Below are 144,179 nucleotides of genomic sequence, written 5' to 3' on the forward strand. Positions count from 1 at the left end.
AGAAAAGTAAGCTCTTACTCTTATTTTTGCTTAAACTATTTGAATAGATGTGTAATCTCTGAAATCTTACTGTAGAAATACTATTGAAAGATAGGTTGGGAATGTTTTGCAGTGTTTAGGGTAAAATTTGGCCATTTCTAAAACAAGTTCTAATACCCAATGCCATTAAATGTCAGGAAACCTAAAGTAGCTTATTTGTGCTATATTTTCCTTTTTTAAATATAATGACTTTTGCCCTTTATGTTTCTTTTTTTAATAGCTTCATTGAGATATAATTGACATACAGTAAACCAAACACATTTAAGTGTATCATTTGAGAAGCTTTGACCTATGTATATAAATATGAAATCATCACCACAATCAAGAAGATGAATATCTGGTACCCTCCCCAAATTTCTTTACTCCCCTTTATAAACCCTTCCCTTTCCATCATCTCCTTACCCCAAACCACAGCTTTGCTTTCTGTCTAGGAGGCGTTTGGCCTGGCTAGTGTGGCTAGGTTGGTTGAGCATCGTCCCATGCACCAAAAGGTTACTGGTTCGATTCCCGGTCAGGGCACATCTCCAGTTTGTGAGCTTGATACCTAGTAGGGGGCGAGCAGGAGGCAGCCAATCAGTGTTTCTCTCTCACACCAGTATTTCTCTCTCTCTCTCTCTCTCTCTCCCTCTCCCTCCCTCTCCCAAATCAATAAAAATAATAGCATATTTTTTAAAAAAGAATAGTTTGCATTTTTTAGAATTTTAAATTAATGGAATCATGTGTATTATGTGCTCTTTTATAGTCTGGCTTCATTCACTCAGAATAATTATTTGGAGATTCATTCAATATCGATGTATGTAGCAGTAGTTAATTTCTTCTCCTCAAATAGTAGTCTGTCGTATGGATATGTGTACAATTTATCTATGTACCCATTAATGGACATTTTGATTGTCTCTAATTTTTTCTCTTTCAAGTAAAGTTATTATATTTGCATACAATCTTTGTATGGACATATACTTTCATTTATGTTGGCTACTTATCTAGGGGTGAAATGGCTAGATCATGGTAGCTGTATATTTAGCTTTCTCAGAAACTGCCAAACTTGTTCCAAAGTGATTATATTATTTTACTTTCCTACCAGCAGTGTATAAGCATACTAGTTTCTTCACATCCTTGCCAGCACTTAGTATGATCAGTCTTTCTCATTTTAGTCATTAGTGATATTTTTTGGTGATTTTATTTTATTTATTTATTTATTTATGTTTTAATCCTTACCCGAGGACACTTTTGCATTTATCTTCAGATAGAGTGGGAAGGAGAGAAGGAGGAACAGAGAGAGAGAAACATCAATGTGAGAGAGACACATTGAATGGCTGCCACCCATACGACTCCAACCAGGGCCAGGGACAAACTGCAACCAAGGTACATGCCCTTAGGGAGAACTGAACCCTGGACTCTGGTCTGCGGGCTCTAACTACTGAGCAAAACCAGCCAGGGCTTTCTTTGTGATTTTAATTTGCATTTCCCTAGTGACCAATGAAGTTAAACATCTTTTTATGTAGTTTTTGCTATCCTTCTATCTTTGGTGAAGCGTCTAGAATGGAACTGACAACCTCTTGGTGTACGGGTTGATGCTCAACCACTGAGCAATACCATCCGGGCCAGACTTCCAGTTTGTTTTGTTTTTTTTTATCCTCACCCGAGGATATTTTTCCATTTTTTTGTACAGATAGAGTGGGAGGGAGAGAGAGGAAGGGAGAGAGAGAGAGAAACATCGACATGAAGGGACACACCGAGTGGCTGCCACCCGCACGACCAACCAGGGCCAGGGACAAACTGCAACCGAAGTACGTGCCCTTAGCGGGAACCGAACCCGGGTCTCTCCGGACCGCAGGCCGACGCTCTAACCGCTGAGCCAAACTGGCCAGGGCCAGACTTCCAGTTTTAAGTTCAGTAAATCCCGGGATACAATGTACTTCACGGTGACTTCTAAAAAAAGTCTAGAAGCAGGAAGACCAGTTAGATGATTGTGGTAATTTACACAAGGGAGGGCTTAGATGAGGTGCTGGTGCTAGAGGTGGGGAGAGAAGGGTCACATGTGGATGTATGTTGGAAATGGGGATGGCCTATTGACTGGAGGATTAGATCTGCTCTTCCTCCCATCTCTGATCTTTCTCACTAAGACTTCTTTGTGCCTCCTTATCTCCTGTTTGACCAGGGTTTCTCAAACATGTGGTACTGTTTAGATATATGTGGGGGCATTTTTTAGTCTTGGTTGTGGATATTTCCAGCATTTAGTGGGCAGGGGCTGGGCCAGGGGTGCCCAGCATCCTGTGTGGTGAAGGCTTGTCCCTTGCAATTTGCCAGTTTGAGAAACGCTGCTTTAGACCTTCTTCCCACGCCCCCTCCCTGCCTCCAGGCCCAGGGTGTCTTAACCTACGGTCCTGTGTGGGCCGCAGGAGTCGTATAAGCTGCCTGGTATTTTCCCCCAGATGTTGTTTGTTAAAGTACATTTTGGAGCATTTTCATCAAGTTCTCAAAAGTGTTCATATCCTGAAAATGTACAAATTCCTGTTACAAGTGGCCTTACCCACTGTCATTGTTTTTACTCCAGCCTGTGTGGTGATGGACTTCCAGATCTGTTCCTGCAGAGCTCTGTGCCCTGACATCTGGGCCCTCTCTACCGAACCGTGCAGCGGTTCCTCAGGACCAACCCGTCTCCTAACTTCTTCCTGTATTTCCTGCCTGGGTTGGTGGCATCATCGTCCACCTTGCTCCCAGGCTGGCCTCACTGTGCCACCTCACATGGTGTGCCAATTCATCCGTTCCTGAGGAAATCGTTTCCATTTCCCCTCATTCACTGCTGTAATTTAGCATCTCCTTTATCACTGCCACTTCACCGGCCTCCCACCTGAGACACATCTGTCACCAGATGAGCTCTTGGATACACAAATTTCACTGTCACTGACTTGCTAAAAACTCAACTCTATCACTGCCTGCAGGGCTGAGTCCAGACTCTCTCAGCACACAGAACTTCCAAAATATGGTGCTGGTCCCCCGCCCTGGGCTGGCTAGGTCTCTGTCCTACCTCCCTGCTTGGCTGCCCTCCAGCTCTCCCCCCTTGTTTGTCCTCCTGTGCCAGCCTCTAGCAAGACTAAATAAGCTGTTTCATGCATCAATGCTGAAACATCTAAACAAGCTGTTGGTCACCCAGAAAAATATGGTTCATCCTCTCCCTTACCTACCAAACTACTCTGTAGCTCTGAAACCCAGCCTGGCCTCCTCTCTTCCTGGAGGAGGGGCTCACTCCCTTCGGAGTCCACCTTGCCTTCCTCCTATACCGTGGGCATAGTTCCCTTCTCCCTTTTCATTTTAATTTCAGAAGCTTTCTACTTCAAACAGAGGAGATTCTGAGATGCTCTTCTTAAGCTCATCTGCTCACCAGTTGAAAGTGACTAAGAGGACTTTAAGCTTGCAGTCCCCCGTTGCAGTTCAAGGAGTGTAAGCGGGTTCTTTGACGCTTTATAACCAGTTGTGACCTGGCTGCTTGATGTTCTGTAGGGCATCTTTTTTTAAAGTGGAGCAGCTGTGTTACATTAAAAATCTCCTGAGTCAAGTGGCTCCTTCATGGTCTCTGTGGAGCCCTGGGGAGCCCCTTAGTAGCCCTTGGTGTCCAAGTTCACGCCTCGCCTTGAATTGTAGCAGCCTCAGTGGGCTCCGCGCTGGCTGTGCTGGGCCTTTCTGTTCAAGAACAATTCCTGGCCTGAACTAACATTCGGCCAACTTTCCACCTTTGGTCCTGATCATATATTCAGAATGGGAAAAACGTGTGAAGATCTCTCTTCTCTGTTCTGGTGGATTATCACTGCCAGGTTTTCATAGGTATAGGTCAGTCCTTTTCACCCGCAGCCCCATTCATCCTTTGCCCTTCGGGGCTTTTCCCAATCTTCACTCCACATTCCAAAGGAAACAAAGAAAAAGAAAAGTATTTTTTTCACCACTTTCAACTATTTGTATAAGCTCTCCTTTTGCTTCTGTCATAATTGTGTCTTTTATAGGTACTTTAAACATCTACCACACTTTTGCATTATCAGATTTGATGGGGATAATAATGTTTGTAAAATGGCTTTAAAACATATTTTAAATACAGCAAACACATTCATCCACAGACTAAGGAACGCGAAGGCCCCCACCAGGCAGTTTCCAGAGTGCAGCTCTTGGGGGGGTGGGGAGGGTATTTGTTCCCATGTGAACAGTTGTGATTTGAAAGCTCAGGAGTGGAGGAGTCAGGATGTGTTTCGTGTTGCCTTTCCTGCTAGACTGGGAGGCAGGATTCATATTTAATTGTCCACCAACTTTTAGCTCTTTGATGGCAGGAACTTGTCAAATTCTCATTGGATCCTTGGGGTGTGGCGCTGGTTGCTGTGGCATGAATTCCTGTGCTGGCTCATATGTATACCCTCAAGGGGAGCCCTGCTTAACTGCCTCTGAGCACTTAGCTAAGCAGAGAACCACAAGTGTAGAATACAGCTGACTGAACATTCACATAACATGGGCGGCTGAGGTGCTGCTGAGCTCTAGGTGGTTAGGAATGGAGGTTTACTTGGCTTCTGAAAACATTTTAACAAATAGCAAGTACCTACCGTGTTCAGGAGCAGGTTCTGTGGAGACTACAAGGAAGGGTGACATGGTCTGTGGTTTTGGAAAGCTATTGAGCAATGAGGATGTGATAAGCATACAAATAATTGCATATGGCAGAGTATGCTATAATATATAATTTTATAAATATGTAAAGCAGGTATGAGGGGAGAGTGGCTAAGTGGCTTAAAGGGTAAAGTATTCACTACAGCAGTATTTATGATATGATCGACCTTGAAACATGTAAATGGTTGATAGCAGGGCATTGGTTAAATACATTGTGGTGTAGGCACCAGATAGACTGCTATACAGCCATTAAAAGTATTAATAAAGAATTTATAGCCCGGCTGGTGTGGCTCAGTGGATTGAGCATCAGTCCCATGGACTGAGAGGTCGCCGATTCAATTCCTGGTCAGGGCACATGCCTGGGTTGTGGGCTCCATCCCCAGTAGGAGGCGTGTAGGAGGCAGCCCATCAATGTTTCTATCTCTTCCTTTCTCTCTAAAAAAACAAATCAAAAACATAGTTAAAAAGAATTTATAGTAATTTGGGTATAAATGCATATGTTTTTATGTTAGGTGAAGTATCAGAATATAAACTTACATATACAGGGTGATCACAGTTATTTTTGTTTTTAAAAACAGGCATAGCACAAGGGAAAAAAGTACCAGGAAGAAAACACACCGAAATGTAAATATTGTATCTGACTTCAAGTATATTATATTATATATCTGCATATGTATATATCTATGTGTATGTGTATATAGGATGGGGGCAAAAGTAGATGTACAGTTTTTCATATGAAAAATAATACAATAATTGATAAATAATAACACAAAAATAAACTTTCACATATTCACAACTGTAAACCTACTTTTGCCCCACCCTGTATGTTCATATATGTGTGTACATATAATTATACACTTCATTGAATTTCACACACTGAACATACTTATGCAAAAGTGCCTAGGTTAAGAAATACAATATTATCCTCATTCCCACAGGCCCCCTCAGGCCAACTTCCAATGGCATTCCATCGTTTCGGAATCATGGAAATGGACTTATACAGCATATACTCTTTTGTGTCTGATTTTTCACACCATTGTCTGATTCATCCATATTGTTTATAGTTGTAGATTGTTCCTTCTTCTTATAATGGATGCTTAATCTTATGCTTTTATCTTTTTAATGTTTTCAGAATTCTCTATATTGAGCATGTATTTTATAATCAGAAAAGTATTGTTTTTCTGAAGAGGCAAAGGCAAGATTGTTTGTAAAGTGCTTGAGTACATTCAGTTGGCTGATTCAGCTAGACCATGGGATGCGTGAAGGAGAGTGAGTTGGGGCTGTGCTGAAACAGACACAGCGCAGTGCAGTGAACTCGGCACCCAGAGAGCAAGATTCTGTCTGTTCTGTCATTGGGTAGTCATGGGACTGTGGACACATCCTTTAATCCCTTCGATCCTCAGTCTGCTCATCCATTCATCAACTGGGTGTGCTGATACTGCTCATGAGGATTACCTTGAGATAATGAGTCTGTGAGGTCTGCCTGATGGTGAGACCCTTTATTTAAAAATCAGTTAGAGGGAATGGATGCTCGGGGAGGGAAGTTATGTCCAGTTGCCATTCATTTTCTCTGTCACGTGAGGGGTGATGCTATTTGTAAATGAAAGCACGTGGCTTTGAGGTGGGGATTTGAGCAAAGCAAAGGAGCTCTGGGGCAGGCAGCCCCTCAGTGCGCAGTGAGCAGGGGCCCGGGGGAGCTCAGAAGTTCTCAGGGCCGTCGGAGGTTGGAGCATAGATAATCAATGTAGTGTGTTGGTTTTCCCCCCAGAATATTTGTTATTATGTTTTACTTGGATTAATATTAAACTAATTTTTCCTGATCATACCAATGGAAGAGGTAGAGACTGAAAGAAAAGCGAAAGAGGAGGAAGGCCCAGTTGACGCATGAGAAATGCCTAATCTACAAAGACAACACTATTCAAAGGAAGCCTCTGGTCTAAAATGTGAATGTGAGTGTTGCGGGAGTCCATAGTGGTCTGGAACCTCAGGTATCTTATTTCCAAAGATACAGTAAAAGGGGGTGCTAAGATTTTAGTCTAGACCACAAAAGTCTACGAAACATGCAGGAAACTTTTACTAATATTGTCTGGCTCTGAGAATCCTAAAATCACTAGCAGTTTTAACTACTTTAGATCCTTTAAGTAGTATAGGGCTTGCAGGGCCAACCGATAACCCCATTCATTGCTGGTATTGTTTCTGTGGGAACAATACTCAGGTGCGGTGACAAGTGCTAGGGCTGCACTCCGGGCTTGTCTGGCTCTTCCAAATATAGTGATGGGTAAGCACTTCGTCTGGAACCCAATATGGAGAGCTTAGCTATTTGTAGATAAGTGATGGTGGTAGATTGGGTGGCGCCTTTACTCATCATTGTTCCATTCAGATGGTATCTGTTGAATGCCTGTGGGCTGGATATTGGGGAGAGGGGGGACTTTTTTACAAGTCTTATCTCCCAGATACTTTTTATCTGGGCCATGCATTTAAAGAAATAATTTTTGGAATGTGGCAATGGAGAAAATGTAGATGTGGGTTCCTGGGGTGGGTTTGGAAGTGAGTGCTTCTGGGGACAGACATGTTCTTGTCTGCTAGAGGAAATCGGAGAGTTAAGAGGGAAATTCACTCTTGAACTAAGACTTGAGAATGAAAAGGCATTTTCTGGGAGGGTACTCTGTACAGATAAAACAGTAGGCACAAGCCACAGTATGTAGGAGAACATGGTCTGTTGGAGACCACAGTAGAAGTTGGGTAAGGTGTGGAATAATTCCTCCCCCGATCCACGGGGAAAGATATCACATTGTCCTCAAGTTTGCTTAGCTTTTGCTGATTGAGTATGAGAAACACAGTTTCTCTGTCTCTGTCCTAAATCAAGATTTCTACTTATTCAGATTTTATATTAGGAAATGTTGAGATTGCTTTATAATTAAGTAGGGCTTGGAGTACTGCTCAGTGTCTTTCTTTCAGTACAGTGTATTAAGATCACCTTGTTTATATTCAGTCCACAGACATTTATAAAGCACATGTTATGTCAAAGGAATTATACTTGCTGTGGATGGTGTTACCAAGACGGGAATTGGCCTCTGCCTTTTGAGAAGCTTACAATCTAGTCAGCAAACAAAATTTGAACTTTCAGAAGCCCTATTATGGAAATAAAGATAACAGGATGGACTTGTCACAACTCTGAGTAGAGAAATTTATTTAGAAGATAGGGCACCCTGATCAAGGACAAAAGGACCAAAACAATATGACTGATAGTGGTATAAAGGTGGGGCCAAGTGACTGAAACTGGGAAGAAGTCGCCACACCTGGAGCACCATGGTGGAGGCTGGTCCAGGAGCATGGATGTGCAGAGAACCTTTGGAAGGTAGTATGGTGTCTACAGTCTCTTGGTGTGGGGTGCATTGCTGGGAGTAGAGAGAAATGGAACCGAAAATGTGGCTGGGGCCAGGTGGCAACGATCTTAAATGCTGCACTGAGGAATTTGAACTTTATTCCAAGGCAATAAGTTCTTTTTTGTTTTTGTTGTTGTTTTTCAAATTATAAGAAAAAGTTTATTTCGAAAGTTAGAGGTAGTAGGAGTGAGCCAGTTGGGCTGCAAAGCCTGAGGAAACAAGCTACGGAAGCAAAGAGGAGCCCTTGGAGTTTAGGAGAACGGTAAAAGTAACACGCCTGGGGGGAGCAGACAGGGAAGGGAAAGGCTCAAGGATGCTCCTGAGAGGTTCTTCTCTTGAGGGTTTTAAAGGCTGGGAGTTTAGGGGAGGTCTTAGGGGAGGATGTCAACAGAATATTCATCAGCTTTATGCTGATGAGCCAAAATGAGATTTATTCCGGACTTCAGCTATCCTTGGGTGTGGCTGGCACAAATGGGACTAATTGGATTTCTGTTTTTTATCTCCCCGAGTATGGTGATTTAAGTTATCACACCCTCTAGGAGGAGAAGTGTAAACCATTTACCAACATGTCCTTGGTTAGGGAAGATAGGATTTTGTGATTTATTAGATGGCTGTAAACTTCTTGGCCACTTAACTATGTCTCAATTTTCCCTATTCCACTTGTGCTGGCTTACTAGCCTGACTCATTCCCATGTTAGAGATTTCCATCCTGAAATCTTAGGGGTGATGAGACAGGACGTCAGTCTTCAGCAACTGCTTCCTGCTGACCAGGGCCATGGTCGCTCCAAGGCAGTGAGCTTTTATGAACAGATCTGCTTGTCTTCCTCTCCCGCCCGAGCCACTGCTGCCTCGAGTCTCCCTGCCACCTGCCGTGTTCAGAACAAGCCCAGTGAAGTGGACCTTACCCTGACATCGTGTGACAGGGACTCTCCTGGTTCAGAACAGATTACCAACAAAGTTGTAATTTTGGCCCAGAATCTTAGGAAGTCACCAGTTTAATCCCTCAGTGTTTCTCCTCCCTAGATTTTTGCAGCACACTATTCAGTTTTTCAACCACTTTTGTATCACTGTATAATTTGATTCTTAACAGTTATTGGAAATGATCAGATCAGACAGTTTATAGTTAGGGAAATCAGCTCAGAAAGCCTAAAATGAATAGTTGAAGATCATTCAGCAGTGCATGTTCAAGGTGAGATTAGAAACAGCCACTTCATGACCTGTTTGGTCCAGGTGCCATGGCCTTGTACACCTGAGTGGTTCCGACTGTCGATGGCAGCTATGTTGTTATGGTGTCAGTGAGATGTTTGCACGGGTTCATCCAGTTGGGTATGACGTAAGTCTTTTGAAATGGCTGAGATTGTGGGTTACCTCTGATCGTAGAGGAACTAACTGGCCTTAATGGGAGTTTGCCCATAATCATCTTGTTATTTATTTATTTTCTCCATTTAAGGAACAGCCTAACTTCTTATAAGACTCTTATTCAACTGATTATTTTGATTTTTTTTTTCTGGAAATAATCTACTCAAATCACTGGAAATTTTATTCTTGACTTCATATATTTATTGTTTTGCATCTTTCAGATATTCAGCAAGTTAATAAATTAGTTAGGTTAATAATTTTGTGAATCATTTTTAAGCACTATGACTTACCAAATTAAGTGCATATCTTAAAATATTTGTTTTAAGAAATTACAAATCTTGCTTTACAAATATAGATGACTCTTGAACAGTGTGGGCTTGAACTGTGTGGGTGGATTGAAAAATCTGTGTATAAGTGGCCCCCGTGCACTTCAAATCCACATTTGAAGTGGATTCCAAGTGTCAAGGGTCAACTGTATACTCTTTAATTTTGCCAAGAGCAACAGTCGACCTTTCAAAAGTCATGATTAATAACAGCGAGGTTGTGAGGAAGCTATAGGATGGGCAAAAATACTAGTTTTTATAAGTAAGAGCCACTGGTGTCAAATTTTAACCTATAGAATTCCTCTAGAGATATGATTGTGTTGACCCTGGGAGAGTCTTGAGGTGGTTGTACCGTATTTTCTTTCAGGACAGCAGTCTCTGAAGACTAGAAGGGGAAGTTCACATAGTTGGTGGTAGGTTGTGGGACTAGTACCTGTGACACTCCTTGGTTTAAAATTGTCAGTGGCTCCCTGTTGACTGTGGGATCAGGCTGAACTCCTGGGGCCTTTCTGTCTCTGAGGGAGTGTAGAGATGGAGGCAGTTCCCAAGTTTGATAGACAAAGGCAAAGAAGGGAAAATAGACAAAAGTAAGTATTTGTGTATCAGCACTGAGCAAATGCAGTTTAATGATATTATATTGATGATGGTACATTTCAGATCTGTCATGAAAATGAATATGGAACTCTTCTAACATTCTATTAAAAACACAACATACAGTAGACCTTAGTTGAATATGCAGAGGCTTCTGATAGAGAGAGCCAATCTGGAACACTTTGTTCAATTCTAGGTTTTAAAATTTTTTATTTATTGATTTGAGAGAGAGAGAGAGAAATGTCAAGTTGTTGTTCTACCTAGTTGTGTGTTCATTGGTTGCCTCTTGTATGTGCCCTGACAGGAGTTTGAACCTATAACTTGGGTGTATTGGGACAGCACTCTAACTAACTGAGCTACCCCACCAGAACCTAAATATAATACCCGTATATATCTTGAAGTCAGACTGGCCAACCTCAGCTGTCTAATAAGAGTACCTGTAGTGATGGTCACAAAATCTCCATGCTTCCTCATTCCTATCTTTATTAATTCTTATTTAATATTATAATAATTATATAAATTTTGTTAATAAGTAATAAGCACAAAACCTGTGTGTGTGTATTTGGTGGGGAAGAGGTTAAAAAGCAGCAGAACGAGGGCCTTAGAAAACAGGCACACCGTTCAAACCGACATCCGGGAAAGAGGGGGGACATGAAAGCCAGCATTCTTCTATTTCAGAGTGCAGTCAGAAGATTGTAATAATGCTGCACATGATTATGGTTCCTTATAGCTTTCAGATCATTTTTGCATCTTTTAAGTAATTTGGTTTTCATAGCGAACCTGTGAGAATGGTAGACTAAATGTTATTCATATTCTCCATGCAAAGTTAAGTCATAGAAAGACTGTGCACTGTCTATTATAACAGGTATCCAGGCCATTCTTCCACAGTCGATTTGGTCTTGCCCAACTCCTAGGTACCTTTTTGGAGAGCAGGCAGATAATGATACCTACCAAAGAAGCTTGAAGTGGGTGGTGGTTACCTGCTGTCCTACAACCTCACTAATAGTTGATAATGAAAGCAAGTTCCCACTAAATTAGTCTGCACAGAGAGATCATTTGTAGATGAACATTCCCTAGCCAGTAGCCCACAAGGGTTGATACAGCCTGGTTTATAAGCTTAATGAGAGCACTGATCTTTGTGTTTCAGGTATTCTGATACACATTTTAAGGGACATTTACTTGAAGCAGACAACAGGAGGGCAGAGGAAAGACTTGGTTTTTTAGTTGCTATCAGGGATTCAGGCTTCACCAGATGCTTATACTCTGTTCATTCGAGGGTGGAAGTGTCTCTCAAACATTTTAGCATGCCCACATACTTGAATCCTTTAATTTCACCAGTGTGATCCTATATCTAACATTCATAATGCTCATTTGCAAGCTGCTGATTGCACCAAAGAGCGTCCATCCAGTAGGTAATGAACAGTTTCCCCAAAGCATTTGTCCATTGAAACCACTTCTGAGGTATGGGCTTCCTGATTTGAGCCCTCTGGCTCCACCCTGGGCAGTGCACTCCTTCTCCCATCAGACTTGTTGCCTAACCTAACAGTGTCACGGAATATCACAGGATGTTTATGTCAAAATGACTCAAAAATAAATTACCAATATTGAAACACATCTAGGCCATTGAGATATCTACAGGGGTTACGTTGCTCTTTGTGTATTTTGATTAATAAAATAGAGACATGTACTTGTTAGCAGGCACAATAATTTGAGTATAGAATAGTCTTTTAACAAAATGTAGAAAGTGAGTTTATGGTGATGTTATTTTGCCCGTTTAATGCAGCATGCATAAAGCATGTGTGTATTGTATCTGCTTACTGCCTGTTTGCATATTTATCAACTTCATACAGCTCCAACACTGAGTGAATCTCAAGTGTAGTTTTCTAAGAGGAAATGAGGGCTAAAGATTTAAAGATTTTCTATGGCTGTGGTAAGGCTAAAGTTTTGACACCCACCCACACATGCATACATGCATGTGTGAATGTTATGTGCAAATATTTACATATTCAAGCATGTAACAGATGCAGTTTGGTAGTTAAACTTAATATAGATGGGTTGGGTTTTTTTTTTTTATAGATTGGAATATATTACCTATGGAGTAAATGTGAGAGAGTAAATGTGAGGCCGTGGCATACCTATATATTCTTTTCCTTATAATTTTTAACTTAAATTTAACCTATGTGTAGATAATCATCTCTAGCTATCCCTAAAGATAAAATACGTTGAATTTTCCACCCTGCTTTCCTACATGTAGTGGTAGTTGACACGTGTGGTGGGAGCTTGTCCTGGAAGCAGGCAGAGTTAAGCAGGGGTTAGCCATCGGAAGCTCTGACAGCTGGCCCAGGCTGAACGAGAGGCCGGAGAGGAAACCAGAGCAGTGCTCTCTCTGAAAGCAAGGGGGGCCTCGAGAACAGAGGTGGTGGACAGCAGTGGTGAAGCTGACGATGCAAATCAAGGGTTTGATGTCTGGCAGTGGGGAGATCATTGATGGTCTTCTCAAGGAGAGTGAGGTAAGGAAGTGTGAGGAAATATAGGCTGATTTTTAAACAATACTGGTTATTTATAGTAATATCTGAATGTAATGTTCCAAGTCCTAAGCACTTTACATGTATTAACTCATTTAAATCTCTCAACAACCTTGTAGAGTCTATACTTTTTTTTTAAATCCTCACCCAAGGATACTTTTTTTCTCATTTATCTTTAGATAGAGTGGGGTAGGGGGAGAGAGACACTAATTGGTCACCTCCAATTAGGACCAGACCGCATCCAGGTACGTGCCCTTGACTGGAATCAAACCCGAGACTCTTGGGTCCGAGGGCCTACGCTCTAATCACTGAGCCAAATTGGCCAGGGTGAGTCTATACTTATTTTTATCCTCCATTTAACCTGTGCAAAAACAGAGTCACGGAATAATTTGTCCAAACTCACATGTGTAGGAAGAGAGGGGCAGAGCCAGGATTCTAGCCCAGGGATGGCTCCCCACTGTTGATTTTAACTACCATTCCAGGCTAAAGCTTCACTCTAGAGGAGAGAGTGCTGTTGTGTTCTCTGTACTGTGTTGGGTGATGGGGACAAGGGTAGCCATGCCCCCTGAGGAATTTTTACAAGGCCAGTAGGGGACATGAATCTCAACACATGCAGTTTTCGGTGCTGTGGTGGAATGTACAGTCAGGACATCGAAGGCACTGGCCGTTTTTAGTTTTTGGAGGTGGGAAGGAGGAATCAGGAAAGGTTTCCAGAAGAAGGTGACCCCTTAAACTGAGATGCTGAGTGGTGGTTTTAAAATTTTAGGTATGAGAAGCTGGATTTCATCAAGTCTACTTCTGTTTTCATCAAATTTTCTAAATACTTTTCCCCATGGTTAAAAACTGATTTAAGCAAATATACTGGGTCTTTAAAAGTCTCCATTGGATTTGTCCTATTTAACCCAACAACGTGAACATGTTATTGTTGTTGCTATTTGTTTTGGCTAGGTGGGACATTATGCTGTAATACTAGGAAGGTAATTGCATGCAGCATTCTATTTAGAGAAGGGAAACCAAAGACTTTCCTCACATATTCTATTTTAAGAAAAAGCACACACATAAATACAACAAAATGGGCAGTAATTTGGTCTTTAAAAAAAGTAATTAAAAAAATAAATGCTGTAACTTGTGGATGAAAAGGGGTGCTGTAATAAATCATAAATTCCTAACTGCCCAGTCATGGTGGGTAGTCACTCCCAAGGCCTGGAACTTGTTTAGTGAAAGGTTTTTAAGCAAGCCCTGTCTATTGTCTTGTGCATCCAGGGTAACTCACCTTTGTCATACCCGAAGTAATACACCTTGAAGGCATAACCACCCTCTTGAGAGCACATAATCTTAACTATCCTGTAATCCAACCTATGTGTAATCTTCCTTCAATTCCCTCCTTAATTCCAGATGCATAAAAGAAGTTCTGCCTTTCTGTGGAGCATTTAAGATCCTCCTTTCCAGCATTTTCCAGTTTGGGTTCTAATAAACTCATAAAAATTATCTACAAGTTTGGACGTTTGACACTATTATGCTTCCTGTAAAGGGGGAGGGGGAGGGAAAGTCCCTTCCTCCATAATGATTTCTGTGCCTTTCATTGAAAGCACCTAATAAGAAATGAAATTGTTGCCTAAATGAGAACAGGGAAATCAGCAAGGGAGTCCTGGAAATCTTGCAGCCCCCTCAGTGAGCGCCTGCCCGCCTGCTCCAGACGCCCTCTCTCCAGTGCTGTGTGAGGGTGCTGAATTTATTTTCTTGTGTATGCAATAGTTTTGTTACCTATTCTTTAAAAGCAAGAAAAGTACAACCTTTTAAAACTCAAAATAAAATTTCATAATTAAAGTTATTATATTATTATTATGACTATTACTATTATTTTTGCACTGTGTCACTACTGGTTTCATTTGGGGGTTTGTCGACTTTAACTAAGTGGATATCATATATGCAGGGCTGCACTAGGTCCTTTACCCACATTTTCATTTAATATTTAAGGTAAGAAAAACTCTGCAAGGTAAACTTACTCATTTATGAATGAGAAAATCGGTTTGGAGAGAGACTGTTTAAACTACAGAAAGTTAACCAGGCCCCGTGGACAAGCTGGTCTGAGTACAAGGCCAGCATGGGGAGGGAAGCCGAGAGAGGGAGTGCAAGTGAGCAGAAGGAGAATCAGCCCGTCGGCCACAACCCCAGGCCCTGGGTATGCAGTGCCCTTGTCCTGGCTGTGTCTAGCCTTCTCTGTGTATGGAGTGTGTGTGTTTATTTACAAATGCTTTATGATAGTGTTTGCAAACTCATTAAAGCAGTAATGCAGATGGCATTAAGGGGTGAAGTGGGTTGGGTATATAGGATGAGTGGTTATGACCCAGGCAAATTAGAGAGTACTTGAATTACCTAAAGGAAGCCATCCCCACCCCACTCCAGCTGATTACTGCCCCTAGGAAATGGGGATGGACCAGCTTTTGGCAAATCTTCAGGGTTTTTTGTGTTTTTTTTTTTCAGAGAAGCCATATATCTGGATTTTTGGGGTGATTTCCATCCATTTAAAAACATCAAAAACATTGTGTTGGCCAAGCAAAACACTTAATCGTAGGTGGATGTGTGCTTTGAATTGTATCAGTATCTTCCTGTTAGCTGGTGGGAGTGGGTGGGGATAGTATTAAGTTCTTAAGCTTGTGAGAGGATTTCTTGGTTACCTAGTAGCCTCAGCCAGCAATTACTGAGCAGGCAAGGGCGGTAGTTATAAATGCCCTACTTTTAATTTTTGCCTAGAAGGAGATGTAGATGTCAGACTGTTTTGATAGTCTCATCGCAAGAATAATTTAAATTTAAGCTAATTTTTAAAAATCTATGAAATGAGCTATTTTAATTCAGTGAATTTTTATATAATTTAAAATCCATTAAAACTTTCATTTTAAGAATGAAGGATATTGAACTACCTGCTTTAACAGACTCCTTAAACATAACATTTAAGGGGGAGTGTTGAAGGATAGTATTAGCATATTATCCTATAAATTTAGATTTTGTCCAGTAGAAAATAGGCAATGGATAGGCACTTTTTATGGACAGTATAAGGAAATACTGAGGCAGTTGCTCTATTAAAAGAAAAAAGAGGTGTATTATAAGGGTGACACCTGTCCTGGTTCCTTGGTCAGTCCTGGTTCACGTCTGTTGTTCTGGCGTAATAATGGGACCCTTCCTCCTAGATGGTAAAGTATATGGTCACCCTATATAATGTTAATGTTCTTTAGTTGCTGGTTCCTTTCTCATGGGTGGAGTCAGGCAGCAAAGCTGCAGGACTGCTGCTGCTTGTAAATTAACCGCTGAAGCAAACAAAGGCCAAACCAGTCTTCACCCTGGAGTGACTCTCAGCTTTTCCTAAAGGATCTTTGCTGTTGCAGTCAGGGTTTTACTTGTCAGCACCATAAAAAGCATGATCGATTATTTCTGTATCATAATTTTCCAAGCCGCTTTCCTTGTTAACTTGAGCCTACTCTTCTGTCTGTATCAGGTTTAATTTGTGGTATGTAAGGGAGGCAGAGTAATTCCAACTTCAGGAATCTGTACTATATTTTGGGTAAATATTAAGGAGTGCAGTTGCTGGAAAGAGTATATTTAGTTTGTAAGAAACTGGCAAACTGTCTTTTATTTTGCATTCCTGCCAACGGTGAATGAGATTTCTTGTTGGTCCACAGTCTTACCCACATTTGGTGGTGTCAGTGTTTTGGATTTTGGCGTTCTCATAGGTGTGTAGTGGTATCTCATTGTTTTAATTTGCATTTCCTTGATGATATATGATATAGAGCATCTTTTCATATTTTTGTTAGGTATTTTTACATAAAAATACTCTTTTTCATTGAGAAGGAAATGGTGTTATCCCCACCTTACAGATGTGGAATTTAGGGAGGGGTGGCTAAAAATTAAATTTCTTTTTTTTTTTTTTTTATTTTTTTATTTATTTTTTTATCCTCACCTGAGGACATTTTTTGTTCAGATAGAGTAGGAGGGAGAGAGAGAGAGAGAAACATCGATGTGAAAGGGACACATCGAGTGGCTGCCACCCACACGACCAACCAGGGCCGGGGACAAACTGCAACCAAGGTACGTGCCCTTAGCGGGAACCGAACCCGGGTCTCTCGGGACCGCAGGCTGATGCTCTAACCACTGAGCCAAACCGGCCAGGGCTAAAAATTAAATTTCAAGGAGAAAAGATCCTCCTGCCACAAGGGCAAGCTGTGAGCCCTGGGTAGAGGCAGTGTGCAGGTGGTTAGGAGCACAGATTGCAGTAGACAGAGCTGAGCTCATATACAGACTTTGCCATTTACTAGCTGGGTGATCTGGGTCATAGATTATTTAATCACCCTGTGCCTGTTGCCTTATTAGAAATGAGACATGAATTAATATGCATGAAAGACATAGTGGCTTGGCACATAGAACATGTTATTATATGAAGTATTTAGACACATGTTTTTTTCTAACTCTGGCTTGTTGCAAGTGATTCTTCTGGTCTCTGTGCCCCTGTAGCAGAGCCTGCCCTCAGTCTTAAAGGGTGAGATAGTTATATCCAGTCTGGTTGCCTCAGCATCCCAAGGTGGGAGTGCCCTTGATGGCTTTTGTTTATGAAGTCATCTTCCGAGTCCAAGATCCTGCATCTCCCAGGGCCATAGAGATGTTGCCAATGTCAGTTATTAAAAAGACATGCCAGGTGCACTTATTCCCAAGAGCTCTGCAGATGAGAAACTGAGGCTCAAGGAGGTTATGACTGTCCCAAATTCACTTCCCAGCAGAGCTGGTATGAGGGTGTTTGCTGTTGTCTGTGCCACCTCCAAAACATATAAAGGACAAGGCCAGTTTTCTTTTTGTAGCCTTGATTTCATGCAGTGTGAATGAACTCACATTTCTCGTGTCAACTGATGGTCATTGGCACAATTCAGCACCAAGAGGAATCCCCAATTTGGGGTACAGTGGAAAAGGAAACTTGATTCAGTGCAAACAGTATGGCTGTGGGACAGCTCAGTAGTGTTACAGCTCAATTATGAAGCAGCAGGGCTGCGAACAGTGCTGCTGTGAGGCGGACCTGCTCTGCCCCACCTGCTCCTGTGTGCTCCTCTCTGCCTTGCTCTGCACCTGTTTGCCCCACTCCACCTGCTCTGCTTTGGCGAGACTTCTTTCCTGTGGGAAATGTAGTCTTCTGTTTTCAGTGGAAAGGGAAAAATGTACTCCCTGAGCCTGAGGGGAGTTGACTAATAGAGAGAGAAGTTCCACCCCCATTGGTCTGTCCTCATGCAAATGAGGACTCCAGATCCTCACAATTTGATTGGTCCTTACTGTCCTGATCGATTGTAATGGAGCCGCTCTGACTGATCAGTGAAGATGCTGATGGGGCTATAGCTGCACAGCTCCCATTGGACAGGGAATGCCTCAGTCCTTTTGGTTGAAATGCAATTTCTGGAACTCCTTCATAAGGGCTGGCTCAGATGACAGGAACACAGTGAGAGCAGGCAGTTCAGGCTTCTCCCTGAAGTGCAGCTTGCATGAGAGGCCCCTATTTAGAAATGGCTGCTGGACTCTGTTTTTGTTGTTGTTGTATTTTTTTAATTTGAGCTCGGTTAACCACCACGAGCCCTCTGTAGATACCTTCTTTCTCAGGGTTCACACTTATTTAGGCTGGACCATTGAGGCTCATGGGTTGGTTCCATGTGCCCTTTGGGGCCTGTGATATGCAGGCTGCTGCCTGTTTCCACATCATGACAAGACAGCTTGCCTCTTCTGTGAGCATCTCTGCTGGGCACTCCTCTTAACACAGTTTCTCTCTAAATTGTGCTGGGATTGTATGTCCATTGGCTTCTTCTGTGTGTTTCCCACACTTCTGACTTATTTCCCTTCTGTTTGCTTTAATAATTTCCCTTCTTTATCTCTGACCCCTTATTTATTCTTACACGCTGGTCCTTACGTGTTTATGCCATTTTTTTCTGTACCGGGGGGTCAGGAGTAGACTCTTGACTTTTAGAGCCATTGCTAGGCAGTGAGCTGGTATGAACTGACCAAAATCCACGATACATCATGTGAACTATTCAGTCTTGCCTCTCAGCTCTGTTTTGCTTAGCCAAATTGAACATTATTAAGTAAGCATTGCAGTCAATATCATATGCCCTCAGCAAGGGGAAAGAGAACACCAAACTAAACCAAAAACTGTGGGAGACTATCTATAATGCCAGAAAGGATCTAAGGAGTTTCCTTCCGTAAGGCACTAAGACAGGAAATGATAAGGTTTCAAAAACAGGTAAAGTATAATCTGCATGAGTACCTGGCGTAAATAGTGTTTAAACATAAGGATACTGCCTTCTTCACCTTAAGGTAGCTTTATTGCTTATGCTTTTCTTTGAACTGAAATGAGGACATTTATTCAAGATTAACAAACGTTGTGAAACAGCTCAATTTAGGAAATTAGATGATTGTTTAAAGCATACTTGAATGCACCAACATACTGTAGTAATTTTCAATTTCAGTAGATTCTTTGCTCTCTCTATTTTTTGCTTTTTTTATGCATGCTGCAATTTTTCTCTCAACTCATGTTTTAAACAGAGAATGAAAATCATTGTCATTTGAAACTAATTAGTGTTATTTAAAAAATGAATCCCTTCCCCGCATTTGAATTTATTCTTCTTTATGGTGGGATTTTTTTTTTTTTTTTTTTTTTGAGAACGAGTATTGTTATTTGTATGGAATTACATCCCTGGGTTTCCAAAGTCCCACCTCCCTTAGTCCACTTATAGAAGTGCATCTGGGGAGTCAGTAGAACTAAAAGCAAAGCCAGTGTCCAGAGCTTCCATTCCATGTTGCAGCTGGGTCCAGTTCAGCATGGGGGCCCAAGGGAGCGTGACCCCTGGCTGGTGTGGTTCAGTGGACTGAGGGTCGTCCCATGGACTAAGGGGTCTCGGTCAGGGCACATGCCTGGGTTTCAGGCTAGATCCCCAGTAGGGGGCATGCAGGAGGCAGCTAATTGATGTTTCTCTCTCACATAGATGTTTCTCTCTCTCTCTCTCTCTCTCTCTCTCTCAGTTTCGATGTGGCTTCTTTAATTTTGTAGTTGTAGGACTTCCATTCAGCTCAATTTCAGGCAGTTCTGAATGATGGTTGTGTTGTAGTTTAGTTGAAATTTTGATGTGGTTATGGGAGGAGGCAATACCGTGTTTACCTGCGCCGCCATCTTGACCGGAAGTCCCTGGTGGGATCTTTTTAACATTAGTTCTCTGAGACTATTATGAAAAAGTGGGGGAAATTTTATTTATTTATTTTTATTTATTTATTTTTTTGTGGTGCGTGCCCCTAGCGGGAACCGAACCTGGGACTCTCTGGTCCGCAGGCCGATGCTCAACCGCTGAGCCAAACTGGCCAGGGCAGTGGGGGCAATTTTAAAACATCTGTGCAGACAGCCTTCCAGTCAGAACTGTCAGGTCTTTAACTGCAGTGTTAGGAGTTTTTCTTACTTGATGGTTGCATGATGGTTAATTGACAGCAATAAAGCAGGATAATCAAATCTGATAAGCTGAGAAGAGGTTAACTGCAGCAGCGTTTAGTATTTAGAAAAATTTCTAGGGTGAGTGGTGGCCAAAATCAATATTTATAATTTTATTTGTGTTACTACAAAAATACAACTTAAAGCCACAAGTTTGTGGTTTTAATTAAATTTTTTCTTTCATTAAAAAAAAATCATCCTCCTAGCCACCAATGAATTCTTCCTTGTGTGGGGAGGAGGAAAGGAGAAATTTGTATTAGCTAGCTACCTGCATTGCCACCTCGGGAAATAGCATGTCAAAATCCTGCTTTGTCTAGATCCTCTCCTGGCCTTCCCTTCATCCTCATTTATTAAATGTGCCAAATTTGGTGCTAGGTGCTGGGAATGTAAAGAAATGAGACAGGAGTCATTGGTAAAGTAGGAGAATGGTTCTAACATACAACACAAAACAGTGGGTACCTCCAAAGAATCCTTTTAATATGTTAGAGAAACTATCTGTTGAAGGACTATGTACAACTTCATCAGATTTATTACCTTTGTAGTTTACTTCATTTAAATTAAAAACTGGTTAACTTTTTAAATTTTTCCTGGTCTTAGAAAGCAACTCTTTGAGGGGTATACCTACCCTACCAAAATTCTTCTCCAACAGAGCCTGTACTTTCTGAGCCACAGTGAAGACAGCTTTATAATATCTCCTTTGCAGAAGGAACCGCCTTCCCTTTCTGTTCTTCGGGTCTTTTTTTCTCCCACCATTACCATTGATTTGATATATTCTCTTAAAACTTTGGCCCAGCCATGTATTCTTTCTTAATTATTGGACCACACCAAAAACCATACTATTCCTTTCTCAGTGCCTGATGTCCCAGTGTTGCATTTGTCTGATGTGTGCTCTGTAGGGAAATACAGATTCTATTAATATGGTGGTTTGTTCTCTAATCTATATGCATTTAACAGTGGCTCTTTTGGCTGACTCAAAAGACATCTAGGTAATTTGATATTTATCAAACCTCTGAAAACAGCTCTCTGGCATATGGGATATTAAAGTGTTAGCCAGGGGAAGGAGCTCCTATCCAAGTAATCAATGGATAGCTTGTCTAGTAAAGTGTATGATGTGTATTTTTCAAACTGGTCTAAACAAAAATGATTGCTTGGCTATTTAAAAACAATTGATCATATCATTTGCTTGTCTTATCTTTCTCTTTTGCTCTTCTGATTTTCTGCATGCCATTTAATTACAAATCATAAGACGAACAATGCATTCCAGTTCCTGTGGCTCATGGATCAGATTATTAGCCCAAAAGGGAAAGGTGCAGCAAGAGTGTGAACACTTATCAGAAGCAGTGTGGCTGTGTGAACTAACCAAGGATGGGAGTCTAGTAGGAAGAAAGCAAACACTTGCGTGCAAATCAGGGCTCTACCATTTGCCAGCCCTGTGACCCTAGAAAAGTACCAAATCTTTCTGAAATCTTAGTTTCCTCATCTGCAAAATGGGTATTATAGGATTTACCTTCACATGGTTGTGTAGTGTCTGAGTTGTGCAGTGTTGCCTGGTGCTTATTTACTGAGTGCCTACTGTTAACTTTTTCAAAGGCAGGAACTGGGTACAGATCAAGTCACCTAATCTTTCTGAACTTTAGTTTTGTCATCTGTATACTAGGACTTTTAACATTCACATAAAAAAAGCACAAAATTTTAACAGCCACATACAAATCTAATGAGTTATTTCACGAAGGATATGAACTCTTACTGTAATTTTTTTTCCAAGTCTCTTTCATGCTTCCAAACATTGACTTGGTATCGTTATTGCCAGATATTAGCTGTGTTTCACAAATATTGTGTGGTTAGTAGAAAGAAGCCCATATTTTTCCACCTTTGTAATTACTACTATATTTTAAATATAGTAAGGCCTTGGTAAATGTTTATTATATGAATAATTATTATTATTATTTTTTTTTTTTATCCTCACCTGAGGACATTTTTCTATTTTTTGTTCAGGTAGAGTGGGAGGGGGAGAGAGGAAGAGAGAGAGAAACATCGATGTGAAAGGGACACATCGAGTGGCTGCCACCCGCACGACCAACCAGGGCCGGGGACAAACTGCAACGGAGGTACATGCCCTTAGCGGGAACCGAACCCGGGTCTCTCGGGACCGCAGGCCGACGCTCTAACCGCTGAGCCAAACCGGCCAGGGCTATGAATAATTATTTTTTATTACCATTGCCCTCCGCTTTGCAAACTAATATAGCTGAACATCATAATGCATTTCTTGCCACAGAAATTTTTTTGTTTTAACATTTCATATGCAATATGTAAAATCTATGATATTTTTCTTACTAACAATGCATATTGCGTTCAGAAAAACTGAATTATATTCAGAGATGGGGGATGTCTGAGTTTTGGTGTTGAAGAAGGAAAAAAAAACCTTGTTCCTGCTCTTTATTAGAAAAACTAAAATTTAGGAAAATTTCAAATTGGCATAATATTCATAATTTTAATTTATTTTTATGGGTACAAAGAGATATCATTTATGAAAATGTACTATAACATTTTATTTACAGTTGAATATTTGTTTATAATTCAATATTTATATAGATTTTATTTTTTATTTTTTATTTTTTTTTATTTTTATTTTTTTATCCTCACCCGAGGACATTTTTCGATATTTTGTTCAGATAGAGGGAGAGGGAGAGAGAGAGAGAGAAACATCGACGTGAAAGCGACACATCGAGTGTTTGCCACCCACACGACCCAACCAGGGCTGGGGACAAACTGCAACCAAGGTACGTGCCCTTAGCGGGAACTGAACCCTGGTCTCTCCGGACCGCAGGCCGACGCTCTAACCGCTGAGCCAAACTGGCCAGGGCAAGATTTTTATTTTTTCAATAAAAAAAGAACATGAACATCTCGGGGTCACAGAATAGCTGGCTTCCTCCAAAACTGTTAGACTTTTTCTTATATGACCTAGACGACTTGACCAACCAGAGCAGTAAGCTCTTCCCTGATTTCCGCAGTAATTAAAATGCCACTGTTGTCCATTGATTACCTGTCCTGGTGGGCCTAATTTGGAAGAAAGGAATATACCGAATCAGCAGTCATTAACAGATGTCCACAAGCAAATGAAAGGTCTTTATTCTTTACTTTGTTCATGAAAAAAAGGGCAGGGGGGAAGACAACACCTCTTGGAAACTGGAATTTATTTTGCTCTTGAGTTCTTAATCATTCTGTTTTGCTTGTGTTCAGTGTACTAAAAGGGCAATAACCTGTTATTGTGTTCATTTACGTCAATAACTTCTATTTGCATTCTTTAAATAAATTTAAGCAAAGGCTGTGCGGGTGATATTAGTCATCTGTTGCTGCATAATAAGTTGCTTGGAACCTAGGAACTTGAAATAACAAACATTTTTTTTTAATCACATCTAGTTTCTTTGGATCAGGAATCGTAGGTGGGTGGCTGTGGCTCAGGGTCTTTCATAAGGTTACAGTCCAGATATCATTCCAAGTCGTAAGTAGTCTATGTGAAGACTTGACTGGGGCTGGAAGATCTACTTCCAGGGTGGTTCGCTCACATGCCTGGCAGATTGGAACTGGTTGTTGGCAGGCGGCCTCCATTCCTTACCACGTGGACCTTTCATGGGGCTATTTGAACAGTTCATATAACATGAGCAATTGATCAAGGGAGCAAGATGGAAGCTGCAGTGTCTTTGATGACCTAGCCTGGAAGTCATATGTTATTTCCGTGATATCCTACTGGCTATGCAAGTTAATCCCACTCATTGTGGGAAGAGAATACACAGTGGTATGAAGACCAGGAGACAAGGGGCTATGTTGCAGGCTGGCTACCAAAATAGGAGAATGCTTTATCTTTAGCACGTATTTTGAAATGTCCAGTGAATAATCTTACTTTTAATTTTATCAAAAATAATATGATTATTAGAGTGTAGAGGTTTCCAATTTTTATCCCTTCTGTTTACCCCCAATTGTACATGTTGGTATATGCTGATTATTGGTCCATTTCAATTACTTATGTAATAAATATCTCTTTTTCAGACATGTGGTCATTTAGGAGAATTATATCTAGATAAAATAAATCATTTATCTAAACAAGGTTTTCACTGATGATAAGCTTATCATCACTGAGCAACCCACTGCCATTCTGTAAACCCTCTCAATTCATCAAACCTCAGTGGACATTTATCAAGCACCTTTTATGTGCTGGGCAGTGTGAATGCAGATATCAGTGCAAAGTGTCTCTGCTCTCAAGCAAAGGCAAACATGACAATACAGGTACATATTGGAAATGATGAGGTCCGTGTTTAAGATCATGGGCTCTGAAGTCCATTTGCCTGAGTTCAGTTCCTGGTTCTCCTATTTCATAGCTATACGACTTTGGACCAATTATTTGACCTTTCTGTTCTTTAGTTTTCTGATTATTCTCGTATTACAGCTTACCTACCTCCTAGGGTTGTAAGGATTTGGGGAACAGTGCCAGTGAGTGCTGTTAGCCAGCCGCATGGGAATACCTGGAATAATCAGTCTGGACGAGGGAAGGTTTGCAGAGGATGTGAGGCATTTGAGTCATCTCTTGAAGGATGACTTGGAGTTTGGTCAACACAAAAAGTTGGAGAGACCAGGCACGGGAGACCATTGAGGCCTCACAGGAACTAGAGAGGTGAGGACACGTGTACAAGAGCCTGAGCCCCTCAGTTCCTGTCAGGGCGGCACTTCGCACAGGCATCCCAAGTACATTCCCAGGGCACCGGCACGACTGGGACACTACACTCCAGCCCAAAGAGCCCCGACTCATCCAGAATTTCACAGTTACAAAATCTAAAAAGGAGAGGTTTTAATGTCAACATATATGTAATTTAGTAGCATTTTGAATTATATTTGAGGGAATCAGCATCATATTCTCCTTGGCCTTTAAGGGTCTGGCTCTGGTAGTAATAACTTTATTTTATGGACAAAAGATAATGATTATGTCAATTTTAGAAACTCCTTCTCAACTTCTCACTTCCAAAAGATTTCCTTGAAAACAAAACTCGAAAGAGAGATGAGGCTTTAAAGAAAAAAAGATGGGTCAGAAAGAGATTTTGATTTAAATAAGAATCCCTTTGCCAGCTAGGCTGGATTCCAGATAGCTTCTAGGCACAAGGGTGGGAATTAGGATGGTTAGTCTATTTAGCCTCCTCTTACATGGTTATGAACTCACCTCCCAGTCCTCTCCTCCAGCAGGTTGCCCCCTGGTTGCGTTTTCAGTGACACCGTGCTCCATGGACAGGCCCTTTTACCTCAAATGTGTGTCGCTCTAGCTGCTTCAGAAGAGGAGTAGATCAGTTGAAACCAGAAGGCTCTATCCCATCTGATATGAGCATGAAACAGGAATTCTGTCATACTAGTTGGCTTAAAGCCTGTTCATTTTCATTAGAAAAAATAATTTAATGTGACTGCTAGTCTCCTTCTCTTATACAACTTGGAAAACCTTTGCACTGCAGCTATAGCACTATGTAAAAAATAATCCGGAAATGAATGGCATTTTTATAAAAACTATAAAGTTATATGAAGTGTTAGTCCAGTAACCAGATTTGGAGACAATGTCTCCATTCAGGTTTATGGCCACTGAGCAGGGAGAACCCAAGAATATGGAGGGGACACTTTGGGCTAACTTCTCCCTTCCTCAGTTGTGTTTAAAATTTACGTATTTTCAGATAGCTTGCATCAGATTCGAGGTCCTCTAGTTCTTTCTCCTTACACTATTTCTAATGTGATATTTCATATTTCATAACTAAGAAGTTTTAACTTTTTCAGTGGCATTTTCCCTTCATAATGAAAGTAGTCCATTTTCTTGATATATTTTAAAAAATGATTGTCAGAAGATAGTCTTGTTACTAAAGTAAACCTTTCTATAAATAAATGTAGAAACATCTGTTAAGGGTATAGTCTGAATGTAGCAGACATAAGAATTGCGTCAATTCTCGCCTTGTAGCCAAGATTTCTCTCTTAGGCTTTCTTATAACTCACGTTAGGCAGAGTTTCACATTCTCCCTGCATTAGGCGATAGATAGAGTGGTTGAAGAACGGGGCCAAGTTACCCGCTTTCTTAGTTAACCAGTGGTTGTAATTTGTACTCACCAAGGAAAAGTGCGGCATGCTTTTGTTTTTATCATTTAGAACCGAAAGCCTGTGTGCTCTCTCCTTCAGCTTCATTCTTAGGCCCTGACCTTAGGCAATTTTCCAAGTGTCTAACAGTTAAACTGCTTTCAAGAAATGATTGTGGTATTGCAAGGAACTGTGGTCAGGAGAGAGAAGGCACCAAATCTTTCTCAGAACACCAGGGGCCCATCAAATGACCTTTTTAAGCAACAACTGAAATTCCTTTTTCAAAGGCACAAAAATACTAATTGAAACCAAACCAAACAAACCCACCCCACAAGTACTATAATTCAAATGACTAAGAGGAGGGTCAGAAAGGGGAGGAAAATTCTTGGGAAAACTATTTGAGGCTGAAAGCTTGTGTATTTTTGCTCTTTAATGATTATAAGTTACAACGGGGTGATTTAGCACTTTACAGATAAAACTTAGCCAGGCCTGTAAGAACACTGTGTACCTTTTTAGGTGTCTGTGCCTGGTGCTCGACCCTTCCTCCAGACTACCTCACACGCTTCCCGCTTGAGGACAGTCTCCAGCGCAACAAGGTGAGTCTGTAAATTTGTACTTCTTAGTATGTCCTAGAAGAGTGTCACTTACAGGGACTTAATTTTTTTTTTTTTCAAAGTTTGGGAGACTTTTAGAGATTGTGTTCACTGGTGAACTCTTAAGAATCACCATTTGTAAGCCCTTTATCTAGGTAAGTGTCAGTGTGCTATCTTTTGCCACTGTAATGTAAATCGTAGGTTTAACTTTGGATTGACACTACTAGCAGCATGAAAAATGCTTTGGGTTACAAATTTGGAGTCTGAGGCAAAATTTTGCAAATTGTATTACCCCTTTTGGGTTTTCTGAACATTATTCTACCAATGCTTTACTTATTTAATTTTTAAAATATTTTTATTGAGTTTTAGAGAGACAGGAAGGGAGAGAGGAGGAGGGGGAGAGAGAGAGAGAGAGAGAAACATCGATGGGAGGCAGAAACATCATTCAGTTGCCTCCCGCATACATCTCAACTGGGATTGAACCCCAAATCCGGGCAGGTGTCCTGACCCGGAATTGAACCATGACCCTTTGGTTCATGGGATGATGCTCAACCAACTGAGCCTCACTGGCCAGGGCTCTACTAATGCTTTACATGGACAGACAGCCTGTTTAAAAGCAGAGACCTGTGTCTTTCTAACAGTGAAAGGCTAGCAGGCTTTGATAAGTCTGCAACATCAAATGGTGTGAGCCCCCATCTCCTTAGCAGTGTCACATTCCCTGAGAGGGCACACAATGCCTTGAGGTGAGAGTGTGCAACTGCATTGTTTTCCTCTTGCTTTTTGTTTGTTTGTGTGTCGTCTCTTACCTTTTGAACATTAAAGTGACTTATTGGTCCCAGGAAGGAAAATAATTTGACCTTGTTTTTAGTAAGTGAATTACTTATGAATAAACTGTTCACACTTTACAGGTGAATAAATTGTGTAAGGGCACCCACCAGCATGCTAGCTCATAAATTCCTTGGCCCCTCCTTTGCAAAATTATGTGCTTGCATTTTTGCCTAGATGATGAATTTCGAAAGCCTCACATACATTAATTTCCCCCTGGAATAAAAAAGGGTAACCTCAGAGCCTTCTGTAATTACTGGACTGTGGATTCCTGAAAGCACTAGTCCTTATCCTCACTGCTTCACTTGTTCTGTGGACTCGGCTACGTTGCTTGAGGATTAGGAGAAATCATGCCTAGAAGGCCCCAAGTGTTGAGAGTAAATGTTAGTTTGATTATAATAAGGCAATTTTGTTATGTCCATGTGAGACCTGAAAAATCCTAGTTCAGTCTGGCTGGTTGTAATGCCTTACTATTTGTAACATGGTCTAAAGAAGAAAGGCACAAGGGAAAAAATGCATTATGTAGCCAAACTGACTAAAGTTCTCTCCATGATTGGATACACACTTAAATTTTAGTTTTAGCTTCCATTGCTGATAAAGCTGTTCTTTAGTCTGTTTTATTTATACATGAATTATTTCTGCTTAGGAGGATTTATGTATGAAGTTATACCATGAAGGAAACGTAGTTCAAGTTTAATGTTGAAGGATTGTGTACATTTGAGTTTGAACAATTTAATTATTTTGCTTTTTTTGGAAAACTAGTAGTTATCCCCTAATACAGGTAGGAGATGTATGAGTTGCTTGGTTCATGCTGCTGAAGAGTTTTCTGTCATTTTTTTTTGCATGACTAATCTTGAAGTTAAGTGCAAAGAGGCTCCTTTAACACACTGCTTTGTTTTCCTTTTTAAATTAAGTTTTGTTTGTTTTACATAAATGAAGGGCTCCTGGGCTAGGGTATAGCTATGCATGAAACGTATACATACAACTGTTTTGCCTGTGCTGGTTACTGGAGTAACCCAGATTACTCACAGAAGGGGAGGGTATGTGAGATGCCCAAGTCTTTCTGAATGAGACATCTAATTTTAGTCATGCTAACTTTGATGAGCAACAAAGCCAGCTCTTAATTCTCAGCGTTGCTATACTGTAAAAGACCTTAAGTTTTTTCTTTTATTTTCATGGAGCTACTCTACTTTAAATTTGTAATGTCTTGCAATCAGATTATCTCTACTAAATCACATTTTCTCCATAATGATTCAATTTTCCCTGAGCCATTATTCTTTTAAAGCATGACGATAGAGAATAATTCACAGTTTATCACAAGGCATCTGTTAGGTTTATACATTTGAAACTGTGAGAGCAAACTTCAAAGCCCATATTTTCTGTACAAAAAGAAAAGACGGATTGGGTAAAATAAGACTCTACAGATTGTTTATTTGCTTCTCTCTCTGTTTGAAATAGGGCTTTCCCCACCCCCCTTTTTTCTGGTACCTTTCTGTAAAATCATTAGTGAGGGGGAAAATAACGATAAACAGGATTTAGCTGTATACTCTTCTTTCAAAACGGCCTTGCAAGTAATTTCCCATAGTTTCTGGGGTGAAGCATATGGTAGTAATATACTGTGCCTCTGGTGATGAGGAGTAGTTTCAAAATACTCTCAACATTTGATATTTTAAGCTGTGTATGTGTGTATTTTCACATTAGGTTTTCTGACCCATGTAGAGTTAGTGGAATTTTTTTTTTAAGTGCTTATAGCACTTGGTCTTCATGGTTTAGATTGAGACATTTCTGAGTTAAACTGGTAAAGTGATGTTTATTGTTACAGGTAATTCATGCACACAGATTTTAGGAGACTTGAAATCATCTTGGGAGAAAAACAACTTTGTAGAAGGGGGGCATTTTCTGTAATTTAAGTTGTCATAGTAACCTGCATCTAGACACGTACTTGGAATCCAGGCCTGAAGAATTTCAGTGACAATAAACATTCCAATCGCATTCATCATCTTTTTTTTTTCTCTCTCAAGAAAGGAGCCATCTATTGTGACCTAATTATTTCCTTTCTGTTTTTAGAACATGGGTAGCAGTTTGCATTTTTTAGCATTTTGAAACTTCCCTGGTAGACTAAAAAGAAAAGTTTAGCTGTTATATTTGAGGTTGACATTTTTTGATGATGTATTTCAAATTCATTTCAAGATAGGTTCAATATACTGATTATTTAATGAAGGAAGAAACAGGATTTGAAGAAATTGCCATATACATTTGTTAAATGCATGTCTTATATTAACAGTATTGGAGTCTGGTTTTCATGAACACTGATCTGGGAATGTTTTGACTTTCCTAATATCAAATTGTTAATATTTTTATTTTATGGAATCTTGTACTGTTGTCTTAAGCACACGTGTATTTTGATTAAAAAAAAAAAAAGATGAGATATTCGTATTAGAATAAGTTTACTTTGAGACATTAGTTTTAGATATGCTGTCTTTCACAAAAGACAGTAAAATGTTTTTTTAAAGAAAAAGCTTTTAATGTTTTGCCTCTTTCTTGCCTTTTGAAAAATGCTGTTTCCTAATCGAGATGAAAATGGTCTCCATAAATAAGGAATATTAAGAGAAATAGGAAGTGTAAGGGTATGTGTGCCCATTAATTTTAGGAAATTTACAAAATAAATTGGAAGAGTTTGTGGCTTATCTAATAAAATATATACAAAATTATAAGTTATGGGACATAGTTGTAGTTATCTGGAGATAAAAAGTGATAATACTTTTGTAGGTACTTTTCTACATTTGTATGAGAATCTTAATCAAATGATTCTTTTAGAAACATAAATCAACAAAATTTAAATTTTAAAAAGTATCAAGGTAGATTTAGAAAACCCAAACAATTCATTTACTGGCAAATGTGAAGGAAAATAAAATCTCCCATTATCTCACTGTTTAGCTAATTATACAGTTAATATTTTATGAGAAGTATCTGTGATTTTTAAAACAAAATTGGAATCAATCTGTCAATAGTGAAAATACTAATAATGCTAAAACACTAGAATTTTATCTTCTATTAGAATTAACAGCATAACCAGCTATCATCACTACTATCTAAAATAGCTCTGAAATATCAAGGTAATGTATTAAGAAAAGAAAAAGAACTAAAAGAGAGAAGTAGTAGGATAAAATTATTTATAGATAATAAAATATCTCCAAGACAATCAACTGAAACTAATAGAGTGTAGTAAGGTTCCATTTAAATAATGCAATATGACCTATATAGTAATAATAACTAGTTCAAAAGTACCAGAAAAAAGGAGCCTATTCACAGTAGCAACAAAAGTATGCCGAGGATTAAACTTTGTAAGAAATGTGAATGATTGTGAGGGTGTGAACACTCAGTGTTTCTAGATACAAAGACAATTCATTATTTTCATTCACTTTATTTGTAAATGTAATATAATTTAATAAAAAACTGAGCAATAATTTTTTACAGGTCAGTGATTCTGAATTTCATTTTTATAGGAAAAATAAGAGCTGCAAAATGCTCACGTAAAGAGGAAAAGTAAAGGAGAACTTGTAGTGCTAGAGATTAAATAGTATGATGTTCCAAAAACAGCCACGTATTTAGAAGAGACTAGAAAGCTCAAAAGAGTATTGTATTGATAAAATGCCATTATAAATAATGACTATAAAAGTACAGGAATAAATATACTGGAAGAGAATGTCCTTGAATATCTACTGGATTTGGGGAAAGATAAACTAAAATACAGTGGCAAAGGTTAAAAAACAATGATTCATATATAATTACATTAAAAATAAAACAAATTTAATATGTCAAATTACTAAAAGTATTCTCTATATATTATGTAATACATAAAAAATAGAGTAAATACCCATATATAAATAATTACTTCAAATTAGTAAGAAAATATTCAATGCCCAGTTATAAATTAATTTGTAGTTTTTAATAGACAGTTTAAAAAATAATGTAAACAGATGTAGACCTAAAGATTTTTTTAATCTTTTTTGTTCTTTAATGATTTTTAGAGAGAGAGGAAGGGAGAGGGAGAGAGCTAGTAACATCGATGAGAGAGAACATTAACTGGCCGCCTCCTGCATGCCCCCGACCGAAAATTTGGCCCACAACCTGGGCATGTGCCCTGACGGGGGATTGAACCAGCGACCTCTTGGTGCATGGGTCGACACTCAACCACTTAGTCATACTGGCCGGGCAAGATTTCTTTAATTTTAACACTTAACAAGGAAATATTATATCATTAAAGATTCTAATCACGTACATAACACATATATATTTGACCTATACATAAAATGTAACATAAGCAGACTTACGTAATTCCCAATATTAACAGTGAGAGAGGTATAATGCAAGTGGAAGGTAGACTGTTCTGCAGCCAGTAAGAGAATCGGTCTGTGTGTCTACTTAACTATTTAATGAAATGGAAAAATGATAGTAACTTAAAAAGTAGCAATATAAGGACATAATGTAAACTATAATGTCCTTATATTTTCACATATTTTTAAAGTATATTTACATAGACAATAAATGATGATGATTATTTCCAGCAACTATAGGAAAATAATTTTTGTTAACTTTAAATTAGTATTACAGATTTTCTAAAACAAACCTATCACGTTTATATTCAGGAAGTTAAAATGGATTCAGTTTCTTTTTAAAAAACAAATATCTAAGATTTCATTATATGCCTTCTTGAAAAAAAAAAACTATACTTACTATAAAGATATATTTATTGAGAATGACTATATACAGAAATGAGTAACAAGGGGATCATCAGAGTCACTGGGCAGTGCTGAACAGACTGCATTCCTGGCTGCCATTCATGTTAGACCGTAGTGTGTACCTGTGCATCTGGTATCGTGCTTCCTGGAAGAGGGGGCCCAGCATCCCTGGGAATGATAAAGAGCAATGTGTCCCTACGTTTAATATATCTGTAAACTGCACACCTGTTAATTCTCCTGTCTGTCTCTGTAAATGACTTCAGCTGTGCTATTGGATAAGTTTTATGTATAGATGTTTCTGCTGTGCTATGTATTTACTTCTCACACTTTCTTACTGTTATCGTTATAGTTCATTGACTAGACATTGTAGGAGGTAATCACAACTAACTGCATATGTGGTTCCTCAGTTTACAGTGGAGGGTTGATCTGCATTGTTTGAATTAAGCACTTTTTGACATTGAAAGGCATGAATTGTACTGTTGAACTACACTCACTTTTTCCTGTAAACTCTCCTGTGGTATGCGTTTTTTTCTTTTGTGCTTTCCTGTTTTTTTTTTTTTTGGATGAATCATAGTTAAATAGAAGAACACTTTTTTTGTAAACATCTCAAGTATGAATTTGTATATGCATATAATAGAGAGACTGTGTGAATCAAGGGCATTTGTTTTGTGTGTCAGCTGCAGAGCTGTTTCACTTCTTTGGGGAAAAAAATGTAGCTGAACTTTGAAAATTGATAGAATAATTGATAGTATACATACCAAATGTATTTTTCTTATAATCTATAAATAACTTCTAATGCTACAAAACTGGAGGAAGTAATACACCTCAAGGTTTGGATCATTTGCAAAAGGATCAAAGCCTTTTCACCGTTACCTTCCACAGTTCTCATTAGCAAATTTGTATTCACACCTGGTGTTGTCCAGTCTTTAGGCTTACAGAGCATCTACTGGGAGTTAGACAGGTAGTAAATAATTATAGTCATGTCATAAAATATGCAATAGTGGAATGAAGAATGTGCTATGGGAGCATATGGGGAGGTGCTTTAACTGAGTACATGACACATATATGTGAGGTTGAGGAGCTTGGTTATGAATATCACGTGGGCCAAGTATTTAAAGGTGAGTAGGTTTTAAGGAGTGGGGAGAAGGCTGTCTAGAACAGCCTGGCAAACAGTATATGCAAAACCTAGAAAGGCGCATAGGAGTATGATGTGCTTGGGGATAAACAAGTGCAGCTGGGTGTAAATATGAGCATGGATGGGAAGGAGATAACTAACTTAAAAGACAGGGCTCTTACTCTAGTTTAATAGAAAAAAAACATTTTCTTTTAGGGGCTTTGAGATTTATGCTAATTAATTGAAAGGATCAAAATGAGTTAGAAGTAGACAAAGTTCTAGTTGGAGGATAAGTAGACGTATTAATGATTCGGAGCAACCTAAACTTCAGATATCTCTGTAAACAGAAAAATGACTCATGCTTTTTATTCATGATAATTTGTGTAAAATCTCAAGAAATTAAATATGTAACAAATTCTCAAAAATGATTGCTACTTTAAAAATTAGACATAAATAGGTAACATTAAAAGCTATACTGTTTTCAGCCAGTTGATTCAATGTTCCACTCAGTTTGTTAATATTTTCTCCTGTGAGCTGCTCCAGCCACTAGATAATTTTACTGTGCAAATTCCTTGCAGATTTTGCCTTGTCAAAATGTAATTGTGTGAAGGGTGAAATAATTAAAGTTTGCTTTATTTATTTATTTATTTTTGTACAGCAAATGATGCTTGTAGAAAAACAGGCTGATGATAACTGCCATTTTTTAATAACATTTGCTCCCAAAGATCATTTGAATTGTATACTCTCGATCTTTCAATTATATTGAGAGGTAGAAATGTAAATTGTGATTTTTTTTTTACTGTTAACAAAATAGTAATTTCATATAGTAATATTTATATTCTAATGTGAAAAGTAAAATAATGCCGTCTGGGTGACCTAGTATTATCTTGCCTACTTTGTTTTGTATTTTCCTGGGGCTACCCCACAGCATATGCATAAAATCTTATTTTTACCTTTCACTTGGAAAGAACTCTGGAGATTCAGATTTGATGTTAAAGAATCCAAGACTGAGTTGGAGACTGATTGGCTTCCTCTAGACTATTCTCTGGGCAAAAACCCTTCTACTCGTCTTTGTGGTCCCAGTACCTAGCCAAGTGGATACAGACCTGTCACGTAGGTGAATATATCTCTATTCTCAGAGCCTGAATTATAACCCATATTATCTGATTTCCAGTCAGTCTAGTGTTCTTTCCTATCCACTGGTACTTTCTCATCTGATTTTCTACTTCAAAATGAATGTTCATAGCGGCAGCAGTCCCGAGGTTTCAAGTCATGTGTATTGCGTAGCCGCCAGCTGTCATAAGCCCACCCCATCTCACAAGAACGCCAAACTCATCAACATGTTAGGACAAGGGGACTGCCTGGGCTGAGCACCAGAGGATATGCTGGGATGTTCCTGAATGAATTGGAATTCCACACTCAACATGGATGGCAGTTTGTGCTTTTCAGTATATTGCTCACACTTCTTTGGATAAAACCACAGAGTCGAGACTTGCTGTAGGATTGCAGACATTATTTCTAGAATAGTGTTTCTAAGCAGGAATGGTTCCACCATCAGGGTGTCTGGGAAGTTGGTGAGGGCACTTTCGGTTGTCACAGTGATTAAAGGGATGCTCCTGGTACTCAGTGAGTGGGTGTCAGGTGCCAGGCACCCTGCTGTGCACAGGAGAGTCCTGCCCGGTGGAGTTAAAATGGTCCACTCTCCTTTCCTAATGAAAAACCACAGCTGAACATAACTTTTTACTGAGATGCAAGAGATTTGGGTCATGAGATCAAGAGTTCCTTTTAAGACATGTCGAGTTTGAGATGTCTACTGACATCAAAGTGCGAGGTTGAATATGGGCATCTGAATGTGAGGCTGGAGTAAGAGAGGTCTGAGCTAGAAATATAAATATGGGAATTGTCCAGTATTATTTCAAATTATGATCAGGTTGAATGATCATAAGGGAGTGAGTATAAATGGAAAATAGTAGAGGACCAGTGACTGAGATTTGGGATACTCAGACGTTAATAAAGCAGCAGGAATCAGAGATTGAGAAGGAACACCAGTGAGGCTGGAGGAAGGCCAAGAGAATGCGGTCCCGGAAGCCAGAGGAAGAAGGCGCAGCGGGAGCAGGGAGGGATGTATGTTGACTCTTAGATTAGCCGCTGAAGGTGATCGGTGGCCCTGGTCAAAGCGGTTTTAGTGGAGTGATGGAGGTCAGAGCCTGGCAGGGATGAGCTCAGTAGAGGTGGGAGGTGAGAAAATGAAAAAAACACAAGAGATGGAAGATAGCTGATAGAGGAAGTAAAGTAAAAAGAAAGCTATTTTGGCCCTGGCCAGTTTGGCTCAGCGGTTAGAGCGTCGGCCTGCGGTCCACAGAGACCCGGGTTCGGTTCCCGCTAAGGGCATGTACCTCGGTTGCAGTTTGTCCCCGGCCCTGGTTGGGGTTGTGCGGGTGGCAGCCACTCGATGTGTTCCTTTCACATTGATGTTTCTCTCTCTCTCTTTGTTCCTCTCTCTCCCTCCCCCTCTACCTGAACAAAAATGGAAAAATGTCCTCGGGTGAGGATAAAAAAATTTTTTAAAAAAGAAAGCTATTTTGTTTTTTGGTTTTGTCTCAAGATGGGTAATAAAGCTATTTATTCATTCTCTGATCCAGTAGAAAGATCAGTGGGAAGAATGATGATGCTGGAGTTGATCGAGGGGGCTCCCGTGACCGCACCACCAGCTTTCCAGGCATCTGGCCTGCCGTAGCCCGGAGACAGAAGACTTTCTCACTCTCCAGTGTTTGTTTCTTTTTGTTTAGGAAAGTTGGTCAGGCACTAGCCAAGGGCTTAGATTTAGCCAGAAACTAAATTAGAAATTAGTGGGAAATTAGAAGGTAAGGTAGAACCAATTGCTGTCCCTAGGCAACGACTTGAAAGCAGCCCAAGTTTTTTCTTCTTGTTCACTGGGGCCATCTTAACCATTTGAAGCTAGGCAGAATGGTGCAGGGCTTTCAGAATAAGGGGAGTGAGACACCTGCAGGGCACAGAATGTGTGGGTACTCCCTGACAGTCACAGGGGTGCAGAGTTGGCACTGGAGCGGGATGCCTCCTTACACTTACATCCTGGGTGCCCCTGCTGGCCACCCCCACATTGCCCTGGCCCTGAGAATGGCTACTGTAGTTTTTTTGTTTGTTTGTTTTTGTTTTTAAGGAACAGTAGGCAAGCTCTCTTGCCCTAATTATCTCTTTTTATATTACCAATTGGAAATTAATTTAATGTACTTTATTTAGTTAGCATGATATTCCCCTCTGTCCTTAGTGCCTGGTCAACTTTACCAGCTCTAACAAGCATGAGGAAGACTTGGTGAAGAAGAAGAAAAAATGTTCTGGGCTGCAAAATTCCATGGTTAGTGATGGGACAGAACAGGGAATGATGAGTTGGAGCCTTTGGATGACCAGTCAAAGGGTAATGATGAGGGACTTTTGGATACCTAAGAAGCAAGAGAGAGGGAACTGGGGGTAAAAAGGAGACTGGTTAGGATTAGTCCTATTTATGAAGGCTAGACTAGAAATTGTCCCTCTCCACATTAGTACTTTTGTCATTTTAAGTGTTTTAAGGACCCTAGTACCACCATGTCTTTCCATCTTGGAAATCCAAAGGAGTTATCATTTGTTGTGTTAGTCCCAAGAATAGAATTTCTTGTTCTGCCCAAGATCTCCTAAGGTCATCTGAGGACTTAACCATCTTTGTACCTCAGAAACCAAAAGCCCCTACACAGCAGCATCCACAGAACCCAGAGAATTCTCAGGGCTTTGTGTCCAGGGTAATATTGTTACATGGTCCAGTGATTGTCCCTCAGAGGGAGCTGTTGTACAAAAGGTATAACAGAACAGTGGGCTATTTGAGTTGTCACATTCTCGTAGGAAGAACATTTAACACCAAATGTGTAGAGATGTGCAGATGCGATTGTGTACAAGATGAGTAGTCGTCTGCAGGAGCAGTGGGGAAGGATGTACAAAGGTGGCTCTGAGGAACTTCTATCAGGAGGTGTCCAGAGGGGCAGGCAGCAGACACACTTAGAACAGGTGGAGGTGAGAGGTGTGGTCAGTGATTCTCCTGCAGTTAGGAAGCTGATGATTATGAGACAAAGAGCCTCTTGAACTTAAAAGTGGGGAAGTTTTCTTTATTTTGAAGTGGTTCACAGTGAAAATTGGAATGGCAAGAAGTCTGTTATTAAATATGGATGAAATACTGATCTTTACTTATTTTGTTTATTTTTTGTTAATCCTCACCGAAGGATATTTTTTCATTAATTTTTAGATACAGTAGAAGGGAGGAAGAGGGAAAAAGACAGAGAGAGAGGAACATCAATGTGAGGAAGATATATCAATTGGTTGCCTCCCATACAATTCCTACCAGGGTCAGGGATTGAACCTGCAACCCAGGTACATGTCCTTGACCGAGAATCAATCCCTCGACCCTCCAGTCTGTGGGCCAGTGCTCTAACCAGGGCAAGATCTTTGCTTTTAGATCTTGGTATTTCACCGCATGAGTTATATCTTTACTTATTGCAGCCATATATGAATGTATCTGGTAGCAGTGCGACAGAAGTTTTCATTGCAGTTTCTTTGGGATGAGGCCTGATGGCGTTTTGGTTCGTGTCAGCTTCATTTCTAAGAGCTGAGTCAGCCATGTGTCCATGGAAAGAAGTCCGCCTTGAAAGTGGTAGACTTTTGACTTGGTCAGTATTACATAATCAAGAGGCCCCTTGAGAATTTCCTCAGAACCTCTTTTGGTCAGATGTTTCCCAGAATAGCACTCCTCTTCCTGATGAGCAGTATAATTTTTGATAATGTTGGTTACTCTTTCAGGCCTTTGCTTCCGCTTCACCTTCACCCCCACCAACACCCGAGTCAGTCAAGTAAATATAATAGCACAATTAGTTAATACATGGAGACCCAGGAACTTCAGTGATAATCTGGTGTCCTTAAGTCTTTTGAAACAACCAGGTATAATATATGTCCTGTTTCATTATCACTGTATTAGGTGGCAGGGCATGTTCAAGGTTCGCGCTCTGGCAGCAGATGCCTTGATGCAGGCCTTGGCTCTCCCTGAGGAGGTGTGTGGTCTTGGGCATGTTCTGGAACTGTTCCTGCCATGGCTTCTTTTCCTAAGAGGAAGGGTAATACCAGTACCTACCTCTTAGGATGATTATGATAATTAAATAAAATGCTACATGCAAAGCACTTAGAACAGTTCCTGGCACATGGTGAGTATTACAAATGATTTCTTAAAAAGCTGTCAGGCATTTACTATTTTAAAAGTGAGAAGACCAAATCTCTTCTTCTTCCCCAAATAACATTATAACTGCCAGTGAATATTTAAGTGTTAATTGTGCGAACTGTAGTTATTTAGCTTTTTTTTTCCCCCAGTGACTGTAAATGGCTTCATGTATTTCTGAACATGGAAGAATAGAAGTAATCTTCCCATATGGCCTCTTATCAGTATTTTGCTCTTGACACCTAAACATAACTGTGCTCGTTCATTATTTATATTATCACTAATTAAGTAAGTGAGTTGAATTTTTAAAAATTTGTGGGGACTGCGGTTGGCACTCACATTTGTTTTTTTTGGGCAATCTGTATCCATGCTGTTTCCTTCCGTGGGAGTTTTAGGAGCTGTGCGGTTCCACCTTGGTGCTCTGTCTCTCCACTCAAATTTATGGAATCAAAATAAAGGAAAGTATATCTCCCGGAGTAAAAAAAAAAAAAAAGATGATGAGATTTCCATGTGGTCAGCAGCATGTTATCCACAGGGTTCTTTGTTGGCATGGGCTCATCCTCAGGGAGCTTGGCAGTTTTTACCCAATAAAAAAAGCAGAGTTCTCCTTGTGTGGTGTGCCCACAGGACTGCCCTCCTAGCTTCTCCCTTGTTAACAGTAATTCAAGTATATTTTATAAACCATGGGAAAACGTGGCTTCCCTATTGAGAACCACCTGGTGGGACAGCACTTTAGTGCTCATAAAACTCTTATAAATAGCTGCATCTAGGTTGATGCTTACAGCAAACTAATGAGACGAATATTCTTATCAGTGCTGTACAGATGGAGAAATGACCCTGCATGTGTTTAAAGGAGTTCAGGGTTACACGGTTAAAATTAGCCGTGAACCCAGGTCTGCTGACTCTTAAAATCCTGTGTCCTTCCACTTTGAGTGCTTTCCAGTCTGGTTCACTTAGCCCACTAAAATCATGTCACAGGACCCGGGCGAGTAACCAAGCCACCTGTTCATTAGATATCATCATTGCAGAGCTAGAATTTAAAATAATATCCTAAGATTTGACACTGTTGTTAACTCTTGAAAACCTCACTTTTTTTTTTTTTAAAGGATCTCGTTTCCTTTTTAGCTATATTATTCATTTTCCTGGTTTGGTATCATAAGCATTTTCTAACTAACTTTAACTTTTAAAGGTTTTTTCCATTATATGTATATTTTGTCATTAAAGTAGATTTCATGTTGATAGAAGTCTTTTTGCTCTCAGTGTGGCTAGTGTTGAGTTGGCCTAGATTAAGACTCTGAAATTCTTGGAGGAGTGTAATTACCAATTCTTATCCTATACTTACTAGGTAGGTGAATGGTCTCAGGAATAATAAAATGGTTCTGTTTTTGAAACCATTATTTTTCTAAACCTCACTTGAAGCAACTGGCACATTTCTCTATTGTGGACAAACCTCAGACCTGTAGCACTGGTTTGAGGAATATGAGAGCGTGGACCTTTCTTGCTTCTTGGGGTTGTGTTCGTGACCTGCTTGAGCGGCCAGCGCCTCTGCTCAGCAGATGCAGCCACAGCTGGCTGCTGCCATATGTCCAGTGACTTGCCGAGAGCTCATTCCCTACAGCTGCAAACTTGGCAGGGACCTGCCTGTCTCAAGATCATATTCAGTGATTAGTCACTAATGAGTTATGAAAGACTTAAAAGTCCTGTAGCAATACTAGTCATAACATTTTTATTAAGAAATTGTATGTCAGGCCGTATCTAAGTCTTCATGCTTATTGTTATTTAGCTCTGACAAATTTAAGGATTATTATTCCTATTTTATTTATTGATTTTTAATATGTTTTTATTGATTTATTTTGGAGAGAGAGAAAGGTAGAGAGGGATAGAAACATCGATGTGAGAGAGATACATCGATTGGCTGCCTCCTGCACGCCCCACACGGGGGATGGAGCCTGAAACCTGGGTGTATGCCCTAACTGGGAATTGAACCAGGACCTCTCAGTCTATGAGATGATGCTCAATCCACTGAGCCACACTAACCAGACTATTATTCACATTTTAGAGCCAAGGAAACTAGTACTTTGTCTAAAGTCATACAGCTGTTGGTGGATTTGAATTCAGGGCTGCCTGACCAACAGCTTCCATACGAGGGATGGCAAAATATGTCGTGTATGGTAACTGTACCCATGGCAGATATAGTTAATTGATTCATGTTGCTAATACTATCCTGATAATCCTTTTCAACATTGCATTCTTGGCATCTGTAATCAATCACATAGTAGGCAAGATAAAATGTATGTGCTATTCTTGACTGTAAATATGTCTGTATCATCTTTCTTCTAAATTCCAGTGTGCATTGAAATTGTGCCTATTTGCTCTTGGGATATAATAAATAAGGTAAATAATTGTATGTTTTATATCAGAAATAAGCATGTGGTATTTTTTTGTAGAAGTCTAGATTGGTGTGGACAACTGAATTTAATACAGGTTAAATTCCATTTTTAATAGCATATAAAAGTCATCTCCATGTCAAAACAATTAAAGGCAAGTTGATTACTGATTTATAATATTTATTTAAAAATTCTCTCAAATGGATATTTGAAATAAATTTTGACGGTGTTCATAGAGTTTGTTGTAATGAAATTAGATGTTTTAATACAGAGAGCAGAAACTAGTTGTGAAGTCTTTATTAAATTTTCATCATAGATCAGAATACTAATCCTTTAAGAATTAAATTTAAAAATCAGTGTTATGGCTGCAGTTGTGGAAATAAAAACTTGTTAGGATTGTGTTTGTTTCAGTCCTTTTTCCTTTCAGACCTTACTGCTACTTCAGCTGAAGATAGCATTTAAAAAAAAATTCACATATGGTCAAATAGCTGTTCCAGTGTTTCTCTTGACACCTTGATACAAGGGGCTCACCCACCACAGGATTATTGAAGAATATCTTGGCCCAGGATTCAGGGTTGGAGTGTTTGAGCCAAAGAACAATTATATCTACAATAACAAACAAATTCCTGCCTGCTGCTTGGTGTTGAAATTTCTGGAAAATGTGCTCTTCCTTTTTTTCTTCTCTGAAATCTGAGGCACAAAACTGAGAAATAGAAAAATAATTTATGTCAAAATATATTTTCATAGATGGGCCACCGAGATGGGCAAAGAGATTGAGATGAAATTTAATCCAAATTAATGTATGAGACCATGGAAAATTGCTTATATTTTGTGTGTATCTTTAAAGTTCAGTAACATACTTCAAGTTACTTTTCTCAGTTTGAAATGAAAATTTACCCTACTTATTTTTGTACTGATGTAGTTAGGGAAAGAAATTATATAATACCTACTGTTAGATGATCTATTATTGTTCTGAAAGAAACACTGATTTGAATGATCATTTTAGAAAAACAAATAAAATTAAGAGAAATAACTCATTAGTAGTGTTTCTACAGCTACTCTGCTTGTTCTCAGTAACACATTTCTGTTGTTTTCTGTATCGATAAGGTCCTAGCTATTTATACTTTGAAAACAGGAGACAACACTTCTCTATAATACTGTGACCACAGACCCCACTAACTCTAACTAATGATTACTTTGAAGTGCTGGTGGCCAATTGGAGTTTATAATTTGTTACCAAATTACTGTTATCTTTTTTTTCACCCTATATTTTGCCTGTCAAGTAGTCAAATTCTCCAAAATTGGAGCATCAGAACCTTCAGCTAAAGAGTTCAGCAAGAGGCAGGGAGAGCCTCTTTTCCCTTGAAACACATGGGAAATTTATTCATTTACATTTGTTTTAAACTTTTAAAAGGCTGGAAGTGATTATAGGCTGTTTTGGGGGTTTGTTTGATTGATTAATTGGTTGGAATTCTTGTTTTGTTTTATTTTTGGATTGTCTAACAAATCTCCCTGGTTCTGAAGTCTAACTGATGCCTTTTCTTTGTTTCATTTATAGTGGTCCTTCATTAAGGGTTAGTTTCTACCTGCCCTGAGATTTTAATATCTCCCAGTAATTTTGGACCGTAGCTCACATGTCCAGAATTTTTCTTATAATGCTAATTTAATTAATCTGATTTTATGTCCTTGCTGTCTGCTCTAGAAAGTCATAATTAGGAATATGAGGGATGGCAAAGGTAGGGGGGAGAGGAGGAGGGTATTTTTTACATATTAATATTTTATTAAAGTTTAATTGCCATATAACATTAATTTCCCATGTACAATATAATAATTCTGTTTGTAATTATTGAGAAACAATCACCACAATAAGTCTACTTAACTATTTATTGTTATCTATCCCCTTACATAGTTACACATTTTTTTTTCTCTTGGGATGAGGACTTTCAAGATCTACTCTGTTACCAACTTTCAAATATGCAATACATTATCATTAACTATAGTCACTATATATCACCATGGCTTATTTATAATTGTACGTTAGTTTGTACCTTTTGACCCCTTTAACCCATTTTTGCCCACCCCCTTACCTTGGCAACCACATTTTCTTTATTCATTCATCCATGAATGGATGGACACTTAGGTTGTCTCCATGTCTTGGCTGTTACAAATAACGGGGCAGATAACAAGGGGGTGCATATACCTTTTTGAGTTAACTGTTTTAATTTTCTTTGGATAAATAACCGGAAGTGAGATTGCTGGATCATATAGTATTTAGTATTTTTTGAGGAACCTCCATACTATTTTCCATATTGGTTGTACCAATTTATATTCCCACCAGCAGTACACAGAGGTTCCTTTTTCTCCATATTTTCACCAACACTTATTTTTTTGTCTTTTTGATAGTAGCCATTCTAACAGGTGTAATAATCTCATTGTGGTTTGATTTATATTTCCTTGATGATTTGTTACGTTGAGCATCTTTTCATGTACCTATTGGCCATCTATATGTCTTCTTTGGAAAAATGTCTATTCAGATTATCTGCCTTGTTTAAAAAAATATTGGATTGTTTGGTTCTTTGTTGTTGAGTTGTGGGAGTATTTGAATATTGACCCCTTATCAGATATATAATTTGCAAATATTTTTTCCCAGTCAGTAGGTTGCCTTTTCATTTTGTTGATGGTTTTTTTTTTTTTTGCTGTGAAGAAGCTTTGTAGTTTGATTTATTCCCAATTGTTTATTTTTGCTTTTGTTGCCTTTGCTTTCAGAGCTAGTTCCAAAAAATCCATCATCATGACAATGTCAAAGAGCTTTCCATCTGTTTTCTTCTAGTTTTGTGGTTTCAGGTCTTACATTCAAGTCATTAATCCATTTTAAGTTAATTTTTATATATGATGTAGTCTAGTTTCATTCTTCTGTATGTGGCATTCCAGTTTTCCCAGCACCATTTACTGAGCAGATGATTCTTTCCCCATCTATTCTGGGCTCCTTTATCTTAATTAGCTAACCATATATGCATGAGTTTATTCCTGGGCTCTCCATTCTGTTCCAGTGATCTGTTTTTATGCCATTACCATACTGTTTTGATTACTGTAGCTTTGTATTATAGTCTGAAATTAGGGATTGTGATGCCTTTAGCTTTGTTCTTTTTTCTCAATATTGCTTTGACTGTTCAGGTTCTTTTGTGGTTCTATGCAAATTTTAGGATTGTTTATTCTGTTTTTGTGAAAAATGCCATTAGGATTTTTACAGAAGTAGCAATGAATCTATAGACTGTTTTGAGTAATATGAACATTTTAACAATATTAATTATTCCAATTTATGAACACAATATTGTTTCCTTTATTTCTGTCTTAGTGCCTTACAGTTTTCAATGTACAGATCTTTCAACTCTTTGTTTAAATTTATTCCTAGATATTTTATTCTTCTTGATGCAATCATAAATGGGAGTTTTTCTTAAGTTCTCCTCTGACAGTTCATTTAGGAGATTTTTTTAAATATATTGTTATCTACGTAAAACAGTCTATGAGAAAGAGCTTTATAAATTGCAAAGTTCTGTGCAGGTATTATATTGAATGAGAAAATTGTTTTAGGTTGTTATAAAAATAATGTATAAAATTAACAATTTTTTTAGAATTTAAGTTGCTTATAAAGTTGTTTTCTGGCAGTTGTTTATGTCAGCCCATTTATTGAGGCGTGAAAATATTTTCTTCTTTCCCTTTTTCTTGCTTTGTGATATTTGATTTGTATTTGTCCTGTTATGTAGATGTTCATTTATATTTTACTCATATTAACAAGATAGGATTGATAATGGAAAAATTATCTGAAGCTCACTTATTAGTTGAGACCTTTCCTTTTTCTTTTCATTTCTAGTGGTTTATAAAATTACCTTGATTTTTTAAAAAATTTCTCTGCTATGCACAATGCACAAACTACACAAGTATTTTTTTCATGAAAGTACTGGCTTCACAGTTTTAATATTTCAACTGGATTTTTTCCCTACAGATGAATAATATTAACTGAGAAAACATTCTTGTTTTTCTTTGGTTCATATGGGAGTGAAATTCCATATAGGATTAGGTAAATAAAATATTTTGGACCCCCCCCCAAAAAAGATTTTTTCTGATTGCTGTTGTCTTTTACTACATCAGTATTGTTAATTGTTAGTAGAGATATATTTTTAAATTTTTTTATGTTTATTGATTTGAGAGAGAGAGGAAAAGAGAGGGAGAGAGATATAGAAACATCGATGAGAAAGCATCGATTGGCCGCCTCCTGCATGTCCCCCACTAGGGATCTGGCCCACAACCTGGGCATGTGCCCTGACCCAGAATCGAATTGGCAACCTCTTGGTGCATGGGTCGACACTCAGCCACTGAGCCACACTGTCTGGGCAATTAGTAGAGATATTTTATTCTAAGCTACACGAAGAAGAATTGGAAAACAATGCTTTCTATAGCTGGACAAGTTCAGGTCCTGTCAGGAGAGAGGAACTGCGTGGTAATTTGAACAGGGAAAGTTTAATATAGAGGACTGTAACTATAACTGTGGATTGTAAGTAGGAGATTGATAAAAGATCGAGAGACCTCTAACAGATACAGAAATAGCAGATATAATATTATCTTAATAGCTATGACCCTAACTAAGGCTGAGATAGAATGCTCAAAGAAAAGGCCTCTTGTAGCTGAGATTTAGACCTTGTTGCAGAGAACCTGGCTGTGGTTTCCTGGATGCCTCCTTGATGGAACCTACCAGAAATCTACCGCCTGGAACTTGCTGAGTGGGTATCTTACCAGAAGCACTGTACTATAAAACCACCCAGGGCTGGCGCTGGAGAAGCTGCCAGTTCCTCTGTCCTCTCTGCACTTGCAGGAGCTGGGCACTGGAGAGACTGCATTTGCTGCAGGACCTGCACACCGGGAAGCCACCATGCCCTGCACAGGGGCTGCTGCAGAAACACACCAGAGAGCAAAACCCTTTCCTCTTGCCCTCTCTAGTGTGTCTCTCCAGTGCCCTCTCTTGATGTGGTGCGGTGGTCAAAGAAACAATATTTAAGGACCCAGATCCATGTTCATAGAGCAGGCCAAAAGGATTACTTTGGAGCTGAGAAGCAGTAATAACCAACACAACCTGTAAGATTGTTCATGACAAAAAACATTTTCCCTTTTCCATGGACTATGATAGCCTGATACGGCTTGATTTTATTTCTACTAAAATGTCTATAAGAGGCATGTGAATTGTTAGACATAATTGGTTTATTTAACTTGTAATGTATTACTACTTTAGAGCATATCTTTACTCTTGAGGAAAATACTTAAGAATGTCTGTGTCACTATAAAAGCTAATTTTTATTATTTTTTAAAAAGTGCTGCTTCATTTAATCCTGCTTCTTACCTGTACCCATTAGAATATAAACATCCACTTAAATGGTACACAGGTCATTGTCAGCCACCTTTAAAGACTTTATTCTTGCTTAAAGTATTTTTAGAAAAAAGCTCTAGAAATGTATTTAAAAGTTCTTGACATTATATAACTAGACTGAAATTTTATAACATTGTTTTAATGTCTTACTGACAAATAAAAGTCATGAGCAAAAAAAACTAAACTAAAAACAAGAAAAGTTTCTAAAACCAAGTATGTATCTCAGTGTTAGTAGCCAACTAGAGAACATGATTTTAATTTCTTAGAGAATCATAAAGATGTATGGAAACTGAACGTTTAAAATTATTCAAAACTTGTAGTCACTGAGCAGAATTTACAGAATATGGGAGAACCAGTGGAAAGTGCCTATAGGTGGACCAGCACTGCTCCAGTTCGGTCCACTCCCAGAGGAGAGTGGGCCCTGATTGGATACTGGGCCAAACCAGGGGTATCCATCAACCTATCAGAAGAGCCTTTCACTGCATTTGGAAAATTAGATCTGTCCCAGACCTGATGTCTGATGTCGGTCCCTGTGTAGTCAGTTAAGTTGTTTAGAATCACTAGTTCAAGAATGGCTTAAGTAAATGTATCAAAAGTTGTCCAGTAAGCCTGTTTTCTCTCAAGAACTGGACTAAATTCTAGTGGATCTCAACTTCTCTTGCTTCATGGCAAAGTGAGACTGTTGACTTCTACCTGGTTTGGCGGGGCCATAGTGGTGACGTGGTGTGCTGTCCTTGAATCACCAGGATGGACTACACGAAGGCGATTGGAGAGCTGGTCGGCTCAGGCTTTTTTGTGGTGGTCATAGCTATGCCTTGGATGGTGTCTCCAGTGGGACCAGCGGCTCTTTGCAGCATTGGTTCCAGTTTGCAGTGCTCCAGCGCCGGGGCTGGCCTTTTCCCTGGGTTGAGAGGCACACGCTCTGTTGTGGTATGATCTCTTAAAGGAATCTCAGTCATCACAAAAGCATGTTACATAGGGCAAGCCCAATGAATGATAATTATGAATGAGTTTAGGAATGCTAAACCCATATTTTTTTTTTTTTCAGAAACTTATTTTATTTTGTTAAAATTACCAAGAAACTAGCAAAAATGTCCTTCAAAAATGTTTGTTTCCAAAACATGAGAAATTCCTTTATCATGCATTTCATTTGATATTGTATTTCATTTGATATTGCTTGAAAATTCTAATTTAGTCCGGCCAGTATGGCTCACCAGTTGAGCATCAACCCATGCACCGAGAGGTTCCCAGTCAGCGCACAAGCCCAGGTTGTGGGCCCGATTCCCAGTGTGGGGCATGCAGGAGGTGGCCAATTGATGTGCTCTTTCATCGATGTTTCTATCTCTCTCTCCCTCTCCCTTCCTTTCTCTCTAAATCAATAAGAAAAAAAATATTTTAAAAAAGAAAAAAAATTCTAATTTATATATCATGTTTAAAAAAATATAAACCCATATTTTTTAAAGAAAGTATGGGCATTAAAAGTAAGACACTTTGGTGTATAAAAAACTGATATAGAAGAAATTTCTAAATTCCAAATGTAGTTTGAGAAGTGGCAAAATATGAATAAGAATGTATTTCTCAAATTGCCTACACTAATGGATGCAGCACCCATATGCATGTGAAGTATGAAATTATATATTAAAGAAAAATGTAGCTCAGTACTTTATATTCATAACTCAGAAATGGCTTTAGTGCAACAAAATCCAAACTTTTACCTCCCAGAGCAGACTAAATAATATAAATGTTTTTCATGCATAGGCTTATGTAGAAGAGTGTGTGTGTGTGTGTGTGTTACTAAATTAGTTTAAAAGATGTCTTGAATTTTAAAGGTTCCTGATTGTAGAAAGAGAGTTATAATTTTGCAGAAGGGACCGAGTTATTGTTCTTTTAAAGAAATGTTTGAATAGACTGACAAACCTCAGAGGGAAGGGGCTTGAGGGAGTGGCAGGAAGAGGTAAACCAAAGGACTTATATGCATATATGCATAACCAGTGACACAGACAGTAATGTGGTGAAGGGGGGAGCAGCTGGGAGAAGGTGGGAGGGTGTCAGTGGGAGAAAAAAGGACATCTGTAATGCTTTCCACAATAAAGATAAGTTTAAAAAATAAAGGTATGTTTGGATTAAGTAAAAATGTACTATTTAGATTTTAGTATCACATTTTTAACTGTGATTTAAAAAATTCTCTTATAAAGGGGAATTTAATTTTCTGGGTATCCATTGTTTGATAATGATTTTTAAATTGTATCCTTGGAGGTGCCTCAGGGCTGTGGTTTAAAATTTGCAGCTTTATGGCATTTGTCTAAGCTGTAACAGGAAAAAAAAGAAACATTAGGATCTCATTTGGTGCATATTACAAGTATATTCCTGTAGTCTTATGTGGTGAAAGAGTAAATATTACTATATATGGCAAAATAAATAAGTTAAGGATCTTAATTTTTTGTCCTGGATTATCTGGATGGGCTCTAATATAATCATATCTATCCTTAAAAGAGGGAGTTTTTGAGACAGAAGATGATGAGGTAATGGAACTAGGGAGGCAGAGCTCGGAGGGATCTGGTCACAGGCCCAGGAATGCCTGCAGCCACCAGAAGAAGGGATTCCCTCCCAGACATCTGGAAGGAGCCAGGCACTGATAATGCTTTGATTTTGGCTCACAATTGAAACTGATTTTGGTCTTCCACATCAAAATTTGAGAGAAGTTGTTGCTAACAGATTCACCTTAGGAAGTTCTTTAAAAAATAAAAATGAAAGTTTCTTAAAGTAACATGAGAACTACACTAACAGACTTTCAAGTGTACATAAACAGTATTATTCACTATAAGCAAAATGTCATGCAACAGATCTCTAGAATTTTTTCAACTTGCATGACTACAATGTATACCTATTGAATAGCAGCTCCCCCTGTCCCTGCCCCCATCTCCTGCAGTCACTGTTTTACGTTCTGCGTCTTGAGTGTCACTGTTCCACATTCCTCATATAAATGGAATCGGGCTGTCCATCCTTCTGTGACTGGATTTTTCCACTTAACATCTTCCCAATTCATTCATGTTGTAGCATATGGCAGTATTTCTTTCTTTTTTATGGCAGAATAATTTTCTATTGCACCTATATTTTTATCAGTCTATTTATGGACATTTGAGTTATTTTCAGCTCTTGGTTATATTGCTGCGATGGACATAGTAGTAAAAATATCTCTTTGGGATCCTGATTTCAATTATTTTGGGTAAATACCTAGAAGTGCAGTTGCTGGATCATATGGTAGTTCTATTTTTAATTTTTGGAGGATCCTCCATACTGTTTTTCTTAGTGACTGCACCATTGTAAAACAATGTACCCAGCATTCGTACACAAGGGTTTGTATATGGTGTGAGATAAGAGTTCAATTTTATTTGAAATATGAAGTATGATGGTACCTTCAGCTTTGTTTTTTTCTCAAGATTTTTTTTTTTTTTTTTGTCTATTTGTGGTTTCATAGGAATTTTAGGATTGTTTTATCTGTATCTTGAGATATTGATAGGGATAGCATTGAGTCTATAGATCACTTTTGATTGGACATTTTACTAATACTAATGAACATGAGATGTCTTTCCATTATTGTGTGTATTTTTCATTTCTTTCATCAGTGAGTGTTTTGTTATTTTCAGTGTACAGGCCTTTCAGCTTCTTGGTTAAGTTTATTTCTAAGTATTTTATTCTGTTTGATGCTACTGTAAATGGGATAGCTTTCTTAATTTCTTTTTCAAATAATTTGTTAGTGTATAGAGACACAACTGACTTTTATGTTAGTTTTGTATCCTACGACTTTACTGAATTTGTTCTAATGTGTATGTGTGTGTGTAGATTCTTTAGGGTTTTTGTACATATTAGATCATGTAATCTGCACACAGATAATTTTACTTCCCCCCAAAAAAGGTACCTTGTTCCCCTTGCCTAATTGTTCTAGCTAGGATTTCCAGTACTATGTTGAATAGAGGTGATAAGAATAAGAATTCTCGCCTTATTCCTGATCTTAGAGGAAAACCTCTCCACTTTTCACTATTGATACTAATGTTAGATGTGGCTTTTATATATGATCTTTATAAGTTGGAGTAATTTTCTTCTATTCCTAGTTTGTTGAGAGTTTTTATCATGAGAGGTGTTGAATTTTGTCAAATTATTTATTTTTTTACTGATTGATTTTAGAGAAAGAGGAAGGGAGAGAGAGAGAGAGAGAGAGAGAAACATCAATGAGAGAGAACATTGATTGGCTGCCTCCTGCATGCCCCCAACTGGGGATCGGGCCCACAACCTGAGCATGTGTCCTGACTGGGAATCGAACCAGCGACCTCTTGGTGCATGGGTCAACGCTCAACCACTGAGCTACACTGGCCAGGTGTCAAATGTTTTTTACATCTATTACATCATATGATTCACTCTGTTAATTTAAAATGTCATATTTATTGACTTGTAATTTGAACCTTTCTTGTGTCCCAGGAATAAATTCCACCTCATCATGGTACATGATCCTTTTAACATACTTTTGAATTTGAATTTTGTTTGCTAGTATAATGTTGAGGATTTTTGTATCTACGTTCATCGTGATATTGGTGTATAATTTTCTTTTCTTGCACTATTTTTGTCTGGCTCTGGTATCAGGGTAATGCTGGCCTTGTAAAATGAGCTTGAATGGCCCTGGCCTGTTTGGCTCAGCGGTTAGAGCGTCGAGAAACCCTGGTTCGGTTCCTGCTAAGGGCATGTACCTCAGTTACAGTTTGTTCCCGGCCCTGGTTGGGTTGTGCCGGTGGCAGCCACTCGATGTGTCCCTTTCACGTCGATGTCTCTCTCTCTCTCTCCCTCCCAGTCTATCTGAACAAGAAAATGAAAAAATGTCTTTGGGTAGGATAAAAAAAAAAAAAAGAGCTTGGATGTGTTCCTTCCTCTTTACTTTTTTCTAAGTGTTTGAGAAAGATTGGCATTAGTTTTTTTTGTTTTTGTTTTTGGTTAATCTTCACCCGAGGACATTTTTCCATTTATTTTTAGATAGAGTGGAAGAGGGAGAGAGAGAGAGAGAGAAATATTGATGTGAAAGAGACACATTGATTGGCTGCCTCCCATAGGATCCCAACCAGTGCTGTGGATCGAACCTCAACTCAGGTACATGCCCTTGACCGGGAATCAAACCTGCGACTCTGGTCCTCAGGCCGACAGTCAGCCTCTAAGCCAAGCCGGCCAGGGGTGGCATTAATTCTTTAAACATTTGGTAGAATTCACTATTGAAATCATCTAGTGCTCTGGTTCTCTTAGAAGATTTTGAATTACTAATTTAATTTTCTTTTGTTTTTTTATCCTCACCCGAGGACATTTTTTGATATTTTGTTCAGATAGAGTGGGAGGGAAAGAGAAAGAGAGATAGAGAAACATTGACGTGAAAGGGACACATCAAGTAGTTGCCCCCGCACGACCCAACCAGGTCCAGGGACAGACTGCACCCAAGGTACGTGCCCTTAGTGGGAACTGAACCTGGGTCTCTCTGGACCACAGGCCAACGCTCTAACCGCTGAGCCAAACCGGCCAGGGCTGATTTAATTTCCTTATTGATCTGTTTGGATTTTCTATTTCCTCATGAATCAGTCTTGGTAGGTTGTACATTTCTGTCAATTTATTTCCCTATTCTGGGTTTTCCAGCTTGTTGACATATAATTGTCAACAGTTCTATTTAATTTGCACATATTTGTGGATTTTCCAATTTTCCTTCTACTATTAATTGATCTCTAGTTACATTCCATTGTGATTAGAAAAGATACTTGTTATGATATCAATCTTAAATTTGAGGCTTTTTGTGACTTAACGTGATCTCTCCTGGAAAATGTTTTATGTGCACTTGATAAAACCATATTCTACTGTTGTTGGGTAGAATGTTTTTTATATGTCTTTTAGCTCTATAATGCTCAAATTCTATGTTTCCTTCTTCATCCACTCTAGGTGATTTGTTGTTTATAGTAGTCTTTGATCCTTTGTATTTCGGTGGTGTCAGTTGTTATATCTCCTCTTTAATTTCTAATTTTATTTGAGCCTTCTCTCTTTTCTGCTTAGTCTAGCTAAAGGTTTGTCAATTTTGTTAAGTTTTTAAAAAAACTATTGATTTTTTTCTAGTGTTTTTCTGTTCTCTATTTCTGTTCTAATGTTTGTTAGTTTCTTTCTTTGTTAACTTTGTACCTAGTTTATTCTTTTTCTAGTTCCTTAAGGCATAAAAATTAGGTTATGTTGATTTGGAAAATATTTTGTAGGTGTTTATCATTATAAATATCCTTCTTAGTACTTACTGGTTTTGCTGTATCAGTAAATTTTGATATATTGTGTTTTCATTTGTCTCAATCTCTATTGCTTTTTGACTCACTGGTTGTTGAGACAGTTGTATTTAATTTGCACATATTTATGGATTTTCCAGTTTTCCTTCTGCTATTGATTGATCTCTAGTTACATTTCATTGTGGTTAGAAAAGATACTTGTTACGATTTCAATCTTAAATTTAAGGCTTTTTGTGACTTAATGTGATCTATCCTGGAAAATGTTTTATGTGCACTTGATAAAACCATATTCTACTGTTGTTGGGTAGAATGTTTTTATATGTCTTTTAGGTCCATTTGCTCTATAATGTTCAAATTCTGTGTTTCTTTATTCATCCACTCTAGGTGATTTGTTGTTGAACATGGGATACTGAAGTCCCTACTATTACTATATTGTTATCTGTTTTTCCCTTCAGTTCTGCCAACGCTTGCTTCGTATATTTAGATGCTGTGATTTTGAGTGCATGTATAATTGTTATGTTTTCCTGGTGAATTGACCTATTATATTATATGATGCCCTTGACTCTAAAATATTTGCAAATATTGGACATTTAATTTGATTAAAACTAAATGTGTAAGATATTTATTTGTCATTTTTTCATGAATCACTGCTTACCTCACTTTTACAAAAACCAGCCAATTACCATTCTCAAGTATAGTGGATAACAGACTTCTGCTGTGTGGTCTGGTCTTGGAGCTAAGAAGTTCCTAGAGATTAGATTTGAATGTCATTAAGTTGTTGATAAAATTAAACATTTATTAAGTATCTATTGTGTGTTAAACCTATCAACATGTAGCTAGTAGTTGATACTGTGAGAATTACTTTGGTCACTCAGGGAGAGGGTATAAATGAGTGGCTTAAAACACAAAACCAGAAATTCAGTAGTTGATGTTAACCTGAACGAGAACAGCCCGCATTGATGACTACTGGAGAGTGACCAGGTGGATGGGACAAGCCATGGGAATAGGAAGTAAGAAATGAGGACAGGAGCGTGTTTGCAAAGGAATGCTCAGCAGTGCCAACGCTGTAGAGACGTCAGCGGAGGTGTAAGGGAAGAGTAACTGAGTTTGAAAATACAGCCCACCAAGCATGAGATTCTTGGTGAACTTGTTGAAAATATTTCATTCATAAAGGGAGGACAGACTATAATGGATTTTGTGAGCTGAATGGAGATGAATTGAGAATTTGAAGCCATGTGTAAATTTAATTTTTTCGCATATTTAAAAATATGTTTCATTCAGAACTTCATTCTATTTTCTCCTATTCTGTGGGATTATAAGTAATTTTATTTTGTAGCCTTTCTGCATTTACTGAATATTCTGTAATGAACACATTTTGCATTTATAGCTGGGAAAGAAAATTATAAGGTATCCAAAAGATATTATAATGTCCAGTAGCCTTATTTGCCAGTATGTTGGAATACAAAATAACATTTTCTAAACAAGTATTTCACAGACTGCTAAAGACTTCTCCTTGGTGCTACATGAAACAAGAATGATTGTGTCTTGGAAAGTTCTGAACCCCTGAGTAATTGTAAAGGGTTTATGCTAAAGTGTCTCTTGGCTACTGTAATCCACATATATGAAATGATGAAAACCTACTCTAACCCTTGAATTTTACTTCCATCTGTCGCTACAGTAGGGTGTCAGTAAATGGAGAGAATTGGGCCGTCCCTTACTTGATAGAATTGAAACTTTTGGTTGTCAGCTCCTTATATTGTATGTGAGCTGGGATGAGTGAGGAGAAGAGTGTTTTTATGGACCAAATATTTTGGTCAAGATATTCTGATGAATAAGGGTCTCTCTTTCCAATTTAATTACAAATATATATATATAGAACCCTGAAGGATCCTTGGTTTATTTGCCTTTTCCTTAAAACCAGATTTGGTACACAAACAAGTGCAAAGCTAATTTAAAAAGTAATATAAATCTTTACTGCAGTCTTTAGCTGAAAATTGCCCAGGAATAGTTGTATTTATAATCCACAGTAAAAATTCCTCAAACCTCTTTCATCCAGTTCTCTTCATTATCTCTCAGTAGCATGGTAGCTGTTCCACAAATCTCTCCTCTCCCAAGGAACTGCATTCCCTCCACCCATCCATCCCTCCCTGCTTGACTCAGCTGTTACATACATCATGTTAGCCTTTCAAGCTGTTTTCAGTCCTCCTGTTCTCCGTTACCTGTATGTCTGCACTAAGGGGAAAGGTAGGGGTGTGTGTGTGTGTGTGTGTGTGTGTGTGTGTGTGTGTGTGTGTAGGGGGGGGTCCATTCTTAAATATGGTTTGGGTGGAGAGAGAAGAATATTGTAAGCACATGGGTTTTTTGTTGTTGTATCTGTGTAACACATACACAGTGACAAGTGCTTCATAAAAACCCTATTTTGCATCTCCCTGGGGAAAGGGTGACCTCTGGTGGTTAAAATGATAAGCCCCAAATTCAAGAGAGAGAAAACTTTATCTCATCTCTGCTCAAATTTTGTCACTTTTTATAATGCCCCATATATTCATTCCAAGTAAATCAGTGTCTTTTTTTTGTTTGTTTTTATCCTCACCTGAGGACACTTTTCCATTTTTTGTACGGATAGAGTGGGAGGGAGAGAGAGGAAGAGAGAAAGAGAGAGAAACATCGACGTGAAGGGACACATCGAGTGGCTGCCACCCGCACGACCAACCAGGGCCGGGGACAAACTGCAACCGAAGTACGTGCCCTTAGCGGGAACCGAACCCGGGTCTCTCCGGACCGCAGGTCGACGCTTTAACCGCTGAGCCAAACTGGCCAGGGCTAAATCAGTGTCTTTTGCCACCATGTTTAAATGCTGCATCTTTTGGTATTCATTGCCTGTGTCCTGTATTTATGATTGACCTTAATTCAAGATCCAAATATTTTCTTGAGAGAATATACAATTTTTTTTTTTAATCCTCACCCAAGGACATTTTTCCATTTTCCATTTTTTTTGTTCAGATAGAGTGGGAGAGAGAGAGAGGGAGAAACATCGACGTGAAAGGGACACATTGAGTGGCTGCCACCTGCACAACCCAATCAGGGCTGGGAACAAACTGCAACTGAGGTACATGCCCTTAGCGGGAACCGAACCTGGGTCTCTTGGGACCATAAGCCAACGCTCTAACTGCTGAGCCAAACTGGCCAGGGCGAGAATATATAATTCTTAACGTGACTGTCTTCTTGGTACACTTTTATATTATTTAAACTTAAAACTTTTCTACGAGTTTGAACAGTTATTATTAGTGGTCATTCTGATTAGAAAAACAGTTTTATCTACTGGTTAAAGAAACTATCGATTTCAAACTATGCTGTCTGATATATAGTTGAGGCTACTATTTATCTTTGAATCAACCCTCTAAGTCCAACCAATATTTAATGGGTTGCTTCCTCAGAAATTTTACTCTTATTTAACTTGTTCGGCCTGTCAGTAAATGGCAGTCAATTTGTTAATTTTCTTTTCACGTCACTCTTCACTGGTTGGTTTATTTGTGCCTCACATTGTTTAAAAAGAATTTAAAGAAACATAAAGAGGCATACTATAAAAAAGGTAAAAATAAAAGCTAAAGTACAAATGAGGCAAAAGGGATACAGTATCTTTCTCTTGGATTACAGATTATGCCATATATTCAAATTTCTTTAAATTGATTGTAAATCCATTCGTTTTCTAATATGTAATTGACAGATGTAATTAGTAGAGTTACACTTAATGATAAAATAATTCTTAGTAGTTTCCCCCATGATAAAAACAATGCTGTATTCAGGAGAAAAGAAACTGTTTCATTCAGGAGCCACGGTTTTCAAAATTTTTTTAACAGTTTATTATTAGTAGTAGTAGTATTAGTATTTAAATCCTCACCTGAGGATATGTTTTTTCTTGATTTTTAGAGAGAGGAAAGGGGAGAGAGAGAGAGAAGCATTGATGTGAAAGGGAGACATAGGTTGGTTGCCTCCCGTACATGCCCCTATCAGGAATCGAACCTGCAACCTTTAGGTATAAGGAATGGTGCTCCAATCAACTGAGCAACCCAGCCAGGGCTTCCTGACTGTTCAAATCTACATTTTTCTCACACCCAGGTAGAGGGACTGTAAGAAATAGAAATGAATCCATTCTGCATAATTGTACTTTGTTTTCAAAGAACTTTTTATGAGGTTTAGTAGGATGACTTTTATGAGCCATCTGTCTAGATAAGAAGGGTTCTATGCTTTTGTAATACTGAGTTTTTGTCTGTCATACACAGAATTATTATTTTTCCTGCCTGTGATGCTCTGCAGTTATCACTAATGCCATGTGCATTTTTGCTGAGGTGTTTGGTATGAAATAGAAATCCCCATGCTACTCTAAATGTAGTAGAAAAGTGCATTACTCTAATAAATAATATTTCACTTTTTTTGTTAACAAATAGGTATCTTTGATTCCCTCTTTTTTCCTAAAATTAGATTTTAATAGATAAACAGCCCCAGATTAATGTCTGGAATAAAGTAAAGACTCAAAAAGCATCTCCTCACACATACTATACAGACAATTGGTTAGTTTTTAAGGTTACTTGTGTATCACAAACATATCCAAACTGTGGCCCAAAGAAAGCAGTGCACTCAAAAGGCTAAACTTAATTATTGCATTTATTGGACCACTTACCACTATTCTATTGATAATCTAAGATATTATTTTCAAAAGTACATATGAGGCATTATTTTAATACATTATTTCCATTGAAACATGATATTTCAATGTCCCATAGTAAAAATACAGATATTCAATAGTTGGTTATGGAAACAATGTACTAATTACTCAGTATTCACAAGTGTGTTTTTACAAAGTATCACTACCATGGAGATGATCTATAAACTACAGATATTTTCTCTAATATTAATACTATGGGGTAGGCAGAAAGCATACATCCAAGTACTGTTTACAGAATTTAAAAAATAAAAAAAAATAATTGTATTTTAATGTTTCCTATTCTTACCAAAAATATGCACTATTGAAACAAACTCTTAGAGAATCCTTTATACTCCTTAATGTAAAGAGAGAAAAATGGCCTGTCTGCTACCTCTTCTGTCTGCACTTCTGATCTTGAGTACACAGCCAGGACATTATCAGGGTTATCTTCTTCCATATCCTCATCCAGTGGGGTCTACAAATTGTTTCTTTAGAGGTCCAGGCAATAAATGTTTCAGGCTTTGCTGGTCATATTGTCTCTGTTGTAACTATGCAACCCTCACACTGTAGCATATGGTGAGCATGACTGTATTACAATAAAACTTTATTTAAAAAAACAGGCAGGACCTTGGCCAGTTTGGCTCAGCAGTTAGAGCGTCGGCCTGAGGACCAGAGAGGCCTGGGTTCAGTTCCCGCTAGGGGCATGTACCTCGGTTGCAGTTTGTCCCCAGCCCTGGTTGGGGTCGTGTGGGTGGCAGCCAGTCAATGTGTCTCTCTCACGTCGATGTCTCTCTCTCTCTCTCTCTCTCTCTCTCTCTCTCTCCCCCCCTCCCTCCATCCCTCCCTCCCTCCCTTCCTCCTGCTCTATCTGAAGATAAGTACAAAAATGTCCTCAAGTGAGGATAAAAAAAATAGGCAGGAGCCCGGCCTGTGTGGCTCAGTGGTTGAGCATCGACCCATGCACCAAGACGTCGCCAGTTCAATTCCCACTCAGGGCACATGACCAGTTTGTGGGCCCAATCCCCAGTGGGGGGCATGCAGGAGGCAGCCAGTCGATGTTCTCTATCATCGATGTTTCTATCTTTCTCCTTCTCCCTTCTTCTCTCTCTGAAATTAATAAAGGGGGAAAAAAAAAAAAAAAAGACAGGAGGCCATAGCCTGCTGACCCCTGCAATATGGTCGTAGAGATAGTAAGGTAGAGCAGTAGGAGATACAGGGGCTCTTAAATATCTGATTTCTAACCAGCTTGACCACTGCTGCTTTGAGAATAAATAAAGATTCTTTACCTGACAAAACAATGCAATAAACTTTCTTTCACAACCAGTTAGATAGGTGCCCAGTTTTAATTTATTTGCAGACTTTTTCTTCCATTTTTTGAGGCATTTGGGAATATGATATTCTGCCACTACATTAATGAAACATTTTACAGTGCTAGGCTTCTTTCCATATTATTTTGATTTTGCCAGTATTACAATTTCTATACCTCCTATGTGAATTTGGGAAGTTTCATTGTGCTAGATTTCTGGGTTACTTTGATTTTGCTTACTACCAAACCTTTAAAATATCAACACTCCAAGATGCTAGATTTAGTTTGTGTGTGGTTTTTAACTGTATCACTTACTTGGATTATCAGAGTATATTTTGGCTCTGTGTTGTATTTGAGACCCATCCTTTCGAATCATGATAGTATGAAGAAAATAGAGAGTTCTTGAGCTCGATTAACCCCTTTTGTTAAACATCTGTCATGTGTGTAACAGAGGTACAAGCTGGCTGTGAGCCAGGCTGAGGGGAAGGGGGTTTTGGGTGCCAGGGTGCCAGGCTGCAGAGAGGCATTGCAGATATACAGTTATGAATGCCTGAGATACTAAAGGTTTTGAACTATTGGCGGTGAAAATGGCAAACAGTTGATTGAGAGATTTTAAAATAAAGGTCTGGAAAATTAGTGTCTACTTCTAAAAGGTATTTGTTAGGTGGTCTCAGTGATCAGAGTGGGGGTGGGAGAGCTTCAGAGAAGATCGTTTAATAGAGATTTCAACATCAGCTATACATATAAAACTATAGCAATTCCCATCATTATTGAAAATATTTCTTATTTAGTGAATGTAATTCAGTCAATCTGAAAAGATGCTGCAGTGGTGTGGTCTGACCTGTATGTTTTACATATGTGTTCCCAATAAATTTACCAATGTATCTTGTTTCTCATCATCACATGGTATTTTAATGAAATATCCATTTCTGTGTGTATAGTTTAAATGCATGTGCATGATAGCAGCAGCCTACCGCACATGAAGGAAACATCCCATATCCCAGGAGAGCTAGTACTAACATGGTGTTGGAAAGTTTGGAAATTTTATGTCTGGAAATCTGGATTAGGGATTTTTCCATTGGGCTTGCTTCACTGGAAAGATTCTTCCTCTGAGATAGTCTGTGGCACTTTTTCAGCCGGGCTCGCTCATTTTTGTAATGATTTACTCATCTATTTTCACATATGAAACTGTTAAATGTCTTTTGGAAAAAAATGTGGAAGTATTATTTATATTGTTGTTTCATTTGGAAGTATTATTTATATTGTTGTTTCATTTTTCCTAAGAGGAAGTGGGAGAAATTTAGTCATTAATATAAAACAATTCTCCTGTGTCGCTTTTAGAGTCCCAGCAGGTTGTTCAGAATCATCTAAGTGAGGAACTTTGGAATGTCCATTCAAAACAAACTTCTCGCACCATTTGTGTAGAGAAGTATATCTCAAAATCAAGTTCTAGGACTCATGGGGAGCTTTCATGGTTGAGTCAAGGATTCCAGATGAATTTTTTGAAAGGAGAACAATAATAAAAAGGGATACCAAAATTGCTACCCTGATATTCAGCAAAGGATTTTGAAGAAAATATTTTCTGGCAGTTTTGTATTTACTTGCAGTGTATAGTGCAAGAGAATTTTAATCCATGAAACCTCCAAATCTGTTAAAAGTAAAAGGAAGTAGATTTTATTAACATGTGCAATGCCCAATTTCTTTACCACTCTATAATTATATAAAACAATTAGTAATGGGAATATGAGCTGAGAAATTCTGTTGATGTTTGAAATGCCTGGGGTGCCAACATAATTAAACAGCATATGTACACACATTGGCCCTGTTCCAACACCAGTGATTGTGTCTAACAGTAATCCCATGTGCCTACAAAAGCTGTTAGAGTAAACATCTGGAATCATTTACTACCAGAACTAAAATATTACATAATCAGTTAATAGAGCTTCTTACCCACAGATGTACTACAGAGAGCATTTTCTGTGTATGATCTTACTTTAAAGTAGACATATGAAGAACTAAATATATCAGATACTTCAGCCATCCTTGAAATTTGACTTTTCTTTAAGGTAAAATATTAAGGACAGTTTAAGTGTTGCTAAAAAGTTCAGTTTCATCCCAAATAGTCTGTAATGAGGCAGAATGGGATCAGTTGGAGATCAAATTTTTACCAACACTGTGGCTCAGGTCTCTGGCCATTACAGAACATGTTGAACCACCTTTGGTCAAAAGAATCTGCTATCTACTCATGTAAATATTGAAACTCTAAGTAAAACTTGTGATCTTTCTAATTGCAACAGAAAAACCATAAATTGTTTATAGCATTTTTGGTTTTTACAATATAAAATGACAAGAATAGTGAACTTTTCCATATCCTTTTATTTTTTCCACCATATTCCTTCTTCACACTTAGTAACTCACACTTTCATCCCAATGCACATTAAACTTTTCCAGAATATAAATTTTTTCTATATATAATGTTTTAAATATAATATAAATGTTTTAAATATAATGTTAGTTAAAAAAATAACATTAATATAATTATCCCAATTTTTATCTTGGAGGGAAAATGAGTAACATGAAGAAGGACTGTTGGTGTTTTATAAAAGTGATTATTGCCCATTTTCATAGAAAGAAAGAAACTTAAAGGACCATGTGGTTTTTTTAAAGCATATTTCTTTGTGAAGGTGAAATTTCTCTTTGCATTTAGTATACAAACCTGTTTGGTCCCTGTGGGGTTTGCTACCCCCAGGTAAAGATTAAACGCAAGGACTGGAGTCAGACTCATTCAAACACCAGCTCTATCTTGTACTAGCTATATTGTATCAAGTTAATTAACCTTTCAAAGCCTCTACATTCTCACTTGTGAAATGGCCATGATAATATTTATTCAGTGGGTTACTTGAAGTTAGCATATGTGCCTAACCTAGAGGAAGCTCTCAGCATCTGCTAGTGCCTCCTTCTCATCACCACCTCAAGAAGAGACCAGCAGGATGCCTGGGACCGGCCTGGTGAAGTGAGTAGGAAGGAGGAAGTTCTAAGCAAAGAAGACAGTGCATAGGGGGCAAGGAGATATGCCTACCTCACCCCGGGGAGTGCGGTTGAGGAAGGGGCTGAAGTGAGGTGGGCAGTGATAGGAACATAGACTTTATCCTAAAGTCAGTGAGGAACATTCGTAGATATGAGCAAGAGGCCCAGGTATATATTAAGAGAGAGGGAATAATTGAACTGAGTTGCTAGGTTGTCAGGATACTTGCTATTTAGACTGAGTTTGAGCCCTTATGGTTAGAGGAATGAGGTTATGGATGGCTTTATATTTTTATCTTTTCAATCCTTTTTGATGTTTTCCCCCATATAATGAACACTTTCTTAAAATGTTAAGTGTGTGAGTAAATTTATAATTTTTTATTATCAAGATTCCATTTTATTATATCTTTTGTCACATCTTCATCCCATTTTTAAACATTTTATTACCAAGTTGTATTTCATTAATACTTTCATTATGTTTTTATTTTTATTTTTTTAATTAATTAATTTATTTTTGTCACAGATGTTTCTCCTTTTTCCCCACTGATTCCCCCCTCCCCCTCCCTCCTCGCCCTGTCTCCAGCTTTGTTGTCCATGTCCATTGTTCATGCATACATGCATATAAGTTCTGTGATTTATCTCTCCCCCACCACTCCCTCTTCTGGGGATTGTTAGTCTGTACCCCACTTCCACATCTCTGGGACTACCCATTCCTCAGACTGTTATGTTCATTATATTCCACAAATAAGTGAGATCATATGATACTTGCCTTTCTCTGTTTGGCTTGTTTCGCTTAGGATAATACTTTCCAGGTCCCTCCATGTCGTCTCAAAGAATAAGAGATCTTTCTTTCTTACAGCTGCATAGTACTCCATTGTGTATATGTACCACCGCTTTTTTATCTATTTGTCAACTGAGGGACATTTGGGCTGTTTCCAGATCTTAGCTATTGTAAATAGTGCTGCTACGAACATGGGGGTACATATATTCTTTCTGATTGGTGTTTCAGGCTTCTTAGGGTATATTCCTAGAAGTGGAATCACTGGGTCAAATGGCAGTTCAATTTTTAATTTTTTGAGGTAACACCATAGTGTTTTCCATAGTGACTGCACCAGTCTGCATTCCCACCAGCAGTGTACTAGAGTCCCCTTTTTTCCACACCCTCACCAACACTTGTTTGATGATTTGTTGATGGTGGCGATTCTGACAGGTGTGAGGTGTTGTTTTAATTTGCATCTCTCTGATGATTAATGATTTTGAGCATTTCTTCATATGTCTCTTAGCCATTTGTATGTCCTGTTCGGAGAGGTGTCTCTTTAGTTCCTCTGCCCATTTTTTAATTGGGTTCTTTGTCTTCTTTTTGTTAAGTTGTATGAGTACTCTATATATTTTGGAAATTAACCCCTTATCTGATGTATCATTGGTAATGATGCTCTCCCATAGAATGGTTGCCTTTCCATTTTGGTGGTGGTTTATTTTGCTGTGCAGAAACTTTTGAGTTTGATGTTTATAATGTGTTTATTTTCCCATGTGTTTATTTTCTCCTTTGTTTCTGTTGCCTTAGGTGATGTTTCAGTGAAAATTCTGCTGCGTATGATGTCTGAAATTTTGTTGCCAACATTTTCCTCTAGGATTTTTATGGATTCATGAGTCACATTTAAGTCTTTTATTCATTTTGAGTTTATTCTTGTGTATGGTGTAAGTTGATGGTCTAGTTTCATTTTTTTACATGTAGCTGTCCAATTTTCCGAACACCAATTATTAAAGAGGCTGTCTTTACTCCATTGTGTATGCTCTTGCCTCCTTTGTCAAATATTAATTGAGCATAATGTCTTGGGCCCATTTCTGGGTTCTCTGTTCTGTTCCACTGGTCTATATGCCTGTTCTTGTGCCAGTACCAGGCTGTTTTGATTACAGTAGCTTTGTAGTATAACCTGATATTTGGTATTGTGATTTCACCTACTTTGTTCTTTTTCAAGATTGCTGTGGCTAGTTGGGGTCTTTTTTGGTTCCATCTTTACCTGAGAACATTTTTCCATTTTTTGTTCAGATAGAGTGGAAAGGAGAGAGAGGAAGAGAGAAAGAGAAACATTGACGCGAAAGGGACACATCAAGTGGCTGCCACCCACACAACCCAACCAGGGCCGGAGACAAACTGCAACCAAGGAACGCGCCCTTAGCGGGAACCGAACCCTGGTCTCTCTGGACCGCAAGTGGACACTCTAACCGCTGAGCCAAACTGTCCAGGGCTTTCCTTCTTATTTTATTAGACTTTTATAATCAACAATCAAATTAGCATTCAAATAACAAGGGTAGCACAGTAAATTTAGTCGATTGTTTTCAAAAGCAAACATATTTCTTAGCATGGAAGGCCCTTGTGTGGTTGGTGGCCGGCATGCCTGCTGCAGCGGGCCCTCTTCACTGTGGGGTGTGCATGTGCACACGTTCACATGCATGCCTGCTGCCGCGGGCCCTCTTCACTGTGGGGTGTGCATGTGCACACGTTCACACGCATGCCTGCTGCAGCGGGCCCTCTTCACTGTGGGGTGTGCACGTGCACACGTTCACACGCATGCCTGCTGCCGCGGGCCCTCTTCACTGTGGGGTGTGCACGTGCACACGTTCACACGCATGCCTGCTGCAGCGGGCCCTCTTCACTGTGGGGTGTGCACGTGCACACGTTCACACACATGCCTGCTGCCGCGGGCCCTCTTCACTGTGGGGTGTGCACGTTCACACGCATGCCTGCTGCTGCGGGCCCTCTTCACTGTGGGGTGTGCACGTTCACACGTTCACACGCATGCCTGCTGCCGCGGGCCCTCTTCACTGTGGGGTGTGCATGTGCACACATTCACACACATGCCTGCTGCCGCGGGCCCTCTTCACTGTGGGGTGTGCACGTGCACACGTTCACACACATGCCTGCGAGATGCAAGGGAGAGCTTCAGAGTGGCTGCTGCCGAAACAGAGCTGCCCTGAGATTTTGTTGCCCACAGTCTCCTCTAGGATTTTTATAGATTCATGAGTTACATTTAAGTCTTTTATCCATTTTGAGTTTATTTTGGTGTAGGGTGTAAGTTGATGGTCTAGTTTCATTTTTCGGCAAGTGGCTGTCCAATTTTCCCAGCACCATTTATTAAAGAGGCTGTCCTTACTCCACTGTATGCTCTTGCCACCTTTGTCAAATATTAATTGAGCAAATTGCCTTGGGTCCATTTCTGGGTTCTCTATTCTGTTCCACTGGTCTATATACCTGTTCTTGTGCCAATACCAGGCTGTTTTGATTATGGTGGCTTTGTAGTATAACCTGAAATCTGGTATTGTGATCCCTCCAACTTCGTTCTTCCTTTTCAAGATTGCTGTGGCTATTCGAGGCCTTTTGTGGTTCCATATGAACTTCAGACATACGCAGCAGAATTTTTACTGACACATCACCTAAGGCAATAGAAACAAAGGAGAAAATGAACACATGGGACTACATCAAACTCAAAAGCTTCTGCACAGCAAAAGATACAATCATCAAAACGGAAAGGCTACCCACTGTATGGGAGAGCATAATTGCCAATGATACATCAGATAAGGGGTTAATTTCCAATACATATAGAGTGCTCATACAACTCCACAAAAGGAAGACAAACAATCCAATTAAAAATGGGCAGAGGAACTAAATAGACACCTCTCCAAACAGGACATACAAATGGCCAAGAGACATATGAAGAAATGTTCATCATCACTAATCATCAGAGAGATGCAAATCAAAACAACAATGAGGTATCACCTCACACCTGTCAGAATGGCCGCCATCAACAAATCATCAAACAACAAGTGTGGCGAGGGTGTGGAGAAAAGGGGACTCTAATACACTGCTGGTGGGAATGCAGACTAGTGCAGCCACTATGGAAAACAATATGGTGTTACCTCAAAAAATTAAAAATTAATCTCCCATTTGACCCAGTGATCCCACTTCTAGGAATATACCCTACGAAGCATAAAACACCAATCAGAAAGAATATATGTACCCCCATCTTTGTAGCAGCACTATTTACAATCGCTAAGATCTGGAAACAGCCCAAGTGCCCATCAGTAGACGAATGGATCAAAAAGCTGTGGTACATATACACAATGGAATACTACGCAGCGGTAAGAAAGAAAGATCTCTTATCCTTTGAGACTACATGGAGGGACCTGGAAAGTATCATCCTAAGTGAAACAAGCCAGGCAGAGAAAGACAAATTTCATATGATCTCACTGATTTGTGGAATATAATGAACATAACGGTTGGAGGAATGGAGTAGCCCCAGAGACGCGGAAGCAGGGTACAGACTGACAATCCCCTAAGGAGTGGGGAGGTGGGGGAGGGATGAACCACAGAACTTATACGCATGTATGCATGAACAGTGGACATGGACAACAATCTGGGGAAGGGGCGGGGAGGGAAAAAGGTGGGGGGAATCAGTGGGGGAAAAAAGGAGAATCATCTGTAACAAAAATTAATCAATAAAAGTTGTCTTGAAAAAAAAAAAAAAAGAAACAGAGCTGCCCTGAAGGTCTCCACAACAGGCTCTGTTTCCCAGTAATCAGAGACCAAAGCGAAAACAATGCCCCAGGCAGATTGAATGTGAAACAACTTTAAAAGTTTCTTGTTTGTTTTTTAAATAAAGAGAGAAAAGCTGATAGGTATTAAACCCCGCCCAGCTCTGTTCTTGGACTGAGCTCCAGTGCCTGTGACGTGTCATACCCTTAAGATCTCACCTTGGGTTCGGGGTGTTGTCTGCACCCTGTCCTGTGCCTTCCCTGTCAGCTATTGTACCACGCTGTTATGGTCCCCGAACAGGTTAGACTCGGCATGTGTGCTTTGGGTGAACTAACGTCACTGTAATAAAGTAGTTTGTTTTCTAAATAATGCTTTCCTGTTGTATATCTTCATTCTTAGAGCAAAACTTTGTTTCAAGATCAAGGTCTTAAAGGAGAGCATCCAGTGTTAGAACCCCAGCTTCTGAGGCATGCTGGAAAGCCCAAACTACAGAACTAGATATTTGGCTTTTAAACGTATCTTCAACATATACCTTCATCATTGTTACCCAAGACACATCAGAAAAATAATTACTTATATAACCTACTCATTAATTCTCAATATTAATTTGGGAAAATAATTCAAAATGCTTTGTTCTTTAAAAAGTTCTTGTTTTTTAAAAAACACCATTTAAAATGGAACATATTCAACTTGCTTCATTTCCAACCAGATATAATTAGTGCTCAGTGAAGCCTTAACTACCAGTGCACAAAACTAGGATGTTGCTTTGTCTCTTGTTGGTTTTATTTAATTTGACTTCATTGTCTTCACAATAAATGTATTGGCCTGATAAATTACTCCTTTGTTTTTAAAAACAAATCCTTCCTATATCTCAGGTCTGTGTCAGTCTTTTCTACTTAGAGATTTATGCAACATTCACAGATGTTTATTCTTTCTACATAATTGTAGGACTTTTTCTCCTTATTTTCCTAGAAAATGTTTACATTATTAAAGTTTTTTATTGTCTTTTTAAAAATACCTATTTTAACGGCATTAACGGCATTAGAATCACAGCACTGGAAGGGACATCGTGGGTGTTCCTTGTGATTGGGCAGGACCGTGACCCAAGGCGCTGTGTTTCTGTGAGGCTTCTCTCGTGAAGTTTAGTGCACTGCTCCAGTGAGTTCTTTCACAGGAACCCCAGAAGCATTAGTTTGCTAAATAGGTAGGACAGTCTCATTCTTGGTTTTGCTTAGGCAGGATTAAAGTGGCCTCTTTGTTTTTCTGCTGCTAATAGTTTCCTTGTAATAAATCTGGGGCCTGGGGGAGGATATAAGGGTCTGAGTGGGTGGAGCCCTAGGGTAGACTCCTGTGAGGCTGGGTGTTTGAGGACTGAAGACTAGAGCCCTGAGTTCTTGACCTAATTTTATACCTAACTCTTGAACAGATCTGTTAACTTCCTCTGTTTGGTGTTTTGTTTTGTTTTTTATTTTAACTTTATTTTTATAGTCATGGTGAGAGGGGATTGTTACAAATAATAGTGATAACTGCTTTGCCTAATTTTATAAGTTGTCTAACACTTGTCAACACTATTTGAATGTTTCAGGATAAAAAATAGAAAGTGCTATTTCAGAGTTGTAATGATTCTCACATTACAACCTGTTTCCCACTGTGTGAAACTTCATGGTGTGAACAGAACTAGTAAGCAACTTTCACATCAGTGTTCTTTCATTACCTTTGAAGGATCACTCTGTGACCTGGAAGGCAGTGTCGATTGCTTTCACTTGTTATTTAGTCCTTGAGTCATTTATAAAATAAAAGGTATAACTGGTGGCTCAATTTAGAGAAATCAATTGATTTGCTAGATTTAATAACTATGGAAAGAAAAATATTTAAGTGTGGGGTTTTTGTTTGTTTACTTGTTTTTATTTAATCATGTGTTGCGGAATGTCTGACCCTTGTGGTATAATGATGAACAAAGAGCATGTGAATTACATCATATATTTAAAATTAAATCATATCTTTATTTTCTTGACTTTGATCATTCTCTCCACAAGTTTGAGTATTAGATTTATTTAAACAGTGGCTTTTTTTGTTTTGTTTTTGAAGGTATTCTCATTGTTTTTGCTTTTTTAGTTGTTGAATTATAACTTTCATATGTTAGTATTCTTGTTTTTTAAAAAAGAAATTAGGACATTGTTTATCTCCTTAATAAGATTTTTTTTTTTTTTGGTTCAGTAGCTACAAATAGTACAAATAATTGGTTGCTTGGATTTGAATTTAAAAACAAAACAAAACAGCAACTTCATTCTCTTAGTCATTCTGCCAGTAGGTAAATTTTGAGCAGCAGAAACACTTCCAAAAAGAGCCAAGTTTAGGCTTTTAGTTGCACTTCCGTTGACTTGCAGATGGATAGCCTCTTGATTGTGAAAATGTTGATCGCATGTTACAATACTGAAACCTCTTTAAATGTCCCTCTCCCTCCCTCCACCTCCAACACCTCCTCAGCAGTAAATTCCTTGGGCCTTGAATCTTTGATTTCCATTTTATAAGTAAGGTAACTGCTGACTCTTTATTGGACTGTGACTTTTTATTGTTTTCGGAGCACTAAATATACTGATGCAGAACCAGCACGAATATTTTATTTCAGTTTGTTAGGCCATGATTAGCATTATTTTATTCTGTGTGATTTTTATAGTCTAAAATTTAATAATTTATTTAATCTACCTTTTCTCCTTCATATGTTGTCATCCATTGCATTGAAACGCATGAGTTTTTGAGGATTTCTTAAATTAGTTTTCATATGTACAGCTTTTAGAGTCTTTCATTGTTAGATTTGTTCCTGAGAGGATCTATACTATTTTGCTTCTTTAATAACTTAGATAGATAAGTATTATTGTGGATTTGTGGTAATTTCGGCAAGCAGAAATGCATAGATCTCCTGGCTTTGACACTGGATCATTGTATAACTTTAACAGTTAGCTACTGCGTAATTCATTAACTTAATGAACATGCATTCTATTCACAAGAAAGGAAGAAACCCTGACTTCTAAATTAAACTATAGTTTAGGAGGCAGAGAGTGTCTGTGTGTACAGGTGTGTGTGCATATATACACCCCCCCCCACACACACACACACATACACACACACACACACACACATACCTTAAAATACTAAATTGCAAGTCTAGGTCAGTTTTAAAAGGAAGCACAGTTTTAAACATGTACAATAATGCTGAAGAGTGTAATGAGAGTGCAGGTGAGGGAGTTTTATAGCTTTGTGCCACCTATCTAGTACTGGAACGCGTTGGATCTGACTTCTCAGCTCTAGATACAATTTTCTAATTTTTCTGGATAGCTCTACAGAAATATATATTACTCTTACGAATTCAGAATATCCAAAACTTAATTAGTAACTTTTCATTTATGTTTGAATTATACTAAGAAAATGGATTGCTAGTTATTGTAAATGGTTTTAGAGTCTAGTTTTTAAAATGAAATGAGGTATATGTTTATTTAACTTAACTCTTTTCTGAAATAATATAGTTATAAATTTTTTAAAAAGTTTGGCTTATCTTTTTCCCACCTAAAGGAACTAAACATAGCAATGTAAGAACTTGGCTGAGAAAACAAATTGCATTTTGAAGGAACAGCTGGGCAAAAAGCATATGTTGTGTTTTTTCCTGTGTATTCCCAAGCTTTGAAATGGAGAGAATATTAACCACAGGTCTATGTGTGTGTTTTTGGGGAGGGGGAGATTCTATTTGTCTTCTAATCTTAGACAAGTTATTTAAGGTAGGTAATTTATAAACCAGAATCTGAAAATAGCTTGAGAAGTCTGTGCTGTTTACTTTATCAATTCTTTTGTTTTGATTTCATTAGATTCCTTACATTCTTTTTACTAAAGCCCTCTGAGTTTATAGGGTGGAGAATGTCTTCTTTCTTGAATGGTGACATTTAGCCTATTTTGATTAATTTGTTTTTAGAGAGGTAAAAGCTTTGCTTAAGTGATAAAGTGATGAAAAAGAGCTGTCAGGAGAATTTTATACTCTGAGTTTTTTTTCCAATTCTTGAATATTAGACTTTATTTTTGCAGTCATATTCCTATCAACTTTTTCATGAGCACAATTTACTTACACATTTTCTTTTTTTCCCCCCCTTTATTGATTTTTAGAGAGAGAGGAAAGGAGAGGGAGAGAGAGATAAAAACATCAATGAGAGAGAAACATCCATCGGCCATCTCCTGCATGCCCCCCACTGGGGATTGGGCCCATAACCTAGGCATGTGCCCTGACCGGGAATTGAACCAATGGACTTCTTGGTGCATGGGTCGATGCTCAACCACTGAGCCACACTGGCCAGGCTATTTTCTTTCACTGTTTAAAAAATTAACATCCATAAAAATTATTTCAATTATACATTTACAAGCACATGGGAATCACGAATTGTGAATTAGAACAGTAGCATTCCTTCTTTAGGTATTGCCTTGGGATAGGTATATTGAAGAATTTTACCATGTGGTATACTGTTTACAATAGCATAGCATCTCTAATGGCAAGACTTAACATTTATTCCAGGAGTTTAAATCAATACTGCAGGGCTTTACTGGACTTCAAATACTTGAATGCCAATTTTGTCACCTCAGGGTGCACACTGACACTTTTTAAAAAAATCCTCACCTGAGGACATTTTTGCATTCATCTTCAGGGAGAGTGGGAGGGAGAAAGGGAGGAAGAGAGAGAGAGAGAGAAGCATTGATGTGAGAGAGACACATCGAGTGGTTGCCACCCACACAACCCCAACCAGGGCCGGGGACAAAGTGCAACCGAGGTACATGCCCTTAGCGGGAACTGAACCTGGGCCTCTCTGGTCTGTGGGCCAACACTCTGACCGCTGAGCCAAACCAGCCAGGGCCACACTGACACTTTTGCATTAGTCTATGTTTCCCCCCCAGTTAAATGTAAACTGATGGTGTCTGTCCTGTGCAGTTAGCACCTGTGTTACTCAGCAAACACATACGGCGTGACCTATGTCAGCTACTGTGCTGAGGGCTTCATGCGGTAGTGTGGGAATCAGAGGAGGTAGGCAGCTGCTACGATAAAACAAAAGCACAATGCTTTGGATGCACAGGGGAGAGTGGCCGCCTCCAGGTCAGAAGAGGGGCCAAAAGATTGGGGAAAAGTGCCTGGACGGAGGCTGAAGTGAGTTTGAAGGAGGTGCAAGAATCCGAAGCATCTTCCAAGGAGGGAGAACAGCACATGCAGCACAGAGACGCTGGAGAGAACCACACATAAAGGCCTGGAAGGCTTCGATGTGAACGTAGAGGGCAACTTCGAGCTGCAAGGTGGTCAGGAGGTCATACCTACCTCCGTGGCTTGTGAGGAGTTTGGGTTTTATCCTGGAGGCAGTAGAGAGCCATTGGAGGATTCCGAGCAGGAGTGTGCAGTCAAGTCTGTGTTTAAGAAAGATTTTCCCCAGCAATAACAGATAAGATGGGTACGCACAGGGAAGGGCAGGCTGGGGCAGCAGGGGAATGGATCTGTTGGCAGGCAGACGCTGATGTGGCTTCTGCACTCTGAGCCGCAAGTGTTCGAAGCCCCGATCTGGGAACAGTGCAGACGCCCATCACCAGTAGATGGAGGAGTGATTCGTGGCGTAGTTAGACAGGGAAAGCTCTGCTGCAGTGAGAAGGAGTGAGCCACTGCCCTGCACAGCAGCAGTAATGACGCTCAGCACACATACTCTCACACCAAAGAGACTAGACACCACTTCGCGTGCTGTCGTCCGTTTACACAGAATTCAGAAACAGGCGCAGCTGGTCTGTGATGACAGAAGTCAGAATGATGTTGCCTTTCAGGGAAAGGGTTGGGACTAGGAGAGGGGTTCTTTTTAATCTTGGATTTGCGTTCATCACACTTAAATTTTCATAGGTTTGTTTTTGTTTGTTTGTTTGTTTTTTGTAGTATGTTATGCTTCAATGAAAACATTTCTTTAAAGATCTAATTTTCTTATACCCTAGACACTATTCCATATCATCCCCAACTCCCTTCTATCTAAATAGTAACTTATTACCTGGCTGCTACTTTCCTTCTCGCTGACGGAGGGAGCAGGAGGCAGGTTTTAGTGACCTCTGGAGTCATTCTTGGCCATGTTTTTTGACCCATTTCATTCCATGGGTTGATACTTCTGCAGGTAACTGTTGCCAGGATTGTCGGTGCTTGAGCTTTGCTCTCTACTTTGAAAATGTAGGACTTGGTAAAATGTAAATACATGGTGGAAATCAGAATACTAATGAAATGCAAATAAATTTAAACATAAAAAAAAAAAAAAGGAACCTCCCCCCCCCAAGCAAGCAGTTTGATTTGGAAAGTGTATTGGAAATTTGGAATAGTTAATTAATTGCTTCAGTAGCTGTACCCTGCAGTTGAGCCTTTTCTATTTAGTCGTGTGCTCCAAGTTAGGTGTATAGCTTTCTTCCTTAGATCCGACTGCTGACTGGCAGGTCTCAGCCATCCTCACCTGGTGCTCCAGTTCCGTAAAGGGCAGAGACGAGGCCTGAGTCCAGTCCCATAAACAGGATATTGTTGAGTAGAGTCTCATTTTAGTCAGCATCGATGATGATATCTACAATAAATAGGTCTTTCGCCCTGAAATTCCACAATGTACCTCTCAGAAATAGTATCTATCTTCTTCAGTAATACTGAATGCCCACTAAACCCAACACTTCCCAAATATTTGAAGCCCGCGACTTCCCCAACTAAATGCAGAGCTCACACAGTATCTAAAGAGAGTGGCCAGTAATGATAGCGAGGAGTAAAGCGTGGCAGTTTGGAACAATAGTAGTACTTATCTTATTACACGTTTCTATTAAAATTTTATTACAGTGGGAAATACCTGTTACTTTAAAATATCACCAGAAGATACACCTATTTTTACATCTCATCTAAGGATTTTCTTATTTAATTAGGTTTTCTTCAGGAAATAAGTAGAATAAGCAAAATTGTTCTTGAGTCTTAAAGATTAAGGGGAAACTACCTTTTTAAGTTGTTTGGATACTTTGTAAATTTTTTATAAGAGAGTCTATATAGAAAGTCACAGAAGTAGAAGTGGGCCATAGAAGAAATGGGCACAGGAAACAAGTTGCAACAAAAGAAGGGCCCTTGGAGCTGGGGGGAGGGACTCCTTGAGAGACTAAGAGGGAGGAGAGGTTTGGGTGTGCTGGTGGGTCAGGAGAGCATGCCCTTGGAAAGAAGGGGGTGTGCTCCATAGAGAGCTTTCTGTGAAATGAGATTCTTAGAGATTAGGCAGCTTTAGTTTTGCCAAATATAATTTCTGGCTTTAAAGTATTTAGTACTTTATCCACTAAATAAGGATAGTAATGAAATTTTTTTAAAAAAATTTAAACCGTTCTGCTTTATTTACTGTGTTAATTAAATCTTAAAATTAAAGTTAGTAGAAGTTTTATAGTCTGGTAACCCCTTTGACCCAAGGAGCTAAAATTTTCCTTTAGTTGTATATTTATTTTATTACAGTTTCCTCCCCAAATGATTTTATATTGGCTTTGAAATGTTTACATATTAATTTAGCTTAGAAACACATACCTGCAATGGAACATGTTTTGATCCATAGTTTGGCTATTTGAAGTTACTATTGAACTATAACTAAAAAACATGTTTTGTTGAAAAGTTTACACACATAATCATAACTATAGAAATCATGTGTCAGAATTGATGAGTTCAATATTTATGATATTATGAGTGAGAAGTCTATGATGATCTTGGCTTCATAGACGAAAAATAAATTTCTTTTTATTTATTAAGTAAAGTTGTGTGTTTCATGGCAGACTGCCCTAAATATTGAAATCAGGAAATCCTTTCATTATGCCTGAATGGTGTCTGTAAGGTATTGAACATGATTTGCTTTCACACAAATGGATTAAAAAATCACTAATGAAGTAGCCCACTATATTCAGGTTTGGAGAAGACAGCTTACTGTAGAAGAAAGGACATAGACACTGACGGTCTGATAACACTTGGACTCAGATCCCAGCTCTGTTCCGCAGGAACGTCAGGGGCCATGAGGGCTGTAGTAAGTCTGATGTGATTATTGTTCATCTGCTGTTTGCTTCATCCCAGTTCTGTGGCAACAGGTAGGCCAGACATACTGCTTCGCTTGGTAGTATTGGAGTTTATAGACCCCATGGTCACGTCTGCTTGATGCTTTCTCTCCTGAGCCGGGATTGGTGCTTCCAGATGTCCTTGCAAACTTGACCATTAACTTTATCTTGTAAAGATAAGTAGCTTTTCAGTGGTTATGACCATTGTCAGATTTGGATCTGCCTCTTGCTGGCTGAGTAACTTTGGACAAGTTACTGATTTGTCTCTACCTCAGTTTCCTCATTTGTCTCATAATAATTTATGTCACATTGAGCTACAGATGGGTATAGAAAGGATTATGTAATAATACTGTAGATACGTATATAATAGTTAACTTTGCATCTATCGCATAATAAGAGTTCAATCAATAAGTGTTAGTTATTCACTATTCCTTCTGACTAGATTCAGTAAAAACAAGGACATGTTTTCCTTTGAAGTTTTGGTTTACAATGAAGGTATCAAAGTATATCTGCTTAAGGAGAAATATCACAAATCTGTTTGTACTTAAATCTGTCTTTTGACTAGCACCAAGTTGTCAGTGATTTTTTTCAGTAGAAGCACATTATCACACGACCTGCTCGCTGCCGGTTTCCTCGTGACTGTGAAAAGGACCGTGAAATAGCACACGCAGTAGAAAGCTCAACTCAGCCGATGCCACAGTTTGGGATTTTTCATGTTAGTGCTTCCAGAGTGTGGTCTCTTATGCCAGTCCTGGGAGCTTTCCCCGAAGTTAAACACCACAGAATTTGGAACTACACACCTGCCTTCAACTATTCTGAAGGGCCCAAAATGTAGGCTGGGATTCTAACAGAAGATAAAACTGCAAAGCAGATGATTTTTTTTTTTTTTTTTTTTTTTATCCTCACTCAAGGACATTTTTTCGTTTTTGTTCAGATAGAGTGGGAGGGAGAGAGAGGAAGAGAGAGAGAGAGAGAAACATAGATGTGAAAGGGACACATCGAGTGGTTGCCACCCGCACGACCCAACCAGGACCGGGGACAAACTGAAACCGAGGTACGTGCCCTTAGCAGGAACCGAACCCGGGTCTCTCAGGACCGCAGGCCAACGCTCTAACCGCTAAGCCAAACCGGCCAGGGCGCAGGTGGCTTTTTATTTTACTCTAGCAAGACATCGAACCCAGCCGTCATTTTTATATTTCTCTAACCGCTGAGCCAAACCGGCCAGGGCGCAGGTGGCTTTTTATTTTACTCTAGCAAGACATCGAACCCAGCCATCATTTTTATATTTCTTAAGAGATTTTTGTGCCACTAAAATTAAGTTGCAAGGTCCCCACTGTTCCACGTCCCATAAACATTTTAAAAAATTAGGAAGAACAGACTGCATGTAGGTTTTTTATGTTAATGTTCTTGTATCAGTGCTAACCCCTGTTTTATGGTCTGTTTTAACTACAGTTCTTTACAGGAGCAACTCCCTCAGTAACATCTCTACTGGGCAATTAATTTATTTCAATATATGTAAAGGTTAGTCATTTAATTTCAGATTTCAGAATAATCAAGTTAATATTATTACAGCATTCCAAAGATTGACCCTGCTAGCATCTATCCATGTGACCTTAATCCAGTGATATAATCTGTCCAGGCCATAGCCTTCTGTGTTCAAGGAAACAGTTGTACTAGTTGACGGCCAATGTTTGCTAGCTCCGAAAGGCAAGCCGTCTTACCCATTTTGTCTCAGTAAACTCTTTAAAATGAGTGCCCTTCACGTGCCTGAAGGAAGTCCCATCAAATGCCCATTCCTCTCTGACATCTGTAGATGTGAGGAATCTGTGGCTTCCTCAGAGCAAAACGTGAGTTTTGGTGGTGTTGGTAGGCTTTTGTCTTGGGAAGAAGAATATGGCAAGTTTGGAAGGGTAGCAAGGAAGGAAAAGGGGAGATGCCTGTGCCAAGATTAGTCGCATTTGTATGGGGGAACGGTGGCATGCCAGTTAAAGTTTCCCGGGCTACCACTAGAGATTACGGCCATCAGAATTGGCTTGCGTGAGGGCGATGAGGGCCACTGGAGGCCTTGACCTAGACTGAATTGTATGTTCCTGGGTGTTGGTCTCAATCCCTTTCCATCATGTTTGTGGCATCCCTTATACCTACCGTCCATGGCTCTCCGATTTCTCCATCCTTCTTCCCCAGTCACCCTTTCCAGGGTATGATGCTGCAGGCTTAAAATCTGAAGCAAATCACTTGCTTTTGTAGTGCTCTGTCAGCTAGATGTCAAACAAGAAGTCAATCTAATAAACATATTCTTGTGTTTCCGTGAGTATTAGAATTATTTTATAAACGGTAACCATGGGGGCGGGCAGAATAGGGAAGAAATGACTTTTTGATGGTATCAGTTAGTATATTAGACTGATAAAAGGAATTATTTTAAAGTTGAGCTTACTTTTGAGACTAGCTTTAGTTCTTGGAAACACATCTCTCTGTTTTCTAATATAGCTAATTGTAAATATTTTGCTTTTAAAATTATAATTATTACATATTAATTCTCTGTTTTTGCTCAGCACTATAATTGACAGGTCAAAGTTATCCAAATTGTTAGTTCAGAAATAAGTACCATCCTGGAAAAATACTATATTTCTAAAAGGTTTTGATACAGTTTTATGATCTGTTGGTTAACACTTCTGAGTATGGGAAAAGTCTCCATCCCTAAATCTAGATATGGGTTTAACATTATATATGATATAGAAAGTGCACTGTAATTGTCAACAATCTATCTGGAGATGGGCTTTGAATACAAACCTCAATTGAAGGTAATGGCTCTTGTAGACTAAATTTGGTGCTAAACAAAATACCAAACTTAATAGTTAAATTTGTTTGAGAAGTTTTTTTAAGGTAGTGCTTAATTAGAAGGTTCAGTTTTTACTTTATTAAAATTTTTTTTTTCCTTTTATTGATTTTAGAGAGAGGAAAGGAGAGGGAGAGAGAGATAGAAAACACTGATGAGAGAGAACATTGATTGGCTGCCTCCTGCGTGCCCCCCACTGGGGATCGGGCCCACAGCCTGGTCATGTGCCCTGACCTGGAATGAAACTGGCGACCTCTTGGTACATGGGTCGATGCTCAACCACTGAGCCACACCAGCCGAGCGAAGGATCAGTATTTTAATACCAATAACTTTAACTTGATTTGTACCATGTTTATACTAGATGCAATTGAAAATTTTTAGTATGGATGCTATTCCCGATTATTTCTAATCTCCATGTAAAAACTTTGAGAGTGTTGGTTGCTCTTAGGTACATAACACAATAAAAGGTCTTTACTTTCAGATGTTCTTATTAAAATAATAATAATATTTCTAAAAATTTGCTTTTCTATTGATTTTTCCTTCAGTAAAAAAAAAATTTTTAATTTTTAAAAGTTAAAATTTTTATTTCCATACATAGAACTTTTAATGAATTCAATACTTTTTGCTAGGCCCTGTCTGTACTAGGTACATTTTTAAAAAATGCCACTTGAAAAGTTATGCATCTTGAATAAATCACAGAAAGTAGCAGACTCAGGATTTGACCCTCGGTTCATGCTATTTCTGCTAATGAACACTCCCTTGAAAAAAATAGCTTATTATAGAAAGCAGTTTTTAGTGGTGTGAACTTAAAGAAAATGCCAAAATCTCTAAGAAACTTTGCTTTGTATTTAAGGCAAGAGTTAAAAATGATCACAAATATGCAAACATTCCTCTGTAAAAATAAATATGGATGTACTTTTTCAAAACCAGGGGAATAATTTGCTAGTGCTGAAAAGTGAACCCGACTTCCAGACCCTCATTTTGCTGGCGTGTGCATCTGAGTCAGAGCTGTCGTCTTACTGATTCAGTTGGTTTGCCTCTTTCTCTCTCCTGAAATGGCAGGTACATGCATGTCGTCTGATCGTTGCTTATTGATAGAAATAAATTCCCAGCAGGTGATGAATGAGATTTCTTTGTGTAACTTAGGACATTTTAAAAACATTTATTTGAGTACAGTGAATCCTTTTGGAGAGGCCTGCCTTATGTCTTCCTTCCTTCCTCCCTCCCTCCCTCCCTCCCTCCCTCCCTCCCTCCCTCCCTTCCTCCCTCCCTCCCTCCCTTCCTCCCTTCCTTTATTTTTATCCTCATCTGAGGACATTTTTCCATTTTTTGTTCAGATAGAGTGGGAGGGAGAGAGAGAGAGAAACATCACCGTGAAAAGGACACATCGAGTGGTCGCCACCCGCACAACCCAACCAGGGCCGGGGACAAACTACAACCGAGATACGTGCCCTTAGCGGGAACCAAACCTGGGTCCCTCTGGACCACAGGCGTCGCGACGCTCTAACTGCTGAGCCAAACTGGCCAGGGCTCTTTAATTTCTTTATTCATCCCCATTTTTAATGTATGTATGTCCTTACACTGCTAGGATTTTGACCTTGGGAGAGCTATATAAGCTCTCTGAGAGTCACTTATCTCATCTTTAAAATGAGGCCTAATGACACCCAACTTGCTTGTGTATTGTGTCTCATTTATTGTGCTGTGGGGAATAAGTGAGACTCAGTCACCGAGCTTATTAGCACATAGTAAGTACTCATGCTGTTCCTTGCCATAATTGCAGAATGGTCACTTGAGCATGTAATATTTGGGAAATATTAAATCATTTTGTGTGTGTTGAATACTGTGACCCTAGGGTGATGAAGAGCAGAGGAAAACACATGGGTTTATTGGATTTCATAATTAATATGCAGAGATTGCTTAATATTCAACTTTTGAAAACGTACTGTTGAAGAAATACCCTATGATTTAGGTGAATCTCTGAAAAGAAAAATATAAAACCCATCTTTAAAAGACAAGGCTCAATCATGGCAGTAAAGACTTCATTTAAGAGAGAGAGAAAAGTTTGGGTTCTATTACATTTTCTCATTTGTTTTGTATTGTTCCTACTAAATTTTAAACAGTGTATCCATCACCACTTCTAGATGCCTCAAAATACATTAAAAGGCGGGCAGAAATCTTACTTTATATATAGGCATATTTTTCCAAAGTTGGTAACTTGGACCTGGCTGGTTTTCTCAGTGGTTAGAGCATTGGCCTGTGGACCAAAGGATCACGGGTTTGATCCTTGGCCCTGGTCAGGGTTGTGTCTCTCTGACATGTCTCCCCCCCCCCCCCCCAATTGATCCCTCCCTTCAACTTTATAAAAAAAAAAAAAATCAATGGAAAAATATCCTTTTTGAGGATTAACAACAACAAAAGTTGATAATTTATATCCGGTAGCTCAGCAGGATACTTGTACCCCCTTTTCACACCCCACACCTCCATGCTACGTCACTGTAAGTTAACACAGGTCAGCCGGTTTCTCTGCTATGGGGCATCAGAAGTTTGTCTTGCTGTGCACTATCTCCCAGAAATGGTGCTGTGAAACGTTTCCCAGCTGCTGGACTGTGGGCCCTTACTTCTCCGTGGCACACTTCGCGGGATGTCTGTTGGCAAGAGTTCGTTCTGGGCCTTGGCCGGCGTGGTTCAGTTCATTGGAGCATCGTCCATGCACCAGTCTTGGGTTTGATTCCTCCTCAGGGCACATACTCAGGTTTCAGGTTCAGTCAATGTTTCTTTTTCTCTCTCTCCCTCTCTCCCTCTCTCCCTCTTTCCCTTCCTCTCTCCCGAAAATCAATTTAAACAAACATGTCCTCAGGTAAGGATTTTTTTTTTTAATTGGGGGAGGCACTTATTTTGCTAAGATCATCTTCCTTAGCAAACACTACTAACGCTGTGTACCTTTTTATAACAGCCCACTTTCTGTGACACCAGAGCAGCACTGCATTATAGCAAAATCACGGGTTTGCTAAAAGCAGCTTCTATTGAACTGGGTGTCCAAAGTACGGAATCAGAGTGACCCACACGTGGCGTTTGAGGCTGTTTTCCAGAAAGCTGTATTCACCAGATTCTGTTTTCTTACCCCCCCCCCTTCCTCGTGTGCCCCCCCCCCCCCAGGGTGCTTCAGCCTTCCACGTTCTCCAGGTTCTTACATCTCCGGTTCCTTTCCCATCTCCACAGGCTGCAGGTGCCCACAGACATACCTTCCTCACCTCGGTCATCATCCGAACATCAGAAAATAGATACTGGTTTTAGTTGGTAACAGCTGTTCAACATAACTTCATTTAATTCCTATATCAAATTAGTTTTAGGATGAGCTAACCTATGCTCCCTTTAGTTTTTTGTTTTGTTTTGTTTTTAACCAGTTTTCTATACAAATGAGAGTTTGGGTATCTGATTATTAATGGTTCGAATAACTACTGTTCAGAATATACTGTGTTCATTGTACTGAATCTCTCTATAATGCCAAAAAAACTACTAGCACCAGCATTTGATTTCATTAAAGTAGCTGCTCTGATTGGGAAGATTCTATTGTCGTCCAGTTTATCTGTGGACTGGTTTTACGGAGAATGCTATGCATGGTATGCGATAACCTTAGATCTTGAGCAAAATTAGCAATGAAGGAAATGTTAAAATTGGCAGTAAGCTGCGTCTGTATGCTTGTGTCTAGTGTCTAGGGAATAATGGAATTTACACAGTAGCTTGATATTTGCCATGAAAGGAACTTATTACTATGTAAAAATATGAGGTCAATTCTTGTTATTCGTGAAAGTCTTTGGTTACAACAGTTTTGTCAACTGATCAGTCCATCATCTTGTTTTATATGTTTTTCTGTTGAAACACACCTTATTTAATGTATATTGTTGCTTTATTAATACTGAACTCACAGCCAACAGCACCAGACTCCTGCCTGAACAAAACTTACCCAACACACCTGTTTTTCTCCTCAAGGCACATCACAGCTCTCTTGCACCTAGGACACTAGACAGCCCCTCAGCACAGTGCGTGGGGGCCATGTGAACCAGTGAAATAACCAACGGAAATGCAAAACCACAGCCCCACATAGACTGCGACGAGGACCCTTGCTGACAGTGTGAAAGCAGAAACAAGAAGGCTGACTTGTGCAGCCTCAGCTGGGAGCTCACGTTTCCACTGCCGTGTCCGTGTCTGTGAATGGCTGTGAACAGGCCACTGGTGTTGGTTCAGGGTTACACACAAATCTTAGTGAGCAGGTGAATTTGCAAATAAAGAACCTGTGAATAATGAGGATTGACTGTAATTGCTTTATTAAAGCACTGGTCTTGGGGGAATATGTTTCCACAAATGCAGATGCTTAATTTCAGTAGGCTTTTAAGATAATAAATCGTTCTTAGATAAAGAACACATATTCAGCAGTAGCATGTTACTTAATAAACCTAGTTCTTCATTATTAAAATATTAGTGGTTTGAATATAGAAACCTCATTATGAAAACATATACTCACCTATGTTAATACCCTTACAGTAGAACCTTACTTTCTACCTGCATCACCGTTTCCGTGGAAAAAATTATTCCAAGTTCCAGCTGAGATTCCAAAGCCTTTTTGCTTCCTGAGTCTTTAATTCCAGTCCATCACATGCCCCTGCAATGTAGGTCTTCCATTCCTCCCTCTAGTCTAGTTTTGGGACAGGGAGCAGAACTTCAGGAGTTGGAGGGTCTGAAGGAAAGAGCAGAGTGACAGCCCTTAGAAGGGATTTCTAGGGGCCTCTGCTGGGGAGACAGGTTCTTCAGATGACGCATCAATAGCACCCTGTTATTGAGGGAAGTTAAGGATGATTGTCAGCACAGCCCCGATCTTGACAGAAGCCGTAACTGGAAAAAATGGACTGTGTTGTTCATTGATCTGATCCATGAAGGCATTTCCTACCCTCCTTAATGATTCAAGGTTGAACGATATTAGTGGTGAAACAGAAATGCAGATGCTGGTCTGCTCTGTGATGACCCATGGCAGGAAGTCTGACCAGTGGTTAGAGACCCTGCACGTTTATGTTAACTGGGCAGCATTGCTCACGCTCAGTGTTTTCCCGTGTTACTGCACTCTGATAGCTAACAGATGCACATGTGTTTTATGCTCATTTGCTGTCGCTTAATGATTAAAAGCTCAAGGTGAAACAGTGATAATTTATATAGGAGAATATATGGTAGTATACTAAAGCCTTTATAGAAATTAAAAACGAGCCTCATACATTTCTTTGAAATGACGGGTTTCTTTGTGAGGAGGGGGACTTTTAACGAGATCTGCTGTCTTTCTCGTTAGGTTTCCCAAGTTTAAATTTTTTTAATGACAAATAAGGGACTAGATTTTATTGCAGCTGAGTTTTTTTTGTTCAGTTTTTTATTTATTTTAATCAAATAATTTAATTTGTATATATATTATATATATATATCTCAGTATATATAGTTTGGTCATTTTTAATCTTAATTTTATTACAAGAATAATAAATATTCTAATTTTAGTAGAGGGCCTAGCAGAGAAGAAAACAGATTTTGTTCTAAGTCATAACTCTACTGTTTCCTTTCCTTAAATGTTCCCTAAGTAGACTGGGGACAGCAGCATATAACCCTCATTTGCAGTGTAGAGTGCACACCAGCCTGTTAAAGGCGCATGTGAAGGAACTTGATTAACTTTATTTACTGGGTTTCTTACAGTTCTTTGACTTGAACCCTTTCTCCCCAGAAACTTGAACAGCTCACAGGACTTCATTACTGAGGAACACAGTTATGGGAATCAGTTTGTCATAGGCAAATGGCCCTTTCTCTGGTTACATAGGTGTTTGTGAACCCACCTTAGCACTACAGAGAGAGCTACAGCAGCATGCTGGGAAATTCAGTCCTTTCCCTTGTTTTCAGGATGACAAGAACTGTTTTTGCAACTTCCCTTGAGAAAGCAGGAGTATTATTAGGTTTATTCTCCTTCAACTCACACATATTCTGACTCATCTACCCAGGTGACCAGGTGGCCTAGAACTGTCTTAGGTCCTTTAATAGAATGCACAAGGACTAAGTTACTGTTTGTAGTTACTGTTTAGGGGTTTTTAAATAAGCTTTTTAATAAGTCATTAATCTCGAAATACCAGTTCTGTTATAAACCTTTAAACAACGTTATGTTATTTCTAATTAAATCAGTGTTTATTACACCTCATAAACTTGAACATTTTTTTAAAAACAAGAAATAAATTGAGTGATCACAGGACAGGGGACAAACAAATCATAGTTGCTTAAAAATTTAATGCAGGGAGAGTGGAGATTTTCAATACCCAAAGGAAAAAGAATTGTGTGTAATTGATCTTTAGCAAGCTAATAATAACACTCTAGTGAATGGAAGAAATCAAGGCATTTGGTTTGACTGTAGGAGAATGTAAAGATTTTTGCTTGACATGCAATGCAGCTAAGTTAAAAAAATCAAACACTGGGGAAACAGCAAGTATAACAAAAAGTTAAGGTATATATTATTGGAATAACTTAGAACTTAAGAAAATTATCAAGTCCTAATTAAATAAGTGAGAAAAGGACATATATGGGGAAGTTGTCAGTCATCAAAGAAACTCATTTTCCTCAGCCAGTATTCTCTGTACGCCTGAGCCTTATGCCGAGCGTGGTGTTGGGGCTTCGTGGGGAAGACAGCACTCTTGGTCCTCAGGGAAGAGCGCGAGGCGAGGGATGCAGGAAACAGGAATGCAGTGAGTTATGCAGAGGCCTCTGCAAATACTGCCACGGCTGTAGAAACTGGTTGTTACTTATGATTCCTAAAATGACAAAAGAAAAAAAAGTTTTATTTCTCTTTAACCTTGGAAATGATTCTAATGAAATATATATTTTTTAAAGGCAACAGTAGGACTTAATCTAATAAATAAGATTTATTTACCCAATAGCGAGTGACTTTATGGTTAAAATTACATTGTGAAAACAGTAGTAATATGAACAATGTCGTGACAGGTGGCTGTAGGTACATTCATGCTGTTGAATTCAGTTCTGTAAAATAAGTAAGCACCTGGTCATTAATGGTAGTAGGATTATCACATATTAAAATGTGTTTTGTGTAATATTTACATACTAGAAGAAATACTAAGATTCTATTAAAAATGTTTTTTCCTCTTTTTAGCTGACTGCACAGACTGCCTTCTCCGTGTTTCTATAGCCAGAGACATGACCTGACACCTTTGATGACCAGGCTCAGGGCTCTTGCGTGACTGGCTGGTGCACCATGGAACTTAAAGTATGGGTGGATGGAGTTCAGAGGATCGTTTGTGGGGTCACTGAAGTCACAACTTGCCAGGAGGTTGTAATAGCCTTAGCTCAAGCAATAGGTAAGTGATAAAGGGTCCCGTTGTTTGTATATTTGTTTGTTTTAAATATAGATCTCTAGTGGTTTTTTTTTCATTTGGTTTCATGATACATCTCACAAGAACAATATTATCACCATTCCCTGCGCCTAGGTAAATCTGTAAAGACCCTGGTTCTCTGGTTCCCCCCACATTTTACTATTCTTGAGTTTAGAGTCTGTAATGTCTTCTCTTCTGCTGTTTATCCTAAACAATGATTTCTGGAACTGCAAACGTCAAAACCTAGAGTCCTAGTTCCCAGACCCCTCATTAGGAAAAATCCTCTTTACTGTTTGTTCGGTATACTTTTAGAAAAGAAAATGCAACAAGTTAAATAACGTGGTACTTCACTAGAAAGATAATGCATACTTTTTAAAAATATATTTTTTATTGATTTTTTAGAGAGAGAGAAACATCAATGTGAGAGAGAGAAACATTAATCAGCTGCCTCCTGCACAACCCCTACCGGGGATGAGCCTGCAACCCGGGCTCGAACCATGACTTCTCAGTCCATGGGACCACACTCAGTCCACTGAGCCACAGCAGCCAGGCGAATGTGTACTTTTTAAATCTCATTACATAGTGAAGATGAAGTTGTCAAGTATATGCTTAGTGACTCCATCTTATTCAATTACCCTGTTGCAGCTTTGCTTCTTATTTACTCCCAGTTTATCTTTATCACATTTTATGTGTGTTTTTTAGTTGCCTTAAATCCTTTGGGAATATGATAAAGGCATAAGCACCTACATCAGTAAAGCCAATAATGTGGGTTCAAGTTTTTATTGGCATCTTAAATCCCTAATTTAGCAAACATGTGTTAGGAGGAAACTGTGTTCAGAACCATGCTAGGTACTCTTTGGCTTTGAGCTTCTTATCAAAAGTTTGTTTCGTGTCATGATAGTTCACATTGAAAGCTTGCCAGATTAGCTCAGGATTACAAGTCAGCCTGACGTTTTGGAGAGACAGTGTGGCAGATGCACTGTTCGACATCGGCAGTGCCCTGTACAAAGCGGGGCTCTCTCCTGGTCTGCCTTATATAATCACATAGTGAGTGTACAGCACACCCATGTATCAGACGATGCTGCAGATCCTAGGCTTTCACAGCCAACAGCATGTTCTGCAGCTGGGACTAATACTGTTATTGAATTGAGTTCATTTATTACAGAGGAGAGAAATAAGGCATTTGATTTTATTATGTATTCTTTGCAACCAACTTGCTTTTAAAGGTTTCACATAATTTATTTGAATTAAATATTCAGAGTTATTTTTGTTTTGTTATTTTCCCTGCTCAGTGAAATCTAGGATTAGTAAGTATCAAACCTAAACTTTGTTGTATTTGAGAATCAAGCCATGGGCAGTAGTAAAAACAAAAAAACAAAAGCCAGGGTACTTGAGGAGGGTAGCAAGCTACATCTGCCCATGTGGTCACCACATGTTCTACGCAGAATTTCAAAGGGAAAATGCCCAGATGTACCAGGCGTGAGATTATCCACTTGGACTAAAGAGTGTACTTGTTTGTGAACAAGCTAAAAAGAAGTTTTAACTGAATCTATTCCTCATTTTTGCTTCTTTGGTAACTCAGTCCAGACCTGTTTTGAAAAGTTGACAACTCGAATATGAATGTTATATGATATTTCTCCAAGCTTGGCTCAGCAACTCCTTTTCTGTGTCACAAATACTTCATTGAATTCAGAGCTCATCTAAGAGATGACTCTGCTGGCAGTCAGCCAAGGGCCACGTGCTGCCGACTCCCTCAGGTCTGTCTTGCAACGAGAGTTATTGGTGTTCAGTCTAAACACCAAATGAAAATGTTGTAGTAATTGACCTAATTTCTACTATAAGAAATAATAGAAGGCTTATTAATTAGGGGAAATTGCTGTTGTAACACCACCAGAATTTCTGCCACTTAAAGACAGTGAAAGTTTATACCATCAGCAGAGTGTGGGCTGGCTGCAGTTTCTAAAAATTGATAATGAAGCGGCTTTTCGGCTTAAGGCCAGCCTATGTGCTTCATGGCAGCACTGTGTGTGTGTGTGTGTGTGTGTGTGTGTGTGTATAATGGATATATATATATAATGGATTAGGGTTATTGAGTTTTTCTGGGTAGCTAAAATTACTTCAGGAAACCATCAAGATATAAAAATATGTGCGCAAGTCGTCAGTCTGCAAATATGGCAGCTAACGTGTTCTGACGCGGCACTGCTGAGCCATCCCATCAAATCAGAACATAATTTGATAAAAGATGTTGAACATGTCTAGGAGTATAGAAAGAATACTTACTACTCTGATCTTTGACTCTCTTGACAGGTTATATTTAGGTGGTAGAAATAGAGCACATTCTGAAATTATAAGAGACAGAATAACTAAAAGTGAAATCATGATTGAAACACTTAATTGGCACGAATTGGTTAAACCACCCAACGAGTACACTGTGTGTGTTTGGTTCCTATACATCTCAGGCTTTCTGAAATGTTCCTACTTTCAAATATTGTGCCTTGTTTTTTCCATAAACTATCCCAGAAATGTCTTATTTCAGAGTTCAATGACTTCTGAGATTTGTATGTAAACAGAAAGCCTTTGGCAGACCATCTGTCCCAAGTTATTGTCAAAAAAATGCATTTGTTTTTACAATAGGCTAAACCAGCAGTATAAAAAGAAGGTATTTCTGCCCCCAGGTAGCTTAGAACTCACAGTACAGCTAACAAGCCCTGGCTGGAGTGGCTCGGTTGGTCAGGGTGTCGTCCTGTACACCGAAAGGTGGTAGGTTCACTTCCCAGTCAGGGCACATACCCAGATTTCGGGTTCAGTCCCCGGCTGCGGCACATACTGAGGCAAAGTGTTTCTCTCTCACATCAATGTTTATGTCTCTCTTTCTCTCCCTTCTCCTTTTTCTAAAGTACAGCAAACAAAACGTTAGTGAGGAAAAGAGGAGGAGGAAGAAATCAAGGAGACTGAGGGAAAGGCTTTCTGCTTCACGCCACTTAGGTGCCTAGTGTCATTTAAAGTGCTAATGATTCAGAATTTGTCTGGTTCATGTCTTATGATCTTGTTCCTATGTCTCCTTCAACTGAGGCCAGAGTCAGCATTTAGTAGGAACAAGCTGAGGCCAAGCCCAGGGTGGAGTGCACTCTTCTTCCTAAGGAGCCGTGTTTCACATGGTTTGCTCCAGCAAAATCACTTTCCACATACTCTTTATCCTAGTTTTGGTATTCAACACTTCTTTCTCTTCTCTGGAACTCCCTCTAGAGTGGGGGGTCCTCCTTGTTTACCTTTCTTACACCCTTGCCTTGCCTAACATGGGTGCTCAACAAAACAGTTTCTAGGGCGGTGCTGCCCAGTAGAACTTTCTGCAAGGATAGAAACGTTCGCTGTGCTGTCCGGTACAGTAGCTACTGGCCGCACGCAGCTGTTGAGTACTGGAAACATAGCTAGTATAACCGAGGAAATAAATTTTTAATTAAAATTAAATGTGACTAATGACCAATTGGTATCTCAGACTAAAAATGTCAAGACCTAAGCTCTGTGTCCCAACCACTGCCGACCCTCAGATTTCCTCCTCATCTCATCTTTGAATTGATTAGTTCAAATACTCTGTGTGATCTTTGATTTTCTTTCTTGCTCTAATCCCTTACCACCACTCCATCAGCAGACCTACCCTCACTGCCTCCAGTATGCGCCCAGCACCTGCTGCTTCTCCCCACCTGACGTGAGCCACCTCCATTTCTTACTCCAGCTCCTCTCCCCGCAGCATACTGGTCCCCTCCAGCCTAATTGCAACAGGTTTGAAGTAACACTTTTAAAATATATGACATCATATCATTCCACTCCCCGAAACCCCTCAGGATTCCTGACTCAGCAAATTCCAGAATCCATACAATGGTCTCAGGGCCCAAATGTGTCCCTACTTTACCCCTCACTGTTCTGACCTAATTTCCTACCAGTACTTTTGATCATCCCCTCCTAAACATACCACGTACGTCTCCACTCAGACTTTGTATCTGTTCTTCTTTCTGCTGAGAATACTCTGCACCCAGTTGTCTTCACACTCCACTCCCTTGGATCTCTGCTTAAATACCACAGCCCTCCCTGACCGCATGGCCATGCACACACGCACACACTCCCCATCTGCCGTGCCCTTATTTTTCTCTATAGCACTTGTCTGCCTGACATATTACACATAGGCCACAATCTACTATCCATATTTTGAAATTTTAAAAATTCTGAAAGCCTAAAGTATTTATCATACTTTGTTAGCCGTACTTCTCATGGCTTGACTCATTTAGTGGTAAAAACTGATCTGATTTGATGTGAGGCTGTTTTAATGTATATTTATTTCATTCAGTATGAACTTTGATGCATTTTACTTTAGAAATTTTAATGTTTGATTATAGAACTGCAGGATAGCCTAAATCCAAAATAATCTGAATTTTCAGCATATCTGGCCTTAAAGCTGTTGGATAATGGACAGTAGGCCTATATTAATGTATGTGTGTATTGTCGAGTGCCTACCACTGTTTTGTTATTACTTATTCTCATAGCCTAAAACCTTGTCTGGCATGTGGTAGACGCTCAATCCTATTTGTGAATAAATGAATTAATTTTAAAGTTGTTTTTCCTGTAAACTACAGGCTGAACTTGGTGGCCACCTAATGTCCCATCCATCGCTAAAATTATATGATCCTTTAGAAGAAAATGAAAAGAATGTATTTTGTATGACCACATTTAACTCCTAATTTTGTATGTAAATTATCAATTTTAGAAATTTGAAAATTGATCAGTTTTCTGTCTGTTTACAAAATAATGCTATCAATTGTAGACTCTTTTGAAATTTAGAAAAACACAAAGAAGGTAAAAAAAATTACTCATGACCCTGCCTCCTAGAAGTCAACACTATATGCCATGCTTTTTATTGGCCTATCGATCAGCTTAACAAATAAGATTTCACTCTTCATAATCATTTATAGTTTTATAGTTTCATTTTTTATTTACTAGGTTGTGAATTAATATTTCCACATTATTTAATCCTCACAAGAATCCTAGGATGAAGGCATTATTATTATCCCTACTTTACAGATGATCAAGCTGAGGCACAGAGATTTGAGATCACCTGCCCAAGCTCATACAGCTAGTAAGGAGGGTGCTGGGATTCAAACCAATAGTCTGGTTTACAAACACTGCTTCTAACGGCGATGATACTGTGTTAGTTATACCGCCTATAATCTCAGTGGACAACTGTTAGAAAATATTAATGGAATTACATTGAAACAAGAAATAAACATCCTTAGTAGTAAAATATACTACTTTTTTAATAGCCCAGGTCATCTTTTACAGTTTTAATAGTTATAATAATAAATAATCATTCATAATTTTAGTGAATGTGAAAACATGTAATTCATAGCCTGCATCAGTTAGGATGGGTTAGATTACGCTGCATTAACAAACAATCCCCCTCATCATAGTGGTTTATAGTGATAAGTATTAGCTGTTATTTTGGTTAATGCTATTTATGTAAGATAACCAGCACAATGCAGCAAATAGTAGGCATAATATAACTGTAGGAATGTCCTTAATTAATGTAGTAATTCTGTGACTACATGATACTCTCATCAGTACACTGAGAAGATATACTGCGAATAATTTAACTATGAGTTGAATACGCAGCTGGCTGACAGGTTATACTCAGAGATATTTTTATGTCATTGTCATCATAAGATAAATAAAATGTGGTAAGAGTTATCTCAATAGCTACACCCAGGGCTTGTGGAAAATTCATTGATAAATTTACAGAATAGCTGTATATCATCAGGACATTGTTTTAAATTCTTTAGGTTTTTATTTCTTTACTGGTAAGTTGAGGATTATAACTCCTATACTGCTTAACTCACAGAACCAATTAAGATTGACTATGTTCTGTATAAAAAAAGCATCAGCCCTGGCCGGTTTGGCTCAGCGGTTAGAGCGTCGGCCTGCAGACCAGAGAGTCCCGGGTTCAATTCCCGCTAAGGGCACATACCTCGGTTGCAGTTTGTCCCCACCCTGGCTGGGGTCGTGTGGGTGGCAGCCAGTCGATGTGTCTCTCTCACATCGATGTTTCTCGCTCTCTCTTCCTTCCTCCCTCCCTCCTGCTCTATCTGAAGATAAATGCACAAATGTCTTCGGGTGAGGATTAAAAAAAAAAAAATTATTAAAAAAAAAGCTTTTTTATATTGCTAGATGGAATTTTTTCTTTTTTTGTTGTTGTTGCCTAATTGCACTCAATGAGCATTATTTAACAAAAATGGAAAACTGGCAATAAAAGCAATTCTAAATAATCTACCAAGACATTCTCAAAGGGCAGCAGTACCTTAAGCCTTGGAAAAATCAGCTTTATATTTAATTATGACTAAATTAGAGTCTTTAAATTTTTAACTTAGCTTGTATAATATAATGATTCACTTTTCTTTTTAAAGACACTTCATTGGCCTGATAGGATTAGAGTGCTCTGCCCATCTAGTCTCCCCCTCGTGTTCCTGATGAGCACAGAGGTCCAGGAGCAGGGTCGTGAGGTGCCGTGATCTCTGAAGCAGTCTTGTCATGCGGCTTGTCATGCGGCTTGCAGACTTGTCATGCGGCTTTTGTTGGGGTGATTCCAGTAATTTTTAACCTGAAAATCATTAAAAAACAATTAGATTTCAGGAAGCCGATTCAGTATGCTAAAGCTTTCTTTTCCATTCCTTTGTTTGCCGAGGTATTTTGGTAATAACTAATATTTGTGTGGCACTTTTCAATTTTACAAAACATTTTTTATATTTTATATCTTATTTGACTCACAACATTGTCAGGTAAGAAAATACTCTCTATTGATGAGGAGACTGAAGGTAAAGAACATGTAATAATGTGTATGAATCATGTAATTAATAGATGGCAGAGTCAGGCTGCAACACAGGCCTTCCGACTCCAGAGCTTTTGTGCTTTCTACTCTGCAGCTTTGCAGAGTTGGGAGTAGTTGCTGAAAGTTGTTTAAGGATTTTGTCAAGTCCGATTGTTGTCATGTCACATCCCTATTTATAGGAGGTCTCTGGTCAGCCCTTTTGTTATATGAATAAGAATGTCTTTGATAGTGGCTACCATGTACTGAATACCTTCTGTGGGCCAAGTATTGTGGTATGTGCTTATTACTACACTTGACTCTGATTTATAACCTATGCGATATTGCTCTTCTCATATAGAAGTAAAATTATGCTACTTCCAGTAAGTAATTTACCCAGGATTAAGTCTCCGGTCTGTTTGCCTCCAAAGCTCCAGCTTTTCAGCTGTACCCACGATTCAGGTTTCCTTAAAGGAGAACATTGCATATGCTTAAAGCAATATCATTCTTCATGTGCTACGTCTGAATTGCATACATGGATGTTCGGATTTACATATCTAGATCTCCATTTAATTACACAGTAATTGAGAAAATATTGCTGTTGGTTCAGATACTCATGAAATTAAAAAAAGAAGGCAGGGAAGATAAATCAATAGCTATATATGCAAGTATTATAATTGCTAGATGTCAGGGTCAGTTTTTTTCTTTGTAATAATATTAACTACTAATGGATACTTCTTTTCATTGAGATATAATTAACATATAACATTATATTAGTTTTAGATGTCATCTAATGGACATTTTTAACAAAATAAATATAATCCATCTGGCCTGGCCAGTGTGGCTCAGTGGATTGAGTGTCATCCCATGGATGGAGAGGTCCTGGTTTGATTTCTGGGTCAGGACACATGCCCTGGTTTCAGGCTCGATCCCCAGTAGGGGGCATGCAGAAGGCAGCCCATTGATGTTTCTATCTCTCCCTCCCTCCTCTCTCTCTCTAAAAAATCAATAGAAACATATTTTTAAAAAATCATATATATAAATTATCCATCTGAACCACTCACCTTAAGTGGAAATATTTAGGAAGTATGTTCAAGCTAATGGCATTATATTGTGTTCTGAAACTTTATCTTCCATAATTATTATTTAGGTTCAGTATGTTGTTGTTTTTTTTAAATTTAAAAGTGATTTTATTTTGTTGTTGTTATTCATGCCATTTTTGCCATTCAAATATTTTAGAAGAATCTTTGAAGCTATGACCATCAAAACTGAGTAAGACATCTCTTCAGGCGCCTCTTTTTATATGAAATTATTTTTGAAGTTTTTTTTTAAAGAATAGCTTATTTATTTATTTTTAGAGAGAGAGAGAGAAGCATCAATGTGAGATGCAACATTGATCGTCTGCCTCCTGCATCCCTCCCCCCCCCCCAGGGGATCAAGGCCCCCAGCTTAGGCATGTGCCCTGACCAGGAATCGAACCAGCAATCTCTTGGTGCAGGGACGACATCCAATCAACTGTGCCAGAACGGCCAGGGCTGAAGGGTTGCTTTTAGTGAGGTGATTTATTTTATTTGCCATAGGTATGCAGAAAGATTCCAGCCATGTGAACTATGGGTTGCCAAGCCCTCTGGGGGTTGGGGGACAGGAAAGACCTGTCCAGCTCCCTGTTAGCTCAGCAGCCGGTTCCCCACTGGCTTCATGTCTCCTTTCAGGAGGAGGAATGGGCCTCCAACCTTTCCAAGTCCTGATGTGCAAAGAAAGCAGAGAATTTGCAAAGTGGAAGTTTATTCAGGTTCTGAAGTCCTGCCTGGTTCCCGAGACCGGGCCTCACTGCTTCCGGCGGCACCCAGTGCTCTCCTTCGTCTCATCCGGACGTCTGGCCCCACACAGGAAGGTCCAGGCAGCCAGGTGTTTGACACGAGTAGGATTCCCACCGAGGTTTAAAATATTTCTGAGCAGGTCTGAAGAGTATATGCAATTGCGACGTCCTGTAAGTTTATGCTGTTGCATATCTTAAGGAGCTCAGTATCTGCAAGTGAAAGTTTCAGAGGCAGCGTGTACTGGACCTTGAGGCTGATCAAGAAGACACAGTTATCGATAGCATGAATTAATTCATTCTTTTAGCTATTGCATGTGCCATTTTGACAGTTTGTTCTTATCTTTTTTTATCTAGGTCGAACTGGAAGGTATACTCTGATAGAAAAATGGAGAGATACGGAAAGACACTTGGCACCTCACGAGAATCCCATCATATCCTTAAACAAATGGGGGCAATATGCCAGTGATGTGCAGCTTATTTTACGTCGGACGGGGCCCTCTCTCAGTGAGCGGCCCACCTCAGACAGCGTGGCTCGGATTCCTGAGAGGACTTTATATAGGCAGAGTTTGCCCCCCTTAGCCAAACTGAGGCCTCAGGTTGACAAATCAATCAAACGGAGAGAACCTAAGAGGAAATCATTAACATTTACAGGAGGTGCCAAAGGATTAATGGACATTTTTGGAAAAGGTAAAGAAACTGAATTTAAGCAGAAAGTGCTGAATAACTGCAGAACAACAGCAGATGAGTTAAAGAAGCTGATTCGTTTGCAGACAGAGAAGCTTCAGTCTATTGAGAAAGAGCTGAAATCAAATGAAATAGAAATACAATTTTGGGAGCAAAAATATAATTCTAACCTCGAAGAGGAAATTGTCCGCCTGGAGCAAAAGATCAAAAGAAATGATGTAGAAATTGAAGAGGAAGAATTTTGGGAAAATGAATTACAGATTGAACAGGAAAATGAAAAACAGCTGAAGGATCAACTTCAAGAAATAAGACAGAAAATAACAGAATGTGAGAGCAAATTAAAGGACTATTTGGCTCAGATCCAGACTATGGAAAGCGGTCTAGAGGCAGAAAAGTTGCAGCGGGAAGTGCAGGAGGCACAGGTCAATGAAGAGGAGGTGAAAGGAAAGATCGGTAAGGTCAAAGGGGAAATTGACATGCAAGGCCAGCAGAGTCTGAGGCTGGAAAACGGTATTAAAGCTGTGGAGAGATCTCTTGGACAAGCCACCAAACGATTACAGGTGAGAACATTTTTACAGAGAGAATGTTTCATCTACTTAAAAGAACTAACATATTTTTGACATCTCTAATGACTGTCCATTTTCTCTCACATTTAAAGTTAGACCACCTACCTTAGTTTATGACTCTTAGAATTCTTGTGACTTACCGTAAAGCTTAGATGTGAGACCACAACAAAGATGAGAGCTAAAGCCACACCGATCCTTGCTTCAGGGAAGGGGCTGTCATACTGTGGCAGGTTGCAGCATTAGGTAATCAGATGGAGAAGAAAAGAATCTCAGCTGGAATGGACACTAATGATGAGATAGTGAATCTGACCTCCTTCTGTTAGAGAGAGAGAAACCCAAAGCCTAAAGAGATTGCCGAGGATTGTGTGGCTAGCTGGCCGCTTCCCTGTAGCTTCTCCGCTGTTGCTAACCCCATCTTCTTTCCTGGGGCAGATAGCCCCTTCCTTTCGCCCCCTCCAGGTTTCCCTCCTTTGCTCTCCGAGGGGAGGGGCACAAAGGCTCCCCTCTGATTCTTCCCCTCTCTAAAGTTGGAGTCTAAGAACATTTATATTTTGTCACATATACCCTGATCACTCAACTTATATTTTTTGGCTACCCATTCTTGAAAAGACAGGGTGGTGATGGTATGAGCTACAAAGTGGTATCAGTCTCTAACAGTTGACGTGAGAGAAACACACAGTTGATTTTAACATGGCAACTTAAATATAAATGAATTAAAATTAGATAATATTGCCCTAGCCGATTTGGCTCAGCAGTTAGAGCGTCAGCCCATGGACCAATGAGTCTTGGATTCGTTTCTGGTCAAGGCACATACCTCGCTTTGGGTTCATCCCCAGTCCTGATTGGGGTCGTGCGGGAGGCAGCCATTCGCTGTCTCTCTCTCACATGGATGTTTCTCTCTCCCTCCCTTCCACTCTATCTGATGATAAACAGAAAAATGTCCTCAGGTGAGGATTAAAAAATAAAATAAAATTAGATAATAGTAAAGCTGTTTACAAAAATTAAGTAAATTTAAAGTTGTTTTTAGTCACAGTCGGCCACATTTCAGGTGCTCAACAGTGCGTGTGTCGTGCCTACTGAATTGGACAGGCTGGTGCAGTGCCTGAGGCTTCGGCACACTTGTCAGAAATGCACGGTCTGCGTCGTGACCAGATCTCCAAATGGTGCCTGTGCACACCGAGCTTGGGAAGAGTTGCCTTAGAGCCTGAACATCGCGCTCCACAAGCAGAGGAATGTTACAGGAAGAACCCGTGTGATTTCTCTGTCATTAACTATATGTAGTGGGAGACAGAACTACCCCCCCATTTTGAAAATCAGGAATTTCTCACTCAGTAGAAGGCTGTTAACCTCTGATTTGTCACTATTTTACTATTTGGATTTATTTTGACACTTAGGAGTCAGATTGTAAATCGTGTTGCCTTTGATGTTACAGGAAACATGAACAATAATTTATGACAATCATTGCTAATAAATCCCACTACCTAGTGAAAATACCTAATAATCAAACTAGTAACATATCTCTAAGTATCTCCTACCCTTAAATAAGTAAACAACCGCCCTTTCTTCCAGTGTCTTCCCTGCCCCCAGCAGACCCCCAGACACCTTCCCTTACAGCACAGGCAGGCAAGGAGAGACGGGAAATCTGTGTGAATCACAGAAGGCCTCTCCTTGCTTTTAGACCTTTCCAGCTGCCCAAACCTGGTCTTCTTTCTTTAGGGCTCTTCAGTTCTCAAAACTGTCTTCTTCAAAGATTTAAAAACCACAGTGAGAGTCCTGTGGAAATCCTGCTTTCTTCTTGCTATGCTATAAATCTCAGTCACGGATCTCATGAGAACTTAAAACAGTTTATGAAAAACAAGAACTCTGAATCTCAGGGACCCGATGACTATTCATTTTGCAGTCAGTTATGAAGAGGCTAATAGGGAAATTTAATTGTTAACAGCTTAGCAAGAATGCTGTAAACACTGGAATGGATGGAAACCAGGATTTCATTGATGAAAATATATAGACATATTTTTATTTCATCGGGTGCTTAGTAACTTTCTAACAGAGGAAAGCATCACATTTAAGAGGCCAGACTGTCCTTTATGCTTATTTTTTGGCCCATGCCACACAGAAAGTGACTTCTTTAGCCCATTGTATTGCATAAGCCAGACTTGTTAAATGTGCTCCTGTGAGAGCCAGTATTCCACATGCCATCCCCGCAGCAGACGAACTGTCACCAGGATGTCTTTTCGCTGGCCAGTACTGAGTCCTCAAATTAAAAAAAAAATACCTGACTTCTATCTAGGACAAAGAACAAGAACTGGAGCAGTTGACGAAGGAGCTGCGGCAAGTCAATCTCCAGCAGTTTATCCAGCAGACAGGGACAAAAGTCACCGTTCTGCCGGCAGAGCCCATCGAAGTAGAGGCCTCTCATGCAGACCTAGAAAGGGGTAAGTTGTTGTGAAATCTGTTTTTTGGGTTTTTTTAAAACTTTATTCTTACCTGTTAACTTTGCGTAAACTTCTGGCATTTGGTAAAAGTGTTACCCAACCCATTCAAAGCTAATTCTCTTCGGCCGTTTAAAAAACTTTTTTTGATGTGTACTTACTGTTTCTGAGGACAATCAATAATATTTAGGCTATTTATTTGCTTAAATAAGTATGAAATCACCAAATCTTATATCATTTTCCTGAAGTAGGTATCAGCCATAGTCTGAGTTTTAGCTTCTCTCTATTTCTAATGCCCCTTCTTCCTCTCCTTAAATTAATTAATTTGAGCTGATGTTTAAAGATACTTCTAAATCTGTGTATGACTATGGTCTGAACAACCAAGAAAGAGAGGCAAACTGCTCACTTTCTTTAAAAGAGCATTAGCTGTTTAAGTCACTGAAAACTCGGTTTATCAGCTGAGAGGATCAAGCAGAGTTAGCTTCTGCCACCTCAAGACTCAGGGGACTGGACTTGCCACTGTATGTCCTTTGATTCTTTAGGGCAGGAAAAGTTCTGATTTTCGTGTTGCTAAGTACGCAAGTTGATGAGTACATCAGATGACTTTCTTTGTTTCCTGTTCAGAGGCAGCATTCCAGTCTGGGTCCCTGAAGCGGCCTGGCTCATCTCGGCAACTCCCCAGTAATCTGCGGATTCTGCAGAATCCTATCTCATCTGGTTTTAATCCTGAAGGCATATATGTATAACATTATCTGTCTTTAGGGAGAGACCCAATAAAGGTACCACGGACAGTAAAAATTCTTTCTTTGATTTGTGCCAATGATGAACAGAGAGAGATTTCACAAGCCACCATATCTTTTTTCTGTCCTGAATCGCATACCACTTGGAGCCATACCCTGTGCACTGATGCTAAAGAACAAAGAAACTGTGTTTCCACACATCGACAGTGTTGATATTTTTATCCAGCAGCTGTAATGCAAAGCCTTCATTTTTATTTGTAGCATTTTGAGAGCATTAGGAAAGTATTATACTGTGTGTATACATAAAAAAAAAGTGACGTAAGAATGAAGAGAAATATGTGACTGGCTTAGTTTAATTTATTCCATGTAATCAATTAATGTGTGAATGTTGATGTTTTAATATTTTTTATTAATACTTATCTTGTGACCGAATTACATTACATACTGTGTGATTTATGACTGTGTGTATGTGGCCAGACCCCAGCCGTGCATTGCTGATGACAGCCACACAGTGTCAGAGGGCGCTCTGCCAGCAAACCAGACTCCGGAAGAACCCACTTGCACCTACTGTGTGAACTTGTCCTAGCGTTGCTTAATTGGGTGAAATAATTCAGCTTTTCTTTTTAATCTGGAGTTCAATTTTTTTTTTACAATGTTTTCAGTATATGAATGACCACATACCAGAACAGAAATATTTTCATGAGATAAATTGTTATTTTTAAACGGTTTGCAGTGCTTCTGACACTGTTGGACAAAGATGTGAATGCTGACTATCTATCCAATTAGGCAAGGGGGTTCCTGATACATTGTTATGTTTCTTCCCTGCCTCATCATTTTACTCTCATGGATCCTCAGAGTTGCCATAATACATAAGTTAGAGATATCTGAGGACCAGGTCAGTCCACTTTAGGAATGTTGCTTTGAGTCATGTATTTTTAAAATAGCCCACTTCATTTGTGTGGTCTTCTGATGTAAGCACCCATGTGACTTGCCTGTCATTTACTGTGTGCTTTATGGCCTGTTGCGATTCCTCCAGTCACTTAGATAGCGAGAAAGTGGATTGGAGGTAGGTACTTTTTATCAAGGAAATGAAGTTAATTTCAGTGTTTGTTTTCATTTTTGAGCTTGACTTTTATAGGACATTAATCTCCATTTGTACATGTATTTTCTTATTTATAAAACCAAAAATGAGTCAGCCCCCCTTCCATGAGTAGTGATTTAACTAAGACTCACAAGTAATATCTAAATGGATGTGGTCAGGTACCTCTTAGCCATTTTTACATTCCCTCTGGTCAAAATTTGGTACAATATAATTAAGATCTTTTTCTGAAGTTTATAGTTTTTAATTCTGAGGAAAATACATTCTCTATATTATTTACATGCAACAGAGTAACTGGATTAGTATATTAATGCCATGGTAACAATAAAAAGATGTAAGTTATAGCTTATGCATGAGGGCAGCTTTGGATGTTCTAACACGTTTGACTTATCTTTGGTTTAATGAATGCTGAGAATGCTGCTATATTTAGGTTTCCAATGGAAAATTATAAGAATGGCTATGAAAATATATAGAAGCTTCTAGAAAACTGAAAGTAATAATGCAGAGTTGCCTTTTCTAGTTCAGCTAAATGGCAGAGCTCAACTAAAGGTATTGTTTTCTTTGGGTTCTTGGAATTATTGAGTTGACCTTGCCATTATACTATTTTGCAAATAACTTGAGAAATAAATGATTCTTACCTAAATAACACAACCCAATTACATTTTCTCTCAATTTATAATAGTTTTTTCATATCTACATATGATTAAAAATTCTGAGAATTAAAAAATTAAAATAATTTGTAGATTTTGTGACAATAATGATTTATGTATGCCCGATATATGCCTTATTTTTAAAGGGTTCAATCCTATACTAAGAGTCATTTTCTTATTGTTATTCATAGAAATTTTGATCTTATTCACAAAGAAAAATATTTTTATAAATTGATCACATTCTATTTAAATCAAAATGTTAAAGATATATTAAACTTTGCAATTGTAAATTACAAAGATGCCTTGGCATGTCATGAGAAACACAAAGTCAGCATCCACATGAATTGTTGTAAATTATTGTCAGCACTAATCTAATAACTGTAAAGAGAGAACTGGCAGCATCCTTCCCCCGTGTCCCCAACCTTGTGTCACAGGTAACCTTCTCTGACAACTTCCTCCACATGTTCAGGCTGCCAGACAATCTTTACGGATCTAATTACAGATAAGAATACTGTTTCCTAGATGAGAAGAGTATAGAAACATGGTGGGTGCATTGAGCAGCTGCACCTTTCAATCAGTTGTAGTACTTCTGGATGCACACCTATGAGAAATATTTGCTACGTCTTTTTTTAAAAACAGCACAAAGAAAACTCATTTCCCTAGAACATCTTAAAAATATTTTAGTTCCTAATAACTTTTATCCATTGTGAATACAAATGAGTTAGAGTAAGTGCCACATCTTTGGATACATTGGGTGGGGGAGGGTAGCAGTGGTATATAAAAATACCAAATATGAATTTTTGAATCTGGGGAATATTCACGTTCTGAATACTAAATTAGATGACAAGTTCTTCTATTGCGATTTTCTACAAGTATAATTAAATACATTAGAAGATAATTTTTCTTTTTAACCAAGGAATAATTTGAAATAGCGTTACTGTGAATGACCCTTTGAGTATCTATCATCCGCATAGAATGATCTGTAGTAGTTGCCACAGTCCTTTTGTTGTTCTTATGAGATACTTTAGTTTGTTAGCATTTGTTTTTTGTCTTGATGCACAGGGAATTTATATTTGAGACTTCAGTTGGTATTAATAGGAGTTACCCATTTAATTCCCCCAGTCATCACTAAACTAACCATTAGTTTCCATAGTTCAAAGTAGTCATAAACTAGAGCTACAACAAGACTGATACGGTGAAAATACAGGATTTATGGTGTGAAATGTGAATTTTAAGAGTTCAAGAAGAGCAAATAAGTATTTGCTTCCAGAGCATAAATAAATTTTCTACCAGCACTAAAAGAAAATTTTCTTTGTGAATAAGAGTGAAACAGTCTTCAGAAAAAAAGAAACTGTGTTCAGACCTTTTCTGTGAACGTCCTTCTAAATTAGAACTATAATAATGGATTGAGGAAATAATGTGGAAACAGCAAAAACTCTTGCTTTCAGGTGTGCAAAGGGCGTGGGCAGCTGGGCAATTCTGTGTGCATTGCCTTTGGAAAATTGGGCCTTAATTTATATGTAAATAATATGCTGTATTCACATCCCTCTTCTACCTACTAAATTGTCCTTATTAGTTTATATTGTGTAAAATTTGCTCATAAGTATTACTTTTATACTATATCCATTTTTTTTAATTGCATGTTTATACTATTTGCTACAGTATTTTTAAGTTTTGGGTGAAGGCCATCGGCTGTATGGAGAAGACAAAACAATCACTATTTATTCAGTATTGCTGCTTGACATTTCCAGAATAGCTTTCGACGCCAGGACAGGGACTGCTTGAAGGCTGCAGGAGCTCTATTCCAATGCATTTTATATATTTTTAGAAACCAAATAAATGCAGATAATTATTTAGTATACTAATTATATTAAACCAGCAGAAATATAAAGGCAATAAAGTATCTACATATATATATATATATATATGGGGGGAAGGGAAAGATTAAAAAGTAGGTTTACAGCCAGACATGGTGATAGCCCTAACTGTGTTTCTCAATCTGTCTTTATTGACCCAAGGAGGATTTGAGTTGCTGCAGCTTTAAACAGAAAATTGCCATGTTCACTAATTGTGGACGCATAAATATGCTTTTAGTACTGCTTTGCTTATGTACAAATAAAATATCTGTAGTCTGTATTATATGTAATTATTCTTTTCTTTTGACTTCCACTTCAAAATGTATATTTTCTGATTATTATCATGAGCTGTAAAACAAAGGATCAATATCTGATATTCTCCCAAATAATAAATTTTCAGGATTCATTGGGGCATTACATTTCTGGCTTGTTTCTTATGTGTTTAATATTTTAAAATACAATTTTATTTCCTTTAAAAGATGCCAAAGAGACTACGTCTTCATGTCAGTAACACAAGATTACATTTTTCTAAAAGTAATGTTAATACAACTAAAGAATTATCTTTTGCTGGAAAGGTAGCTGTTTCTTCCAAGTGAAACTAAATTAAGAAACTAAAGGCCTCCCTTTTATTTCAAAAGTAAACGACAAAATTGTTTTCACTGATCTCCAAAACAGTGAGTGAGAGGAAGAGAACGAACACTGAGTACCTACTATGTGCCAGGTGCATCCGGCCCCCCCGGGCATTCTCCCAAATCACACATGACATTCGAATTTGTACCTTTTGGACACCAGAGTACGTTCCTATATTCCATGACCAAGCTGCATAAGCTCTACAATGCCCATTTTCTGCATTATAACCACTCTTTAATATGGAAGTATATAAATTGTCATTTGCATGTGTTTTTTAAATCACCCATGGATGTTTATTGATTTTAAAGAGAGGAAGAGAGAGAGAGAGAGAAACATCGATTGGTTGCCTTTCTTTCATATGCGCCCCAACCGGGGATTAGGGACCAAACCTTAGGGTATGATCCCTGACCAGGAATCAGACCTGCAGCCTTTTGGTGTACAGGACGGTGCTCCAACTAACTGAGCCACTGGCCAGGGCATCATTTATGTGTATTTCTTTTAATAGAAATTAGACCTTGATCAAGAAATTATATCTATGAATAATAGTATGTTATAAAAGCAAAGACAAAACGAGAAACTTAAAATAATTCAAACTAATATTTTATGTCCTAGTTGGGGGGCCTTTTAGAATTTAATTACCTTTCCCGTCCTCCTAAGTCTCATGCTTTGTTAATGGCAGAACAAGAAATAGAACTTCATGCGACGCTTCCCGTGCTGCTCACTGCACATACTGGTGCAGCCAGAGGAGTCCTCTGAAATGGGCAGCCACACTGAACTGCTTCCTGCAGACATGCAGTGAGCCTATTGTTGGCCGGACACTGGGCTGAAAATAACATGATTCGCTTTGCACCTCAAGGAATTACCCTCTAAAGGAACAAGAACAGAGTACCATGGAGGGTTCTACACCAGACTCCAGATGGGGTGCAGGCAAACCCTAGAGAAGGGATTAAGCCAGGGAGAGCTATCAGGAACAGACTAGAAGATGGGAAGGTGAGCCCATCTGTGATAATTGTGATTCTTTCACATTAGATGGCTATTGTGTTGGCTATTGTCTTTTTTGGGGGGGGGATCTAAGGGAAAAGAGGTCTGTACCCCTGACTAGATAGTCAGGTATTGCATGTTTTTAAAATTCTTGCACTCCACTGGTTGAAAACTGCTGTAGTAACCTGAACTAAGAAAGCAGCTGTTGGGGTTTTAGTAACAAGTTTTATTGAACAGAGAAGTCAAGAACCAGGAAGATTGTAGACACCCTAGGTAGACAGTAACAAAAAGACGTGATGTTTAAATGGTGGGGGAAGAATAAACACATCAAAGAAACTCCAGTTTGACAGCTCTCCACCGCCTCAGCTGGCCAGGGGAGATGGATGGTGGGTCTCTTGATGAGCAGTCGCACTCTGTTCCGTGGGGGGTGGGGGCGGGAGGGGAGGAGGCCCTCCCCTTGTGGAGAGCCCCTGCGGTCTTTCCAGCAAAAGTGGCACGGAGTTGAGAAGCTCCGCAGCACCGGATTGCCTCATCCGAGTCTCTGGAGTGCTGGCATCCCGTCTTCCCAGCATTATACAGTGATACCTCGGTTCTCGAACATAATTCGTTCCAGGAGGAGGTCGAGAACCGAATTGTTCGAGAACTGAAGCAATGAAACCCAATAGGAAAGCGTGACTCCACAAAGCGTGACTCTCTCTGCACTCACACTGATGACGCGAGCAAGGCGCGCTGGGCCGAATGAACGCCATTCGGCTCAACTCGGCTCATCTCGGAAGTTCAAGTTCCAAATATTTGTTCGGATTCCGAGACAAAAGTTTCTCGAATCTCCATTTGGTCGAAAACCGAGGCGTTCGAGAACCGAGGTATCACTGTACTTTGTTTGACATCGACCACTCTCATTCATCTGCCATGAGTATGTGTCCAACATGATAGAAAGGTCTGAGATATGGGCCAGAATGAAAGGCAGTGAAAAGGGTAGATAATTCACACTCATCTCTCTGCCAAGCCAATATATACATTTCCTGCGACAGCTAACAGCATGAAAGTCAAACAAATGAATTGGAATACTTGGTAACAAATGATTTCTTTTTTAAGCAAAAGGAAAAGCATAGATACTCTAAACAGCAGGACACAATGAGCTAAGATGCTGTGTGTGAACAAACACCACACCACACGACAGGAGGCTGGGGCGAGCGGGGACGTGTGTGGAATGTACACCAGGAGCCACTCCCACAGCCAAGAGGGCAGCCGTTGTGGCCGCTGACCCCTCCGTGCCCCAGCGCGTCGGGACCCCCCAAGACCCGACGCAATTGAGCCAACAATAGATGTCCTTGTAATTTCCAACTTTCCTTGAAACCACACAGAAGAAACAGTTCCTCACCGATAGCCCAGCCTTTCAGATATTCAGATATCCCCTAGTGTTCTCTTTCCCAGCCTTAAGTATTCCCAATTCTTTCCAATGGTCTCGTTTCCAGCGTCCGCTCTCCTGATCGTGCGCCGGGACTGAGCGCAGAGCCGGTGGACACTGACCGGTCAGCGCGGAGGAGCCTGATGCTCGGTTATCCGCCGAAAACCTTGGGGGGCGGGTGGGGGGTTAGTTTTTTGCGAACGTCATCTCATTTTTAAATCTGATTGCTTCACTAAAATCCCATCTTTTTCACATTTTCTGTCGGTGGAATATGTCCTAATTTGTACATGCGTAAACCGGGTTTTAGGAAACTTACTTTATCAAAATACTTACCATCTCTAGACGCTTTGAAAGTAATAAATCCCAGAAGGAAGGTCAGGAACGAGGTTAACGTTGACGAGGCCGAGTGCTAGCGGAGCACTCACCGGGTGAGTGGGAAAATTCGAAATTTGAGAATTAGACGACCGAGGAGCTGTGTTTGGCTCCCGAAGAGCAAATAGGCTTTTGTTCCATCATATTTATCCAATTACTATGTCATGGACACCGGAATTACAGCCGTGAACGAAGAAGACCAAAATCCCTGCCCTGAAGCTTATATTTGGGAAGGAAAAAACAGATGGCGAAAAACATATAGTATCTTTATTGAGATAAGAGCTAAGGAAAAAAAAAATTAAACAGCAAAGAGCGACGGGAGTACCAGACGCGGAGGGGAGGATTGCACTTCGACACAGGTGGCTTTGGGAGGCTCTTGAAGGTGGCGGAGGAGGACCTGGAGGAAGCGCCTGCAGGAAGGAGCCCCAGCCCTCGGGACACTGCCCACCGAGGCTTTGGTATCAGGCCCGGAGGCTGGCAGGCCTGAGGCGGGCAGCTTTCTGTTTCCAAGCAACTGACTCAGTGGACAGGCCTTTCCTGGCTGTGAGCCAGGGAGTCCGTCGACCTATCAGTCTTCTCAAATCAAATAATGTGAAGGAAGAGGACATTTTAAGGCTATTAAAAAAAATTTTTTTTTGTCTGAATTGAATTACCCTTAATCCTTCTCGAATTACAGTTAAATTCATAGGTAAAATTCCTTCTCTGAATAGACTCAAACTTGATCTACTCTATTTTCCTAGCTCGTGGCTAAGGAATATCATTAGATCTAAAGATGCTTTACTTTGCTAAACACCTCCTCCAAATTTAATGAAGCTTTATAACCTAAAGATAACTATTTTTCAATTCAAGATCTTAAAACAAGCCATTGTCAGGTACTCTACCATATATTGGTCAATGTTACAGTCTGTGGAAGAGATTTGTCATTTGAGGTCCATGGACTCCTGGGAAGGTTTGCAGAGGCTCCTTGCACAGCGATTCCCACTGGGGACATCGGGGAGGTCACAGAAAAGTAGAGAGTACACTCAGCAGGGATACGCTGGGGAGGGGGTGACAGGAGAAGAGGCCATATTGTGAAGAACATTGAATTTCATCGGGTAGGCGATGGAGAGCCAAACAAAGTCAAAGGACCCTTAAGATCAGATTTGCTTTTGAAAAAGTTGACTGTGGCGATGTTGCAGTAGTTAGGCTGTAGTTACAGGAGATTGCTGCTAGGATACCCACTTGGAAGCTGTTGTAATAGACCAGTATAACTGCTCTATCTTCTGTGAAAACTCACCTGATCGTCCATCCCCTGCAAACTCTCCTCTGATAAGTACCATTGACAATGCTTCACTTTGTGTTACCACTCTGCCCTGAACATGTGTCTAACATAGCCCACGAAAAAACACCAGGTGGACCTAAATGGAAAATCCCTAGACTGCAGTGCAAGGGCAGATGCAGAGAGATTGCCCAAATAATGGCACAGCAAACATTTCGAAGTCTGGTATCTGACTTAAGGCCCAGTCAAGTTGACAAATGCAATTAACTATCATAGTATGTATATACACACACACACACACACGCATATATGAATGTATATATGAATGCATGTGTGAATATATGTGCATATGTATATAAGTATGTGTGTATGCATTATTATATACATATTTAGATTATAATGCATGTAATAGCAGCCAAACAAAAGTCTTTCTTCTTATTGAATACCACTATGTACAGACTAGCCAGGGGATGGTATACTCAAGTAAACCACTGGAATTGCCATATTGCTATTGCTAGTTAACCATAACACTCTTGCTAACAGCTTCAACACCAAGTAGACTGAAAGGTTTAGAGAAAACATAGTGAATCAACAATTTACAGGGTCCTCTCTAGATACATGGACTTCCCTGTGCCATGTGGTAAGTGGAACTTCAAATGGAAGTCTGGGCAAGGTCTTAAAAATCTGTTTCATAGGAATCAGTTCACGTCTCACTGTTTTAATACGCCATTAGGGGCCGGTTGCCTTGATAGGTTCTTCTTTTATGACACAAGCAAATTAGAGAGAACGTTTCCAAACCAGATTGTCACTTTTTTTCATTTGCTGTTGTCTCAAGGTTATAGCCCTGATTCTTCTAACCAGACAAACACTGGGTATTTGGGGGTGGGGAGGGGAGCGATGTTCATTTAGGGCTCTAGGATGCTGGTGGACATTGTTCGGAAATTCCGCCATTCTGTGACGTCTTTCGTGGAAGTGGGACGCATTGGGAAAGGAGCTGGCCAGGGACGGTGAGTCAAGTTTTGCGCTTGTCCTGTTGAGATGCTGCTGGACCTGCATAGAGATGTCCAAAAAGCATTTGAACACGCACATTTGAAGCAGGAGAAGGACATAAAGCTGAAGATGGTCGTATATAAACTATTTGCACCAACACAATAGTTAAAATTTCAGAAGAAACTCCCCTCACCCCCAAAATACATACAAATATATATATTTTTATCCTTACCCGAGAATATTTTTCTACTTTTTGTTCAGGTAGAGTGGAAGGGGGGGAGAGGAAGAGAGAGAGAAAGAGAAACATCGATGTGAGAGAGACACATCGACTGGTTGCCACCCGCACTACGCAACTAGGGCCGGGGACAAACTGCAACAAAGGTACGTGCCCTTAGCGGGATCCGAACCCGGATCTCTGGACCGCAGACTGACGCTCCAACCACTAAGCCAAATCGACCAGGGCTATACAAATATTTTTTAAATAAAGAGATAAGCTCTCTCAGGGGGAAATGTAAAATAAAGGCTTGTTACTCTATATAGTCAAGAGCTAGCAGCCTTGGGGTGTCCTGGGGACTGGTCAGAAATGTGGTCTCGGGTCCCACTCTGGATTTACTGAGTTAGAATTTGTATTTTAGCAGGGTCCTCACATCGTTCAGGTACACGCTCCAGTTGGAGATGTACTGGAGGACACCAAGGAGTGGCCAGCGACAGGAGCTGGAGAGACATCTGCATTTCAGGGCTGACAGGAGGCCAAAGAGGGAGACCATGAGGACTCAGAAGACCAAATCTAGGGAGATTTTGTTAAATTAAAAGCATGTGGATTGCCCGGCCGGTTTGGCTCAGTGGGTGAGTGTCGACCCACGCGCCAGGTCACTGGTTCAATTCCAGTCAGGGCACATGCCCAGGTTGTGGGCCCGATCCTCAGTGTGGGGTATGCAGGAGGCGGCCAGTCGTTCTCTCTCATCGATGTTTCTATCTCTCTACCCCGTCCTCTTTCTCTAAAAACTTAATAAAGAAAAAAAGTTTTTTTAAAAAAAGCAGATGGATAGAACACTAAACAGAATTGCATTTTGCTTACAGGGTCATAGGAGGACAAATTTAACCGGGGTCTTCATTTTGTCTCTCTTGTTTTGTTTTCATCAGCTCCGGATTTCCTGGAGAATATCAGCAGCATCACCTTTCCCCCTCCTCAGGCCTCCAGGCCCAGCGCAGAGCAAAGGCTGTTACATATCTGGACTCTTTTTATCTCTTAGCATGGAAAGTGCTGTTTATGTGTGGGTGATTTAGGGCGAATGAAAAGAGTTTTGAGATAGTAGACTGCTCTGCAAACAATCTCTGTGTTTTAAAGGTGGCAGGCCAGCAAAATGAATGGATTGGACCAGACCTGAGAAACATGGGTTGAACAGGGGAGGAACCCAACACCTGATTGTGGGACCACCCAAGACCGAGAGAAGGGATGGGAGTTGGGGGGTGCAGACTCCTGAGGCATCAGGGCCGCCCGGGACACCATGCTGAGTGTGCGCGGGTGTGTGTGGTGGTGGGGAGGCGGGAGCTGCTGGCCCAGTCGGCTACTTTGAGCGCTTCTCCCTCAACAGTGCTGCTCCCTGGGAACTGGGCCTTCCTTCCTTGTCCCTGAATTATTTAGGCCCAGTTTTTTTTTTGTGCTATCCCAAGTTGGGTGAAGGGGGAAGGTAGGTAAAGTATCAAAAATGGACTGATTTTGTATGTAATTATTAAAAAAAAGATGTGATATTTATTTAACTTTTTGAATCCTCAACCGAGGACATTTTTGCATTTATCCTCAGATAGAGAGGGAGAGAGTGAGAGAGGAAGAGAGAAACGTCGATGTGAGAGAGACACATCGACTGGTTGCCACCCCTGGGACCAGAGACAAACTGCAACCAAGGTACATGCCCTAAGAAGGAACCGAACCCCGGACTCTCTGGTCCGCAGGCCAACGCTCTAACTACTGAGCCAAACCGGCCAGGGCTTATTTAACTTTTAATGTGGAGAAATGTATGCATGTTTTATTTCATTTACCCTCTATCAACAGTTACTTCATTTCTGACGTGTTTTATTGGAAATGGTTTCTAACAGAGCAACATTACGTTTGTTTGAACTCCCCATTTCCTGATGGGGATACTTGAAAAGAAATGACAGAATAGAAAGTACACACAGAGGCGTCTAGAGACCCATGTTCTAATGTTATCTCTGTTTCATAATAGCCATGTGATATCTGGAAAGGCATTTATTCTCTCTGGGTCTCAGTTTCCACTTTTGTAAAATGAAGATCTAAGATGATCCGTCTGGTATGATGCCACTGTAGCACCCCACTCGTCTGTGATGTGTAACACAGACGATAAGTGTAGAAAGGTTTGAAAATCAGGAAGGTTAAGAACATAAATCATAACTATGGCAGAACCTAAATGTTTCTGTCAATTCAATCTCCTTAAAGTTCTTCACTGAACATTGTCTATGACAGGAAAGACAGAAGAGTAAGAGGTAATCGGACTGAAGAAAGGGCAGTAACTCCTAACACATAGGCATCAGGTGGGGTCCAGTCTCCCCACTCAGTGTGGCTGGACAGAATCTCTTCTAGAGATTCTAGAACTTACCTGCTCCCACACACTGCAAGGTGTTCTTGTTCACCAGGCTGCCCATGGCTCTTAAAGATTGATCCTGTATGAAGAAGCCCCAATTCTCACACCTAGATTTTAGCTAAAAAACTGTACTTGATGTCCTCTCTTCCTTCCCCCTGATTAGGTTCATCTGTTATATGCTAGCAGCATCCTTTGCTTCCTATCACAGCAGTTATCATAATTAGACTGTGATTTGTCTGATTACTTGATATCTAGCATCACTGTATTGTAAACACCACAAGGGTTTGTTTGTTACCCCTCCATTCCCAGTACCTACCAAAGGCCCTGGCATATGATGCATTAAAGAAATAGTAATGAATGAAAGATGAACGAATGAATCCCATCTTGCATATGAGATGATGGCGCATTAACTAAGTCAAGTCACTAACAAGTGAGATAACAAACCATGGATTTGTTCTCTCTGGCTCCACGGCCTCCCCATGCTGCACACCAGGTGGCTTCGTCATCTCTGCCCTTGACTTCAGACTCCTGGCGACAACACCAGGCTGGAGGAGGCGGGGACGGAGAAGCAGGCCCAGTGATGACAATGTTGCTGCGGACCTGGTCCCTTTGCACCTGCCTTCCTCTTCTCGATCACCAGTGCTCAGTATACACGTCATGAACATGCACTCGGCACCTGCTTAGAAGTCTGCATGTGGACCAGTGGCCTTACCCTCATGTGGAAGACCACACTGAAATATTCAAAACTATTCACCTCTCCTCTGCCTCCGTCTCTATCATGGACTCCAGTACATGGACACTCACGTTGGAAATACATGGTATTTGTATTTCTCCCGTGGACTCAGTTCGGGGTCCCCTCTCATTCCTAATGCAGCAACCCCACCCCTGCCCCAGATCCCTGAGTTGTATAAGCAGAGGCCAGCCTTCGATCCACCCAGCCAAGCTCTAGATCCATTTCCAGAGCCCAGGTGTCTGCCGCCCTTAGCTACACTCCTCAACATGTCCATGCCATCTGCTCTATCTGCTCATCTCGCTCTCCCTCCCATGCCCACAGCTCCCTCTTAGTGAATTATTTCTTCAAACATCCATCAAGCTTAATATCTCTAATTACAGAGCAAACACTCTTGCCCGAATGGAAGTAAGTTTATCTACCTTTCTTCACTTTATGATGTCATTCAAGCAAATTCTCCAAGTTCGAATGGTTCAAAGTACTTTTTAATGACTCACTTACTTATATGGCCTAGTTATCACAACGGAGAGAAAATAACTTCTCGGTAGACGTCTCTCACTCTCTGTGGACCGTTTCTTTGATTTGGAAAAGGCCTCTCTCCTCACCCACCTGCAGCACAGACTGTGTAGCGGAGTCGGCTCGTCTGCCTGCGTGGCACTGGGTTAAAGCCTGACGCTGCATGTCCCCTTCTTCTCCAGTTGCCCTCGGCATTACCCACTTCTCCCAGTTCCCGGTCAGAGTGGGATTACAAAGGGCCTGCCCTTCCAGGGTGACCGGGCACCGCAGCCGGCCTTCCCTGCCCGGTCCTCTGACGCCCTCTGCAGGACGCTCTGTTGTATACAGAGCTCCCTGACGCTGTGCTCCAACGTCTTTGTAAAACCTCAGCTGGCGACACTGTGAATACTACCTGCAATTAACCCACAAATTCCCATCTGTTTAAAATCGGGGACTTGTTTTCATGAGAAACCCTGGTGCCTGGAAGACGTCCACATTGCGGGGGTGGCAGGGATCAGATGTGGATATTAATATTCTAATTTTTAATTTACTTTAAATAAAGATAATAATACTTTTTTAAAAGCCCTGGCATATAGAACTAATTACCTTCTTGGTTTCCCTTTGTTCTGGGTATTTACTACACGTTTATATTTTTGTTTGATCCTCTGTATTGAGGAGAACACATTAGGAACAGGCTGACTTAAAGAGTAAAACGATTGTGGTTAGATATAAATTAGGTTAGAGGTTAATTTTCTGCTTTTCACTGTGTGACATTGAAATGCCATTTCACTCCTCTGGGCTCTAGTGTTATCTTCTGTAAAATTAAAGGACTGGTCAGGGTGGCTTCTAAGATTTCTTTTTTTTTTTTTCCTTTTTAATTTTTTTTTTTCTTTATTGATTTGAGAGAGAGGAAGGGAGAGAGAGATAGAAACATCGATGTGAGAGAATATCCACTGGCCACCTCCTGCATGCCCCCCACTAGGGATGGGGCCCACAACCTGCGTATATGCCCTGACCAGGAATTGAACTGATGACCTCTTGTTGCATGGGTGGACACTCAACCACTGAGCCACACAAGCCACACCCTTTCAGCTCTCAAAATTACTCATGTTATGCTTCCTCCTGAGTCCCCCTTCTCTATTAATATTTACTCCTCTTTTAAAAGTCATATAAATTAGTTTCATTTCCTAACTTGCCTTTTATTTTTATTTTTTTGCTTCTTTATATTGATAGCTCTGTTGTATTTTCTATATTCTCTTAGAGATCAATAATTTTACATATAGATCTTTCAAGAAAAAGCAATACAACAGTCAGAGTGGTCATGCTTTTAAATTTCAAAAATTTTTCCTTTCATTGTCCCCTTTCCCAATGATTTATCATTGAGATGTGTCTTCACTCTGTAGTATGTTTAGTATCCTGCATCGATCTCTTCACCAGGGATGATAGTTAATCTTTAGCACCCAGCAATAAAAACATCTACTATGTGTTAGGCATTCTGATAGGTGGTATGACTACAAGGACAGACAAACCCTGGACCTTGTAAACTAAGGCTAACAGAAAGTGTACCTGTATGTTTAGAAGCTAACTGACTTCAAGGACATCTTATGGAATCACACTCCCTGATGTGAGCAAATAGTCTAAGGCAGGGGAACAGGGTCTTGGCACGTAAATCATGGCCTCGGTTGTACATATGTGGCAAATACACTTAATTCTTACATGACTGCTTCAGCTTCTTATCTGTAAAATACAAACATTTTATGTGTGGACTTGGAACAGAGATTGGACTATATGATTCTAAGATTCATTCATAATTAAGAAGCAGGCTTTTAATAATTAATTAAGAGGCAGGACTTTGCTTCATAAAATCTAGTAGAAATTAAGCAAACTTCACCAAATTTTCCACTGTAGGAAAACTTTCATTGTGGGAAAACCAAATACAAGTCTGGTCATGTCTATTTTGCAGCTACAGTGGTGGACTCTTTGGTCAAGGCCACAAGGTCAGTGGAAAATCACTCACTTCATTGAAACAGGGGCACATGCATTCAAAAATAACAGAGCTGAAAGAATTCAGCACCAGAAGACCTGCACTACCAGAAATGTTCAAGGAAGTCCTTCAGGCAGAAAGAAAAAGATACAAATAGGAAATATGAATCTACACAAAGGAATAAATAGCTCTATGGGGACACAAATTTCATTAGCTGGCCCTCCGGCCTCTGCTCGACCAGGGGCGGCACATGTAGAAGTGAAGAGTAGGCAGTCTGATAGGAACAGATGCACTCATCATTCTGAGGAGGAACAACTGATAGCCTCACATTCAGGGAAGAAAACAGGAAATTAAACTTTATTGGAGGGAGAGGAGAAAAGGGGAGAAAAAATATATAATTTTGGAATTCTAACCGTGCTGGCCATCAAAAAAAATATCAAATCAGATTTAAGACACTCTTTGAGAAGGCAAGAAACCATAGGTAAGCCTTAAGAGGTTTTTGTCTAAATAGAGTAAAAATAAAATTTTATTACCGAACTAGTCAAATTTTTAAAAAATGGAATCTCACGCTGTTTTCTGGCAACTCGGTTGTTGCTGTTCTGGTTTTTACCCCAGATGCGTCCTGGCAGGCAGGGACCCTCCCCCGTTTCCCCTCTTAGCACACGCTCTGAGCCTGGTGCTCACAGACCAAATGCATTTTGATTGAATCCTCCATAAATTCATTTCATAAATTTTCCATGCAAATTTAGTTCTGCTACCAGGCTTATTTAGCCACCTTTCGAAAGGATGAAGCTGAAGAAACCCCAGCCCTTGTCTGTTCTTCAACACGACAAAGTTTTAAAGGTGAACTGAATTCTGCTTCTTGTAACATCCTCATGCGGAGGAGTCAGAAAACCTCTTCCCGGTTTCCCCGTAGCAAATATCCTTCTGTCTGTCAGAGTGTGCCCCATTCGACGAAGTCAACATTCTCCCACGCTTGCCACGTGGATGATTTTATCTCCACGTCAAGACGGTGGCTCTGGACGCAGCCCAGGGCTCCCCGCCCGCCCATGCAGCTGCCCTGCCGGTGCCTACTGCTGACCACGGGCTGTCCACTGAGGAATTCCCTCCACATTCCTCCAAAGGGCCTGCCTCACACATTCCCACTCGGAAAGGATGGAAGTCCAAACAAGCGGAATAGATGTGGGTCGTTTGGGGAGAGCGATTAAAGGCACACAGGGCCGGGTTCACGGCCGTGTCGCCGGTGCCGTCAGGCGGGGCCCTGGCGCGCCGAGCTCTGTGCCGGGTTTAGCGCTCTGTAGTCCGTCATGACATTCTTAATAATTTCATTTTTGAACTGTTTTACCGGTGAAGCCTGATGAGACGATGGGACGTGTGTGTGAGCAGAGGAGACGCACTCAGCAGACAAGTCTCAGTTCTCACTTCCCGTCCACCTGTAGCATCCAGAGCGTCCTGTGCACACGGGATTCCAGCGGCCCGGACGCAAGGGAGCCAGCAAGACTCAAAGCAAGTGCAAGGTGAATGTGCTCCATCTATGGTTGAGTAAATGAGGGCAATGGAGCCGCGAGAAACCATCCCCTCCTTCTGACCCATAACCTATTTCTAACGCAGATAGACGGCACTGGTGTTTCAAGAAAAACAAATGACCAAGAAAACCTATCATATTCTTCTCATTCGTTTTACTGAGCCAACCACTTTTGCTGCATATCGTGACTTAGAAGAAAAGGGAAGAGGTAAGGTAACCCGTAGTCCCCTCACCCTTCAGTCCTTACTTACTCATCAGCAAGGCAAAGGTCGAGAGTGTGGGTTGATGTACATGAATCGAGAAGTGCAATAAAAACCATTGAAATGCTGTGTGCAGCACATTCACTGTTCTTGAAAGAACAAAATGCCTACACGTACATCACTGCGAAATGTGATTTGTGTCATCCCAGTAATTTCATTGTAGAAGTTCTATTAGCCTTTAATACAATTATATGTGTTTTCATATTTGCACATATAATTTGCATTGCACAATATAAAGATGAATGATAAAATTCATGCTAGTAGTGAAAAGTTTTCATTTGTTTTTACTGTAGAATGACATTAAATAGTGAAAGGGACCAAAGTTTTGCCACCCTAAAATGTGCCTTTTGGGATATTGATTTTTAAGCTGGTTAATAAGAAACAGAGGACTCAGAAAGAAGCTTTTCCTGCCTAAAGGAATTCAGATGGAAAACCTGCTTCAGGAGGGGCAACAGCATATTCACCTTAGCACATGCGGATTGGCACCTGGGTGACAGACAGGAAGACATCTAGCAAAGCCTGTCCCGGCTGGAATTTGTTTACCACATGTTTGCTCTTTCTCCTACCTGTACACTAGGTACTTGCCCCTGTGGAACCCCAGACCCCTGCCCCACTTCCCTTTTGTCCAGAGTGGCATATGCGCTTCAACAGCCAAGGGCACATCCTCATGGACCCTTGAATGTACATTCATGCAATAAACTTTGGACATTTTCTCCTGTTAGCCTGCCTCTGTTAATTTGATTATTATCCCAGCTAGAAGAACTTAGAATTCGGGAGAAAAGTTATATTTTTTGAGTCCCCACAAGAGCAAATAAAAACACCATTACAAGTCAAGAGAGAGATTGCAGAAGAAAGGGGAAAGTGTTTTAGTCCTTTTAATGACACTGTTTTCTTGTTTCTAAAATAAGGGGTCCCACATTTTCATGGAACAGTTGGGCTCTGCAATCCTACAGTCAGCCCTGAAGTGGGAAAAGCTGAAATGATGATGAGAAAGTTAAACTCGAAGCAATGACAGAAAAACATTTAAACGACGAGTTTTTTCAGGTGATAACAAGAAAGTATTATAACTACTCATTCTAAGAGAATGATATACTAAAAAGTCCTCAATTACCTGCATCATTTAAACAAAGCACCTTTGTTTATTTCCCATGTGTTTGGCATGGGCTCCTGGCTATTTCAACCCAATGTCTGCAGGAACCAGCCCTACACTAGGGGGCAGCAGCTACCCTTGCAAACCCTCCAGGCTCCAAAGCTGCAGGATTTGGGTGATTTCTTGAGACCCTGAGACAATGAAGAGATACTCACTACCTACGAAATTTGTTGTTCATCTTTATATTAATTTGTTTTGCCACATTGTTTTACTGCAAAAACTTCAGGTGTTTTTTTGCCTAAAAAATGGCAGTGAACACATTTCACCTGCTCTCATTCCATGACTCATTTCTAAAGTAACATAGTCTGAAAGATCATTTTAAACTTAGTTTTTCTGTACAGCCTAGTAGTGATTGTTCATTTTTATCTACTATGGATTTGTTCAAAAGGAACAATTAATTTCACTGGGGCCACGTAGCAGCCAATCCAGTGATGACAATTAAGTGTGCAGGTGTCTGAGGCAATCTTCCGGGTCCAGGTACTGGTTAACTATGACAATCCACACTCGGTCCCGCATCTCGACCTGAATTGTGGAAGAGTCAGACTGTCCTACACAGAAACAAGAATCTAGAAGTCCATATTTTAAAGGAAATGATTTGCAACGATGACTATACTTGCCAAGATACAGAGAGGTATTCAGTTAGCCTAAAGGTGAGACTAGCATCGCCTTCCAGACGAGTTGGCTCGAACACACGTGCTGTATTGTATTCAATTCTTCCAACAATATTTTCCAAAGAAAAATGTTATAAAAGGTGAATTAAAAGTTCCATGGAACAGCCCTGGCCGGTTTGGCTCAGCGGTTAGAGCATCAGCCCGCGGTCCAGAGAGACCCGGTTCGGTTCCCACTAAGGGCACATGCCATCAGCTGCAGTTTGTCCCCGGCCCTGGTTGGTCATGGGGGTGGCAGCCACTCTATGTGTCCCTTTCATGTCGATGTTTCTCTCTTTCTCTCTCTCTCTCCCCGCCTCCCACTCTATCTGAACAAAAAAATGGAAAAATGTCCTCGGGTAAGGATAAAAAAAAAAAAAAGAAAGTTTCATGGAACAATATGCTAGGAGACTACTATTGTGAATTTCAGACTCTCTGGTAACAAAATAAAAATGTCCCTTTCATCCCAGCTTATTACAAATCTCCAGAGAGGTGCTTTTCAGTGAAGGCCAGTCTACCCGTCAGGGGCAGTTGGAAATGTGCAGGGGTGTTTCTGGTGGTCCTAGTGACTAGAGCACAACTTTCCTTTAGCAGAGTGAAGAGCCAGGGATAGGAAACCTCCTACAATGCGTAGGGCAGCCCCAGACAATGAAAAAGCATCATCACGTGTCTCTCACCACGTTTAATGCCCTGCCTTAAATTTACAGGTGAAAAACGTTTGTGTTATTTTTGAAGCTTAGAAACTCAGTCTATTTTACATTTAAGCATGGAAATTATTATAAGCATGGTTTTAATAAGAGTGAGTGTTCCAGGCATATAACTACCAGGTAAGTCAAAAGGGGACTGTGCTTTATTTTGTTCCAGAGCTTTACCAACAAACTCCGGAGGTCATGTCACTCACTGCATCTCAGCATCCAGAACTGAGTCACCAATAGAACATACTGTCAAGACTGTTTGTAACTCTTGATTCATGGTGTTTCTAGGTGTACATTTAAATATACCTATTTGTTTTTATTCAAAAGATCCAATATGAAAAGAAGAATCAACTTGAAGATTTTCCTGCATCTCTTAAATTCTAACATACTCGTTATGCGTATAAGCACCTGACCACCTCATTGTGCTTTAGTATAGCTGTAACTGTGCATTTTCATACTTAGGCATATATATGTATTTCTTTTTATTTCTTCTTTATGTTATAGTGAAGGCATTATACATATTTTAAATGTGTATTATAGATTATTTTTATGGATTTCATTTCAGCGTAGTAAAGGAGCATAACAAAATATTTGTTGTACAAAAAAAGGGTTTTGGATCTCATAGGTTTGAGAGCCAAGGCTTTGGGGGCTCCTCCTCACCATTCCTGCCCACCTTCCCATCTTACACCGAAGGGGATGGTCAGGTACAAGGAATGATAAGTAGTTAGTCCATGGGAAACATTTTATTCGGATTGATAATTTTTTAATAGACTGTCTGGCAAGTTGTAAGTTGAGCATTCCATGCTTATATTATATGGATACAAGTACAGGACTGTCAAAAGTACTAATTAATTTCTTCATTTCTTTGTTGAATATTACTAAGTCCTTACTAGGTGTGAGGCATTTTGCTCTTGAACAGACAGTGTTCAAAGAGCAGAAAAATCATTGCTAACCTAAATAAAAGCTCTTTCTGGAAAGTGAACAAACATGGACTTAACAAGGACATTACAATAGGTGACAAAAACCTGAGTGGGTGAAGATTTCAACTGGGTAGTTCGGAAGCATTTATTGGTGTCCCATCCACATCAGGCAGGTTACATCCCAAGAAGCCAAATCAGAGTAGCTATTCAAGAAAAAAATTAAGCTAAAACAAACAAACAAACAAACAATTCACATCAGGGGGAATAAAGCAGTCAAGAAAAAAAACTTTAAGATGGTGAGATTCTCATTATTTGGCTGTATAATTAGTCGTTTTTAAAGCTCTTATTTTCTTTTCCTTTTATTGAATTTATTGGAGTGACACTGGTTAACAAAAGTATATAGGTTTCAGGTGCACAATTTCACAGCACATCATCTGTACACTGTATTGTGTGTTCACCACCCCCAGGGTAAGTCTCCTCTCATCATGATTTATCCCCCCTCTACCCTCCTCCACCTTCACCCCACTCCCAGAAGTGACCACACTGCTGTCCTTGTTAAAGCTCTTTTGTATGATTGTTGGAATCAAATATTATATAGTAAATTTAGAAGTAAAAAGAAATGATCCTCTGTAATTATTAGAAACAACTTAAATGCCACTGGGATTTTGTTTTGTTTTGTTTTGTTTTGTTTTGTTTTGTTTTGTTTTGTTTTGTTTTTCCCACTGGCTGGTTGCTAAAATAAAGTATGGAACAGCAAAAAACGAAACAGCCTAGGGAAGGGTGGCTGTGTGACTAAGGAACAAGTTGCTTAACCTCTCAGTGCCTGGGTTTCCGTATTTGGCAGCACCCACCTCATAAATTAAATGAATTAGTTCACGTTTGGTGCTCAGCACCGTGCTCCACATATATCTTAAGAGGCACGTAGCAAATACCCATCATCGTATTATCTCTTTTCCAAACTGAAACATGGCGACTGTTCATGGGAACAATTCCCTAGCAGGCGGGCCATCCAGACCTGCACTAGACAGCCGTGTGACTTGCTTAGCACTTCAGGGCTCTAGGTGTGAAAAATACCAACCATCCAAATGTGATTAAGAGTGTGTGACGGCCTGGGAATCCTGGGATGTTCCTGACTAAGCTATATTTAATTATTCAAGTTAGAAAAATGGGAGGTCTGTGTGGATTTTAGCTACTGGAGTTTGTTACCCAGCAACAGACGGAAGTTCCAGAAGAAATTGTGAATGTTCTCATTAGTGAAGCAACTTCCTAATAGGTGGCTGTTGACTCTTACCATAGTGAACCCAAGAAGTCATAATCCTCTGACCTAGAAGAAAACTCACGAGGACTGATTAGGTGGCACGATACCAAGAAAACTAGTTCTACTGCCTATCAGGTGGCTCAAGGTTGGTCACACTGTCTGGGAGGGCAGGAAGAGCAGAGCCACTCCATCCCACAGGGCCGTCGGCATAACACACGCTGTATGGGAACGGGCTCCAGGACACTGTGCTTCTGCAGTCCCGGAAAGACCCAGTGCAGCTGGGACATGCAGGCCCATGATCCCCATGGAAGCCACCTCTGTCTTCCTTCCTTCCAGTCTTTCCACAGCATGTCATGACCCCTGAACTCACCCATAAAGAAACTCAAACACAAGGAGATTTTAGATTATGTCATTTAATCTTCATAACTATCCTATCTCATTAAAATCATTCTTTTGATAGGCAAGGAAAGAGATTTGGAGAAGTAACACTTGAAGTCACAAAGCTGCTAAGTGAGTCTCAGACCAGGCTCACTTCGGATTCCATGCTCTTGACCTCTAGCTCGATGGCTTCCCAGGAACCAATTACAACCAATGTCTGTTTAGCGTTTTCACTTTCATGAAGCTCCAAACATTCATGGACCTTACATCATCATCATCTCCATTCTATAGATAAGGAAACGGACAAAAGAGATATAAGTGGTTTTCCAAAGTTCACGGAATTAGGTAGTAAGCCAGGATTTGCACCCCAGGTCTTTTGAATTGAAGTAAAATTTACAATAGGAATGCACAAACATAATGGAGTGAGCTATGCTAAGTACCCAGTTTAAGAGGAAAGAGTTCTGAGGTCAGGACCTTAGCTTAGTTTTGTCTTTGCTTTGTCTGCCCAGACAATGCTTTCACATAAATAGAATTATCTGATGATAACCTGCATCTCAGTTATTGCATTTGTCCATTCTAGATATATTAGCTTTCTCTAGATGATGTGTGGAGTTTGTATAATCTGGAAATGTCTTTTCTGTTGAAGAAGAGTATTAAAGAAAGCACTTTTGGATTTAAGCAATATCCTTAACGTGCCATACTAAGGTCCACCTGGAAACCCCCACCGCCAAGGTTAATAAGCAAACGTTGTCTGCCCATGATGCCAAGATCCAGAAGTGGATCACAAGATGAGAAACTTCCATCTTCACAGAGGACAAAGATCTCTAAATTTGGGGGGAAATACAATTTTCAGACTTACTCCACGACGTTTATTTAATTATCTGTTGCTTATTATGAATTTCAGAAGGTCTGGTGAATGAAGGGTGGCTGAGCTGATAGGAGGGTAACTGGACTGATAGAAGTTCAGTGTGAGAAGGGAAATAACCTACATAGATCTCTGTCAGAGTTCACTCCACTGAGCTGCTCTTGAGACACTGTGCTGACTGAACTCATAACACTGGCAGGTTTCTCAAGGAAGTTCTGTGAGCTGGGTAATGTCTGCAATCATACAGAGGCCTCAGCAACAGGGGAAGAAAGTTTCTGGGGTGGTTACCTCACACCCATTATACCTCATTTTTTATCTTACAGGGCACTGTATCTATTCATTTAGAACACTTATTTTTTTCAGTTATAAAACATAATAAAATGTTTTATCAGTTTATCCCTTTAGGCTCAATTATAAAATGTATTTACCTTTCTCTAGTTAATTTATTGTCAAATTATAATAAATATAGAGTTTATTATTATAAGACTTCTGCAAATATATATATTTTTTAATTAATTAATTTCTGTTACAGATGTTTTTCCTTTTTCCCCCACTGATTCCCCCCTCCCACTTCCTCCTCGCCCTGTTCCCAGCTTTGTTGTCCATGTCCATTGTTCATGCATACATGCATATAAGTTCTGTGGTTTATCTTTCCTCCACCACCCCCTCTTCTGGGGATTGTCAGTCTGTACCCCACTTCCACATCTCTGGGACTATCCCATTCCGCAGACTGTTATATTCATTATATTCCACAAATTAGTGAGATCATATGATACTTGCCTTTCTCTGTTTGGCTTGTTTCGCTTAGGATAATACTTTCCAGGTCCCTCCATGTCGTCTCAAAGGACAAGAAATCTATCTTTCTTACAGCTGCATAGTACTCCATTGTGTATATGTACCACTGCTTTTTTATCCATTTGTTTACTGAGGGACATTTGGCTGTTTCCAGATTTTAGCTATTGTAAATAGTGCTGCTATGAACATGGGGGTACATATATTCTTTCTGATTGGTGTTTCAGGCCAGGTATCTTAATTTTTTTTGCTGCGATGGTAAATGGGATTGTTTTCTTAGTTTCTCATTCTGTGAGTTCATCATTGGTGTATAAGAATGCCATCGATTTCTTGATGTTAATTTTGTATCCTGCTACTTTGCCAAATTCATTTATTAAGTCTAGTAAATTTTTGATGGAGTTTTTGGGGTTTTCTACGTATAGTATCATGTCATCTGCGAATAATGACAGTTTCACTTCCTCCTTTCCAAATTGGATCTCTTTTATTTTTTCTTCCTGTCTGATTGCTGTGGCTAAGACTTCCAGTACTATGTTAAATAAGAGTGACGAAAGTGGGCATCCTTGTCTTGTTCCTGTTCTTAAGGGAAATGCTTTTAATTTTTGCCCATTGAGTATGATGTTGGTTGTAGGGTTTCATATATGGCCTTTATTATGTCAAGATATGATCCCTTTATCCCAGATTACTGAGAGTTTTTATCAGAAATGGGTGCTGGATTTTGTCAAATGCTTTTTCAGCGTCTATTGATATGATCATATGATTTTTATCTTTCATTTTGTTTCTGTGGTGTATCACATTTATTGATTTGCAAATATTGGACCAGCCTTGCATCCCTGGGATGAATCCCACTTGGTCATGGTGAATAATTTTTTTTGATGTATTACTGGATTAGATTTGCTAGTATTTTGTTCAGGATTTTGGCATCTATGTTCATCAGGGATATTGGTCTATAGTTTTCTTTCTTTATAGTGTCTTTCTCTGGTTTTGAAATTAGAATTATGCTGGCCTCATAAAACGAGTTTGGAAGTCCTCCTTCTTCTTGAATTTTTTGAAATAGTTTGAGGAAAATGGGTATTAGTTCTTCTTTGAATGTCCGGTAAAATTCCCCGTGAAGCCATCCAGGCCTGGGCTTTTGTTTGCTGGGACAGTCTTGATTACACCTTCAATTTCTTTTGTTGTTATTGGTCTGTTCAAGTTTTCTATCTCTTCCCAGTTCAGTTTTGGGAGACTATGTGTTTCTAGAAATTTGGTCATTTTGCTTAGATTGTCGAATTTGTTGCCATATAATTGTTCATAATATTTGTTCACAATCCTTTGTATTTCTGTGTTGTCAGTTATTATTTCTCCTCTTTCATTTCTGATTTTGTGTATTTGGGTTCTCTCTCTTTGTTTCTTGATGAGTCTAGCTAAGGGTCCATCAATCTTGTTTATCTTTTTAAATAACCAGCTCTTTGTGTCATTGATCCTTTGAATTGTTTTTTTTGTCTCCATGTCATTTTTTTCTGCTCTGATCTTTACTATTTCCTTCCTTCTTCTTGCTCTGGGGTTTTCTTTTTGTTTGCTTTCTAGTTCTTTAAGTTGTGAGGTTAGTTAGTCTATTAGAAATTTTTCTTGCTTCTTGAGGTAGGCCTGTAGTGCTATGAACTTCCCTCCAGAACTTCTTTCACTGCATCCCATAAATTTTGTGTTGTTGTGTGTTCATTTTCATTAGTTTCCAGCAAGTTTTTCATTTCTTCCTTGATCTCCATGGTAACTCATTCATTGTTCAATAACATGCTATTTAGCCTCAATGTTTTCAAGTGTCTTTGCATGTTCTTGTTGCAATTGATTTCTAGTTGCATGCCATTGTGATCTGAGAAGATGCCTGATATGATTTCAATCTTCTTGGACTTGTAGAGACTTAGTTTGTGCCCTAACATGTGGTCTATCTTTGAGAATGTCCCATGTGCACTTGAGAAGAATGTGAATTCTGATGTTTTGGGGTGTAATTCTCTGTAGATATCTATGAAATCCATTTGATCTAGTGCTTCATTTAGAGTCTGTGTTTCCTTGTTAATTTTTTGTCTAGATTATCTATCCAGTGATGTCAGCGGGGTATTGAAGTCCCCAGCTATGATTGTATTGCTGTTGATTTTACCTTTAAAGTCCTCCAAAAGATTTTTAATATATGTTGGTGTTCCTATATTGGGTGCATATATGTTTACCAAGGTTATATCTTCCTGTTGGATAGATCCTTTCAATATTCAGTATTCAAAGAAGTGGCTTTCTTTGTCTCTAGTTATGGCCTTCATTTTGAAATCTACTTTATCAGATATGAGTATTGCTACCCAGCTTTTTTTTTTTTTTTTTTTCTTTCCGTTTGCTTGAAATATTTTTTTCCATCCCTTCACTTTCAACCTATGTGAGTTTTTTGTTGTGTGGTGGGTTTCTTGTAAACAACATATATGTGAGTCATACTTTCTTATCCAGTCAGCTACTCTGTGTCTTTTTATTGGAGCATTCAAACCATTCATTTAAGGTAATAATTGATGTGTACTTATTTATTGCCATTTTTGTTTAATTTGGTTATATTTTTCTCCCTATATCTTCCACTAATTACAGCAGTCCTTTTAGCATATCTTGCAGTGCTGGTTTGGTGTTAATATATTCCCTTAGCCTTATTTATTTATTTATTTTTAATCTGTTGTTGTTTTTTTTTAATCCTCACCCGAGGATATTTTTCCATTTTTTGTACAGATAGAGTGGGAGGGAGGGAGAGGCAGGGAGAGACAGACAGAAACATCGACGTGAAGGGACACATCGAGTGGCTGCCACCCGCACGACCAACCAGGGCCGGGGACAAACTGCAACCGAAGTACGTGCCCTTAGCAGGAACCGAACCCGGGTCTCTCCAGACCGCAGGCCGACGCTCTAACCGCTGAGCCAAACTGGCCAGGGCTATTTATTTTTAATCTGGAAAGCTCTTTATTTGACCTTCTATTTTGAATGATAACCTTGCTGGATAGAGTAGTCTTGGATTCAGATCCTTGTTTTTCATGACCTTTATTACTTCATGCCACTCCCTTCTAGCCTGCAGTGTTTCTGTTGAGAAGTCAGCTGAGAGCCTTATGGAGTTTCCTTTGTAGGTAACCTGTTGCTTATCTCTTGCTGCCTTTAGGATTCTCTCTTTGTCTTTAATTTTTGGCATTTTAATTACTATGTGTCTTGGTGTGGGCCTGTTTGGGTTCTTCTTACTTGGGGCTCTCTGTGCTTCTTGAACTTGAATGCCTTCTTCCTTCACCAAGTTGGGAAAGTTTTCTGTCACTATTTCTTCAAATATATTCTCTAACACTTGCCCATTTTCTTCCTCCTTGGGGACTCCTATGATGCAAATGTTATTACATTTCCAGTTGTCCCACAGTTCTCTTAAGCTATCTTCCTGTTTTTTGTTTTTTTCCTTTTGGTTTTCTGATTGGTTGATTTTTTTCTATCCTGTCTTCTAATTCACTGATCCGGTCCTCAGCTTCCTCTACTCTGCTGGTTAGTCCTTCCAATGTGTTCTTAATTCCTGCAATGTCATTCTTCATTTCCACTTGGTTGGTTTTCAATGTTTCTATATCTTTACTCATGGTGCTGATGTCCTTACTCATGCTGTTGAGCTTCCTCAAGATCATGGCTGTGAACTCTACCTCTAATAATTTGCTAAGCTGCATTTCATTTATCTCATCTTTAATAGAGTTCTCTTGTTCTTTCATTTGGGATTTGTTTCTTTGTTTCACCATTTTGGCTATCTCAGTGGGTTTTGGAGCCTGCCAAATTTTCCCTGTGGGTGTTGGTGTTCTGCTGTTTGTGGCTCCCTCTACTGGGTTTGGATGAGCCTGAGTGGGCCCATGTTAAACACCACTGTCACGTCTTACTTTCCTGGGTAGATTTGCAAGCCCAGGAAAGGTTCAGTTATCCTCTAGCTTTTTCCTGGTGACTAGTAGTCTCAGTTACTCCATGCCTTGTAATGTAACCCTGGTGTTCTGCATAAGAAGATTTCCAGAGAGTGGGATAGATGCTGGTTATTAATGAGCCTCAATTTGCATTTCTTTGCCTCGCCTGAAAAAGCCGAATCTCCGAGGGGGTGGGGCTGCTGCTTTTCCCCACAGCTCCGGGAAGGAGCACCCTGGCCACTGTCCTTTGTGGCTGCAACTCAGTAAAAACTCTGAGTGCCCTCCAAATCTTAGTGTCCTCACAGAGTTCCAGCCCAGTCTGCCCTCCCTTTGCCGTAGCCCCCAGGTGAGTGGCTCTGGCTATTTTAGTGCTCTGTCCCAGCTCTCTGCACTGTGGAGCGGGCTTGGTCTTCATTTCCCAAGGGCGCTGATCACAGCTAAAACTGCTACTGTCCGTGGGCTCCCAGCCCACCACCCTCTCATGCCTCCGCAGATCCTACCTGTGTCCCTGGTTATATGGCCCTGTCCCGCTGCTTTTCTGTTCCTTTCTTCTGAGGATTTGTCTTTATTTTCGTTGTAATTCCCACTTGGTCCTGGGAGATCATCCACATAGCTTCTATTCACTCTGCCTCCATATTCACATCCTCTAAGCCTATCTTGTGCGCAGCTGGGTCACACAGGCCTTTCTGGTGCCCCTGCACCCTGCAGGTCCTGCAGGTAACTGGATCGCACAGTCCCTTTGGGGGCCCGGCTTTATGGCTATGTTATGGGCTGCTGGGTCGCACAGGCCTCTCTGGTGCTTCAGCACCCCACAGGTCCCATGGGTAACTGGATGGCACAGTCCCTGCTGGGTGGCAGAGGCCTCTCTGGTGCCCCCGCACCCTACAGTTCCTGCGGGCAGGCAGCTGGATCGCGCTAGTCTCTCTCAGGTTCTGGCTTCCCACTGCTCTTGTGAGCTACTGGACCACACAGGCCTCTGTGGAGCCCCAGGTCCTGCAGCTGGCAGCTGGGGAATGCTGCTGCCCCGTGGGGCTCAACTCCTGCTCAGCTTTTGCTGTAGTTTTTGGGGGTGAGTCTCAGCTGCTGATCTGTGCTTCTGTTGCCTGGGGATGGATGTCTGCTCCCCAGCCTCTGTTGCTGGGGGTATATCTCAACTCTAATCTGACGGCTACTGTGGGGGATGGTGCTGGGCTCCGGGCTGTCTGCGGCTTCTGTGACCAGCACCTTGGGAGCTCCACTACTGTGCACTGGTCTGTGTTGACACAGAGTGTCCACTGGTCCGATGGTGCCAGGTGCACTGGTGGGCTCAGGTTGCTGGGCCCTAGCAGCTCCCACTGCCTCCTCCCAGAGAAGACCCGGGATCTTCCCAAATGGTGGGACCTCCCCGCAGTGCAGGGAGAAGCACCCTGAAGAGCTGCTGACCGCGGTAGCCAGCTGCTCCATCCACAGCACAGGAACTTTCTGCTCCGTGGCTCTGCACTGCTCGGGATTGGTCGTCCGCCTTCATGCCCACTCACACTCTCTCACACACTCACTTACTCTCTCACACACTCACCCTCCCTCCAGTCCTGCCTGCCGCCATCTTTCTTCTGCAAAAATATTTTCAACCCATGATGTAAAAAGTAATGTAATACTTTTCTCAACTATATAGTTAATGGTCAGTACCAACAAATTTTACCTATTTCTGATACTGGAAACATTAAAAATTTAGAAGGGTCATTTAGAGTGAATGATTGAATAGATGAGCTAGTTAATTTAAAATATATATATATTTACTGAATGCTAGTCATGGTGCTAGGTGCTGGGGATAACTGAGTTAATAATAAACCAAGCCCATAACACACCCTTGACATCAATATAATCAATATAATTTTATGAGCAAGAACAAGAAATGTAAGTATCAGAAGTATCCTAACTGGAGAATTCTGGGGGGAAATCAAAATTAGAATTTAGGGGATGTTATTTTTGTCTTATTCTGGTTCAATTACTTTGTTCCCTGTGAGCTAGAGAGCACACATTCTCCCACTTTGAGAGGAAAGGGGTGTCATGTACTCCAAACCAACTGCATGTGCCTTGAGCAGAAACTGTCAGCGTTAAGACAAATCACATAAAGTTTATGATAGGCCTAGATCAAAATTGAAGGAAAAGGATTCCTAAAACATGGCCTTGGGTGCTTGATAACAGTGCTTTGAAGCTTGACAGATGTAAAGGTTGGCCATTCACCTTAACCTCTGCCAAAATATATATTCCCTGACAGCCAGAAAGATAAAATGACTAAAGCCACAAATGTGGGGAGGAGAGTTGAGTATCAAAAATTGTAGATGTGCTGATACTAAATCCTGTGAGGAAAACCAGCCCATGAGGGTTCTTACCTCAATCAGCTTTCAAGGAACGGAATCCTAGTCTCCACAGGCAGGTGTCAGAGAGTTTACTAAATGTAAAGAAAAAGAGCCACACTAACCCTAAATGTCACCTGAATGGTGGCAAGCCAACTCCTCAGGCCTGATGACCAGTTCCTTGAAACCGAGGGATCTGGGTTCTAGCCAGGTTAGCTGTATGAGAGCGGGATTCCACCAACAGGTGCAGTGACCAAACAGCAAGTTACTCCAAACTCATTCAGATGAATGAAGTTGGGTACTAGTGGATAGTGGCCTGAGCACCTAATTTCTGAGAAAAAGGTTAAGGTGGTTGTCTTTCTCCAAGTGTAGGTAGAAGTGCAGTCAGTCTGATTTCACAACAGAGAAGGCAAGCCCTCGTGATCTGATGTCATCTCCTATGAGTCTCTTCCTAGTCGCTCTATACAGGCCTCCTTGCTCTTTCTTGGATGTGCTGTACGTGCTCCTAACTCAGGGCCTTTGCACTTGCTGTTCTCTGTACCCAGTATGTTCTTCTCCCAGATTTCCTCATGGTTCCCTTTCTCACCTCCATCAAGTCTTTGCTGAAACCTCACTTTCCCAATGAGGCCTCCTGTATTAGTTTTCTTCTGCTGCCACACCAAATGACCAAAAATGTAGTGGCTTAAAACAACACAAGTTCATTTTCTTACAGTTCTGTAGGTCAGAAATTTGGCATGAGTAGCACTAAACTAAAACCAAAGTGTTAGCAATCTGTGTTCTTTCTGAAGGTTCTAGGGAAGGATCCATTTTTCTACTGGCAGAATTTAAATCACGCTTGTAGGCTCAAGGTGCCTACCTGTTTCCTTGCTGATTTTCCACTGAGAGCCATTCCTGGCTTCTAGATGCTTCCTGCATTCCTTAGCTGGTAGCCCCCTGCCTCCATCTTCAAAGCCAGAAATGACAGGTTGAGTCCTTCTCCCATTTCAAGGCTTTCCTCCTCCTTCTTTCTTCTCTCTCACTGAACCAGAAAAGGTTCTCCACTTCTAACGATGGGCATGATTAGACTGGGCATACCTGGATAATCCCGGGTAATCTCCTCATGCCACATCTGCAAAGTTTCTTCTGCTGTTGTAGGGTAACATATTCACAGGATCCAGGGATTAGGGCAATTAGAGCTTGGACATCTTCGAGGAAGGGCATTAAACATATTAAAATTTATAACAATTTATAACTAGTAGAGTCACCCAGAACAACTAACTCTGTTTAAAAAAACAATTTAGGATTATCCACCCACTCCAATGGTCAGAGTTTGCCCAAAACCCAGTGCAACATGTACTTCAAGGTATTAGATGTGTCAGTGTGACCCTTTCCATGTTCGGGTGTCCAGTGAAAATTCCCCTGACCCCAACAATTGGTGAGTGGAACAGCTGTGTTATATGCCTGTGATCCTTTCTCTTATTCACAGTTGATTGGAGTAGAAAGGGCACTTTGCCCAAGCCCACCAATCCAGTGACTCTGATTAGAGCAAACAAGATCTAAGAGTAACGGACAAACAGTAATAGAATAATATCTAATATTTTTCATTTTATTGTTGTGTGCCAGGCCTGTGACAGCTCCTTGCTGACCTCTACTCTGGGATACAGTTTGCTCCAAATCTAATGCCTACATACATGTCAATACTCACAATTCTCAATGATGAAGGCACTCATACTGAATCCAAAAGATGAACCCAGGTAGTCAGTCTTCAAAGTCCAAACTCCTACTATTTCCTTATAACTGGCAAGAAATGATTATAGAAAAGTCAAATATATTTTTTAAATAAAAAATTCCTTCTTCCTTTCTTTATTAATGAAAGGAAGTATACATGTATATACATATATATGCAATAAATTTTAAAGAAGTCTTAAATGTCATTCAGATGTTATAAATGGTATTCATTATTATTGGCAGTTGCATTAAAACAGGACTACACATTTTAAAAAGTTGCATTAAAACAGGACTACACATTTAAAAAAGCACTATATTATACAAAGTTCATACATTTTTCTGGACTATAAAATTAGAATAAAATGGATAATAAACACATATCATCCTCATTTCTCTAGAGACAGATGCTACTGAAACTAGGTAGATAATAAATGAAATGTCTAACTAACATTTACCCAATTGGAAAGGTATTTAAGGAAAGATGAATGTAAGACTATCCATTCATTCTTAATTTGGGTTGTAAATGTTGAGTAAGAAAGTCTGTTTATCACATAAGAGAGGTGGGTACATGATAACCACATGACTTCTCACTGGTGATGTAAACCTTGATCACTTAGTTAAAGGTGGTGTTTGCCAGGTTTCTTCACTGTAAAGTTATCTTTTCACATTTTAACTTTTTGTGTTTTCTTTTTTTTAATTAATTGGGGTGAAAATGGTTAACAAAATTATGTACATTTCAGATGCACAATTCCACAACACATCATCTGTACACTATATTGTGTGTTCACTGCCCCCAGTCAACTCTCCTTCCATCATCATATATCCCTTTACACGCTCCTCTGCCTCCCTCCCCACCAACACCCTGGCAATCACCACACTGTTGTCTGTGACCATGAGTTTTTTCTCTTCTTTTTTTTCCCCTTTTTTGCTCAATCCTTCCACCACCACCACCCACTCCATACCCTAACTTTGGATGTGAATCACTAAGTCCAGCTCACATTCAAGGGGATGTTTGTTTACTATTTATTTTGAAAATGTTTCAAACTTCTAGAAGAGTTAACAAAATAGTGTGATGAATTCCCATTTACACTTCATCTAGATTTACCACTGACAGTGTTTTTCATATATTCTTTATCACTCTCTTGCTCCCTCTATACATCTACTTATTATTGCACTTCAAATTGTTTTGACTGGACCATTGCAGAGTGAGGCGTAGACAACATATCTCTTTATCCCAAGTACTTCAGCAAATATATCCTAAGAAAAAATCTTTCATAATCACAATATGATTAATTTTAATAATTTGACAATATAATACTATTATCAAATACATAGTTTTTTTAACCAGATTGATTGACAGATAACAAGTAAGAGAGCAAAAGTAGCATTTCTGCTTTTGTCTATGATGAAGTATCTGGTAGTAGACCTCTTGCCTTAACTATAAAAACCAGACATAATGTCTAAGGTAGATGTTTTCAGACATTAGAGAATAAGCAACACAAGGCAGAGTGGACAATGCAAGACTGCAGTCAGTCCCTGAAGGCAGGGAAGCATAAGCGATGAGCCTCATGATGATCCTGGCTCTCGGCCTGGGGAACATTTCCTGACTGCAGTGTAGCAGTCGGGAATCCAGGCAGAGATGGCAGTCCCTCTGAAATGAGGAAGAAGAGATTCAAGGTTGAGGCAGCTGAAGTGCTGAAATCTGCAAGGCAGGCCCCAGAGAGGCAGGAGCTGTGCAGTATATAAATATAATCATGAGTTCATGGTGAAACCTTTAGTTCTGATCCAGTATCACAAGGCTTTCCCTAGTCTTCTCCTATTGCATATTTCCGGCTCCCTTTTTGAAACTCAGTCTGAGAGCAGAATGACAAGGTAAGTCACCATTTTCATTGTCAAGTCTCCCACCTAAGGAAAAGCCTGCCAGTGGTGAGGTAGGTAAAGGAGGGACATAGAACAACAATCACTGTGTGAAACTCTGAGAACTAATGATGTAAAAACACAGAAAATAATGGGTTTGTGAGAGTGCAACAAACATTAATACAAATATAGCAGGCAGACAATAGCATACCTGCTTTCTAGAGCTCCATACTATGTTCTTTAACCAAAATCCCAAGTTATTTAGTTGTAGTTTATTTTTAAATTAATCCAATAATTACCAGTCACCACAGCTTCTTCATCCTGAGCTCTTTGATTCATTTCTGTGTTGTCTAGTGTGTATCTTTCAGTAACTTTTTCAAAAAGGGTTCATGGATTTTATTTTCCTTGATTCAGTGATTCTGGACCTTGATCGCATATTGTAATGACCTTGGCAGCTTATAGTTAGTTAGAAGCACCCAGGGTCATTACAAAGCATTCTGGACCAATTCAATCAAGTTCTCTGAGGGTGTCTTCCATACAACAGTATTAACATTTAAAAATTCCTCAAGTGGTTCTAAAGTGCAGACAAATACCTCTAATTTCAAAGAAATTACATAAATAGGCTCTTTTAGGGAAAAAAAAGACCAAAGAACGTTGCAAGCAAGGTTTAAAGAAGCAGCCTGAACCCTGGCCGGTTTGGCTCAGCGGTTAGAGCGTCGGCCTGCGGTCCTGAGAGACCCGGGATCAATTCCCGCTAAGGGCACGTACCTCGGTTGCAGTTTGTCCCCAGCCCTGGTCGGTTGTGCGGGTGGCAGCCACTCAATGTGTTCCTTTCACATCGATGTTTCTCTCTCTCTCTCTCTGTTCCTCTCTCTCCCTCCCACTCTACCTGAACAAAAAATGGAAAAATGTCCTCCGGTTAGGATAAAAAAAAAAAAAAAGCAGCAGCAGCCTGAGTTGGGAACTACTGCTTTAGTTCTTTCAGATTTGAGAAAGTTAATCTGTTGTCTCTATACTAAGGACTCTTTGGGTGGGTTTTTTTTTTTAATTGCATCATATTTTCGTTCTCTCAGAACTGTAATGTGCATAGGAATCACCTGAAAATCTTGCCAGTGCAGATTCTGATTCAATTAGTATGGAATGGCAACTGAGAGTCTGTGCTTCCAACAAGCTCCCAAGTGATGCCAATGCTGCTGGTTCATAGACCAGACTTCTGAGTATAAACCTTGCTCCTCTGTCTTCTGAAGTAAAAATTGCTAGGGAGGAATCTGGAATTACCTGATATTGACCGTTTCTCCCTTTTGAGGGGCTTTCTTCTTCCTGGGTGCCCATATGAGTCTCTTCCTAACTTTGAAATTCAGATTCAGTAAGGTTATATATATTAACAGTGTGTAGAATGAAGACGCCCACATTGATATTACGTCGGCTTCTGATTACTTTTTATTTTTCTTTTATTGTTTTTGTTCCAGTGCTTGTGAGGCCCAAATCCACAACAGTTCCAGCTCTTCTTGAGGACTTCCTACAATACTGGCAGGATATCTGTTCCACATAGAGGCTGAGATTTGTTTCATCTTTTGCATATTTATTCTTACAGTAAAATGCCCATCACTTTAGCTAATTGGAATGAGTTTGTTCCTTGCAACCAAAACAAAAAACAAAAAAAATTAATTAAAACAATTAGAAACTATAGATTTTAAAGTAGGCAGTGAGAAAATAATGATTGCATAGAAAGCTGTATCAAAATCAATATTAATGCAAAAAAAAAGTCCTTACAGTGATGATTGGCAGAAAGGGAGACAGGGGCGAAGCAGTTTTTCTCATTTTAGCATTCTTCTTACAAGTCATTATTTGAACTAGATTAATTGACAGATAGATAACAAGAAAGCGAAAAGATGGAAAAGTTTCAGTGACAATAAGAAGGAAAGAGAGAATAAAAATTAAAATGTGGCCCTGGCCGGTTTGACTCAGTGGTTAGAGCGTAGTCCTGCAGACCGGAGAGTCCCGAGTTGGTTCCCACTAAGGGCACGTACCTCAGTTGCAGTTTGTCCCCGGTCCCAGTTGCGGTCGTGTGGGTGGCAACCACTCGATGTGTCTCTCTCACATCAATGTTTCTCTCTCTCTCTTCCTCCCTTTCTCCCTCCTGCTCTATCTGAAGATAAATGCAAAAATGTCCTCGGGTGAGGATTAAAAAAAAAATTAAAATGTGATGCTAAGCCCAGCTGGAGTGGCTCAGTGGTTGAGCGTCAACCCATGCACCAAGAGGTCACTGGTTCGATTCCCAGTCAGGATACATGCCTAGGTTGTGGGCCCAATTTCCAGTGTGGGCATGCAGGAGGGGGCCAATAGATGTACTCTCACTTTTATGTTTCTATCTCTCTCTCCCTCTCCCTTCCTCTCTCTCTGAGATCAATAAAGAAAAAAAAATGTTTTTTAAAGAAGAAAAAATAAATAAAATATAATGTGATGCTAAAGAATTCTGGAAGACTTAAAACCAATTACAAGCTGAAAATGAGAAATAAGAAAATCTTAACGTAATAGTAAAAAATTTTAAATCAGGAGAATTATTAAAACTCAAAAAAGAGAAGTACAACATGGGCTATAAAATAAGCTGAATAAAGATTAGAGCAAGAAAATAAAAGTTAAAAGAAAATCAGAAGGCTGAGATAACTTGTTAAAATCAAATGAAGTCAGTTATGAAATAATTTTAAACAGATAAAATTCAAATTAATTGTTGAAAGCCAACAAAGTAATAAGGAAGATATAAAACAGAGTATGAAAAACTTATTTAAAACATGAGAATAGTATTATATATAAATGTAATTAGATAAGTTATATGAATTAAAAAATACCATCAAAATATAAAAATATTAAAGGGTAAAAGTTACGGGAAGAGAACAGAAATTTTCTTGAAACATACAAGAGAAGGAGGACTTGGCATTTATTAGTCTTTTTCCAAGAAACTATCTGCTGAAGAAGTAGTGGTGTCTTTGGGTAGAACCTGAGGGGACAGAGAGCAATGTGACACCTTGGTCATAAAGGCTTCCCTCTTGCTCCCCTCAGCAAGTGCCAAAGGCCAGCCTCACCAGCAGTAATCAGAGACCACAGATGGGAGGTATTAATACAGCAAACTCACAGCTGGATGGCACCAACCTGACCCAGGAGAAACTCCCTAGCCTGCCAGCTACATTCCTTCTTGGATTAGCTCCTCCAAATTTAGCCCAGGCTTAGAGTCAGGGGAAACTCTCTCTAGATCAATAACCTACGAACCCTCAGGTGTCTGCTCTTGTTTTATGTCTCTAGAAAAATTGTTAGGAAGTGTGATATAGCCCTCAGATTTTTAAAAAAGGCATTTATTCAGCAAACGTTTACTGTGCAGTGTACTACACCCCCGGAATACAATGATGAATGGATAGCAGAGCTCCCTTAACAGAGATTTCGACTCACTGCGTGGAAAGGATAGTGGAGTTCCAATAGATAGTTTTAATACTTGATCAATGGCACAGATAGGTGTCTCTGAACAGGAGGGAGACCTTTCTGGGTAGTAGTAGGGAGGAACATGAGGGTGTGGGAGGAGGTAGGGAAGAAGGGTTGAGAGTCGGGGAGATTCAGCGAGCTGAATCTCTGCTGAAGTAGGGGTTTTCCTGAGAGTGAGGAGTCTGGAGAAAAGCAGAGGTCTTGAGGTAAGTGGGAGAGAGAGGTCCGAAACGGTCATAAAGGAAAGTTGAGAAAGAGCTAAGAACAAGAACATAGTCTGACACACAGCAGAGAGAGCCAAGCAAATCCTGGAGGTGGTGCTAATTGGAGTAGTTGCAGCATTTGGGTGTCCAGGTGTGAAACACAATTAATTACAATACAATGCGAACAGTCCTAGTGTGACAGGATTGAGACATCAATCTGTGTCTGTTCTCATTGCATTTTCCCTTCCACCCATTTTCAAGAAGGACTTCCGGGATACTTGCATCAGGGAAGTTTTGGGTTAAACGCTTGAAGGAAACCTCCTGCCAGGTCTTCTTTTCTCCCCCTTAAAGCAGCGGTCCCAAAGTGGCCTTCTCCAGGCTAATACTTCTACAGATATACTTTTTGTAACGAATTGTATTTTGAAGTTTTAAAAATTAGCTGCCAGCATTTTGAAAGTACATTTCACATTAGAATCTAGATTTCAGCCTCTCCTGGAAAAATCGTATGACCAGGCAATGCTGGACTACGTCCCCACCTGGCTACAATTAGTTGGAGCTGAGGAATGTCTGCCCCTTTTAAAGGGGCACAACCTCCAGTTCACTGTGGTCCTCAGCATTCTCTAGGGTCTTATTCTTAGCCACAACCACTCATCCAGGTTAACCTCCTGTGCCCTGTAACCCTCTCTAAAGTAGGAGATTATGTTAGGAGAAAAGAATAGAGAGAAGCAATAAGGCAGTGGGTCACAGGTCTGCGGTTCCTCAGGTGTGGTAAAGACCCAGAGGGGAAGGGGGACCCGATGCCCCTAAGGCCTGGATCTTCCAGCCTCACCAAACACTCCTAACCAGAAAATGGAAGAGGAGGCAGGATACCAAGCAGTGGGCTTGGACACTGACAGTTACCTGGGATAGTCTAAGAATGAAGAGGGTCCTTCCCCTGCTATCCTGGCACTCCAGGTCTTTGTGAGATCCTAAAGGGGTGGAAGCGTCTACAGTGACTGAGATTATTTTTCACCCGCCCTTGGGGAGACAGCCTGAAGTCAGACTTATGGAGAGAAAATAAGGACACATATCACTTCTTGAGCATGAACATTTGTAGAATAAGATTTCAAACACCCAAGTAAAGATTTACAGAAAGGGCTCACAGAACACAAAGCAAAGAAGTGGGTGAGGTTAAGTTTTGACTAAGATAGTTTTTTGGAAGTTTTCACAGAGGAGATGTAATGTGAGCTGAGTTTTGTAGCATGAGTTAGGAGGCCTCCAACTGGAGGTTTTTCCACCTCAAGACACACATCTAAGAGTGCAAAGCATATTCAGGAACTTGTGGTAGTTCAGTGCACATAGGGCATTAGATGCCCATCCTCTGGTTGGGGGACATAGGAGAAGGGAGAGAATAGAAGGAGGTGAAACTAGAAGGAAAGGTTTAAACTTTCATGCCTTCTTCATTAATGGGGAGTGTCTATTCCTTAGAATACTATTGGTGTTTAGAAAGTCCATTGTGCTGGCAGTGTGGCTAATGCTTGGGGAGACAAAGACTGGACAAAGGCCACTGAGAAGCTTCTTACAATAGTTCAGGTGAGAGATGATACAGTTTGGAACTAGGACAATGATTATGGAAATGGAGAGGAGGGTTTGGATTTCAACACCCATTGTCTAAGTGTTTACTGTGTGCCAGGTAGTGTGCTAAGTGCTGAGGACACACTGATAAATACCGGTTCTTGCCTTGAAGAAAATAGTTGACTGAGGGACAAAGTTTACCACACCTGGAACAGCCAGCAAAGAGCTGAAGCATCTGGGATCATCAAGCCTTAGTTATATGTGCTGTATATTCCAATATAGGTCACGTTCAGAGGGTCCCACTCGGTTCTACACAGGTTTGGGGGCCATCTGGGAGCTAAGTTTCAACCTATTTTGAAACTCACTTCTCCTACAAGGCTATTGCAGCTTGTTCTCTGACTCTGGATGGGGAATGATCAGAATCTTTCGTTTTAAATTTCAAAGAAGGTAGTTCAGTTAAATGAACAATTTTTTTTTAACATGAGTTATAATCATTTGGACTGTGAGCAGAACCCTATTAATGTTAAAACACTATATAATTTTATTGTGACAATAAAATTCATTCAGTTTCCAGATCACTCTAAGTCTTTTGCCATTGCAGGTATGGGATGTTAACTGCCTTTGGCTCCTAACCACTGCTGACATCTCTATGTCACATAGTGCCTGGAACATGGCAGGTGAGTGTTGAGGAAATAGATTCATAATATGGAAGGGCATGCTTTGAGAGGTTGTGTGCTGTTGTCTTTGGTTATGTAATCAAGCTGAAGTGATTGCCAGAGATGTTCAATTAGTCATCCAGCAAATATTTATTGAGAATTGATGTATATTTATTTATAAAAGGCAAATAAATAAATATTTATATACTTATTGCCAGGTACCATTCTTAGCATTGGACAAACAGCAGTGAACAAAACAAAGTCCCTATTTATCCCAGTGAGAGAGAAGCAATAAACAAATTATTTATGTGTGTGTATACATATGCATCAATATATACACTGTCAGCAATGATACCTGCTATGAAAAAAAAAAAAAAAAAAACAAGTAAAAATAATGATGTCGTGGTGTGACATTTTATATATTGCCTATGGGCTGCTCAGGGAGGGCCTCTTTGAAGAAGTAGCGTTTGAGCAGAGACCTAAAAAAAGGGTGGGGAGGTTGGAATCAACTCTCCAGACATCTGGGGGTTGAGTGTTGCAGACAGATGGATGAGCAAGTACAACTATTCTGGGAAAGGATCAAGTCTCTCCAGTTAGAAGGCCAGCAGGGAGGCTAGCTGGCTCCAAAGAGGTGAGGGAAGAGGAGAGGGGAAAAGAGAATTGACTGGACTGGAGATTCAGGCCTTTCACCTGGCATTCTTCATGTGCACCAGTTGAAAAAAATCAGTGCAGAGGGATATGATCACTAGATGACATAACAACTAGTTGGCAAATGCCTGGGAACTTGTGAGGCTTTATTACAGGTAGTAATCACCATGATGGGTGATGAATTTGTCTGTATGGGTCACCGCTGTATCCTCAATGCCTGGCACATAGTAGGAGCTCAATATGTATTTGTTGAGTGAATGTTTGAAGTCTATCTTGCTGTTTCCACTTTCAGAATATTATTAATAGCTAAGCTGTTTCAAGCAAACAGCCTAACATTTGTGGGGTAGGGGAGTTATTCAAACTCAATCATAGGCCAGTATACATACATATCATTAAAAGGCAGAAACAAAAAACAATAAATATGTCTTGTGTTTCGTGAATGTTGGTTAGCTTATAGCAGTCTGTCTCTGTCCAGGGTGGTACTCACTGTGCCCTTTAGACTGGAGAGTTTACAACCACTCTATCTTAGCAAATACTGGCACCTGACCTGTCTAAATATTACTGGCAACGCCGAGATCGCTTTCCATCACATGACCAAAACCGCATTTGCAGGGCCTTGTGGTGCTTCCCTACTTTTGTAACAGGGCTGGGTATACCTAAAGGGCATCATGAACTCCAAATTCCGTCTATCCATTTTAGGTGGGTTATAAACATGCACGTTTCCGCAAGAGTTACAAAATCGGAAAAGGTGGCCACTTCAAAAAGTTACTGTAAGACTTGATCATTTTTCCTAAGAGGAGTTTGTAAATATTTTTTTAAGTATAACTTAAAAAACCCATCCCGCCCTGGCCAGTTTGGCTCAGCGGTTAGAGCGTCGGCCTGCGGTCCGGAGAGACCCGGGTTCGGTTCCCGCTAAGGGCACGTACTTCGGTTGCAGTTTGTCCCCGGCCCTGGTTGGTCGTGCGGGTGGCAGCCACTCGATGTGTCCCTTCACGTCGATGTTTCTCTCTCTCTCTCCCTTCCTCTCTCTCCCTCCCACTCTATCTGTACAAAAAATGGAAAAATATCCTCGGGTGAGGATAAAAAAAAAAAAAAAAAAAAAAAAAAAAAACCCATCCCTCAGCCCGGCTACATTAATTTTCTTCACTTTACTGCACCATGCAGAATCCATTAGTGCTATAAAATCTTTTTTTTTTTTTTTACTTTACACTTTGCACGTAAAACCCCAATATATTGTATCACAGTTAAATAAATCCCCTAAGGCATAATTAGCGGGAATTCAATTTGCAAAACTGAGACTAATGAAAGGTGCAATGCTTCTACCAGCCTGTAGTTCAACCTCTGCTGCCCAGATCTCTGCTCATGCAGTCTCCCACCCCACCCACAGCCACAGGCGGGGGTTTCTGCTGCAAGCCGTGGTCCGGAGCCCTAGACAGACCGCGGTCTGGCCGGCATCCTGGCGCTGCTGGGTGTATCACAGCCTGGCACCCCCCGCACAGACACTTCCCCCCGCCGGGGCTGGCCCAGACTTCACGTTCCCGCCCAAGGCCCGCCCCGGACGGCGGTCGACCTTCCTCTAACCCGCGCCCAGGAGGTTGCTCAGAAACCGCTGTGTCAGGCTGGTTCGAGGAGTCCCGAGTCAGAGCCAGCTTTAATTCGGGAGGAATGACTGTCCAGGGCCGGCCCGCTCAGACGCACCGGAGCAGGGTGTGGCGCAGCTGTCCGGAGGGCCCCGGCCCGGCCGCCCCGCCTCCCCGCAGCCGGCCGGCTCCTCCCCGCCCCTGTCTGCGGGCCGGGGGACGCGAGGGCCAGCGCGCACGCGCGTTCGGCCGGGAGCCGGCAACTCGTCGCCCCCGCCCCGCCCCCTCTCACGTGCCGCGCAGCGTGCGCCCCAGCATGTGCGGGCGCACGTGACAGCGCAGCGTCCGGCTCTGGCTCCCTCACCCTGTGCGGCAGTACTTTGAACCCGGGCGTGGGAGGGGGAAGAGGGGGGAAGGAGGAAGGAAAGCTGGGCCGCGAAGGGACGGGAGTGGGAGGCCGGCCTCCCCGAGAATGATGTCTTGGGTAGATTTATCGCTAGGCAACCTAAGAATGCTTCTCCCTTTCCAATCCCAGAGCGCCTCGAAGAGCTCAGAGCTGATGACAGTATTCCCCTCGGCTTTCATTCTCCCACCGCGCTGTGCTGCAAGTGCGATTCAAGGAGCCAGGGTCGGTGTACTCGTTTGTAAACGAGTAGCTTTCGTACACATGGCTCAGAAAAGGCTCCTTTATCACGCCCACTGAGTCTGCAGAGCTCTCCGGGGGTGCGGGCATACTGTCGGCTTTCCTCACCTGTTCGGTCATATGCGCCTCAGCCTGTTCTCGCTGTGCAGATGAGCCTGTGCGAAATGATACGCTTGAAAACCAAGCTCTGTTTCAGGGACCGCAGGAAGAGAAGCCGATTTCTTTAAACCGTCATATAAAGAGACTTTTCGGATTACTCTATATAGCAAATCTTCAGGAATTGGATCCTGCCTGAAGTTCCCCTGTTAAAACTAATTTTCGAAACACAGGGTGGAACCTATAAAGTGGCAACATGGAAGCAAAGTTTATTAAAGAGTTATGTGACAGATATTCAATACTTGTGAAGCATTTGATAGTCTGTGTATATAGTCTGTGTATGCACATGTGCATACCCGTATGTAAAAGGCTTCAGACTGAACTGTGGCTAAATTTACAACACCCTAAAAATATTCCAAATAAATGCTGTAACAAATCGCCCTCTTCCCTACTTCCTCAATTCTAAAGGTTCCCTCTGTCCAGTTTCATAACTTGCTTTGATCCCTTCTTTCACGGAGAACCTTTAGAGTTCAACCAGAACAACACAGGTGGGAGAGCTAGAGGCAGAGATAAACAGCTCATCAGATCATGTGGGGACTTCAAGGTCAGAGAAAGCACATTTCTGGATGTCTCCATAAGAAGTAAACAGTAAATTTTATGGTTCTTTGTAGGGGATCTTGGAAATTGTTTCTCCATAGTTTCTCCATTACAATTATTACATACTCTATGCCATAATTTAGCAAGGCTCTTACCTTGATCATCTTTCCTTCTCCACCAGATATACTTTATCTTAGGACCTCACATGGGCTAGCTGAACTCATTCCATGAGAAAACCTCAGCCTGTCCCCTCCTCCTTACTATTACTATGGGGTAATAGCATAAAGAGCAGTGGACTCAAAACCAAAAAATCTGGTTCCAATCGTACTTACTGAGCTTTATGACCTTGGGCTAAGTTGCTTGCCTCAGCTTCTTCCAAGAGATTTTGAAAAACAGGCATTAGGATTCCTTCTTTCTCCAGATTTAAGACTTTCTCCTGACCCCTCCCCCCACCCGTTTCCCCTTAAGGTAAAGGATCATCATGTTATTCCCTTATCTGAAGGGAAAGAAGTCACCCTTAGTTTCTTTTGTAAGACAGACTTATGGATAAGGTGAGACAGAGCTGCTTTCGAGGTTTTGTTTTTCTCTCCCTACTGCATTAGATATTATCATGCTATGAATGCTACATCCTTTGAGGTAGGAAATACCATGACCCCTTAGTCCCAGTGTATGGTTCAGATCCTCAGGAGAAGATGTTGGTGAAAGCCAGTATGACAGTCAAGTGCTAAAAACTGAGAAGTTAGGAAATCCTTGCTCAGACCTCAAGTCCAATATAATCAATTAAAATGTCCTGGTTCTTAGCACAGGACCAGAGTGTGCCAGTGCCTTTTCCTTGGAGGAAGCCCATGGACTCCCTCACCTGTTTATTCTGTAAAACCCAGCTACTTCTCAAGACCCTCTCTGACCCACCCAGATGAAGTTAGCCACCCTCATTCCAAGTGTTGTCTTCACCCCTGCTTAAGCACTTACCATGTTTCATTTTAATCCATTTTAGTGTGGGTCTGTCATCCCCACTAGTCTTTGAGATCCTCTGAAATCATTAATTTTTGATTCTTCAACACTGACCACTGCAAAACACTTATAGTAGGAACAAAACAAATTCTGTATCCCCATAGCCATTTACTGAATTTACAGGCTCAAGGAGAAAAGGAGTATGTTGTAGTCAGGGGGGAGTCTGAAACCTCTCACCGGTTCTCATCAATAAGTGTGTGTAAGTTCAGAGGCAGCATCTGGGCCTACACATCCTCCCAGCCAGTTCCCCAGAATGCTTTTGCTGGACCTGCCAACCAAGATACTTAAAACTCAGAGGTGGTGATTGCGCACCAGAAGCAGGGTCCGGGCCATCCATGAATCAAAGGGAGTGCTGAATCAATTTTCACTAATGACCCTTGGTCCCCTATTCCTATCAGCTTGAAAGGAGTACTCATCAAATCAAATAATTTGTTTCCGGAATAGAAGTCTCTTTATATTGTGGTTAGTTGTGGAATAAAACCATGAACAAGCTGCTTTTTTATGTAATAAAATGATAAAAATATATAAAGTATTTGAAGGCTTTTGCATAGTATTCTGATATGGAATTGCTAAGAATGTGAAAGGTAAGAGGAACAAAGAATAAAAGGTTGGGAGGAGAAACATGTCACTGATTCTACAACCTCACACAATTTAGAGAAGTGCCCAACAGGTACTCTGTTAGAGCCTATTTATTCTAATTTTGGACACATTTTAAATGGGTGTGGTTTTGGTTAAATGGTCTCTCAGGCCACAGTAAGTCAGAAAATTAGATAAGAGTTAGAGGCAGGATCTCTGACACATCTAGAAGTGACAGCTGGCAGCCTGACCATGAGTAGAGACTGAAAAACCTATAAAAAGCAGATAGAAGAACTCAAAAAGAATGTAATGCAGGTGCCAATACTCCCAGACGACACACATAGTACAAAAGTGATGTTTATAGTGATGACCCTGAATTACTGAGAAAGGTTAACTGTGGATAGGGTATATTTTTTCTAAGACATGTAAGATACTAGAGGATGTGTGTAACATATTTCAGTAGGCTTTCCACTAAAATAAGAAAAAAAGAAGATAAACAATGTTGGCACTTGAACATAGAAAGTTCAGTGTTCTGAGCCAGTGTTTTCTGGGACATGCATCATTGTCTGAGGCCAGATAAATTAGGCATCACTGAAATGAGAATTTTTAAATATTAACCTTTAAAAGGTGTAGTTTTACATTTGGAGCTTTCAATGTGGAATCACTGAACAAATGCAAGAAACCTAATTTTAAGACAAATGTCCAACTCCCTTCGAGGGGCATATTTTTATAGTACATGCTGCACATGTTCTTTTAGTATAAATCCCATCTTAATCACAGAAAATATGTGGTAATTTTCCATGTCAATCTCCTATTAAATTCTATGAAAAACTGGAACCTTCATCGGACTTCAGCATACACTGTATATCCATTTTGAACTTAATTAAAACAACACTGAACAGTGGGTGTGCCTAAATATACTGGTTTGAGGGGCCAACAGATTTTTTGTTTAATGAAACACATCAGACTGCTATCTGAAGTAAAATACTATTATCACAGTAGTACAGCCACCTTTTGACATTATAATGGTCTTAATTCATTCATGAGGGCTCTGTTCATTTCTATCTAAAGTAAGTCATTAGTCTGTTTGCTCAGCCATGCTTTCCTAGAACCTCAGCTATCAATTACCTCTCAGCGAGAAGTTCAGAATTGACCTGTGACATAGGCAGAAACAGGCTGAGGCCTCTTTTACATACATTTGAACAAATCTCTGATGATGGGCAATAAGCAAATTTATGGCCTGTATCATCAACAACAGAGACCTAAATGAAAATTGTTTTCACTATAAGAACTAAACCTCCAGTTATACTTTTTAAAAAAAATTCTCACCAGAGGATATTTTTCTATTTATCCGCAGATAGAGAGGGAGGGAGGAAGGGAGAGAGAGAGAAACATCAACGTGTCTACATCAAATGGCTGCCTCCTGCAGGACCTGACCAGTGCCTAGGATTGGAATTGAACTTGAGACTCATTGGTCTGCTGGCCAATGCTCTAACTGCTAAGCCAAACCGGCCAGGACATGCTTTTATACTTTAAATAGCTATTAAATTGTAGTTTCTAGTGCCTTAAAAATATGCATAGCTCTTCTAGGGGAAACGGCCATTTATCAATTCAATATAAAGTTTGCTGAGAAATACATGTATGTAAAATTGGTATAATACTATATGTAAAGAGCATTATTAACTCAAGATTTTCATTCGTCCTAAATTGAAAAATCA

General features: G+C 40.0%; 1 protein-coding gene across 1 annotated transcript; it reads left to right on the plus strand.

Annotated features, from left to right (window-relative positions):
* Window positions 1–27,007: 27,007 nt before the first annotated feature.
* On the plus strand, window positions 27,008–99,987 carry RASSF8 (Ras association domain family member 8). Its single transcript, XM_036253044.1, has 5 exons — window positions 27,008–27,060; window positions 84,762–84,966; window positions 94,002–94,891; window positions 97,188–97,332; window positions 97,954–99,987. Exons 2-5 carry the CDS (start codon window positions 84,864–84,866, stop codon window positions 98,073–98,075), a joined length of 1,260 nt encoding a protein of 419 aa, XP_036108937.1. The 5' UTR covers window positions 27,008–27,060; window positions 84,762–84,863; the 3' UTR covers window positions 98,076–99,987.
* The last annotated feature ends 44,192 nt before the right edge of the window (window positions 99,988–144,179 follow it).

The sequence above is a fragment of the Molossus molossus genome, unplaced genomic scaffold, assembly GCF_014108415.1.
Source record: "Molossus molossus isolate mMolMol1 unplaced genomic scaffold, mMolMol1.p scaffold_m16_p_10, whole genome shotgun sequence".
Lineage (NCBI taxonomy): Eukaryota > Metazoa > Chordata > Mammalia > Chiroptera > Molossidae > Molossus > Molossus molossus.

What these genes read in the sequence shown, in the direction of transcription:
- RASSF8 (XM_036253044.1), top strand. Translation starts at nt 84,864, where the DNA reads ATGGAACTTAAAGTATGGGTGGATGGAGTTCAGAGGATCGTTTGTGGG. An exon ending in AAGCCACCAAACGATTACAG is followed by an intron (nt 94,892 to 97,187) that starts GTGAGAACATTT and finishes ACTTCTATCTAG; the next exon opens with GACAAAGAACAAGAACTGGA. An exon ending in TCATGCAGACCTAGAAAGGG is followed by an intron (nt 97,333 to 97,953) that starts GTAAGTTGTTGT and finishes TTTCCTGTTCAG; the next exon opens with AGGCAGCATTCCAGTCTGGG.